The following is a 144,179-nucleotide window of genomic DNA, read 5'->3' as shown; positions in this document are numbered from 1 at the left end:
ATTAAGGCGAATGGCGCAGATAAAGCATTTGCCAAAGCGGTACAGCATAAGGTGGGACGAGGCAGTCTGAATTACATTTTATAGATGTATTTCTCACATATCTCAGAGCCTCTCGCGATATTCGTCGTCGTCGTCGTCGCCGCCGCTTCTGCAGAAGTAGCAAATGGCAATCGTAGCAAATGCGGCGAGGGACGCCCTGCCTTCGATTCCGAATGCACAAAGTGTGTGGTCTTGTTTCACAGTCTATATTTGGTCGGTCTCGTCAGAGGTTGAATGTAACGAATGGGTGGGAAAGAGCAAGGAGCAGCGGCTGTGTAGAACGAAAACACAAATCCTCAGGGGTGTGAGCGTTTCGAGATGAGTCGTATACATGTAAATGTTGGTCGTCAGTGACCGTGTGGCCTAATGGATAAGGCGTCGGACTTCGGATCTGAAGATTACAGGTTCGAATGCTGTCACGCTTGTGTTTTTCCAGTTCTGAAAAAGAAACATAACGTTTTAATGTAGCAATTGAGCAGTACGAAACCGTCTGAATGTTGCTGTTGACCATTTTTTGCTTGGAGATGCTCTTGAGCTTGAAACACACACAACAAGACCGGTGTTAACTAGCGAAATGGTCGGCAGAGTGCCGACACAGCGAGTTTTGACTATCACTTGCACATCTAAAACAACGTCGGAAAGTAACTCGTTCGGCTTTTGAGTCACATAAAGTATGTGCGTTAATTTTGACGCCACTAGCTCTGCATGTTGTCATGCAATTTCTTTACCTCTCAGAAATGATTATGACATAAAAGTGAAGTACGTGACGAGTGTGACGTTAGGAAAACATTAGGCATCATGGAGAGATTCTGTATGGGACCACCCAACACAAACGAGTACTGTGTGACGTGCTACCCGGCAGGTATTCACCGAGGTAGCCGGCTAGCTCAGTCGGTAGAGCGTCAGACTCTTAATCCCAGGGTCGTGGGTTCGAGCCAGACGCTGGGCGGAACGGAATTTTGTTCCGCTGCAGGTGTAAATTACCGTTTTTCTGATTAACGAGATTTAATGGAAATAGCAACTTTAAACTTTGCCTACGTCTCTGTCAGTCGCAAGGAAGCTGTATTTGAAGGTGAAGGTGATTTTGTAGACATGTGTGAAAGACATGTTCTGAAATGCAAGTGTTGTTGTTTGGAGAGCACATCGGTTACGTGTCAGATGTGTAGTCAAGCAGTAATTTGTCGCCATAGCTGCAAATATTAGCTGGTAATATGAAGTGTTGTCAGCTAAAGTCTGATGATGCAGACGACCGTAAGGACGAAGTACCCAAGAGTACCGCTAGGCCGCGCCTCTTTAGCTCAGTGGTAGAGCACTGGTCTAATAAACCAGGGGTCGTAAGTTCCATCCTCACAGGTGAAAGATGAATTTTGGAAATCAGTTGCGCGTCGTGGCCGTATAGCAAACAGTACCTGTGATGACGAACAATTAGCGACAGGCGTTTTTTTAAGAATCACTCTCAGATGCGATTAAGGCGAATGGCGCAGATAAAGCATTTGCCAAAGCGGTACAGCATAAGGTGGGACGAGGCAGTCTGAATTACATTTTATAGATGTATTTCTCACATATCTCAGAGCCTCTCGCGATATTCGTCGTCGTCGTCGTCGTCGTCGTCGTCGCCGCCGCCGCCACTTCTGCAGAAGTAGCAAATGGCAATCGTAGCAAATGCGGCGAGGGTCGCCCTGCCTTCGATTCCGAATGCACAAAGTGTGTCGTCTTGTTTCTCAGTCTATATTTGGTCGGTCTCGTCAGAGGTTGAATGTAACGAATGGGTGGGAAAGAGCAAGGGGCAGCTGCTGTGTAGAACGAAAACACAAATCCTCAGGGGTGTGAGCGTTTCGAGATGAGTCGTATACATGTAAATGTTGGTCGTCAGTGACCGTGTGGCCTAATGGATAAGGCGTCGGACTTCGGATCTGAAGATTACAGGTTCGAATGCTGTCACGCTTGTGTTTTTCCAGTTCTGAAAAAGAAACATAACGTTTTAATGTAGCAATTGAGCAGTACGAAACCGTCTGAATGTTGCTGTTGACCATTTTTTGCTTGGAGATGCTCTTGAGCTTGAAACACACACAACAAGACCGATGTTAACTAGCGAAATGGTCGGCAGAGTGCCGACACAGCGAGTTTTGACTATCACTTGCACATCTAAAACAACGTCGGAAAGTAACTCGTTCGGCTTTTGAGTCACATAAAGTATGTGCGTTAATTTTGACGCCACTAGCTCTGCATGTTGTCATGCAATTTCTTTACCTCTCAGAAATGATTATGACATAAAAGTGAAGTACGTGACGAGTGTGACGTTAGGAAAACATTAGGCATCATGGAGAGATTCTGTATGGGACCACCCAACCCAAACGAGTCTGTGTGACGTGCTACCCGGCAGGTATTCACCGAGGTAGCCGGCTAGCTCAGTCGGTAGAGCGTCGGACTCTTAATCCCAGGGTTGTGGGTTCGAGCCAGACGCTGGGCGAAACGGAATTTTGTTCCGCTGCAAGTGTAAATTACCGTTTTTCTGATTAACGAGATTTAATGGAAATAGCAACTTTAAACTTTGCCTGCGTCTCTGTCAGTCGAAAGGAAGCTGTATTTGAAGGTGAAGGTGATTTTGTAGACATGTGTGAAAGACATGTTCTGAAATGCAAGTGTTGTTGTTTGGAGAGCACATCGGTTACGTGTCAGATGTGTAGTCAAGCAGTAATTTGTCGCCATAGCTGCAAATATTAGCCGGTAATATGAAGTGTTGTCAGCTAAAGTCTGATGATGCAGACGACCGTAAGGACGAAGTACCCAAGAGTACCGCTAGGCCGCGCCTCTTTAGCTCAGTGGTAGAGCACTGGTCTAATAAACCAGGGGTCGTAAGTTCCATCCTCACAGGTGAAAGATGAATTTTGGAAATCAGTTGCGCGTCGTGGCCGTATAGCAAACAGTACCTGTGATGACGAACAATTAGCGACAGGCGTTTTTTTAAGAATCACTCTCAGATGCGATTAAGGCGAATGGCGCAGATAAAGCATTTGCCAAAGCGGTACAGCATAAGGTGGGACGAGGCAGTCTGAATTACATTTTATAGATGTATTTCTCACATATCTCAGAGCCTCTCGCGATATTCGTCGTCGTCGTCGTCGTCGTCGTCGCCGCCGCCGCCGCTTCTGCAGAAGTAGCAAATGGCAATCGTAGCAAATGCGGCGAGGGACGCCCTGCCTTCGATTCCGAATGCACAAAGTGTGTGGTCTTGTTTCACAGTCTATATTTGGTCGGTCTCGTCAGAGGTTGAATGTAACGAATGGGTGGGAAAGAGCAAGGAGCAGCGGCTGTGTAGAACGAAAACACAAATCCTCAGGGGTGTGAGCGTTTCGAGATGAGTCGTATACATGTAAATGTTGGTCGTCAGTGACCGTGTGGCCTAATGGATAAGGCGTCGGACTTCGGATCTGAAGATTACAGGTTCGAATGCTGTCACGCTTGTGTTTTTCCAGTTCTGAAAAAGAAACATAACGTTTTAATGTAGCAATTGAGCAGTACGAAACCGTCTGAATGTTGCTGTTGACCATTTTTTGCTTGGAGATGCTCTTGAGCTTGAAACACACACAACAAGACCGGTGTTAACTAGCGAAATGGTCGGCAGAGTGCCGACACAGCGAGTTTTGACTATCACTTGCACATCTAAAACAACGTCGGAAAGTAACTCGTTCGGCTTTTGAGTCACATAAAGTATGTGCGTTAATTTTGACGCCACTAGCTCTGCATGTTGTCATGCAATTTCTTTACCTCTCAGAAATGATTATGACATAAAAGTGAAGTACGTGACGAGTGTGACGTTAGGAAAACATTAGGCATCATGGAGAGATTCTGTATGGGACCACCCAACCCAAACGAGTACTGTGTGACGTGCTACCCGGCAGGTATTCACCGAGGTAGCCGGCTAGCTCAGTCGGTAGAGCGTCAGACTCTTAATCCCAGGGTTGTGGGTTCGAGCCAGACGCTGGGCGGAATGGAATTTTGTTCCGCTGCAAGTGTAAATTACCGTTTTTCTGATTAACGAGATTTAATGGAAATAGCAACTTTAAACTTTGCCTGCGTCTCTGTCAGTCGAAAGGAAGCTGTATTTGAAGGTGAAGGTGATTTTGTAGACATGTGTGAAAGACATGTTCTGAAATGCAAGTGTTGTTGTTTGGAGAGCACATCGGTTACGTGTCAGATGTGTAGTCAAGCAGTAATTTGTCGCCATAGCTGCAAATATTAGCCGGTAATATGAAGTGTTGTCAGCTAAAGTCTGATGATGCAGACGACCGTAAGGACGAAGTACCCAAGAGTACCGCTAGGCCGCGCCTCTTTAGCTCAGTGGTAGAGCACTGGTCTAATAAACCAGGGGTCGTAAGTTCCATCCTCACAGGGGAAAGATGAATTTTGGAAATCAGTTGCGCGTCGTGGCCGTATAGCAAACAGTACCTGTGATGACGAACAATTAGCGACAGGCGTTTTTTTAAGAATCACTCTCAGATGCGATTAAGGCGAATGGCGCAGATAAAGCATTTGCCAAAGCGGTACAGCATAAGGTGGGACGAGGCAGTCTGAATTACATTTTATAGATGTATTTCTCACATATCTCAGAGCCTCTCGCGATATTCGTCGTCGTCGTCGTCGCCGCCGCTTCTGCAGAAGTAGCAAATGGCAATCGTAGCAAATGCGGCGAGGGACGCCCTGCCTTCGATTCCGAATGCACAAAGTGTGTGGTCTTGTTTCACAGTCTATATTTGGTCGGTCTCGTCAGAGGTTGAATGTAACGAATGGGTGGGAAAGAGCAAGGAGCAGCGGCTGTGTAGAACGAAAACACAAATCCTCAGGGGTGTGAGCGTTTCGAGATGAGTCGTATACATGTAAATGTTGGTCGTCAGTGACCGTGTGGCCTAATGGATAAGGCGTCGGACTTCGGATCTGAAGATTACAGGTTCGAATGCTGTCACGCTTGTGTTTTTCCAGTTCTGAAAAAGAAACATAACGTTTTAATGTAGCAATTGAGCAGTACGAAACCGTCTGAATGTTGCTGTTGACCATTTTTTGCTTGGAGATGCTCTTGAGCTTGAAACACACACAACAAGACCGGTGTTAACTAGCGAAATGGTCGGCAGAGTGCCGACACAGCGAGTTTTGACTATCACTTGCACATCTAAAACAACGTCGGAAAGTAACTCGTTCGGCTTTTGAGTCACATAAAGTATGTGCGTTAATTTTGACGCCACTAGCTCTGCATGTTGTCATGCAATTTCTTTACCTCTCAGAAATGATTATGACATAAAAGTGAAGTACGTGACGAGTGTGACGTTAGGAAAACATTAGGCATCATGGAGAGATTCTGTATGGGACCACCCAACACAAACGAGTACTGTGTGACGTGCTACCCGGCAGGTATTCACCGAGGTAGCCGGCTAGCTCAGTCGGTAGAGCGTCAGACTCTTAATCCCAGGGTCGTGGGTTCGAGCCAGACGCTGGGCGGAACGGAATTTTGTTCCGCTGCAGGTGTAAATTACCGTTTTTCTGATTAACGAGATTTAATGGAAATAGCAACTTTAAACTTTGCCTACGTCTCTGTCAGTCGCAAGGAAGCTGTATTTGAAGGTGAAGGTGATTTTGTAGACATGTGTGAAAGACATGTTCTGAAATGCAAGTGTTGTTGTTTGGAGAGCACATCGGTTACGTGTCAGATGTGTAGTCAAGCAGTAATTTGTCGCCATAGCTGCAAATATTAGCTGGTAATATGAAGTGTTGTCAGCTAAAGTCTGATGATGCAGACGACCGTAAGGACGAAGTACCCAAGAGTACCGCTAGGCCGCGCCTCTTTAGCTCAGTGGTAGAGCACTGGTCTAATAAACCAGGGGTCGTAAGTTCCATCCTCACAGGTGAAAGATGAATTTTGGAAATCAGTTGCGCGTCGTGGCCGTATAGCAAACAGTACCTGTGATGACGAACAATTAGCGACAGGCGTTTTTTTAAGAATCACTCTCAGATGCGATTAAGGCGAATGGCGCAGATAAAGCATTTGCCAAAGCGGTACAGCATAAGGTGGGACGAGGCAGTCTGAATTACATTTTATAGATGTATTTCTCACATATCTCAGAGCCTCTCGCGATATTCGTCGTCGTCGTCGTCGTCGTCGTCGTCGCCGCCGCCGCCACTTCTGCAGAAGTAGCAAATGGCAATCGTAGCAAATGCGGCGAGGGTCGCCCTGCCTTCGATTCCGAATGCACAAAGTGTGTCGTCTTGTTTCTCAGTCTATATTTGGTCGGTCTCGTCAGAGGTTGAATGTAACGAATGGGTGGGAAAGAGCAAGGGGCAGCTGCTGTGTAGAACGAAAACACAAATCCTCAGGGGTGTGAGCGTTTCGAGATGAGTCGTATACATGTAAATGTTGGTCGTCAGTGACCGTGTGGCCTAATGGATAAGGCGTCGGACTTCGGATCTGAAGATTACAGGTTCGAATGCTGTCACGCTTGTGTTTTTCCAGTTCTGAAAAAGAAACATAACGTTTTAATGTAGCAATTGAGCAGTACGAAACCGTCTGAATGTTGCTGTTGACCATTTTTTGCTTGGAGATGCTCTTGAGCTTGAAACACACACAACAAGACCGATGTTAACTAGCGAAATGGTCGGCAGAGTGCCGACACAGCGAGTTTTGACTATCACTTGCACATCTAAAACAACGTCGGAAAGTAACTCGTTCGGCTTTTGAGTCACATAAAGTATGTGCGTTAATTTTGACGCCACTAGCTCTGCATGTTGTCATGCAATTTCTTTACCTCTCAGAAATGATTATGACATAAAAGTGAAGTACGTGACGAGTGTGACGTTAGGAAAACATTAGGCATCATGGAGAGATTCTGTATGGGACCACCCAACCCAAACGAGTCTGTGTGACGTGCTACCCGGCAGGTATTCACCGAGGTAGCCGGCTAGCTCAGTCGGTAGAGCGTCGGACTCTTAATCCCAGGGTTGTGGGTTCGAGCCAGACGCTGGGCGAAACGGAATTTTGTTCCGCTGCAAGTGTAAATTACCGTTTTTCTGATTAACGAGATTTAATGGAAATAGCAACTTTAAACTTTGCCTGCGTCTCTGTCAGTCGAAAGGAAGCTGTATTTGAAGGTGAAGGTGATTTTGTAGACATGTGTGAAAGACATGTTCTGAAATGCAAGTGTTGTTGTTTGGAGAGCACATCGGTTACGTGTCAGATGTGTAGTCAAGCAGTAATTTGTCGCCATAGCTGCAAATATTAGCCGGTAATATGAAGTGTTGTCAGCTAAAGTCTGATGATGCAGACGACCGTAAGGACGAAGTACCCAAGAGTACCGCTAGGCCGCGCCTCTTTAGCTCAGTGGTAGAGCACTGGTCTAATAAACCAGGGGTCGTAAGTTCCATCCTCACAGGTGAAAGATGAATTTTGGAAATCAGTTGCGCGTCGTGGCCGTATAGCAAACAGTACCTGTGATGACGAACAATTAGCGACAGGCGTTTTTTTAAGAATCACTCTCAGATGCGATTAAGGCGAATGGCGCAGATAAAGCATTTGCCAAAGCGGTACAGCATAAGGTGGGACGAGGCAGTCTGAATTACATTTTATAGATGTATTTCTCACATATCTCAGAGCCTCTCGCGATATTCGTCGTCGTCGTCGTCGTCGTCGTCGCCGCCGCCGCCGCTTCTGCAGAAGTAGCAAATGGCAATCGTAGCAAATGCGGCGAGGGACGCCCTGCCTTCGATTCCGAATGCACAAAGTGTGTGGTCTTGTTTCACAGTCTATATTTGGTCGGTCTCGTCAGAGGTTGAATGTAACGAATGGGTGGGAAAGAGCAAGGAGCAGCGGCTGTGTAGAACGAAAACACAAATCCTCAGGGGTGTGAGCGTTTCGAGATGAGTCGTATACATGTAAATGTTGGTCGTCAGTGACCGTGTGGCCTAATGGATAAGGCGTCGGACTTCGGATCTGAAGATTACAGGTTCGAATGCTGTCACGCTTGTGTTTTTCCAGTTCTGAAAAAGAAACATAACGTTTTAATGTAGCAATTGAGCAGTACGAAACCGTCTGAATGTTGCTGTTGACCATTTTTTGCTTGGAGATGCTCTTGAGCTTGAAACACACACAACAAGACCGGTGTTAACTAGCGAAATGGTCGGCAGAGTGCCGACACAGCGAGTTTTGACTATCACTTGCACATCTAAAACAACGTCGGAAAGTAACTCGTTCGGCTTTTGAGTCACATAAAGTATGTGCGTTAATTTTGACGCCACTAGCTCTGCATGTTGTCATGCAATTTCTTTACCTCTCAGAAATGATTATGACATAAAAGTGAAGTACGTGACGAGTGTGACGTTAGGAAAACATTAGGCATCATGGAGAGATTCTGTATGGGACCACCCAACCCAAACGAGTACTGTGTGACGTGCTACCCGGCAGGTATTCACCGAGGTAGCCGGCTAGCTCAGTCGGTAGAGCGTCGGACTCTTAATCCCAGGGTTGTGGGTTCGAGCCAGACGCTGGGCGAAACGGAATTTTGTTCCGCTGCAAGTGTAAATTACCGTTTTTCTGATTAACGAGATTTAATGGAAATAGCAACTTTAAACTTTGCCTGCGTCTCTGTCAGTCGAAAGGAAGCTGTATTTGAAGGTGAAGGTGATTTTGTAGACATGTGTGAAAGACATGTTCTGAAATGCAAGTGTTGTTGTTTGGAGAGCACATCGGTTACGTGTCAGATGTGTAGTCAAGCAGTAATTTGTCGCCATAGCTGCAAATATTAGCTGGTAATATGAAGTGTTGTCAGCTAAAGTCTGATGATGCAGACGACCGTAAGGACGAAGTACCCAAGAGTACCGCTAGGCCGCGCCTCTTTAGCTCAGTGGTAGAGCACTGGTCTAATAAACCAGGGGTCGTAAGTTCCATCCTCTCAGGTGAAAGATGAATTTTGGAAATCAGTTGCGCGTCGTGGCCGTATAGCAAACAGTACCTGTGATGACGAACAATTAGCGACAGGCGTTTTTTTAAGAATCACTCTCAGATGCGATTAAGGCGAATGGCGCAGATAAAGCATTTGCCAAAGCGGTACAGCATAAGGTGGGACGAGGCAGTCTGAATTACATTTTATAGATGTATTTCTCACATATCTCAGAGCCTCTCGCGATATTCGTCGTCGTCGTCGTCGTCGTCGTCGTCGCCGCCGCCGCCACTTCTGCAGAAGTAGCAAATGGCAATCGTAGCAAATGCGGCGAGGGTCGCCCTGCCTTCGATTCCGAATGCACAAAGTGTGTCGTCTTGTTTCTCAGTCTATATTTGGTCGGTCTCGTCAGAGGTTGAATGTAACGAATGGGTGGGAAAGAGCAAGGGGCAGCGGCTGTGTAGAACGAAAACACAAATCCTCAGGGGTGTGAGCGTTTCGAGATGAGTCGTATACATGTAAATGTTGGTCGTCAGTGACCGTGTGGCCTAATGGATAAGGCGTCGGACTTCGGATCTGAAGATTACAGGTTCGAATGCTGTCACGCTTGTGTTTTTCCAGTTCTGAAAAAGAAACATAACGTTTTAATGTAGCAATTGAGCAGTACGAAACCGTCTGAATGTTGCTGTTGACCATTTTTGCTTGGAGATGCTCTTGAGCTTGAAACACACACAACAAGACCGATGTTAACTAGCGAAATGGTCGGCAGAGTGCCGACACAGCGAGTTTTGACTATCACTTGCACATCTAAAACAACGTCGGAATGTAACTCGTTCGGCTTTTGAGTCACATAAAGTATGTGCGTTAATTTTGACGCCACTAGCTCTGCATGTTGTCATGCAATTTCTTTACCTCTCAGAAATGATTATGACATAAAAGTGAAGTACGTGACGAGTGTGACGTTAGGAAAACATTAGGCATCATGGAGAGATTCTGTATGGGACCACCCAACCCAAACGAGTACTGTGTGACGTGCTACCCGGCAGGTATTCACCGAGGTAGCCGGCTATCTCAGTCGGTAGAGCGTCAGACTCTTAATCCCAGGGTTGTGGGTTCGAGCCAGACGCTGGGCGGAACGGAATTTTGTTCCGCTGCAAGTGTAAATTACCGTTTTTCTGATTAACGAGATTTAATGGAAATAGCAACTTTAAACTTTGCCTGCGTCTCTGTCAGTCGAAAGGAAGCTGTATTTGAAGGTGAAGGTGATTTTGTAGACATGTGTGAAAGACATGTTCTGAAATGCAAGTGTTGTTGTTTGGAGAGCACATCGGTTACGTGTCAGATGTGTAGTCAAGCAGTAATTTGTCGCCATAGCTGCAAATATTAGCCGGTAATATGAAGTGTTGTCAGCTAAAGTCTGATGATGCAGACGACCGTAAGGACGAAGTACCCAAGAGTACCGCTAGGCCGCGCCTCTTTAGCTCAGTGGTAGAGCACTGGTCTAATAAACCAGGGGTCGTAAGTTCCATCCTCACAGGTGAAAGATGAATTTTGGAAATCAGTTGCGCGTCGTGGCCGTATAGCAAACAGTACCTGTGATGACGAACAATTAGCGACAGGCGTTTTTTTAAGAATCACTCTCAGATGCGATTAAGGCGAATGGCGCAGATAAAGCATTTGCCAAAGCGGTACAGCATAAGGTGGGACGAGGCAGTCTGAATTACATTTTATAGATGTATTTCTCACATATCTCAGAGCCTCTCGCGATATTCGTCGTCGTCGTCGTCGTCGTCGTCGTCGTCGTCGTCGCCGCCGCCGCCGCTTCTGCAGAAGTAGCAAATGGCAATCGTAGCAAATGCGGCGAGGGACGCCCTGCCTTCGATTCCGAATGCACAAAGTGTGTGGTCTTGTTTCACAGTCTATATTTGGTCGGTCTCGTCAGAGGTTGAATGTAACGAATGGGTGGGAAAGAGCAAGGAGCAGCGGCTGTGTAGAACGAAAACACAAATCCTCAGGGGTGTGAGCGTTTCGAGATGAGTCGTATACATGTAAATGTTGGTCGTCAGTGACCGTGTGGCCTAATGGATAAGGCGTCGGACTTCGGATCTGAAGATTACAGGTTCGAATGCTGTCACGCTTGTGTTTTTCCAGTTCTGAAAAAGAAACATAACGTTTTAATGTAGCAATTGAGCAGTACGAAACCGTCTGAATGTTGCTGTTGACCATTTTTTGCTTGGAGATGCTCTTGAGCTTGAAACACACACAACAAGACCGGTGTTAACTAGCGAAATGGTCGGCAGAGTGCCGACGCAGCGAGTTTTGACTATCACTTGCACATCTAAAACAACGTCGGAAAGTAACTCGTTCGGCTTTTGAGTCACATAAAGTATGTGCGTTAATTTTGACGCCACTAGCTCTGCATGTTGTCATGCAATTTCTTTACCTCTCAGAAATGATTATGACATAAAAGTGAAGTACGTGACGAGTGTGACGTTAGGAAAACATTAGGCATCATGGAGAGATTCTGTATGGGACCACCCAACACAAACGAGTACTGTGTGACGTGCTACCCGGCAGGTATTCACCGAGGTAGCCGGCTAGCTCAGTCGGTAGAGCGTCAGACTCTTAATCCCAGGGTCGTGGGTTCGAGCCAGACGCTGGGCGGAACGGAATTTTGTTCCGCTGCAGGTGTAAATTACCGTTTTTCTGATTAACGAGATTTAATGGAAATAGCAACTTTAAACTTTGCCTACGTCTCTGTCAGTCGCAAGGAAGCTGTATTTGAAGGTGAAGGTGATTTTGTAGACATGTGTGAAAGACATGTTCTGAAATGCAAGTGTTGTTGTTTGGAGAGCACATCGGTTACGTGTCAGATGTGTAGTCAAGCAGTAATTTGTCGCCATAGCTGCAAATATTAGCTGGTAATATGAAGTGTTGTCAGCTAAAGTCTGATGATGCAGACGACCGTAAGGACGAAGTACCCAAGAGTACCGCTAGGCCGCGCCTCTTTAGCTCAGTGGTAGAGCACTGGTCTAATAAACCAGGGGTCGTAAGTTCCATCCTCACAGGTGAAAGATGAATTTTGGAAATCAGTTGCGCGTCGTGGCCGTATAGCAAACAGTACCTGTGATGACGAACAATTAGCGACAGGCGTTTTTTTAAGAATCACTCTCAGATGCGATTAAGGCGAATGGCGCAGATAAAGCATTTGCCAAAGCGGTACAGCATAAGGTGGGACGAGGCAGTCTGAATTACATTTTATAGATGTATTTCTCACATATCTCAGAGCCTCTCGCGATATTCGTCGTCGTCGTCGTCGTCGTCGTCGTCGTCGCCGCCGCCGCCACTTCTGCAGAAGTAGCAAATGGCAATCGTAGCAAATGCGGCGAGGGTCGCCCTGCCTTCGATTCCGAATGCACAAAGTGTGTCGTCTTGTTTCTCAGTCTATATTTGGTCGGTCTCGTCAGAGGTTGAATGTAACGAATGGGTGGGAAAGAGCAAGGGGCAGCTGCTGTGTAGAACGAAAACACAAATCCTCAGGGGTGTGAGCGTTTCGAGATGAGTCGTATACAAGTAAATGTTGGTCGTCAGTGACCGTGTGGCCTAATGGATAAGGCGTCGGACTTCGGATCTGAAGATTACAGGTTCGAATGCTGTCACGCTTGTGTTTTTCCAGTTCTGAAAAAGAAACATAACGTTTTAATGTAGCAATTGAGCAGTACGAAACCGTCTGAATGTTGCTGTTGACCATTTTTTGCTTGGAGATGCTCTTGAGCTTGAAACACACACAACAAGACCGATGTTAACTAGCGAAATGGTCGGCAGAGTGCCGACACAGCGAGTTTTGACTATCACTTGCACATCTAAAACAACGTCGGAAAGTAACTCGTTCGGCTTTTGAGTCACATAAAGTATGTGCGTTAATTTTGACGCCACTAGCTCTGCATGTTGTCATGCAATTTCTTTACCTCTCAGAAATGATTATGACATAAAAGTGAAGTACGTGACGAGTGTGACGTTAGGAAAACATTAGGCATCATGGAGAGATTCTGTATGGGACCACCCAACCCAAACGAGTACTGTGTGACGTGCTACCCGGCAGGTATTCACCGAGGTAGCCGGCTAGCTCAGTCGGTAGAGCGTCGGACTCTTAATCCCAGGGTTGTGGGTTCGAGCCAGACGCTGGGCGAAACGGAATTTTGTTCCGCTGCAAGTGTAAATTACCGTTTTTCTGATTAACGAGATTTAATGGAAATAGCAACTTTAAACTTTGCCTGCGTCTCTGTCAGTCGAAAGGAAGCTGTATTTGAAGGTGAAGGTGATTTTGTAGACATGTGTGAAAGACATGTTCTGAAATGCAAGTGTTGTTGTTTGGAGAGCACATCGGTTACGTGTCAGATGTGTAGTCAAGCAGTAATTTGTCGCCATAGCTGCAAATATTAGCCGGTAATATGAAGTGTTGTCAGCTAAAGTCTGATGATGCAGACGACCGTAAGGACGAAGTACCCAAGAGTACCGCTAGGCCGCGCCTCTTTAGCTCAGTGGTAGAGCACTGGTCTAATAAACCAGGGGTCGTAAGTTCCATCCTCACAGGTGAAAGATGAATTTTGGAAATCAGTTGCGCGTCGTGGCCGTATAGCAAACAGTACCTGTGATGACGAACAATTAGCGACAGGCGTTTTTTTAAGAATCACTCTCAGATGCGATTAAGGCGAATGGCGCAGATAAAGCATTTGCCAAAGCGGTACAGCATAAGGTGGGACGAGGCAGTCTGAATTACATTTTATAGATGTATTTCTCACATATCTCAGAGCCTCTCGCGATATTCGTCGTCGTCGTCGTCGTCGTCGTCGTCGCCGCCGCCGCCACTTCTGCAGAAGTAGCAAATGGCAATCGTAGCAAATGCGGCGAGGGTCGCCCTGCCTTCGATTCCGAATGCACAAAGTGTGTCGTCTTGTTTCTCAGTCTATATTTGGTCGGTCTCGTCAGAGGTTGAATGTAACGAATGGGTGGGAAAGAGCAAGGGGCAGCTGCTGTGTAGAACGAAAACACAAATCCTCAGGGGTGTGAGCGTTTCGAGATGAGTCGTATACAAGTAAATGTTGGTCGTCAGTGACCGTGTGGCCTAATGGATAAGGCGTCGGACTTCGGATCTGAAGATTACAGGTTCGAATGCTGTCACGCTTGTGTTTTTCCAGTTCTGAAAAAGAAACATAACGTTTTAATGTAGCAATTGAGCAGTACGAAACCGTCTGAATGTTGCTGTTGACCATTTTTTGCTTGGAGATGCTCTTGAGCTTGAAACACACACAACAAGACCGATGTTAACTAGCGAAATGGTCGGCAGAGTGCCGACACAGCGAGTTTTGACTATCACTTGCACATCTAAAACAACGTCGGAAAGTAACTCGTTCGGCTTTTGAGTCACATAAAGTATGTGCGTTAATTTTGACGCCACTAGCTCTGCATGTTGTCATGCAATTTCTTTACCTCTCAGAAATGATTATGACATAAAAGTGAAGTACGTGACGAGTGTGACGTTAGGAAAACATTAGGCATCATGGAGAGATTCTGTATGGGACCACCCAACCCAAACGAGTACTGTGTGACGTGCTACCCGGCAGGTATTCACCGAGGTAGCCGGCTAGCTCAGTCGGTAGAGCGTCGGACTCTTAATCCCAGGGTTGTGGGTTCGAGCCAGACGCTGGGCGAAACGGAATTTTGTTCCGCTGCAAGTGTAAATTACCGTTTTTCTGATTAACGAGATTTAATGGAAATAGCAACTTTAAACTTTGCCTGCGTCTCTGTCAGTCGAAAGGAAGCTGTATTTGAAGGTGAAGGTGATTTTGTAGACATGTGTGAAAGACATGTTCTGAAATGCAAGTGTTGTTGTTTGGAGAGCACATCGGTTACGTGTCAGATGTGTAGTCAAGCAGTAATTTGTCGCCATAGCTGCAAATATTAGCCGGTAATATGAAGTGTTGTCAGCTAAAGTCTGATGATGCAGACGACCGTAAGGACGAAGTACCCAAGAGTACCGCTAGGCCGCGCCTCTTTAGCTCAGTGGTAGAGCACTGGTCTAATAAACCAGGGGTCGTAAGTTCCATCCTCACAGGTGAAAGATGAATTTTGGAAATCAGTTGCGCGTCGTGGCCGTATAGCAAACAGTACCTGTGATGACGAACAATTAGCGACAGGCGTTTTTTTAAGAATCACTCTCAGATGCGATTAAGGCGAATGGCGCAGATAAAGCATTTGCCAAAGCGGTACAGCATAAGGTGGGACGAGGCAGTCTGAATTACATTTTATAGATGTATTTCTCACATATCTCAGAGCCTCTCGCGATATTCGTCGTCGTCGTCGTCGTCGTCGTCGTCGCCGCCGCCGCCGCCGCTTCTGCAGAAGTAGCAAATGGCAATCGTAGCAAATGCGGCGAGGGACGCCCTGCCTTCGATTCCGAATGCACAAAGTGTGTGGTCTTGTTTCACAGTCTATATTTGGTCGGTCTCGTCAGAGGTTGAATGTAACGAATGGGTGGGAAAGAGCAAGGAGCAGCGGCTGTGTAGAACGAAAACACAAATCCTCAGGGGTGTGAGCGTTTCGAGATGAGTCGTATACATGTAAATGTTGGTCGTCAGTGACCGTGTGGCCTAATGGATAAGGCGTCGGACTTCGGATCTGAAGATTACAGGTTCGAATGCTGTCACGCTTGTGTTTTTCCAGTTCTGAAAAAGAAACATAACGTTTTAATGTAGCAATTGAGCAGTACGAAACCGTCTGAATGTTGCTGTTGACCATTTTTTGCTTGGAGATGCTCTTGAGCTTGAAACACACACAACAAGACCGGTGTTAACTAGCGAAATGGTCGGCAGAGTGCCGACACAGCGAGTTTTGACTATCACTTGCATATCTAAAACAACGTTGGAAAGTAACTCGTTCGGCTTTTGAGTCACATAAAGTATGTGCGTTAATTTTGACGCCACTAGCTCTGCATGTTGTCATGCAATTTCTTTACCTCTCAGAAATGATTATGACATAAAAGTGAAGTACGTGACGAGTGTGACGTTAGGAAAACATTAGGCATCATGGAGAGATTCTGTATGGGACCACCCAACACAAACGAGTACTGTGTGACGTGCTACCCGGCAGGTATTCACCGAGGTAGCCGGCTAGCTCAGTCGGTAGAGCGTCAGACTCTTAATCCCAGGGTCGTGGGTTCGAGCCAGACGCTGGGCGGAACGGAATTTTGTTCCGCTGCAGGTGTAAATTACCGTTTTTCTGATTAACGAGATTTAATGGAAATAGCAACTTTAAACTTTGCCTACGTCTCTGTCAGTCGCAAGGAAGCTGTATTTGAAGGTGAAGGTGATTTTGTAGACATGTGTGAAAGACATGTTCTGAAATGCAAGTGTTGTTGTTTGGAGAGCACATCGGTTACGTGTCAGATGTGTAGTCAAGCAGTAATTTGTCGCCATAGCTGCAAATATTAGCCGGTAATATGAAGTGTTGTCAGCTAAAGTCTGATGATGCAGACGACCGTAAGGACGAAGTACCCAAGAGTACCGCTAGGCCGCGCCTCTTTAGCTCAGTGGTAGAGCACTGGTCTAATAAACCAGGGGTCGTAAGTTCCATCCTCACAGGTGAAAGATGAATTTTGGAAATCAGTTGCGCGTCGTGGCCGTATAGCAAACAGTACCTGTGATGACGAACAATTAGCGACAGGCGTTTTTTTAAGAATCACTCTCAGATGCGATTAAGGCGAATGGCGCAGATAAAGCATTTGCCAAAGCGGTACAGCATAAGGTGGGACGAGGCAGTCTGAATTACATTTTATAGATGTATTTCTCACATATCTCAGAGCCTCTCGCGATATTCGTCGTCGTCGTCGTCGTCGTCGTCGCCGCCGCCGCCGCTTCTGCAGAAGTAGCAAATGGCAATCGTAGCAAATGCGGCGAGGGACGCCCTGCCTTCGATTCCGAATGCACAAAGTGTGTGGTCTTGTTTCACAGTCTATATTTGGTCGGTCTCGTCAGAGGTTGAATGTAACGAATGGGTGGGAAAGAGCAAGGAGCAGCGGCTGTGTAGAACGAAAACACAAATCCTCAGGGGTGTGAGCGTTTCGAGATGAGTCGTATACATGTAAATGTTGGTCGTCAGTGACCGTGTGGCCTAATGGATAAGGCGTCGGACTTCGGATCTGAAGATTACAGGTTCGAATGCTGTCACGCTTGTGTTTTTCCAGTTCTGAAAAAGAAACATAACGTTTTAATGTAGCAATTGAGCAGTACGAAACCGTCTGAATGTTGCTGTTGACCATTTTTTGCTTGGAGATGCTCTTGAGCTTGAAACACACACAACAAGACCGGTGTTAACTAGCGAAATGGTCGGCAGAGTGCCGACACAGCGAGTTTTGACTATCACTTGCATATCTAAAACAACGTCGGAAAGTAACTCGTTCGGCTTTTGAGTCACATAAAGTATGTGCGTTAATTTTGACGCCACTAGCTCTGCATGTTGTCATGCAATTTCTTTACCTCTCAGAAATGATTATGACATAAAAGTGAAGTACGTGACGAGTGTGACGTTAGGAAAACATTAGGCATCATGGAGAGATTCTGTATGGGACCACCCAACACAAACGAGTACTGTGTGACGTGCTACCCGGCAGGTATTCACCGAGGTAGCCGGCTAGCTCAGTCGGTAGAGCGTCAGACTCTTAATCCCAGGGTCGTGGGTTCGAGCCAGACGCTGGGCGGAACGGAATTTTGTTCCGCTGCAGGTGTAAATTACCGTTTTTCTGATTAACGAGATTTAATGGAAATAGCAACTTTAAACTTTGCCTACGTCTCTGTCAGTCGCAAGGAAGCTGTATTTGAAGGTGAAGGTGATTTTGTAGACATGTGTGAAAGACATGTTCTGAAATGCAAGTGTTGTTGTTTGGAGAGCACATCGGTTACGTGTCAGATGTGTAGTCAAGCAGTAATTTGTCGCCATAGCTGCAAATATTAGCCGGTAATATGAAGTGTTGTCAGCTAAAGTCTGATGATGCAGACGACCGTAAGGACGAAGTACCCAAGAGTACCGCTAGGCCGCGCCTCTTTAGCTCAGTGGTAGAGCACTGGTCTAATAAACCAGGGGTCGTAAGTTCCATCCTCACAGGTGAAAGATGAATTTTGGAAATCAGTTGCGCGTCGTGGCCGTATAGCAAACAGTACCTGTGATGACGAACAATTAGCGACAGGCGTTTTTTTAAGAATCACTCTCAGATGCGATTAAGGCGAATGGCGCAGATAAAGCATTTGCCAAAGCGGTACAGCATAAGGTGGGACGAGGCAGTCTGAATTACATTTTATAGATGTATTTCTCACATATCTCAGAGCCTCTCGCGATATTCGTCGTCGTCGTCGTCGTCGTCGTCGCCGCCGCCGCCGCTTCTGCAGAAGTAGCAAATGGCAATCGTAGCAAATGCGGCGAGGGACGCCCTGCCTTCGATTCCGAATGCACAAAGTGTGTGGTCTTGTTTCACAGTCTATATTTGGTCGGTCTCGTCAGAGGTTGAATGTAACGAATGGGTGGGAAAGAGCAAGGAGCAGCGGCTGTGTAGAACGAAAACACAAATCCTCAGGGGTGTGAGCGTTTCGAGATGAGTCGTATACATGTAAATGTTGGTCGTCAGTGACCGTGTGGCCTAATGGATAAGGCGTCGGACTTCGGATCTGAAGATTACAGGTTCGAATGCTGTCACGCTTGTGTTTTTCCAGTTCTGAAAAAGAAACATAACGTTTTAATGTAGCAATTGAGCAGTACGAAACCGTCTGAATGTTGCTGTTGACCATTTTTTGCTTGGAGATGCTCTTGAGCTTGAAACACACACAACAAGACCGGTGTTAACTAGCGAAATGGTCGGCAGAGTGCCGACACAGCGAGTTTTGACTATCACTTGCATATCTAAAACAACGTCGGAAAGTAACTCGTTCGGCTTTTGAGTCACATAAAGTATGTGCGTTAATTTTGACGCCACTAGCTCTGCATGTTGTCATGCAATTTCTTTACCTCTCAGAAATGATTATGACATAAAAGTGAAGTACGTGACGAGTGTGACGTTAGGAAAACATTAGGCATCATGGAGAGATTCTGTATGGGACCACCCAACACAAACGAGTACTGTGTGACGTGCTACCCGGCAGGTATTCACCGAGGTAGCCGGCTAGCTCAGTCGGTAGAGCGTCAGACTCTTAATCCCAGGGTCGTGGGTTCGAGCCAGACGCTGGGCGGAACGGAATTTTGTTCCGCTGCAGGTGTAAATTACCGTTTTTCTGATTAACGAGATTTAATGGAAATAGCAACTTTAAACTTTGCCTACGTCTCTGTCAGTCGCAAGGAAGCTGTATTTGAAGGTGAAGGTGATTTTGTAGACATGTGTGAAAGACATGTTCTGAAATGCAAGTGTTGTTGTTTGGAGAGCACATCGGTTACGTGTCAGATGTGTAGTCAAGCAGTAATTTGTCGCCATAGCTGCAAATATTAGCCGGTAATATGAAGTGTTGTCAGCTAAAGTCTGATGATGCAGACGACCGTAAGGACGAAGTACCCAAGAGTACCGCTAGGCCGCGCCTCTTTAGCTCAGTGGTAGAGCACTGGTCTAATAAACCAGGGGTCGTAAGTTCCATCCTCACAGGTGAAAGATGAATTTTGGAAATCAGTTGCGCGTCGTGGCCGTATAGCAAACAGTACCTGTGATGACGAACAATTAGCGACAGGCGTTTTTTTAAGAATCACTCTCAGATGCGATTAAGGCGAATGGCGCAGATAAAGCATTTGCCAAAGCGGTACAGCATAAGGTGGGACGAGGCAGTCTGAATTACATTTTATAGATGTATTTCTCACATATCTCAGAGCCTCTCGCGATATTCGTCGTCGTCGTCGTCGTCGTCGTCGCCGCGCCGCCGCTTCTGCAGAAGTAGCAAATGGCAATCGTAGCAAATGCGGCGAGGGACGCCCTGCCTTCGATTCCGAATGCACAAAGTGTGTGGTCTTGTTTCACAGTCTATATTTGGTCGGTCTCGTCAGAGGTTGAATGTAACGAATGGGTGGGAAAGAGCAAGGAGCAGCGGCTGTGTAGAACGAAAACACAAATCCTCAGGGGGTGTGAGCGTTTCGAGATGAGTCGTATACATGTAAATGTTGGTCGTCAGTGACCGTGTGGCCTAATGGATAAGGCGTCGGACTTCGGATCTGAAGATTACAGGTTCGAATGCTGTCATGCTTGTGTTTTTCCAGTTCTGAAAAAGAAACATAACGTTTTAATGTAGCAATTGAGCAGTACGAAACCGTCTGAATGTTGCTGTTGACCATTTTTTGCTTGGAGATGCTCTTGAGCTTGAAACACACACAACAAGACCGGTGTTAACTAGCGAAATGGTCGGCAGAGTGCCGACACAGCGAGTTTTGACTATCACTTGCACATCTAAAAACAACGTCGGAAAGTAACTCGTTCGGCTTTTGAGTCACATAAAAAGTATGTGCGTTAATTTTGACGCCACTAGCTCTGCATGTTGTCATGCAATTTCTTTACCTCTCAGAAATGATTATGACATAAAAGTGAAGTACGTGACGAGTGTGACGTTAGGAAAACATTAGGCATCATGGAGAATCTGTCTCGCGTGTGTAACACAAACGAGTACTGTGTGACGTGCTACCCGGCAGGTATTCACCGAGGTAGCCGGCTAGCTCAGTCGGTAGAGCGTCAGACTCTTAATCCCAGGGTCGTGGGTTCGAGCCAGACGCTGGGCGGAACGGAATTTTGTTCCGCTGCAGGTGTAAATTACCGTTTTTCTGATTAACGAGATTTAATGGAAATAGCAACTTTAAACTTTGCCTACGTCTCTGTCAGTCGCAAGGAAGCTGTATTTGAAGGTGAAGGTGATTTTGTAGACATGTGTGAAAGACATGTTCTGAAATGCAAGTGTTGTTGTTTGGAGAGCACATCGGTTACGTGTCAGATGTGTAGTCAAGCAGTAATTTGTCGCCATAGCTGCAAATATTAGCCGGTAATATGAAGTGGTTTAGCTCAGTGGTAGAGCACTGGTCTAATAAACCAGGGGTCGTAAGTTCCATCCTCACAGGAGAAAGATGAATTTTGGAAATCAGTTGCGCGTCGTGGCCCTATAGCAAACAGTACCTGTGATGACGAACAATTAGCGACAGGCGTTTTTTTAAGAATCACTCTCAGATGCGATTAAGGCGAATGGCGCAGATAAAGCATTTGCCAAAGCGGTACAGCATAAGGTGGGACGAGGCAGTCTGAATTACATTTTATAGATGTATTTCTCACATATCTCAGAGCCTCTCGCGGTATTCGTCGTCGTCGTCGTCGTCGTCGTCGTCGCTGCCGCCGCCACTTCTGCAGAAGTAGCAAATGGCAATCGTAGCAAATGGGGCGAGGGTCGCCCTGCCTTCGATTCCGAATGCACAAAGTGTGTGGTCTTGTTTCTCAGTCTATATTTGGTCGGTCTCGTCAGAGGTTGAATGTAACGAATGGGTGGGAAAGAGCAAGGGGCAGCTGCTGTGTAGAACGAAAACACAAATCCTCAGGGGTGTGAGCGTTTCGAGATGAGTCGTATACATGTAAATGTTGGTCGTCAGTGACCGTGTGGCCTAATGGATAAGGCGTCGGACTTCGGATCTGAAGATTACAGGTTCGAATGCTGTCACACTTGTGTTTTTCCAGTTCTGAAAAAGAAACATAACGTTTTAATGTAGCAATTGAGCAGTACGAAACCGTCTGAATGTTGCTGTTGACCATTTTTTGCTTGGAGATGCTCTTGAGCTTGAAACACACACAACAAGACCGGTGTTAACTAGCGAAATGGTCGGCAGAGTGCCGACACAGCGAGTTTTGACTATCACTTGCACATCTAAAACAACGTCGGAAAGTAACTCGTTCGGCTTTTGAGTCACATAAAGTATGTGCGTTAATTTTGACGCCACTAGCTCTGCATGTTGTCATGCAATTTCTTTACCTCTCAGAAATGATTATGACATAAAAGTGAAGTACGTGACGAGTGTGACGTTAGGAAAACATTAGGCATCATGGAGAGATTCTGTATGGGACCACCCAACACAAACGAGTACTGTGTGACGTGCTACCCGGCAGGTATTCACCGAGGTAGCCGGCTAGCTCAGTCGGTAGAGCGTCAGACTCTTAATCCCAGGGTCGTGGGTTCGAGCCAGACGCTGGGCGGAACGGAATTTTGTTCCGCTGCAGGTGTAAATTACCGATTTTCTGATTAACGAGATTTAATGGAAATAGCAACTTTAAACTTTGCCTACGTCTCTGTCAGTCGCAAGGAAGCTGTATTTGAAGGTGAAGGTGATTTTGTAGACATGTGTGAAAGACATGTTCTGAAATGCAAGTGTTGTTGTTTGGAGAGCACATCGGTTACGTGTCAGATGTGTAGTCAAGCAGTAATTTGTCGCCATAGCTGCAAATATTAGCCGGTAATATGAAGTGTTGTCAGCTAAAGTCTGATGATGCAGACGACCGTAAGGACGAAGTACCCAAGAGTACCGCTAGGCCGCGCCTCTTTAGCTCAGTGGTAGAGCACTGGTCTAATAAACCAGGGGTCGTAAGTTCCATCCTCGCAGGAGAAAGATGAATTTTGGAAATCAGTTGCGCGTCGTGGCCGTATAGCAAACAGTACCTGTGATGACGAACAATTAGCGACAGGCGTTTTTTTAAGAATCACTCTCAGATGCGATTAAGGCGAATGGCGCAGATAAAGCATTTGCCAAAGCGGTACAGCATAAGGTGGGACGAGGCAGTCTGAATTACATTTTATAGATGTATTTCTCACATATCTCAGAGCCTCTCGCGATATTCGTCGTCGTCGTCGTCGTCGTCGTCGTCGTCGTCGTCGTCGTCGTCGTCGCCGCCGCCGCCACTTCTGCAGAAGTAGCAAATGGCAATCGTAGCAAATGCGGCGAGGGTCGCCCTGCCTTCGATTCCGAATGCACAAAGTGTGTGGTCTTGTTTCTCAGTCTATATTTGGTCGGTCTCGTCAGAGGTTGAATGTAACGAATGGGTGGGAAAGAGCAAGGGGCAGCGGCTGTGTAGAACGAAAACACAAATCCTCAGGGGTGTGAGCGTTTCGAGATGAGTCGTATACATGTAAATGTTGGTCGTCAGTGACCGTGTGGCCTAATGGATAAGGCGTCGGACTTCGGATCTGAAGATTACAGGTTCGAATGCTGTCACGCTTGTGTTTTTCCAGTTCTGAAAAAGAAACATAACGTTTTAATGTAGCAATTGAGCAGTACGAAACCGTCTGAATGTTGCTGTTGACCATTTTTGCTTGGAGATGCTCTTGAGCTTGAAACACACACAACAAGACCGATGTTAACTAGCGAAATGGTCGGCAGAGTGCCGACACAGCGAGTTTTGACTATCACTTGCACATCTAAAACAACGTCGGAATGTAACTCGTTCGGCTTTTGAGTCACATAAAGTATGTGCGTTAATTTTGACGCCACTAGCTCTGCATGTTGTCATGCAATTTCTTTACCTCTCAGAAATGATTATGACATAAAAGTGAAGTACGTGACGAGTGTGACGTTAGGAAAACATTAGGCATCATGGAGAGATTCTGTATGGGACCACCCAACCCAAACGAGTACTGTGTGACGTGCTACCCGGCAGGTATTCACCGAGGTAGCCGGCTAGCTCAGTCGGTAGAGCGTCAGACTCTTAATCCCAGGGTTGTGGGTTCGAGCCAGACGCTGGGCGGAACGGAATTTTGTTCCGCTGCAAGTGTAAATTACCGTTTTTCTGATTAACGAGATTTAATGGAAATAGCAACTTTAAACTTTGCCTGCGTCTCTGTCAGTCGAAAGGAAGCTGTATTTGAAGGTGAAGGTGATTTTGTAGACATGTGTGAAAGACATGTTCTGAAATGCAAGTGTTGTTGTTTGGAGAGCACATCGGTTACGTGTCAGATGTGTAGTCAAGCAGTAATTTGTCGCCATAGCTGCAAATATTAGCCGGTAATATGAAGTGTTGTCAGCTAAAGTCTGATGATGCAGACGACCGTAAGGACGAAGTACCCAAGAGTACCGCTAGGCCGCGCCTCTTTAGCTCAGTGGTAGAGCACTGGTCTAATAAACCAGGGGTCGTAAGTTCCATCCTCACAGGTGAAAGATGAATTTTGGAAATCAGTTGCGCGTCGTGGCCGTATAGCAAACAGTACCTGTGATGACGAACAATTAGCGACAGGCGTTTTTTTAAGAATCACTCTCAGATGCGATTAAGGCGAATGGCGCAGATAAAGCATTTGCCAAAGCGGTACAGCATAAGGTGGGACGAGGCAGTCTGAATTACATTTTATAGATGTATTTCTCACATATCTCAGAGCCTCTCGCGATATTCGTCGTCGTCGTCGTCGTCGTCGTCGTCGTCGTCGTCGCCGCCGCCGCCACTTCTGCAGAAGTAGCAAATGGCAATCGTAGCAAATGCGGCGAGGGTCGCCCTGCCTTCGATTCCGAATGCACAAAGTGTGTGGTCTTGTTTCTCAGTCTATATTTGGTCGGTCTCGTCAGAGGTTGAATGTAACGAATGGGTGGGAAAGAGCAAGGGGCAGCGGCTGTGTAGAACGAAAACACAAATCCTCAGGGGTGTGAGCGTTTCGAGATGAGTCGTATACATGTAAATGTTGGTCGTCAGTGACCGTGTGGCCTAATGGATAAGGCGTCGGACTTCGGATCTGAAGATTACAGGTTCGAATGCTGTCACGCTTGTGTTTTTCCAGTTCTGAAAAAGAAACATAACGTTTTAATGTAGCAATTGAGCAGTACGAAACCGTCTGAATGTTGCTGTTGACCATTTTTTGCTTGGAGATGCTCTTGAGCTTGAAACACACACAACAAGACCGATGTTAACTAGCGAAATGGTCGGCAGAGTGCCGACACAGCGAGTTTTGACTATCACTTGCACATCTAAAACAACGTCGGAAAGTAACTCGTTCGGCTTTTGAGTCACATAAAGTATGTGCGTTAATTTTGACGCCACTAGCTCTGCATGTTGTCATGCAATTTCTTTACCTCTCAGAAATGATTATGACATAAAAGTGAAGTACGTGACGAGTGTGACGTTAGGAAAACATTAGGCATCATGGAGAGATTCTGTATGGGACCACCCAACCCAAACGAGTACTGTGTGACGTGCTACCCGGCAGGTATTCACCGAGGTAGCCGGCTAGCTCAGTCGGTAGAGCGTCAGACTCTTAATCCCAGGGTTGTGGGTTCGAGCCAGACGCTGGGCGGAACGGAATTTTGTTCCGCTGCAAGTGTAAATTACCGTTTTTCTGATTAACGAGATTTAATGGAAATAGCAACTTTAAACTTTGCCTGCGTCTCTGTCAGTCGAAAGGAAGCTGTATTTGAAGGTGAAGGTGATTTTGTAGACATGTGTGAAAGACATGTTCTGAAATGCAAGTGTTGTTGTTTGGAGAGCACATCGGTTACGTGTCAGATGTGTAGTCAAGCAGTAATTTGTCGCCATAGCTGCAAATATTAGCCGGTAATATGAAGTGTTGTCAGCTAAAGTCTGATGATGCAGACGACCGTAAGGACGAAGTACCCAAGAGTACCGCTAGGCCGCGCCTCTTTAGCTCAGTTGTAGAGCACTGGTCTAATAAACCAGGGGTCGTAAGTTCCATCCTCACAGGAGAAAGATGAATTTTGGAAATCAGTTGCGCGTCGTGGCCCTATAGCAAACAGTACCTGTGATGACGAACAATTAGCGACAGGCGTATTTTTAAGAATCACTCTCAGATGCGATTAAGGCGAATGGCGCAGATAAAGCATTTGCCAAAGCGGTACAGCATAAGGTGGGACGAGGCAGTCTGAATTACATTTTATAGATGTATTTCTCACATATCTCAGAGCCTCTCGCGATATTCGTCGTCGTCGTCGTCGTCGTCGTCGTCGTCGTCGTCGCCGCCGCCGCCACTTCTGCAGAAGTAGCAAATGGCAATCGTAGCAAATGCGGCGAGGGTCGCCCTGCCTTCGATTCCGAATGCACAAAGTGTGTGGTCTTGTTTCTCAGTCTATATTTGGTCGGTCTCGTCAGAGGTTGAATGTAACGAATGGGTGGGAAAGAGCAAGGGGCAGCGGCTGTGTAGAACGAAAACACAAATCCTCAGGGGTGTGAGCGTTTCGAGATGAGTCGTATACATGTAAATGTTGGTCGTCAGTGACCGTGTGGCCTAATGGATAAGGCGTCGGACTTCGGATCTGAAGATTACAGGTTCGAATGCTGTCACGCTTGTGTTTTTCCAGTTCTGAAAAAGAAACATAACGTTTTAATGTAGCAATTGAGCAGTACGAAACCGTCTGAATGTTGCTGTTGACCATTTTTTGCTTGGAGATGCTCTTGAGCTTGAAACACACACAACAAGACCGATGTTAACTAGCGAAATGGTCGGCAGAGTGCCGACACAGCGAGTTTTGACTATCACTTGCACATCTAAAACAACGTCGGAAAGTAACTCGTTCGGCTTTTGAGTCACATAAAGTATGTGCGTTAATTTTGACGCCACTAGCTCTGCATGTTGTCATGCAATTTCTTTACCTCTCAGAAATGATTATGACATAAAAGTGAAGTACGTGACGAGTGTGACGTTAGGAAAACATTAGGCATCATGGAGAGATTCTGTATGGGACCACCCAACCCAAACGAGTACTGTGTGACGTGCTACCCGGCAGGTATTCACCGAGGTAGCCGGCTAGCTCAGTCGGTAGAGCGTCAGACTCTTAATCCCAGGGTTGTGGGTTCGAGCCAGACGCTGGGCGGAACGGAATTTTGTTCCGCTGCAAGTGTAAATTACCGTTTTTCTGATTAACGAGATTTAATGGAAATAGCAACTTTAAACTTTGCCTGCGTCTCTGTCAGTCGAAAGGAAGCTGTATTTGAAGGTGAAGGTGATTTTGTAGACATGTGTGAAAGACATGTTCTGAAATGCAAGTGTTGTTGTTTGGAGAGCACATCGGTTACGTGTCAGATGTGTAGTCAAGCAGTAATTTGTCGCCATAGCTGCAAATATTAGCTGGTAATATGAAGTGTTGTCAGCTAAAGTCTGATGATGCAGACGACCGTAAGGACGAAGTACCCAAGAGTACCGCTAGGCCGCCCCTCTTTAGCTCAGTGGTAGAGCACTGGTCTAATAAACCAGGGGTCGTAAGTTCCATCCTCACAGGTGAAAGATGAATTTTGGAAATCAGTTGCGCGTCGTGGCCGTATAGCAAACAGTACCTGTGATGACGAACAATTAGCGACAGGCGTTTTTTTAAGAATCACTCTCAGATGCGATTAAGGCGAATGGCGCAGATAAAGCATTTGCCAAAGCGGTACAGCATAAGGTGGGACGAGGCAGTCTGAATTACATTTTATAGATGTATTTCTCACATATCTCAGAGCCTCTCGCGATATTCGTCGTCGTCGTCGTCGTCGTCGCCGCCGCCGCCGCTTCTGCAGAAGTAGCAAATGGCAATCGTAGCAAATGCGGCGAGGGACGCCCTGCCTTCGATTCCGAATGCACAAAGTGTGTGGTCTTGTTTCACAGTCTATATTTGGTCGGTCTCGTCAGAGGTTGAATGTAACGAATGGGTGGGAAAGAGCAAGGAGCAGCGGCTGTGTAGAACGAAAACACAAATCCTCAGGGGTGTGAGCGTTTCGAGATGAGTCGTATACATGTAAATGTTGGTCGTCAGTGACCGTGTGGCCTAATGGATAAGGCGTCGGACTTCGGATCTGAAGATTACAGGTTCGAATGCTGTCACGCTTGTGTTTTTCCAGTTCTGAAAAAGAAACATAACGTTTTAATGTAGCAATTGAGCAGTACGAAACCGTCTGAATGTTGCTGTTGACCATTTTTTGCTTGGAGATGCTCTTGAGCTTGAAACACACACAACAAGACCGGTGTTAACTAGCGAAATGGTCGGCAGAGTGCCGACACAGCGAGTTTTGACTATCACTTGCACATCTAAAACAACGTCGGAAAGTAACTCGTTCGGCTTTTGAGTCACATAAAGTATGTGCGTTAATTTTGACGCCACTAGCTCTGCATGTTGTCATGCAATTTCTTTACCTCTCAGAAATGATTATGACATAAAAGTGAAGTACGTGACGAGTGTGACGTTAGGAAAACATTAGGCATCATGGAGAGATTCTGTATGGGACCACCCAACACAAACGAGTACTGTGTGACGTGCTACCCGGCAGTTATTCACCGAGGTAGCCGGCTAGCTCAGTCGGTAGAGCGTCAGACTCTTAATCCTAGGGTCGTGGGTTCGAGCCAGACGCTGGGCGGAACGGAATTTTGTTCCGCTGCAAGTGTAAATTACCGTTTTTCTGATTAACGAGATGTAATGGAAATAGCAACTTTAAACTTTGCCTACGTCTCTGTCAGTCGCAAGGAAGCTGTATTTGAAGGTGAAGGTGATTTTGTAGACATGTGTGAAAGACATGTTCTGATATGCAAGTGTTGTTGTTTGGAGAGCACATCGGTTACGTGTCAGATGTGTAGTCAAGCAGTAATTTGTCGCCATAGCTGCAAATATTAGCCGGTAATATGAAGTGTTGTCAGCTAAAGTCTGATGATGCAGACGACCGTAAGGACGAAGTACCCAAGAGTACCGCTACGCCGCGCCTCTTTAGCTCAGTGGTAAAGCACTGGTCTAATAAACCAGCGGTCGTAAGTTCAATCCTCACAGGAGAAAGATGAATTTTGGAAATCAGTTGCGCGTCGTGGCCGTATAGCAAACAGTACCTGTGATGACGAACAATTAGCGACAGGCGTTTTTTTAAGAATCACTCTCAGATGCAATTAAGGCGAATGGCGCAGATAAAGCATTTGCCAAAGCGGTACAGCATAAGGTGGGACGAGGCAGTCTGAATTACATTTTATAGATGTATTTCTCATATATCTCAGAGCCTCTCGCGATATTCGTCGTCGTCGTCGTCGTCGTCGTCGTCGTCGCCGCCGCTTCTGCAGAAGTAGCAAATGGCAATCGTAGCAAATGCGGCGAGGGACGCCCTGCCTTCGATTCCGAATGCACAAAGTGTGTGGTCTTGTTTCACAGTCTATATTTGGTCGGTCTCGTCAGAGGTTGAATGTAACGAATGGGTGGGAAAGAGCAAGGAGCAGCGGCTGTGTAGAACGAAAACACAAATCCTCAGGGGTGTGAGCGTTTCGAGATGAGTCGTATACATGTAAATGTTGGTCGTCAGTGACCGTGTGGCCTAATGGATAAGGCGTCGGACTTCGGATCTGAAGATTACAGGTTCGAATGCTGTCACGCTTGTGTTTTTCCAGTTCTGAAAAAGAAACATAACGTTTTAATGTAGCAATTGAGCAGTACGAAACCGTCTGAATGTTGCTGTTGACCATTTTTTGCTTGGAGATGCTCTTGAGCTTGAAACACACACAACAAGACCGGTGTTAACTAGCGAAATGGTCGGCAGAGTGCCGACACAGCGAGTTTTGACTATCACTTGCATATCTAAAACAACGTCGGAAAGTAACTCGTTCGGCTTTTGAGTCACATAAAGTATGTGCGTTAATTTTGACGCCACTAGCTCTGCATGTTGTCATGCAATTTCTTTACCTCTCAGAAATGATTATGACATAAAAGTGAAGTACGTGACGAGTGTGACGTTAGGAAAACATTAGGCATCATGGAGAGATTCTGTATGGGACCACCCAACACAAACGAGTACTGTGTGACGTGCTACCCGGCAGGTATTCACCGAGGTAGCCGGCTAGCTCAGTCGGTAGAGCGTCAGACTCTTAATCCCAGGGTCGTGGGTTCGAGCCAGACGCTGGGCGGAACGGAATTTTGTTCCGCTGCAGGTGTAAATTACCGTTTTTCTGATTAACGAGATTTAATGGAAATAGCAACTTTAAACTTTGCCTACGTCTCTGTCAGTCGCAAGGAAGCTGTATTTGAAGGTGAAGGTGATTTTGTAGACATGTGTGAAAGACATGTTCTGAAATGCAAGTGTTGTTGTTTGGAGAGCACATCGGTTACGTGTCAGATGTGTAGTCAAGCAGTAATTTGTCGCCATAGCTGCAAATATTAGCCGGTAATATGAAGTGTTGTCAGCTAAAGTCTGATGATGCAGACGACCGTAAGGACGAAGTACCCAAGAGTACCGCTAGGCCGCGCCTCTTTAGCTCAGTGGTAAAGCACTGGTCTAATAAACCAGGGGTCGTAAGTTCCATCCTCACAGGTGAAAGATGAATTTTGGAAATCAGTTGCGCGTCGTGGCCGTATAGCAAACAGTACCTGTGATGACGAACAATTAGCGACAGGCGTTTTTTTAAGAATCACTCTCAGATGCGATTAAGGCGAATGGCGCAGATAAAGCATTTGCCAAAGCGGTACAGCATAAGGTGGGACGAGGCAGTCTGAATTACATTTTATAGATGTATTTCTCACATATCTCAGAGCCTCTCGCGATATTCGTCGTCGTCGTCGTCGTCGTCGTCGCCGCCGCCGCCGCTTCTGCAGAAGTAGCAAATGGCAATCGTAGCAAATGCGGCGAGGGACGCCCTGCCTTCGATTCCGAATGCACAAAGTGTGTGGTCTTGTTTCACAGTCTATATTTGGTCGGTCTCGTCAGAGGTTGAATGTAACGAATGGGTGGGAAAGAGCAAGGAGCAGCGGCTGTGTAGAACGAAAACACAAATCCTCAGGGGTGTGAGCGTTTCGAGATGAGTCGTATACATGTAAATGTTGGTCGTCAGTGACCGTGTGGCCTAATGGATAAGGCGTCGGACTTCGGATCTGAAGATTACAGGTTCGAATGCTGTCATGCTTGTGTTTTTCCAGTTCTGAAAAAGAAACATAACGTTTTAATGTAGCAATTGAGCAGTACGAAACCGTCTGAATGTTGCTGTTGACCATTTTTTGCTTGGAGATGCTCTTGAGCTTGAAACACACACAACAAGACCGGTGTTAACTAGCGAAATGGTCGGCAGAGTGCCGACACAGCGAGTTTTGACTATCACTTGCACATCTAAAACAACGTCGGAAAGTAACTCGTTCGGCTTTTGAGTCACATAAAGTATGTGCGTTAATTTTGACGCCACTAGCTCTGCATGTTGTCATGCAATTTCTTTACCTCTCAGAAATGATTATGACATAAAAGTGAAGTACGTGACGAGTGTGACGTTAGGAAAACATTAGGCATCATGGAGAGATTCTGTATGGGACCACCCAACACAAACGAGTACTGTGTGACGTGCTACCCGGCAGGTATTCACCGAGGTAGCCGGCTAGCTCAGTCGGTAGAGCGTCAGACTCTTAATCCCAGGGTCGTGGGTTCGAGCCAGACGCTGGGCGGAACGGAATTTTGTTCCGCTGCAGGTGTAAATTACCGTTTTTCTGATTAACGAGATTTAATGGAAATAGCAACTTTAAACTTTGCCTACGTCTCTGTCAGTCGCAAGGAAGCTGTATTTGAAGGTGAAGGTGATTTTGTAGACATGTGTGAAAGACATGTTCTGAAATGCAAGTGTTGTTGTTTGGAGAGCACATCGGTTACGTGTCAGATGTGTAGTCAAGCAGTAATTTGTCGCCATAGCTGCAAATATTAGCCGGTAATATGAAGTGGTTTAGCTCAGTGGTAGAGCACTGGTCTAATAAACCAGGGGTCGTAAGTTCCATCCTCACAGGAGAAAGATGAATTTTGGAAATCAGTTGCGCGTCGTGGCCCTATAGCAAACAGTACCTGTGATGACGAACAATTAGCGACAGGCGTTTTTTTAAGAATCACTCTCAGATGCGATTAAGGCGAATGGCGCAGATAAAGCATTTGCCAAAGCGGTACAGCATAAGGTGGGACGAGGCAGTCTGAATTACATTTTATAGATGTATTTCTCACATATCTCAGAGCCTCTCGCGGTATTCGTCGTCGTCGTCGTCGTCGTCGTCGTCGCTGCCGCCGCCACTTCTGCAGAAGTAGCAAATGGCAATCGTAGCAAATGGGGCGAGGGTCGCCCTGCCTTCGATTCCGAATGCACAAAGTGTGTGGTCTTGTTTCTCAGTCTATATTTGGTCGGTCTCGTCAGAGGTTGAATGTAACGAATGGGTGGGAAAGAGCAAGGGGCAGCTGCTGTGTAGAACGAAAACACAAATCCTCAGGGGTGTGAGCGTTTCGAGATGAGTCGTATACATGTAAATGTTGGTCGTCAGTGACCGTGTGGCCTAATGGATAAGGCGTCGGACTTCGGATCTGAAGATTACAGGTTCGAATGCTGTCACACTTGTGTTTTTCCAGTTCTGAAAAAGAAACATAACGTTTTAATGTAGCAATTGAGCAGTACGAAACCGTCTGAATGTTGCTGTTGACCATTTTTTGCTTGGAGATGCTCTTGAGCTTGAAACACACACAACAAGACCGGTGTTAACTAGCGAAATGGTCGGCAGAGTGCCGACACAGCGAGTTTTGACTATCACTTGCACATCTAAAACAACGTCGGAAAGTAACTCGTTCGGCTTTTGAGTCACATAAAGTATGTGCGTTAATTTTGACGCCACTAGCTCTGCATGTTGTCATGCAATTTCTTTACCTCTCAGAAATGATTATGACATAAAAGTGAAGTACGTGACGAGTGTGACGTTAGGAAAACATTAGGCATCATGGAGAGATTCTGTATGGGACCACCCAACACAAACGAGTACTGTGTGACGTGCTACCCGGCAGGTATTCACCGAGGTAGCCGGCTAGCTCAGTCGGTAGAGCGTCAGACTCTTAATCCCAGGGTCGTGGGTTCGAGCCAGACGCTGGGCGGAACGGAATTTTGTTCCGCTGCAGGTGTAAATTACCGATTTTCTGATTAACGAGATTTAATGGAAATAGCAACTTTAAACTTTGCCTACGTCTCTGTCAGTCGCAAGGAAGCTGTATTTGAAGGTGAAGGTGATTTTGTAGACATGTGTGAAAGACATGTTCTGAAATGCAAGTGTTGTTGTTTGGAGAGCACATCGGTTACGTGTCAGATGTGTAGTCAAGCAGTAATTTGTCGCCATAGCTGCAAATATTAGCCGGTAATATGAAGTGTTGTCAGCTAAAGTCTGATGATGCAGACGACCGTAAGGACGAAGTACCCAAGAGTACCGCTAGGCCGCGCCTCTTTAGCTCAGTGGTAGAGCACTGGTCTAATAAACCAGGGGTCGTAAGTTCCATCCTCGCAGGAGAAAGATGAATTTTGGAAATCAGTTGCGCGTCGTGGCCGTATAGCAAACAGTACCTGTGATGACGAACAATTAGCGACAGGCGTTTTTTTAAGAATCACTCTCAGATGCGATTAAGGCGAATGGCGCAGATAAAGCATTTGCCAAAGCGGTACAGCATAAGGTGGGACGAGGCAGTCTGAATTACATTTTATAGATGTATTTCTCACATATCTCAGAGCCTCTCGCGATATTCGTCGTCGTCGTCGTCGTCGTCGTCGTCGTCGTCGTCGTCGTCGTCGTCGCCGCCGCCGCCACTTCTGCAGAAGTAGCAAATGGCAATCGTAGCAAATGCGGCGAGGGTCGCCCTGCCTTCGATTCCGAATGCACAAAGTGTGTGGTCTTGTTTCTCAGTCTATATTTGGTCGGTCTCGTCAGAGGTTGAATGTAACGAATGGGTGGGAAAGAGCAAGGGGCAGCGGCTGTGTAGAACGAAAACACAAATCCTCAGGGGTGTGAGCGTTTCGAGATGAGTCGTATACATGTAAATGTTGGTCGTCAGTGACCGTGTGGCCTAATGGATAAGGCGTCGGACTTCGGATCTGAAGATTACAGGTTCGAATGCTGTCACGCTTGTGTTTTTCCAGTTCTGAAAAAGAAACATAACGTTTTAATGTAGCAATTGAGCAGTACGAAACCGTCTGAATGTTGCTGTTGACCATTTTTGCTTGGAGATGCTCTTGAGCTTGAAACACACACAACAAGACCGATGTTAACTAGCGAAATGGTCGGCAGAGTGCCGACACAGCGAGTTTTGACTATCACTTGCACATCTAAAACAACGTCGGAATGTAACTCGTTCGGCTTTTGAGTCACATAAAGTATGTGCGTTAATTTTGACGCCACTAGCTCTGCATGTTGTCATGCAATTTCTTTACCTCTCAGAAATGATTATGACATAAAAGTGAAGTACGTGACGAGTGTGACGTTAGGAAAACATTAGGCATCATGGAGAGATTCTGTATGGGACCACCCAACCCAAACGAGTACTGTGTGACGTGCTACCCGGCAGGTATTCACCGAGGTAGCCGGCTAGCTCAGTCGGTAGAGCGTCAGACTCTTAATCCCAGGGTTGTGGGTTCGAGCCAGACGCTGGGCGGAACGGAATTTTGTTCCGCTGCAAGTGTAAATTACCGTTTTTCTGATTAACGAGATTTAATGGAAATAGCAACTTTAAACTTTGCCTGCGTCTCTGTCAGTCGAAAGGAAGCTGTATTTGAAGGTGAAGGTGATTTTGTAGACATGTGTGAAAGACATGTTCTGAAATGCAAGTGTTGTTGTTTGGAGAGCACATCGGTTACGTGTCAGATGTGTAGTCAAGCAGTAATTTGTCGCCATAGCTGCAAATATTAGCCGGTAATATGAAGTGTTGTCAGCTAAAGTCTGATGATGCAGACGACCGTAAGGACGAAGTACCCAAGAGTACCGCTAGGCCGCGCCTCTTTAGCTCAGTGGTAGAGCACTGGTCTAATAAACCAGGGGTCGTAAGTTCCATCCTCACAGGTGAAAGATGAATTTTGGAAATCAGTTGCGCGTCGTGGCCGTATAGCAAACAGTACCTGTGATGACGAACAATTAGCGACAGGCGTTTTTTTAAGAATCACTCTCAGATGCGATTAAGGCGAATGGCGCAGATAAAGCATTTGCCAAAGCGGTACAGCATAAGGTGGGACGAGGCAGTCTGAATTACATTTTATAGATGTATTTCTCACATATCTCAGAGCCTCTCGCGATATTCGTCGTCGTCGTCGTCGTCGTCGTCGCCGCCGCCGCCGCTTCTGCAGAAGTAGCAAATGGCAATCGTAGCAAATGCGGCGAGGGACGCCCTGCCTTCGATTCCGAATGCACAAAGTGTGTGGTCTTGTTTCACAGTCTATATTTGGTCGGTCTCGTCAGAGGTTGAATGTAACGAATGGGTGGGAAAGAGCAAGGAGCAGCGGCTGTGTAGAACGAAAACACAAATCCTCAGGGGTGTGAGCGTTTCGAGATGAGTCGTATACATGTAAATGTTGGTCGTCAGTGACCGTGTGGCCTAATGGATAAGGCGTCGGACTTCGGATCTGAAGATTACAGGTTCGAATGCTGTCACGCTTGTGTTTTTCCAGTTCTGAAAAAGAAACATAACGTTTTAATGTAGCAATTGAGCAGTACGAAACCGTCTGAATGTTGCTGTTGACCATTTTTTGCTTGGAGATGCTCTTGAGCTTGAAACACACACAACAAGACCGGTGTTAACTAGCGAAATGGTCGGCAGAGTGCCGACGCAGCGAGTTTTGACTATCACTTGCACATCTAAAACAACGTCGGAAAGTAACTCGTTCGGCTTTTGAGTCACATAAAGTATGTGCGTTAATTTTGACGCCACTAGCTCTGCATGTTGTCATGCAATTTCTTTACCTCTCAGAAATGATTATGACATAAAAGTGAAGTACGTGACGAGTGTGACGTTAGGAAAACATTAGGCATCATGGAGAGATTCTGTATGGGACCACCCAACACAAACGAGTACTGTGTGACGTGCTACCCGGCAGGTATTCACCGAGGTAGCCGGCTAGCTCAGTCGGTAGAGCGTCAGACTCTTAATCCCAGGGTCGTGGGTTCGAGCCAGACGCTGGGCGGAACGGAATTTTGTTCCGCTGCAGGTGTAAATTACCGTTTTTCTGATTAACGAGATTTAATGGAAATAGCAACTTTAAACTTTGCCTACGTCTCTGTCAGTCGCAAGGAAGCTGTATTTGAAGGTGAAGGTGATTTTGTAGACATGTGTGAAAGACATGTTCTGAAATGCAAGTGTTGTTGTTTGGAGAGCACATCGGTTACGTGTCAGATGTGTAGTCAAGCAGTAATTTGTCGCCATAGCTGCAAATATTAGCCGGTAATATGAAGTGTTGTCAGCTAAAGTCTGATGATGCAGACGACCGTAAGGACGAAGTACCCAAGAGTACCGCTAGGCCGCGCCTCTTTAGCTCAGTTGTAGAGCACTGGTCTAATAAACCAGGGGTCGTAAGTTCCATCCTCACAGGAGAAAGATGAATTTTGGAAATCAGTTGCGCGTCGTGGCCCTATAGCAAACAGTACCTGTGATGACGAACAATTAGCGACAGGCGTATTTTTAAGAATCACTCTCAGATGCGATTAAGGCGAATGGCGCAGATAAAGCATTTGCCAAAGCGGTACAGCATAAGGTGGGACGAGGCAGTCTGAATTACATTTTATAGATGTATTTCTCACATATCTCAGAGCCTCTCGCGATATTCGTCGTCGTCGTCGTCGTCGTCGTCGTCGTCGTCGTCGCCGCCGCCGCCACTTCTGCAGAAGTAGCAAATGGCAATCGTAGCAAATGCGGCGAGGGTCGCCCTGCCTTCGATTCCGAATGCACAAAGTGTGTGGTCTTGTTTCTCAGTCTATATTTGGTCGGTCTCGTCAGAGGTTGAATGTAACGAATGGGTGGGAAAGAGCAAGGGGCAGCGGCTGTGTAGAACGAAAACACAAATCCTCAGGGGTGTGAGCGTTTCGAGATGAGTCGTATACATGTAAATGTTGGTCGTCAGTGACCGTGTGGCCTAATGGATAAGGCGTCGGACTTCGGATCTGAAGATTACAGGTTCGAATGCTGTCACGCTTGTGTTTTTCCAGTTCTGAAAAAGAAACATAACGTTTTAATGTAGCAATTGAGCAGTACGAAACCGTCTGAATGTTGCTGTTGACCATTTTTTGCTTGGAGATGCTCTTGAGCTTGAAACACACACAACAAGACCGATGTTAACTAGCGAAATGGTCGGCAGAGTGCCGACACAGCGAGTTTTGACTATCACTTGCACATCTAAAACAACGTCGGAAAGTAACTCGTTCGGCTTTTGAGTCACATAAAGTATGTGCGTTAATTTTGACGCCACTAGCTCTGCATGTTGTCATGCAATTTCTTTACCTCTCAGAAATGATTATGACATAAAAGTGAAGTACGTGACGAGTGTGACGTTAGGAAAACATTAGGCATCATGGAGAGATTCTGTATGGGACCACCCAACCCAAACGAGTACTGTGTGACGTGCTACCCGGCAGGTATTCACCGAGGTAGCCGGCTAGCTCAGTCGGTAGAGCGTCAGACTCTTAATCCCAGGGTTGTGGGTTCGAGCCAGACGCTGGGCGGAACGGAATTTTGTTCCGCTGCAAGTGTAAATTACCGTTTTTCTGATTAACGAGATTTAATGGAAATAGCAACTTTAAACTTTGCCTGCGTCTCTGTCAGTCGAAAGGAAGCTGTATTTGAAGGTGAAGGTGATTTTGTAGACATGTGTGAAAGACATGTTCTGAAATGCAAGTGTTGTTGTTTGGAGAGCACATCGGTTACGTGTCAGATGTGTAGTCAAGCAGTAATTTGTCGCCATAGCTGCAAATATTAGCTGGTAATATGAAGTGTTGTCAGCTAAAGTCTGATGATGCAGACGACCGTAAGGACGAAGTACCCAAGAGTACCGCTAGGCCGCGCCTCTTTAGCTCAGTGGTAGAGCACTGGTCTAATAAACCAGGGGTCGTAAGTTCCATCCTCACAGGTGAAAGATGAATTTTGGAAATCAGTTGCGCGTCGTGGCCGTATAGCAAACAGTACCTGTGATGACGAACAATTAGCGACAGGCGTTTTTTTAAGAATCACTCTCAGATGCGATTAAGGCGAATGGCGCAGATAAAGCATTTGCCAAAGCGGTACAGCATAAGGTGGGACGAGGCAGTCTGAATTACATTTTATAGATGTATTTCTCACATATCTCAGAGCCTCTCGCGATATTCGTCGTCGTCGTCGTCGTCGTCGCCGCCGCCGCCGCTTCTGCAGAAGTAGCAAATGGCAATCGTAGCAAATGCGGCGAGGGACGCCCTGCCTTCGATTCCGAATGCACAAAGTGTGTGGTCTTGTTTCACAGTCTATATTTGGTCGGTCTCGTCAGAGGTTGAATGTAACGAATGGGTGGGAAAGAGCAAGGAGCAGCGGCTGTGTAGAACGAAAACACAAATCCTCAGGGGTGTGAGCGTTTCGAGATGAGTCGTATACATGTAAATGTTGGTCGTCAGTGACCGTGTGGCCTAATGGATAAGGCGTCGGACTTCGGATCTGAAGATTACAGGTTCGAATGCTGTCACGCTTGTGTTTTTCCAGTTCTGAAAAAGAAACATAACGTTTTAATGTAGCAATTGAGCAGTACGAAACCGTCTGAATGTTGCTGTTGACCATTTTTTGCTTGGAGATGCTCTTGAGCTTGAAACACACACAACAAGACCGGTGTTAACTAGCGAAATGGTCGGCAGAGTGCCGACACAGCGAGTTTTGACTATCACTTGCACATCTAAAACAACGTCGGAAAGTAACTCGTTCGGCTTTTGAGTCACATAAAGTATGTGCGTTAATTTTGACGCCACTAGCTCTGCATGTTGTCATGCAATTTCTTTACCTCTCAGAAATGATTATGACATAAAAGTGAAGTACGTGACGAGTGTGACGTTAGGAAAACATTAGGCATCATGGAGAGATTCTGTATGGGACCACCCAACACAAACGAGTACTGTGTGACGTGCTACCCGGCAGTTATTCACCGAGGTAGCCGGCTAGCTCAGTCGGTAGAGCGTCAGACTCTTAATCCTAGGGTCGTGGGTTCGAGCCAGACGCTGGGCGGAACGGAATTTTGTTCCGCTGCAAGTGTAAATTACCGTTTTTCTGATTAACGAGATGTAATGGAAATAGCAACTTTAAACTTTGCCTACGTCTCTGTCAGTCGCAAGGAAGCTGTATTTGAAGGTGAAGGTGATTTTGTAGACATGTGTGAAAGACATGTTCTGATATGCAAGTGTTGTTGTTTGGAGAGCACATCGGTTACGTGTCAGATGTGTAGTCAAGCAGTAATTTGTCGCCATAGCTGCAAATATTAGCCGGTAATATGAAGTGTTGTCAGCTAAAGTCTGATGATGCAGACGACCGTAAGGACGAAGTACCCAAGAGTACCGCTACGCCGCGCCTCTTTAGCTCAGTGGTAAAGCACTGGTCTAATAAACCAGCGGTCGTAAGTTCAATCCTCACAGGAGAAAGATGAATTTTGGAAATCAGTTGCGCGTCGTGGCCGTATAGCAAACAGTACCTGTGATGACGAACAATTAGCGACAGGCGTTTTTTTAAGAATCACTCTCAGATGCAATTAAGGCGAATGGCGCAGATAAAGCATTTGCCAAAGCGGTACAGCATAAGGTGGGACGAGGCAGTCTGAATTACATTTTATAGATGTATTTCTCATATATCTCAGAGCCTCTCGCGATATTCGTCGTCGTCGTCGTCGTCGTCGTCGTCGTCGCCGCCGCTTCTGCAGAAGTAGCAAATGGCAATCGTAGCAAATGCGGCGAGGGACGCCCTGCCTTCGATTCCGAATGCACAAAGTGTGTGGTCTTGTTTCACAGTCTATATTTGGTCGGTCTCGTCAGAGGTTGAATGTAACGAATGGGTGGGAAAGAGCAAGGAGCAGCGGCTGTGTAGAACGAAAACACAAATCCTCAGGGGTGTGAGCGTTTCGAGATGAGTCGTATACATGTAAATGTTGGTCGTCAGTGACCGTGTGGCCTAATGGATAAGGCGTCGGACTTCGGATCTGAAGATTACAGGTTCGAATGCTGTCACGCTTGTGTTTTTCCAGTTCTGAAAAAGAAACATAACGTTTTAATGTAGCAATTGAGCAGTACGAAACCGTCTGAATGTTGCTGTTGACCATTTTTTGCTTGGAGATGCTCTTGAGCTTGAAACACACACAACAAGACCGGTGTTAACTAGCGAAATGGTCGGCAGAGTGCCGACACAGCGAGTTTTGACTATCACTTGCACATCTAAAACAATGTCGGAAAGTAACTCGTTCGGCTTTTGAGTCACATAAAGTATGTGCGTTAAATTTGACGCCACTAGCTCTGCATGTTGTCATGCAATTTCTTTACCTCTCAGAAATGATTATGACATAAAAGTGAAGTACGTGACGAGTGTGACGTTAGGAAAACATTAGGCATCATGGAGAGATTCTGTATGGGACCACCCAACACAAACGAGTACTGTGTGACGTGCTACCCGGCAGTTATTCACCGAGGTAGCCGGCTAGCTCAGTCGGTAGAGCGTCAGACTCTTAATCCCAGGGTCGTGGGTTCGAGCCAGACGCTGGGCGGAACGGAATTTTGTTCCGCTGCAAGTGTAAATTACCGTTTTTCTGATTAACGAGATTTAATGGAAATAGCAACTTTAAACTTTGCCTACGTCTCTGTCAGTCGCAAGGAAGCTGTATTTGAAGGTGAAGGTGATTTTGTAGACATGTGTGAAAGACATGTTCTGAAATGCAAGTGTTGTTGTTTGGAGAGCACATCGGTTACGTGTCAGATGTGTAGTCAAGCAGTAATTTGTCGCCATAGCTGCAAATATTAGCCGGTAATATGAAGTGTTGTCAGCTAAAGTCTGATGATGCAGACGACCGTAAGGACGAAGTACCCAAGAGTACCGCTAGGCCGCGCCTCTTTAGCTCAGTGGTAGAGCACTGGTCTAATAAACCAGGGGTCGTAAGTTCCATCCTCACAGGAGAAAGATGAATTTTGGAAATCAGTTGCGCGTCGTGGCCCTATAGCAAACAGTACCTGTGATGACGAACAATTAGCGACAGGCGTTTTTTTAAGAATCACTCTCAGATGCGATTAAGGCGAATGGCGCAGATAAAGCATTTGCCAAAGCGGTACAGCATAAGGTGGGACGAGGCAGTCTGAATTACATTTTATAGATGTATTTCTCACATATCTCAGAGCCTCTCGCGATATTCGTCGTCGTCGTCGTCGTCGTCGTCGTCGTCGTCGTCGTCGTCGCCGCCGCCGCTTCTGCAGAAGTAGCAAATGGCAATCGTAGCAAATGCGGCGAGGGACGCCCTGCCTTCGATTCCGAATGCACAAAGTGTGTGGTCTTGTTTCACAGTCTATATTTGGTCGGTCTCGTCAGAGGTTGAATGTAACGAATGGGTGGGAAAGAGCAAGGGGCAGCGGCTGTGTAGAACGAAAACACAAATCCTCAGGGGTGTGAGCGTTTCGAGATGAGTCGTATACATGTAAATGTTGGTCGTCAGTGACCGTGTGGCCTAATGGATAAGGCGTCGGACTTCGGATCTGAAGATTACAGGTTCGAATGCTGTCACGCTTGTGTTTTTCCAGTTCTGAAAAAGAAACATAACGTTTTAATGTAGCAATTGAGCAGTACGAAACCGTCTGAATGTTGCTGTTGACCATTTTTTGCTTGGAGATGCTCTTGAGCTTGAAACACACACAACAAGACCGGTGTTAACTAGCGAAATGGTCGGCAGAGTGCCGACACAGCGAGTTTTGACTATCACTTGCACATCTAAAACAACGTCGGAAAGTAACTCGTTCGGCTTTTGAGTCACATAAAGTATGTGCGTTAATTTTGACGCCACTAGCTCTGCATGTTGTCATGCAATTTCTTTACCTCTCAGAAATGATTATGACATAAAAGTGAAGTACGTGACGAGTGTGACGTTAGGAAAACATTAGGCATCATGGAGAGATTCTGTATGGGACCACCCAACACAAACGAGTACTGTGTGACGTGCTACCCGGCAGGTATTCACCGAGGTAGCCGGCTAGCTCAGTCGGTAGAGCGTCGGACTCTTAATCCCAGGGTCGTGGGTTCGAGCCAGACGCTGGGCGGAACGGAATTTTGTTCCGCTGCAGGTGTAAATTAGAGTTTTTCTGATTAACGAGATTTAATTTAAATAGCAACTTTAAACTTTGCCTACGTCTCTGTCAGTCGCAAGGAATCTGTATTTGAAGGTGAAGGTGATTTTGTAGACATGTGTGAAAGACATGTTCTGAAATGCAAGTGTTGTTGTTTGGAGAGCACATCGGTTACGTGTCAGATGTGTAGCCAAGCAGTAATTTGTCGCCATAGCTGCAAATATTAGCCGGTAATATGAAGTGTTGTCAGCTAAAGTCTGATGATGCAGAAGACCGTAAGGACGAAGTACCCAAGAGTACCGCTAGGCCGCGCCTCTTTAGCTCAGTGGTAGAGCACTGGTCTAATAAACCAGCGGTCGTAAGTTCCATCCTCACAGGAGAAAGATGAATTTTTAAAATCAGTTGCGCGTCGTGGCCGTATAGCAAACAGTACCTGTGATGACGAACAATTAGCGACAGGCGTTTTTTTAAGAATTACTTTCAGATGCGATTAAGGCGAATGGCGCAGATAAAGCATTTGCCAAAGCGGTACAGCATAAGGTGGGACGAGGCAGTCTGAATTACATTTTATAGATGTATTTCTCACATATCTCAGAGCCTCTCGCGATATTCGTCGTCGTCGTCGTCGTCGTCGTCGTCGCCGCCGCTTCTGCAGAAGTAGCAAATGGCAATCGTAGCAAATGCGGCGAGGGACGCCCTGCCTTCGATTCCGAATGCACAAAGTGTGTGGTCTTGTTTCACAGTCTATATTTGGTCGGTCTCGTCAGAGGTTGAATGTAACGAATGGGTGGGAAAGAGCAAGGAGCAGCGGCTGTGTAGAACGAAAACACAAATCCTCAGGGGTGTGAGCGTTTCGAGATGAGTCGTATACATGTAAATGTTGGTCGTCAGTGACCGTGTGGCCTAATGGATAAGGCGTCGCACTTCGGATCTGAAGATTACAGGTTCGAATGCTGTCATGCTTGTGTTTTTCCAGTTCTGAAAAAGAAACATAACGTTTTAATGTAGCAATTGAGCAGTACGAAACCGTCTGAATGTTGCTGTTGACCATTTTTTGCTTGGAGATGCTCTTGAGCTTGAAACACACACAACAAGACCGGTGTTAACTAGCGAAATGGTCGGCAGAGTGCCGACACAGCGAGTTTTGACTATCACTTGCACATCTAAAACAATGTCGGAAAGTAACTCGTTCGGTCTTTTGAGTCACATAAAGTATGTGCGTTAATTTTGACGCCACTAGCTCTGCATGTTGTCATGCAATTTCTTTACCTCTCAGAAATGATTATGACATAAAAGTGAAGTACGTGACGAGTGTGACGTTAGGAAAACATTAGGCATCATGGAGAGATTCTGTATGGGACCACCCAACACAAACGAGTACTGTGTGACGTGCTACCCGGCAGTTATTCACCGAGGTAGCCGGCTAGCTCAGTCGGTAGGGCGTCAGACTCTTAATCGCAGGGTCGTGGGTTCGAGCCAGACGCTGGGCGGAACGGAATTTTGTTCCGCTGCAAGTGTAAATTACCGTTTTTCTGATTAACGAGATTTAATGGAAATAGCAACTTTAAACTTTGCCTACGTCTCTGTCAGTCGCAAGGAAGCTGTATTTGAAGGTGAAGGTGATTTTGTAGACATGTGTGAAAGACATGTTCTGAAATGCAAGTGTTGTTGTTTGGAGAGCACATCGGTTACGTGTCAGATGTGTAGTCAAGCAGTAATTTGTCGCCATAGCTGCAAATATTAGCCGGTAATATGAAGTGTTGTCAGCTAAAGTCTGATGATGCAGACGACCGTAAGGACGAAGTACCCAAGAGTACCGCTAGGCCGCGCCTCTTTAGCTCAGTGGTAGAGCACTGGTCTAATAAACCAGGGGTCGTAAGTTCCATCCTCACAGGAGAAAGATGAATTTTGGAAATCAGTTGCGCGTCGTGGCCCTATAGCAAACAGTACCTGTGATGACGAACAATTAGCGACAGGCGTTTTTTTAAGAATCACTCTCAGATGCGATTAAGGCGAATGGCGCAGATAAAGCATTTGCCAAAGGGTACAGCATAAGGTGGGACGAGGCAGTCTGAATTACATTTTATAGATGTATTTCTCACATATCTCAGAGCCTCTCGCGATATTCGTCGTCGTCGTCGTCGTCGTCGTCGTCGTCGTCGTCGTCGCCGCCGCCGCTTCTGCAGAAGTAGCAAATGGCAATCGTAGCAAATGCGGCGAGGGACGCCCTGCCTTCGATTCCGAATGCACAAAGTGTGTGGTCTTGTTTCACAGTCTATATTTGGTCGGTCTCGTCAGAGGTTGAATGTAACGAATGGGTGGGAAAGAGCAAGGGGCAGCGGCTGTGTAGAACGAAAACACAAATCCTCAGGGGTGTGAGCGTTTCGAGATGAGTCGTATACATGTAAATGTTGGTCGTCAGTGACCGTGTGGCCTAATGGATAAGGCGTCGCACTTCGGATCTGAAGATTACAGGTTCGAATGCTGTCACGCTTGTGTTTTTCCAGTTCTGAAAAAGAAACATAACGTTTTAATGTAGCAATTGAGCAGTACGAAACCGTCTGAATGTTGCTGTTGACCATTTTTTGCTTGGAGATGCTCTTGAGCTTGAAACACACACAACAAGACCGGTGTTAACTAGCGAAATGGTCGGCAGAGTGCCGACACAGCGAGTTTTGACTATCACTTGCACATCTAAAACAACGTCGGAAAGTAACTCGTTCGGCTTTTGAGTCACATAAAGTATGTGCGTTAATTTTGACGCCACTAGCTCTGCATGTTGTCATGCAATTTCTTTACCTCTCAGAAATGATTATGACATAAAAGTGAAGTACGTGACGAGTGTGACGTTAGGAAAACATTAGGCATCATGGAGAGATTCTGTATGGGACCACCCAACACAAACGAGTACTGTGTGACGTGCTACCCGGCAGGTATTCACCGAGGTAGCCGGCTAGCTCAGTCGGTAGAGCGTCGGACTCTTAATCCCAGGGTCGTGGGTTCGAGCCAGACGCTGGGCGGAACGGAATTTTGTTCCGCTGCAGGTGTAAATTACCGTTTTTCTGATTAACGAGATTTAATTTAAATAGCAACTTTAAACTTTGCCTACGTCTCTGTCAGTCGCAAGGAATCTGTATTTGAAGGTGAAGGTGATTTTGTAGACATGTGTGAAAGACATGTTCTGAAATGCAAGTGTTGTTGTTTGGAGAGCACATCGGTTACGTGTCAGATGTGTAGCCAAGCAGTAATTTGTCGCCATAGCTGCAAATATTAGCCGGTAATATGAAGTGTTGTCAGCTAAAGTCTGATGATGCAGACGACCGTAAGGACGAAGTACCCAAGAGTACCGCTAGGCCGCGCCTCTTTAGCTCAGTGGTAGAGCACTGGTCTAATAAACCAGCGGTCGTAAGTTCCATCCTCACAGGAGAAAGATGAATTTTTAAAATCAGTTGCGCGTCGTGGCCGTATTGCAAACAGTACCTGTGATGACGAACAATTAGCGACAGGCGTTTTTTTAAGAATTACTTTCAGATGCGATTAAGGCGAATGGCGCAGATAAAGCATTTGCCAAAGCGGTACAGCATAAGGTGGGACGAGGCAGTCTGAATTACATTTTATAGATGTATTTCTCACATATCTCAGAGCCTCTCGCGATATTCGTCGTCGTCGTCGTCGCCGCCGCTTCTGCAGAAGTAGCAAATGGCAATCGTAGCAAATGCGGCGAGGGACGCCCTGCCTTCGATTCCGAATGCACAAAGTGTGTGGTCTTGTTTCACAGTCTATATTTGGTCGGTCTCGTCAGAGGTTGAATGTAACGAATGGGTGGGAAAGAGCAAGGAGCAGCGGCTGTGTAGAACGAAAACACAAATCCTCAGGGGTGTGAGCGTTTCGAGATGAGTCGTATACATGTGGCCTAATGGATAAGGCGTCGGACTTCGGATCTGAAGATTACAGGTTCGAATGCTGTCACGCTTGTGTTTTTCCAGTTCTGAAAAAGAAACATAACGTTTTAATGTAGCAATTGAGCAGTACGAAACCGTCTGAATGTTGCTGTTGACCATTTTTTGCTTGGAGATGCTCTTGAGCTTGAAACACACACAACAAGACCGGTGTTAACTAGCGAAATGGTCGGCAGAGTGCCGACACAGCGAGTTTTGACTATCACTTGCACATCTAAAACAATGTCGGAAAGTAACTCGTTCGGCTTTTGAGTCACATAAAGTATGTGCGTTAATTTTGACGCCACTAGCTCTGCATGTTGTCATGCAATTTCTTTACCTCTCAGAAATGATTATGACATAAAAGTGAAGTACGTGACGAGTGTGACGTTAGGAAAACATTAGGCATCATGGAGAGATTCTGTATGGGACCACCCAACACAAACGAGTACTGTGTGACGTGCTACCCGGCAGTTATTCACCGAGGTAGCCGGCTAGCTCAGTCGGTAGAGCGTCAGACTCTTAATCCCAGGGTCGTGGGTTCGAGCCAGACGCTGGGCGGAACGGAATTTTGTTCCGGTGCAAGTGTAAATTACCGTTTTTCTGATTAACGAGATTTAATGGAAATAGCAACTTTAAACTTTGCCTACGTCTCTGTCAGTCGCAAGGAAGCTGTATTTGAAGGTGAAGGTGATTTTGTAGACATGTGTGAAAGACATGTTCTGAAATGCAAGTGTTGTTGTTTGGAGAGCACATCGGTTACGTGTCAGATGTGTAGTCAAGCAGTAATTTGTCGCCATAGCTGCAAATATTAGCCGGTAATATGAAGTGTTGTCAGCTAAAGTCTGATGATGCAGACGACCGTAAGGACGAAGTACCCAAGAGTACCGCTAGGCCGCGCCTCTTTAGCTCAGTGGTAGAGCACTGGTCTAATAAACCAGGGGTCGTAAGTTCCATCCTCACAGGAGAAAGATGAATTTTGGAAATCAGTTGCGCGTCGTGGCCGTATAGCAAACAGTACCTGTGATGACGAACAATTAGCGACAGGCGTTTTTTTAAGAATCACTCTCAGATGCGATTAAGGCGAATGGCGCAGATAAAGCATTTGCCAAAGCGGTACAGCATAAGGTGGGACGAGGCAGTCTGAATTACATTTTATAGATGTATTTCTCACATATCTCAGAGCCTCTCGCGATATTCGTCGTCGTCGTCGTCGTCGTCGTCGTCGTCGTCGCCGCCGCCGCCGCCGCCGCTTCTGCAGAAGTAGCAAATGGCAATCGTAGCAAATGCGGCGAGGGACGCCCTGCCTTCGATTCCGAATGCACAAAGTGTGTGGTCTTGTTTAACAGTCTATATTTGGTCGGTCTCGTCAGAGGTTGAATGTAACGAATGGGTGGGAAAGAGCAAGGGGCAGCGGCTGTGTAGAACGAAAACACAAATCCTCAGGGGTGTGAGCGTTTCGAGATGAGTCGTATACATGTAAATGTTGGTCGTCAGTGACCGTGTGGCCTAATGGATAAGGCGTCGCACTTCGGATCTGAAGATTACAGGTTCGAATGCTGTCACGCTTGTGTTTTTCCAGTTCTGAAAAAGAAACATAACGTTTTAATGTAGCAATTGAGCAGTACGAAACCGTCTGAATGTTGCTGTTGACCATTTTTTGCTTGGAGATGCTCTTGAGCTTGAAACACACACAACAAGACCGGTGTTAACTAGCGAAATGGTCGGCAGAGTGCCGACACAGCGAGTTTTGACTATCACTTGCACATCTAAAACAACGTCGGAAAGTAACTCGTTCGGCTTTTGAGTCACATAAAGTATGTGCGTTAATTTTGACGCCACTAGCTCTGCATGTTGTCATGCAATTTCGTTACCTCTCAGAAATGATTATGACATAAAAGTGAAGTACGTGACGAGTGTGACGTTAGGAAAACATTAGGCATCATGGAGAGATTCTGTATGGGACCACCCAACACAAACGAGTACTGTGTGACGTGCTACCCGGCAGGTATTCACCGAGGTAGCCGGCTAGCTCAGTCGGTAGAGCGTCGGACTCTTAATCCCAGGGTCGTGGGTTCGAGCCAGACGCTGGGCGGAACGGAATTTTGTTCCGCTGCAGGTGTAAATTACCGTTTTTCTGATTAACGAGATTTAATTTAAATAGCAACTTTAAACTTTGCCTACGTCTCTGTCAGTCGCAAGGAATCTGTATTTGAAGGTGAAGGTGATTTTGTAGACATGTGTGAAAGACATGTTCTGAAATGCAAGTGTTGTTGTTTGGAGAGCACATCGGTTACGTGTCAGATGTGTAGTCAAGCAGTAATTTGTCGCCATAGCTGCAAATATTAGCCGGTAATATGAAGTGTTGTCAGCTAAAGTCTGATGATGCAGACGACCGTAAGGACGAAGTACCCAAGAGTACCGCTAGGCCGCGCCTCTTTAGCTCAGTGGTAGAGCACTGGTCTAATAAACCAGGGGTCGTAAGTTCCATCCTCACAGGAGAAAGATGAATTTTGGAAATCAGTTGCGCGTCGTGGCCCTATAGCAAACAGTACCTGTGATGACGAACAATTAGCGACAGGCGTTTTTTTAAGAATCACTCTCAGATGCGATTAAGGCGAATGGCGCAGATAAAGCATTTGCCAAAGCGGTACAGCATAAGGTGGGACGAGGCAGTCTGAATTACATTTTATAGATGTATTTCTCACATATCTCAGAGCCTCTCGCGATATTCGTCGTCGTCGTCGTCGTCGTCGTCGTCGTCGTCGTCGTCGTCGTCGTCGTCGCCGCCGCCGCTTCTGCAGAAGTAGCAAATGGCAATCGTAGCAAATGCGGCGAGGGACGCCCTGCCTTCGATTCCGAATGCACAAAGTGTGTGGTCTTGTTTCACAGTCTATATTTGGTCGGTCTCGTCAGAGGTTGAATGTAACGAATGGGTGGGAAAGAGCAAGGGGCAGCGGCTGTGTAGAACGAAAACACAAATCCTCAGGGGTGTGAGCGTTTCGAGATGAGTCGTATACATGTAAATGTTGGTCGTCAGTGACCGTGTGGCCTAATGGATAAGGCGTCGGACTTCGGATCTGAAGATTACAGGTTCGAATGCTGTCACGCTTGTGTTTTTCCAGTTCTGAAAAAGAAACATAACGTTTTAATGTAGCAATTGAGCAGTACGAAACCGTCTGAATGTTGCTGTTGACCATTTTTTGCTTGGAGATGCTCTTGAGCTTGAAACACACACAACAAGACCGGTGTTAACTAGCGAAATGGTCGGCAGAGTGCCGACACAGCGAGTTTTGACTATCACTTGCACATCTAAAACAACGTCGGAAAGTAACTCGTTCGGCTTTTGAGTCACATAAAGTATGTGCGTTAATTTTGACGCCACTAGCTCTGCATGTTGTCATGCAATTTCTTTACCTCTCAGAAATGATTATGACATAAAAGTGAAGTACGTGACGAGTGTGACGTTAGGAAAACATTAGGCATCATGGAGAGATTCTGTATGGGACCACCCAACACAAACGAGTACTGTGTGACGTGCTACCCGGCAGGTATTCACCGAGGTAGCCGGCTAGCTCAGTCGGTAGAGCGTCGGACTCTTAATCCCAGGGTCGTGGGTTCGAGCCAGACGCTGGGCGGAACGGAATTTTGTTCCGCTGCAGGTGTAAATTAGAGTTTTTCTGATTAACGAGATTTAATTTAAATAGCAACTTTAAACTTTGCCTACGTCTCTGTCAGTCGCAAGGAATCTGTATTTGAAGGTGAAGGTGATTTTGTAGACATGTGTGAAAGACATGTTCTGAAATGCAAGTGTTGTTGTTTGGAGAGCACATCGGTTACGTGTCAGATGTGTAGCCAAGCAGTAATTTGTCGCCATAGCTGCAAATATTAGCCGGTAATATGAAGTGTTGTCAGCTAAAGTCTGATGATGCAGAAGACCGTAAGGACGAAGTACCCAAGAGTACCGCTAGGCCGCGCCTCTTTAGCTCAGTGGTAGAGCACTGGTCTAATAAACCAGCGGTCGTAAGTTCCATCCTCACAGGAGAAAGATGAATTTTTAAAATCAGTTGCGCGTCGTGGCCGTATAGCAAACAGTACCTGTGATGACGAACAATTAGCGACAGGCGTTTTTTTAAGAATTACTTTCAGATGCGATTAAGGCGAATGGCGCAGATAAAGCATTTGCCAAAGCGGTACAGCATAAGGTGGGACGAGGCAGTCTGAATTACATTTTATAGATGTATTTCTCACATATCTCAGAGCCTCTCGCGATATTCGTCGTCGTCGTCGTCGTCGTCGTCGTCGCCGCCGCTTCTGCAGAAGTAGCAAATGGCAATCGTAGCAAATGCGGCGAGGGACGCCCTGCCTTCGATTCCGAATGCACAAAGTGTGTGGTCTTGTTTCACAGTCTATATTTGGTCGGTCTCGTCAGAGGTTGAATGTAACGAATGGGTGGGAAAGAGCAAGGAGCAGCGGCTGTGTAGAACGAAAACACAAATCCTCAGGGGTGTGAGCGTTTCGAGATGAGTCGTATACATGTAAATGTTGGTCGTCAGTGACCGTGTGGCCTAATGGATAAGGCGTCGCACTTCGGATCTGAAGATTACAGGTTCGAATGCTGTCATGCTTGTGTTTTTCCAGTTCTGAAAAAGAAACATAACGTTTTAATGTAGCAATTGAGCAGTACGAAACCGTCTGAATGTTGCTGTTGACCATTTTTTGCTTGGAGATGCTCTTGAGCTTGAAACACACACAACAAGACCGGTGTTAACTAGCGAAATGGTCGGCAGAGTGCCGACACAGCGAGTTTTGACTATCACTTGCACATCTAAAACAATGTCGGAAAGTAACTCGTTCGGCTTTTGAGTCACATAAAGTATGTGCGTTAATTTTGACGCCACTAGCTCTGCATGTTGTCATGCAATTTCTTTACCTCTCAGAAATGATTATGACATAAAAGTGAAGTACGTGACGAGTGTGACGTTAGGAAAACATTAGGCATCATGGAGAGATTCTGTATGGGACCACCCAACACAAACGAGTACTGTGTGACGTGCTACCCGGCAGTTATTCACCGAGGTAGCCGGCTAGCTCAGTCGGTAGGGCGTCAGACTCTTAATCGCAGGGTCGTGGGTTCGAGCCAGACGCTGGGCGGAACGGAATTTTGTTCCGCTGCAAGTGTAAATTACCGTTTTTCTGATTAACGAGATTTAATGGAAATAGCAACTTTAAACTTTGCCTACGTCTCTGTCAGTCGCAAGGAAGCTGTATTTGAAGGTGAAGGTGATTTTGTAGACATGTGTGAAAGACATGTTCTGAAATGCAAGTGTTGTTGTTTGGAGAGCACATCGGTTACGTGTCAGATGTGTAGTCAAGCAGTAATTTGTCGCCATAGCTGCAAATATTAGCCGGTAATATGAAGTGTTGTCAGCTAAAGTCTGATGATGCAGACGACCGTAAGGACGAAGTACCCAAGAGTACCGCTAGGCCGCGCCTCTTTAGCTCAGTGGTAGAGCACTGGTTTAATAAACCAGCGGTCGTAAGTTCCATCCTCACAGGTGAAAGATGAATTTTGGAAATCAGTTGCGCGTCGTGGCCGTATAGCAAACAGTACCTGTGATGACGAACAATTAGCGACAGGCGTTTTTTTAAGAATCACTCTCAGATGCGATTAAGGCGAATGGCGCAGATAAAGCATTTGCCAAAGCGGTACAGCATAAGGTGGGACGAGGCAGTCTGAATTACATTTTATAGATGTATTTCTCACATATCTCAGAGCCTCTCGCGATATTCGTCGTCGTCGTCGTCGTCGTCGTCGTCGCCGCCGCCGCCGCTTCTGCAGAAGTAGCAAATGGCAATCGTAGCAAATGCGGCGAGGGACGCCCTGCCTTCGATTCCGAATGCACAAAGTGTGTGGTCTTGTTTCACAGTCTATATTTGGTCGGTCTCGTCAGAGGTTGAATGTAACGAATGGGTGGGAAAGAGCAAGGGGCAGCGGCTGTGTAGAACGAAAACACAAATCCTCAGGGGTGTGAGCGTTTCGAGATGAGTCGTATACATGTAAATGTTGGTCGTCAGTGACCGTGTGGCCTAATGGATAAGGCGTCGGACTTCGGATCTGAAGATTACAGGTTCGAATGCTGTCACGCTTGTGTTTTTCCAGTTCTGAAAAAGAAACATAACGTTTTAATGTAGCAATTGAGCAGTACGAAACCGTCTGAATGTTGCTGTTGACCATTTTTTGCTTGGAGATGCTCTTGAGCTTGAAACACACACAACAAGACCGGTGTTAACTAGCGAAATGGTCGGCAGAGTGCCGACACAGCGAGTTTTGACTATCACTTGCACATCTAAAACAACGTCGGAAAGTAACTCGTTCGGCTTTTGAGTCACATAAAGTATGTGCGTTAATTTTGACGCCACTAGCTCTGCATGTTGTCATGCAATTTCTTTACCTCTCAGAAATGATTATGACATAAAAGTGAAGTACGTGACGAGTGTGACGTTAGGAAAACATTAGGCATCATGGAGAGATTCTGTATGGGACCACCCAACACAAACGAGTACTGTGTGACGTGCTACCCGGCAGGTATTCACCGAGGTAGCCGGCTAGCTCAGTCGGTAGAGCGTCGGACTCTTAATCCCAGGGTCGTGGGTTCGAGCCAGACGCTGGGCGGAACGGAATTTTGTTCCGCTGCAGGTGTAAATTAGAGTTTTTCTGATTAACGAGATTTAATTTAAATAGCAACTTTAAACTTTGCCTACGTCTCTGTCAGTCGCAAGGAATCTGTATTTGAAGGTGAAGGTGATTTTGTAGACATGTGTGAAAGACATGTTCTGAAATGCAAGTGTTGTTGTTTGGAGAGCACATCGGTTACGTGTCAGATGTGTAGCCAAGCAGTAATTTGTCGCCATAGCTGCAAATATTAGCCGGTAATATGAAGTGTTGTCAGCTAAAGTCTGATGATGCAGAAGACCGTAAGGACGAAGTACCCAAGAGTACCGCTAGGCCGCGCCTCTTTAGCTCAGTGGTAGAGCACTGGTCTAATAAACCAGCGGTCGTAAGTTCCATCCTCACAGGAGAAAGATGAATTTTTAAAATCAGTTGCGCGTCGTGGCCGTATAGCAAACAGTACCTGTGATGACGAACAATTAGCGACAGGCGTTTTTTTAAGAATTACTTTCAGATGCGATTAAGGCGAATGGCGCAGATAAAGCATTTGCCAAAGCGGTACAGCATAAGGTGGGACGAGGCAGTCTGAATTACATTTTATAGATGTATTTCTCACATATCTCAGAGCCTCTCGCGATATTCGTCGTCGTCGTCGTCGTCGTCGTCGTCGCCGCCGCTTCTGCAGAAGTAGCAAATGGCAATCGTAGCAAATGCGGCGAGGGACGCCCTGCCTTCGATTCCGAATGCACAAAGTGTGTGGTCTTGTTTCACAGTCTATATTTGGTCGGTCTCGTCAGAGGTTGAATGTAACGAATGGGTGGGAAAGAGCAAGGAGCAGCGGCTGTGTAGAACGAAAACACAAATCCTCAGGGGTGTGAGCGTTTCGAGATGAGTCGTATACATGTAAATGTTGGTCGTCAGTGACCGTGTGGCCTAATGGATAAGGCGTCGCACTTCGGATCTGAAGATTACAGGTTCGAATGCTGTCATGCTTGTGTTTTTCCAGTTCTGAAAAAGAAACATAACGTTTTAATGTAGCAATTGAGCAGTACGAAACCGTCTGAATGTTGCTGTTGACCATTTTTTGCTTGGAGATGCTCTTGAGCTTGAAACACACACAACAAGACCGGTGTTAACTAGCGAAATGGTCGGCAGAGTGCCGACACAGCGAGTTTTGACTATCACTTGCACATCTAAAACAATGTCGGAAAGTAACTCGTTCGGCTTTTGAGTCACATAAAGTATGTGCGTTAATTTTGACGCCACTAGCTCTGCATGTTGTCATGCAATTTCTTTACCTCTCAGAAATGATTATGACATAAAAGTGAAGTACGTGACGAGTGTGACGTTAGGAAAACATTAGGCATCATGGAGAGATTCTGTATGGGACCACCCAACACAAACGAGTACTGTGTGACGTGCTACCCGGCAGTTATTCACCGAGGTAGCCGGCTAGCTCAGTCGGTAGGGCGTCAGACTCTTAATCGCAGGGTCGTGGGTTCGAGCCAGACGCTGGGCGGAACGGAATTTTGTTCCGCTGCAAGTGTAAATTACCGTTTTTCTGATTAACGAGATTTAATGGAAATAGCAACTTTAAACTTTGCCTACGTCTCTGTCAGTCGCAAGGAAGCTGTATTTGAAGGTGAAGGTGATTTTGTAGACATGTGTGAAAGACATGTTCTGAAATGCAAGTGTTGTTGTTTGGAGAGCACATCGGTTACGTGTCAGATGTGTAGTCAAGCAGTAATTTGTCGCCATAGCTGCAAATATTAGCCGGTAATATGAAGTGTTGTCAGCTAAAGTCTGATGATGCAGACGACCGTAAGGACGAAGTACCCAAGAGTACCGCTAGGCCGCGCCTCTTTAGCTCAGTGGTAGAGCACTGGTCTAATAAACCAGGGGTCGTAAGTTCCATCCTCACAGGAGAAAGATGAATTTTGGAAATCAGTTGCGCGTCGTGGCCCTATAGCAAACAGTACCTGTGATGACGAACAATTAGCGACAGGCGTTTTTTTAAGAATCACTCTCAGATGCGATTAAGGCGAATGGCGCAGATAAAGCATTTGCCAAAGGGTACAGCATAAGGTGGGACGAGGCAGTCTGAATTACATTTTATAGATGTATTTCTCACATATCTCAGAGCCTCTCGCGATATTCGTCGTCGTCGTCGTCGTCGTCGTCGTCGTCGTCGTCGTCGCCGCCGCCGCTTCTGCAGAAGTAGCAAATGGCAATCGTAGCAAATGCGGCGAGGGACGCCCTGCCTTCGATTCCGAATGCACAAAGTGTGTGGTCTTGTTTCACAGTCTATATTTGGTCGGTCTCGTCAGAGGTTGAATGTAACGAATGGGTGGGAAAGAGCAAGGGGCAGCGGCTGTGTAGAACGAAAACACAAATCCTCAGGGGTGTGAGCGTTTCGAGATGAGTCGTATACATGTAAATGTTGGTCGTCAGTGACCGTGTGGCCTAATGGATAAGGCGTCGCACTTCGGATCTGAAGATTACAGGTTCGAATGCTGTCACGCTTGTGTTTTTCCAGTTCTGAAAAAGAAACATAACGTTTTAATGTAGCAATTGAGCAGTACGAAACCGTCTGAATGTTGCTGTTGACCATTTTTTGCTTGGAGATGCTCTTGAGCTTGAAACACACACAACAAGACCGGTGTTAACTAGCGAAATGGTCGGCAGAGTGCCGACACAGCGAGTTTTGACTATCACTTGCACATCTAAAACAACGTCGGAAAGTAACTCGTTCGGCTTTTGAGTCACATAAAGTATGTGCGTTAATTTTGACGCCACTAGCTCTGCATGTTGTCATGCAATTTCTTTACCTCTCAGAAATGATTATGACATAAAAGTGAAGTACGTGACGAGTGTGACGTTAGGAAAACATTAGGCATCATGGAGAGATTCTGTATGGGACCACCCAACACAAACGAGTACTGTGTGACGTGCTACCCGGCAGGTATTCACCGAGGTAGCCGGCTAGCTCAGTCGGTAGAGCGTCGGACTCTTAATCCCAGGGTCGTGGGTTCGAGCCAGACGCTGGGCGGAACGGAATTTTGTTCCGCTGCAGGTGTAAATTACCGTTTTTCTGATTAACGAGATTTAATTTAAATAGCAACTTTAAACTTTGCCTACGTCTCTGTCAGTCGCAAGGAATCTGTATTTGAAGGTGAAGGTGATTTTGTAGACATGTGTGAAAGACATGTTCTGAAATGCAAGTGTTGTTGTTTGGAGAGCACATCGGTTACGTGTCAGATGTGTAGCCAAGCAGTAATTTGTCGCCATAGCTGCAAATATTAGCCGGTAATATGAAGTGTTGTCAGCTAAAGTCTGATGATGCAGACGACCGTAAGGACGAAGTACCCAAGAGTACCGCTAGGCCGCGCCTCTTTAGCTCAGTGGTAGAGCACTGGTCTAATAAACCAGCGGTCGTAAGTTCCATCCTCACAGGAGAAAGATGAATTTTTAAAATCAGTTGCGCGTCGTGGCCGTATAGCAAACAGTACCTGTGATGACGAACAATTAGCGACAGGCGTTTTTTTAAGAATTACTTTCAGATGCGATTAAGGCGAATGGCGCAGATAAAGCATTTGCCAAAGCGGTACAGCATAAGGTGGGACGAGGCAGTCTGAATTACATTTTATAGATGTATTTCTCACATATCTCAGAGCCTCTCGCGATATTCGTCGTCGTCGTCGTCGCCGCCGCTTCTGCAGAAGTAGCAAATGGCAATCGTAGCAAATGCGGCGAGGGACGCCCTGCCTTCGATTCCGAATGCACAAAGTGTGTGGTCTTGTTTCACAGTCTATATTTGGTCGGTCTCGTCAGAGGTTGAATGTAACGAATGGGTGGGAAAGAGCAAGGAGCAGCGGCTGTGTAGAACGAAAACACAAATCCTCAGGGGTGTGAGCGTTTCGAGATGAGTCGTATACATGTGGCCTAATGGATAAGGCGTCGGACTTCGGATCTGAAGATTACAGGTTCGAATGCTGTCACGCTTGTGTTTTTCCAGTTCTGAAAAAGAAACATAACGTTTTAATGTAGCAATTGAGCAGTACGAAACCGTCTGAATGTTGCTGTTGACCATTTTTTGCTTGGAGATGCTCTTGAGCTTGAAACACACACAACAAGACCGGTGTTAACTAGCGAAATGGTCGGCAGAGTGCCGACACAGCGAGTTTTGACTATCACTTGCACATCTAAAACAATGTCGGAAAGTAACTCGTTCGGCTTTTGAGTCACATAAAGTATGTGCGTTAATTTTGACGCCACTAGCTCTGCATGTTGTCATGCAATTTCTTTACCTCTCAGAAATGATTATGACATAAAAGTGAAGTACGTGACGAGTGTGACGTTAGGAAAACATTAGGCATCATGGAGAGATTCTGTATGGGACCACCCAACACAAACGAGTACTGTGTGACGTGCTACCCGGCAGTTATTCACCGAGGTAGCCGGCTAGCTCAGTCGGTAGAGCGTCAGACTCTTAATCCCAGGGTCGTGGGTTCGAGCCAGACGCTGGGCGGAACGGAATTTTGTTCCGGTGCAAGTGTAAATTACCGTTTTTCTGATTAACGAGATTTAATGGAAATAGCAACTTTAAACTTTGCCTACGTCTCTGTCAGTCGCAAGGAAGCTGTATTTGAAGGTGAAGGTGATTTTGTAGACATGTGTGAAAGACATGTTCTGAAATGCAAGTGTTGTTGTTTGGAGAGCACATCGGTTACGTGTCAGATGTGTAGTCAAGCAGTAATTTGTCGCCATAGCTGCAAATATTAGCCGGTAATATGAAGTGTTGTCAGCTAAAGTCTGATGATGCAGACGACCGTAAGGACGAAGTACCCAAGAGTACCGCTAGGCCGCGCCTCTTTAGCTCAGTGGTAGAGCACTGGTCTAATAAACCAGGGGTCGTAAGTTCCATCCTCACAGGAGAAAGATGAATTTTGGAAATCAGTTGCGCGTCGTGGCCGTATAGCAAACAGTACCTGTGATGACGAACAATTAGCGACAGGCGTTTTTTTAAGAATCACTCTCAGATGCGATTAAGGCGAATGGCGCAGATAAAGCATTTGCCAAAGCGGTACAGCATAAGGTGGGACGAGGCAGTCTGAATTACATTTTATAGATGTATTTCTCACATATCTCAGAGCCTCTCGCGATATTCGTCGTCGTCGTCGTCGTCGTCGTCGTCGTCGTCGCCGCCGCCGCCGCCGCCGCTTCTGCAGAAGTAGCAAATGGCAATCGTAGCAAATGCGGCGAGGGACGCCCTGCCTTCGATTCCGAATGCACAAAGTGTGTGGTCTTGTTTAACAGTCTATATTTGGTCGGTCTCGTCAGAGGTTGAATGTAACGAATGGGTGGGAAAGAGCAAGGGGCAGCGGCTGTGTAGAACGAAAACACAAATCCTCAGGGGTGTGAGCGTTTCGAGATGAGTCGTATACATGTAAATGTTGGTCGTCAGTGACCGTGTGGCCTAATGGATAAGGCGTCGCACTTCGGATCTGAAGATTACAGGTTCGAATGCTGTCACGCTTGTGTTTTTCCAGTTCTGAAAAAGAAACATAACGTTTTAATGTAGCAATTGAGCAGTACGAAACCGTCTGAATGTTGCTGTTGACCATTTTTTGCTTGGAGATGCTCTTGAGCTTGAAACACACACAACAAGACCGGTGTTAACTAGCGAAATGGTCGGCAGAGTGCCGACACAGCGAGTTTTGACTATCACTTGCACATCTAAAACAACGTCGGAAAGTAACTCGTTCGGCTTTTGAGTCACATAAAGTATGTGCGTTAATTTTGACGCCACTAGCTCTGCATGTTGTCATGCAATTTCGTTACCTCTCAGAAATGATTATGACATAAAAGTGAAGTACGTGACGAGTGTGACGTTAGGAAAACATTAGGCATCATGGAGAGATTCTGTATGGGACCACCCAACACAAACGAGTACTGTGTGACGTGCTACCCGGCAGGTATTCACCGAGGTAGCCGGCTAGCTCAGTCGGTAGAGCGTCGGACTCTTAATCCCAGGGTCGTGGGTTCGAGCCAGACGCTGGGCGGAACGGAATTTTGTTCCGCTGCAGGTGTAAATTACCGTTTTTCTGATTAACGAGATTTAATTTAAATAGCAACTTTAAACTTTGCCTACGTCTCTGTCAGTCGCAAGGAATCTGTATTTGAAGGTGAAGGTGATTTTGTAGACATGTGTGAAAGACATGTTCTGAAATGCAAGTGTTGTTGTTTGGAGAGCAAATCGGTTACGTGTCAGATGTGTAGCCAAGCAGTAATTTGTCGCCATAGCTGCAAATATTAGCCGGTAATATGAAGTGTTGTCAGCTAAAGTCTGATGATGCAGACGACCGTAAGGACGAAGTACCCAAGAGTACCGCTAGGCCGCGCCTCTTTAGCTCAGTGGTAGAGCACTGGTCTAATAAACCAGCGGTCGTAAGTTCCATCCTCACAGGAGAAAGATGAATTTTTAAAATCAGTTGCGCGTCGTGGCCGTATAGCAAACAGTACCTGTGATGACGAACAATTAGCGACAGGCGTTTTTTTAAGAATTACTTTCAGATGCGATTAAGGCGAATGGCGCAGATAAAGCATTTGCCAAAGCGGTACAGCATAAGGTGGGACGAGGCAGTCTGAATTACATTTTATAGATGTATTTCTCACATATCTCAGAGCCTCTCGCGATATTCGTCGTCGTCGTCGTCGTCGTCGCCGCCGCCGCCGCTTCTGCAGAAGTAGCAAATGGCAATCGTAGCAAATGCGGCGAGGGTCGCCCTGCCTTCGATTCCGAATGCACAAAGTGTGTGGTCTTGTTTCTCAGTCTATATTTGGTCGGTCTCGTCAGAGGTTGAATGTAACGAATGGGTGGGAAAGAGCAAGGGGCAGCTGCTGTGTAGAACGAAAACACAAATCTTCAGGGGTGTGAGCGTTTCGAGATGAGTCGTATACATGTAAATGTTGGTCGTCAGTGACCGTGTGGCCTAATGGACATTCTGGCTTTAGCCGTCGCCGCGGTCGGACGTGCTTGTTGTTTACTCCGCGTACGTTAGCGCTATCGCCGGTGTTTGGTGTTTACGTGAAGTTAGCTGTATATTTTCGCTGTTATTTTTTGAGTGGTGTCTCTGATAAGTGTTTTTATAGTGCTTTCGTCCGTTCCACGTCTCGTGCTTCGCCGCAATTTCGGTTGTTGCCGGAATTTCGTCGGAACCGACGACCATGTCTGACACCGTCAGGAAGAATACTTTAGTCTTCTCGTTCGAGAAAGAAACACGGCCGGTCCAACCCACTGCGCTGGAAATCCACGATTGGCTGACTGAGGTAATCGGTATAAATTCTGACTCTGTTCATACCACGCAATTAGATGCTGAAAAATACTGTGTTTTTGTTAAATTTCTGAACTCAGTGACAGTGAATAAGTTGCTTGCAAAATGGGGTAATTCCGTCGAATTTGTTCATCGAGACGGTTCAAAAAGTAATGTCTCTGTACGAAAAGCTGATATCATGTACACCAATGTCAGGATTTTGAATGTTCCAATTGAAATTGATAATCAGTTGATCAAGGACGCTCTATCTAAATATGGCGAAGTTAAATCTATCTATAACGAAAGATGGTCGAAGCTATACAAGATACAGTGTTTTAATGGCATTAGATCCGTTGAAATGGAGGTGAAAGCCAACATTCCGTCCCATATATCCGTTGCAGGCCATAAAGCACATGTTGTGTATTCTGGTCAGGAGCGCACGTGCAATATTTGCAATGAGACAGGTCATTTCCGACAAGATTGTCTGCGCCGTGTTTTTGTTCTTCGGAACAATCTAACACAGCGTCAAAAACTGACCCTCAGCGATGTCTTACCAAATAGCACTTCCCTTCTTTCGGTTAACGACAGTGGTGCATGTACTTCTGCAGTGCCCGCCATAACTACTACGGAGTTCCCTCCCCTGAGCGTCATTACATCACACCCTTCTGTTCCCGATTGCGATCTCCAGAATAAGAAGCGACCGTTGGAAATGACCGATGACGGCTCGGACGGCGAGTCCGCCCGTAATTCGCCTTCCACCCGCAAGCAGAAGCAGTGTAATGCGGATGTGCTCGAGGAAACAAACAGTACATGTATTGACGTGACGACAGCCGCTAAGGCAACCCGGCCGCTGTCGGCGGCTGAACAGGTACAAACGGTCCACGGAGGGGACGCAGTAACGATTGTCGCGGAGACGGAAGAGGCGCACTCCGAAGCACAAGAGGTGACGGAGCGGAACCCAACTCAAGAATTTACAGACCCACAAACCGCCGACTCAGTCAGTGCTCTGGAGCTAGTGACGGAAGAACAAGGAAATGGCACTCGTAAAAAGGACGCTGTTGAGGCAGCTTCGGTCACAACGGTGGTAAAGATAGACAATCCGAATGACGGCGCGTTGAACCAAGATGTCCGAAGACGCCGACTCAAACCGCAACCTAATCTCAAAGCTTCCCGTAACCAAAGCAAACAACAACCAGCACAAGAGGAAGCGACGGCCAAGAACGTCTTGTATGAAATCATCACGGAAAGACCTAAGGAGGTACCTTCAAGTGACATTAGTGATGCAAAGCCCCTCGGTAAAACTAAAACCCGAGATGTTCGGAATCCTGCACCAAAATGAGGCTGTAAGATGAAAAAAAAAAAGGATTTTGTTGAACCAGTTTCATTTCTAATTGTACTACTGTCTTAGTCATATTTCAGAGGAACCAGATGAAGTGTTTACCGAGCTTCAAATACTGACTATTCTTTTAGATGTTTGTTTCAGCAGAGTCGTTTCTCCCTTCTAGGAGCTGCACATCTCTTTTTTTTTTTTTTATTAATATTTTGTTATCTTTTTAATCACTTATTTACTTTTTATGCAAACTAAATGTCCCAGGCATATACAATTACGACTATCAATATTAACAGGATTACATCCGTGACTAAAGTTACAGCGCTCAAGGATTATTTATATGAGTCAGGGACGGACATTGCTTTCCTACAGGAAGTAGTGCTGACTAATCTTACAGTGCCTGGATATTTGGCGATTTTAAATGTCTCACTTGACACCAACGTCGGTACAGCAATTTTAGTCAGGGAGGGGATTCCTGTCTCGGATATCGAGAGGTTGGACTCCGGCAGAGCGATAGGTATAAAAGTCTTTGGTTCTACCCTTATCAATCTGTATGCCCCTTCTGGCACATCCAATAGAATGGAAAGAGCACAGTTCTATAAAGAAGAAATCATTTATTTATTACGGAAAAACCCAAAAGATCTTATAATAGGCGGTGATTTTAATTGTGTGATAAATAAGAAAGACCAGGTTCCGAATTTTAATACCTGCAATGAACTGAAGCGTTTCGTCACTGTTTTACAGCTTAAAGATGCTTGGGAAATAATGTATCCCACATTTGTGGCATTTACATTCCTAGGTCCTCACTCACGTAGCAGGATCGACAGGCTCTACATATCGCAAAGTCTAGTTAGCTCCTTCATTAAAGCAGAGACGATTCCAGTTTACTTTTCTGATCATAGCTCCGTGCTAGCTTCCATCAACCTTACTGCGCAACCCACTCGCCGTTTTAGAAGTTCATGGCACCTTAATACGTCACTGATGCAGGACGACGGATTAGAAGAAAGTTTGACAGAAGCGTGGGCATTGTGCCTCCGCTCTGCAGATAGACACGTCTCAGTACTAGACTGGTGGTGCAACAGGGCAAAGCCTAAACTGAGAAAAGTTCTCATCCAGTATAGTGTACAACGATCGAAAGACTTGAAAAATTCCATAGAATTTTATTATACCATGCTGCGAAATTTATATGAGCAGGCAAACACTTCCAACGTCCGTCTGGCAGATATCAAGCAAACTAAGGCCAAATTGCTCAGTCTTAAAAGACAGCAGATGGAGGGTCTGAAATTAAAATCCAAGGCTAAGACAGTCGTGGAGGATGAACATGCTTCCTTGTACCATCTACTGAAGCACGAAAGAAACAGGAGACGCACCTTCATTGATGGACTTCAGTCTGAAACTGGCGAGACACTCACGACTCAGAGAGACATCGTCAATGCAGTGCACAAATATTACGAAGACCTATACACTGCCAACCCGGTATGTGAAGAGTCCTTCGATGAGTTCCTTAGTTACATAGCTCCACAGGTCTCGGACGAGGAAAACGAAGACCTTCTCGTTGAGTGTACTAACGAAGATATCCACAGAATCATCTGCAAATCTCCTCTGAGGAAATCGCCGGGACCGGATGGTTTGCCTGTTGAATTTTATAAACGATACTGGCCACTGATTGGTGACATGTTTACCCGAATGACGAACGAGGTGCTTCAGGGAAAGCATTTACCTGCTGTTTTTAAAGAGAGCACAATAGTACTAATCCCAAAAAATGCTGCAAAAAGAAACCTCAACAACTTTCGTCCTATCTCCCTGTTAAACTCCGATTATAAAATCGTCGGCAGAATTTTAAACAACAGACTCTCACAGTTGGCCAAAAAGATAGTAAGTCCATACCAGTCCTGTGTGCCTACCAAGAGCATTTTCAAAAGCATAGCTGAATATAGAGATATAATTGCAATCACTGCTGTGACCACCATAAAATGTGCTATCATGTTTATTGACTTCCAGAAAGCATTTGATCGTGTGGATCATAGATTCCTTAGTGCCACACTGAACAAAATAGGTTTTAATGAGCGAGTCGTAAGTGTGATCAGAAATGTTGCAACAGGTATCAGCGCTTGTATATCAGTTAACTGCCAGAGGACAAAGCAGATTCAGATCAGGCGCGGCGTTCCTCAAGGAAGCCCCCTTTCCATGTTCCTATTCGTGCTTTCATTAGAACCTTTCCTCCGCAGTGTTCATGCCACTCTAACTGGCATCACATTATCTGGTCACCGAACAGTCATAAACGCCTATGCCGATGATGTCGGAGTCGTCCTGCGAAATCCCGACGACATTTTGAAATTGGAAACGCTAATTAAAAAGTACTGTAGAGTCTCCGGAGCAGGTGTCAACGCAAACAAAAGCAAACTCCTAAACCTGCGGGGTTTTCAACATACCACCTTAGCCTGGGCCACAATGGTCACCCAATGCAAAGCACTAGGAATAACACTGACACCTTGTCCGTTAAAAATGGCAGCTATCAATTGGAGAAATACGTCGGGACAACTTCTTGGAACAACAAGGGAAAACCTCCACCGTAACATGAACCAAGTTCAGAGGGTGATTTTCATTAACCACTGCATTCTCTCCAGGAGTTACTTTATAGCACAGATCTTCCCACTACCGAAAATGATTGGAAAAAAGATAATGTCTACCATTGCCAGCTATCTTTGGAGAGGGGATATATTCAGAGTCGACGCAAAAACTGCGACCTTAGATCCCAGGAATGGAGGTTTGGGGTTAGTTGACATCAGAAATAAGGCGTCTGCGCTTTTTATAAAAAGGACCGCCACTATCCTTAGCGACCACGCTGATAGCATTACAACTAAATTATTTGAAGTTGTCAGGCCTGCCAGTTTACAGGCGCCGGTGAATGTGCAAAAAATAAATAACCGGCTCCAGTACGTTCGTGTATATTTTGTGGAATTCAGCTATCTCGGTGGTGTCATCATCAACTCACGACGGATCACGGCCCGCGATATTCTGTGCCATCGAAAGAAAATGGAGGGGAGAAACAAATTGGAAAGTAAATACCCACACACTGATTGGGACGCCATATGGAAAAATATTAATATGCGTGGTCTACCATCGGACGTCAAGTCAGCGTGGTATAAAACAGTGAATGAGACCGTAAGCACCAATGAAAGGTTACATGCAATCGGCGTTAGCGACACGAACCTATGTCTCAAATGTAAATTGATCGACACGTTAGTGCACAGATTCACGTGCGGTGGCAATCTACAACTCTGTAATTGGATTAGGGAACAACTGGCTTTTCTTACGAGATCTTCGGTGGAAAATTTTCCCCCTGTTACATTCCTCAGGCCTCAGACTTGCTATTTTCCAGCAGCAAAAAACAACTCGGTCCATTGGTTAATGGGACACTATGTGAATTACGTAATTAATCACCTGGGAAATGACAATTCCACTGATTTTTACATGTACTTGAAGTGTGCTTTTTATAACGCCCTGAAATATAAAGACCACAAGAAAAACTACGGCAATATGCTTAAAATTGTATTCGAGCGACTGGGCATTGGTTGACAAGCCAACGAGATAAACAAAAATCGTTTATTTAAGCGAAACGACGCTTAAACAAAAACAATTGGGGAGAAGTACAATTTTACAGTTTCATATTACAATCACTTATCCTCTGCTGGCAAAGAAGGCTATTTTGTTTATTGCACAGAAGAAGCCGAAGCCGAAAGCCAGTATCGCAGGGTTAAAGATAAATTGTTTTCTTATACATTCATTTTATGACTGAGAAGGAAGTCTCATTTGTTTCCATGGAAGGGAACATACTTTTTTTTTTATTATTATTATTAATCTCAAGAAGGAAAGGAGGCTATGGAATTAGTGCCTTAACATAAAATTCCTTCTTCACATTCCATGAAGATTTTTCTTTTACAATAAAAAAAATAACAAACAAACAAAAATAATAATAATAACAATAAAAAAACTAAACAGAAATTAAAAAAAAATAATATACAGGTTCAGGGTCCACTACTTCCTACAACTTTATTATATATTACCAAGAAGTATGCTAGGTTGCCGAGAAGCAGTGGATGAAAAAAAAAAAAAAAAAAAAAAAAAAAGCACTAAAGCTATAACCTTCAATCTCTATTGCCTCGGCATGACATAAATTTTTTGTTTCAAATGAAGCATCTTTTGGTTCAGGATTTCGAAGGCGAAACAGCATATATCTACGTATACACAAGATGTAACATTTCTTATTGAAAACTATGATAAAGACACGCCTCAGCAACAGGACTGGGTGGAGACATCGCGGCCAGGCCTCGAGATTTTGACCCCTGCCCGCTTTGCCTCCGCCTGCCTCATGCTGCTTATATAAAAAAAAAAAAAATAAAAAAAAAAAAAAAAAATAATGGTGTAACGGTTAGCACTCTGGACTCTGAATCCAGCGATCCGAGTTCGAAAAAAAAAAAAAAAAAGTGGTTAAGGCGTTGGACTGCTAATCCAATGTGCTCTGCACGCGAAAAAAAAAAAAAATAAAAAAAAGGGGTAGCGTGAAAAAAAAAAAGGCGGAAGAAAAAATAAAAAAAAAAAAGTTGGTAGAGCACTTTCCCGCGAAAGGCAAAGGTCCAGAGTTCGAGTCTCGGTGTTTCCATTAAAAAAAAAAAAAAAAAAAAAAAAAATGGATAAGGCGTCGGACTTCGGATCTGAAGATTACAGGTTCGAATGCTGTCACGCTTGTGTTTTTCCAGTTCTGAAAAAGAAACATAACGTTTTAATGTAGCAATTGAGCAGTACGAAACCGTCTGAATGTTGCTGTTGACCATTTTTTGCTTGGAGATGCTCTTGAGCTTGAAACACACACAACAAGACCGGTGTTAACTAGCGAAATGGTCGGCAGAGTGCCGACACAGCGAGTTTTGACTATCACTTGCACATCTAAAACAACGTCGGAAAGTAACTCGTTCAGCTTTTGAGTCACATAAAGTATGTGCGTTAATTTTGACGCCACTAGCTCTGCATGTTGTCATGCAATTTCTTTACCTCTCAGAAATGATTATGACATAAAAGTGAAGTATGTGACGAGTGTGACGTTAGGAAAACATTAGGCATCATGGAGAGATTCTGTATGGGACCACCCAACCCAAACGAGTACTGTGTGACGTGCTACCCGGCAGGTATTCACCGAGGTAGCCGGCTAGCTCAGTCGGTAGAGCGTCAGACTCTTAATCCCAGGGTTGTGGGTTCGAGCCAGACGCTGGGCGGAACGGAATTTTGTTCCACTGCAAGTGTAAATTACCGTTTTTCTGATTAACGAGATTTAATGGAAATAGCAACTTTAAACTTTGCCTACGTCTCTGTCAGTCGCAAGGAAGCTGTATTTGAAGGTGAAGGTGATTTTGTAGACATGTGTGAAAGACATGTTCTGAAATGCAAGTGTTGTTGTTTGGAGAGCACATCGGTTACGTGTCAGATGTGTAGTCAAGCAGTAATTTGTCGCCATAGCTGCAAATATTAGCCGGTAATATGAAGTGTTGTCAGCTAAAGTCTGATGATGCAGACGACCGTAAGGACGAAGTACCCAAGAGTACCGCTAGGCCGCGCCTCTTTAGCTCAGTGGTAGAGCACTGGTCTAATAAACCAGCGGTCGTAAGTTCCATCCTCACAGGTGAAAGATGAATTTTGGAAATCAGTTGCGCGTCGTGGCCGTATAGCAAACAGTACCTGTGATGACGAACAATTAGCGACAGGCGTTTTTTTAAGAATCACTCTCAGATGCGATTAAGGCGAATGGCGCAGATAAAGCATTTGCCAAAGCGGTACAGCATAAGGTGGGACGAGGCAGTCTGAATTACATTTTATAGATGTATTTCTCACATATCTCAGAGCCTCTCGCGATATTCGTCGTCGTCGTCGTCGTCGTCGTCGTCGTCGTCGCCGCTTCTGCAGAAGTAGCAAATGGCAATCGTAGCAAATGCGGCGAGGGACGCCCTGCCTTCGATTCCGAATGCACAAAGTGTGTGGTCTTGTTTCACAGTCTATATTTGGTCGGTCTCGTCAGAGGTTGAATGTAACGAATGGGTGGGAAAGAGCAAGGGGCAGCGGCTGTGTAGAACGAAAACACAAATCCTCAGGGGTGTGAGCGTTTCGAGATGAGTCGTATACATGTAAATGTTGGTCGTCAGTGACCGTGTGGCCTAATGGATAAGGCGTCGGACTTCGGATCTGAAGATTACAGGTTCGAATGCTGTCACGCTTGTGTTTTTCCAGTTCTGAAAAAGAAACATAACGTTTTAATGTAGCAATTGAGCAGTACGAAACCGTCTGAATGTTGCTGTTGACCATTTTTTGCTTGGAGATGCTCTTGAGCTTGAAACACACACAACAAGACCGGTGTTAACTAGCGAAATGGTCGGCAGAGTGCCGACACAGCGAGTTTTGACTATCACTTGCACATCTAAAACAACGTCGGAAAGTAACTCGTTCGGCTTTTGAGTCACATAAAGTATGTGCGTTAATTTTGACGCCACTAGCTCTGCATGTTGTCATGCAATTTCTTTACCTCTCAGAAATGATTATGACATAAAAGTGAAGTACGTGACGAGTGTGACGTTAGGAAAACATTAGGCATCATGGAGAGATTCTGTATGGGACCACCCAACACAAACGAGTACTGTGTGACGTGCTACCCGGCAGGTATTCACCGAGGTAGCCAGCTAGCTCAGTCGGTAGAGCGTCAGACTCCTAATCCCAGGGTTGTGGGTTCGAGCCAGACGCTGGGCGGAACGGAATTTTGTTCCGCTGCAAGTGCAAATTACCGTTTTTCTGATTAACGAGATTTAATGTAAATAGCAACTTTAAACTTTGCCTACGTCTCTGTCAGTCGCAAGGAAGCTGTATTTGAAGGTGAAGGTGATTTTGTAGACATGTGTGAAAGACATGTTCTGAAATGCAAGTGTTGTTGTTTGGAGAGCACATCGGTTACGTGTCAGATGTGTAGTCAAGCAGTAATTTGTCGCCATAGCTGCAAATATTAGCCGGTAATATGAAGTGTTGTCAGCTAAAGTCTGATGATGCAGACGACCGTAAGGACGAAGTACCCAAGAGTACCGCTAGGCCGCGCCTCTTTAGCTCAGTGGTAGAGCACTGGTCTAATAAACCAGGGGTCGTAAGTTCAATCCTCACAGGAGAAAGATGAATTTTGGAAATCAGTTGCGCGTCGTGGCCGTATAGCAAACAGTACCTGTGATGACGAACAATTAGCGACAGGCGTTTTTTTACGAATCACTCTCAGATGCGATTAAGGCGAATGGCGCAGATAAAGCATTTGCCAAAGCGGTACAGCATAAGGTGGGACGAGGCAGTCTGAATTACATTTTATAGATGTATTTCTCACATATCTCAGAGCCTCTCGCGATATTCGTCGTCGTCGTCGTCGTCGTCGTCGTCGTCGTCGTCGTCGCCGCCGCCGCTTCTGCAGAAGTAGCAAATGGCAATCGTAGCAAATGCGGCGAGGGACGCCCTGCCTTCGATTCCGAATGCACAAAGTGTGTGGTCTTGTTTCACAGTCTATATTTGGTCGGTCTCGTCAGAGGTTGAATGTAACGAATGGGTGGGAAAGAGCAAGGGGCAGCGGCTGTGTAGAACGAAAACACAAATCCTCAGGGGTGTGAGCGTTTCGAGATGAGTCGTATACATGTAAATGTTGGTCGTCAGTGACCGTGTGGCGTAATGGATAAGGCGTCGGACTTCGGATCTGAAGATTACAGGTTCGAATGCTGTCACGCTTGTGTTTTTCCAGTTCTGAAAAAGAAACATAACGTTTTAATGTAGCAATTGAGCAGTACGAAACCGTCTGAATGTTGCTGTTGACCATTTTTTGCTTGGAGATGCTCTTGAGCTTGAAACACACACAACAAGACCGGTGTTAACTAGCGAAATGGTCGGCAGAGTGCCGACACAGCGAGTTTTGACTATCACTTGCACATCTAAAACAACGTCGGAAAGTAACTCGTTCGGCTTTTGAGTCACATAAAGTATGTGCGTTAATTTTGACGCCACTAGCTCTGCATGTTGTCATGCAATTTCTTTACCTCTCAGAAATGATTATGACATAAAAGTGAAGTACGTGACGAGTGTGACGTTAGGAAAACATTAGGCATCATGGAGAGATTCTGTATGGGACCACCCAACCCAAACGAGTACTGTGTGACGTGCTACCTGACAGGTATTCACCGAGGTAGGCGGCTAGCTCAGTCGGTAGAGCGTCAGACTCTTAATCCCAGGGTTGTGGGTTCGAGCCAGACGCTGGGCGGAACGGAATTTTGTTCCGCTGCAAGTGTAAATTACCGTTTTTCTGATTAACGAGATTTAATGGAAATAGCAACTTTAAACTTTGCCTACGTCTCTGTCAGTCGCAAGGAAGCTGTATTTGAAGGTGAAGGTGATTTTGTAGACATGTGTGAAAGACATGTTCTGAAATGCAAGTGTTGTTGTTTGGAGAGCACATCGGTTACGTGTCAGATGTGTAGTCAAGCAGTAATTTGTCGCCATAGCTGCAAATATTAGCCGGTAATATGAAGTGTTGTCAGCTAAAGTCTGATGATGCAGACGACCGTAAGGACGAAGTACCCAAGAGTACCGCTAGGCCGCGCCTCTTTAGCTCAGTGGTAGAGCACTGGTCTAATAAACCAGCGGTCGTAAGTTCCATCCTCACAGGTGAAAGATGAATTTTGGAAATCAGTTGCGCGTCGTGGCCGTATAGCAAACAGTACCTGTGATGACGAACAATTAGCGACAGGCGTTTTTTTAAGAATCACTCTCAGATGCGATTAAGGCAAATGGCGCAGATAAAGCATTTGCCAAAGCGGTACAGCATAAGATGGGACGAGGCAGTCTGAATTACATTTTATAGATGTATTTCTCACATATCTCAGAGCCTCTCGCGATATTCGTCGTCGTCGTCGTCGTCGTCGTCGCCGCCGCCGCTTCTGCAGAAGTAGCAAATGGCAATCGTAGCAAATGCGGCGAGGGACGCCCTGCCTTCGATTCCGAATGCACAAAGTGTGTGGTCTTGTTTCACAGTCTATATTTGGTCGGTCTCGTCAGAGGTTGAATGTAACGAATGGGTGGGAAAGAGCAAGGGGCAGCGGCTGTGTAGAACGAAAACACAAATCCTCAGGGGTGTGAGCGTTTCGAGATGAGTCGTATACATGTAAATGTTGGTCGTCAGTGACCGTGTGGCCTAATGGATAAGGCGTCGGACTTCGGATCTGAAGATTACAGGTTCGAATGCTGTCACGCTTGTGTTTTTCCAGTTCTGAAAAAGAAACATAACGTTTTAATGTAGCAATTGAGCAGTACGAAACCGTCTGAATGTTGCTGTTGACCATTTTTTGCTTGGAGATGCTCTTGAGCTTGAAACACACACTACAAGACCGGTGTTAACTAGCGAAATGGTCGGCAGAGTGCCGACACAGCGAGTTTTGACTATCAGTTGCACATCTAAAACAACGTCGGTAAGTAACTCGTTCGGCTTTTGAGTCACATAAAGTATGTGCGTTAATTTTGACGCCACTAGCTCTGCATGTTGTCATGCAATTTCTTTACCTCTCAGAAATGATTATGACATAAAAGTGAAGTACGTGACGAGTGTGACGTTAGGAAAACATTAGGCATCATGGAGAGATTCTGTATGGGACCACCCAACCCAAACGAGTACTGTGTGACTTGCTACCCGGCAGATATTCACCGAGGTAGCCGGCTAGCTCAGTCGGTAGAGCGTCAGACTCTTAATCCCAGGGTTGTGGGTTCGAGCCAGACGCTGGGCGGAACGGAATTTTGTTCCGCTGCAAGTGTAAATTACCGTTTTTCTGATTAACGAGATTTAATGTAAATAGCAACTTTAAACTTTGCCTACGTCTCTGTCAGTCGCAAGGAAGCTGTATTTGAAGGTGAAGGTGATTTTGTAGACATGTGTGAAAGACATGTTCTGAAATGCAAGTGTTGTTGTTTGGAGAGCACATCGGTTACGTGTCAGATGTGTAGTCAAGCAGTAATTTGTCGCCATAGCTGCAAATATTAGCCGGTAATATGAAGTGTTGTCAGCTAAAGTCTGATGATGCAGACGACCGTAAGGACGAAGTACCCAAGAGTACCGCTAGGCCGCGCCTCTTTAGCTCAGTGGTAGAGCACTGGTCTAATAAACCAGCGGTCGTAAGTTCAATCCTCACAGGAGAAAGATGAATTTTGGAAATCAGTTGCGCGTCGTGGCCGTATAGCAAACAGTACCTGTGATGACGAACAATTAGCGACAGGCGTTTTTTTAAGAATCACTCTCAGATGCGATTAAGGCGAATGGCGCAGATAAAGCATTTGCCAAAGCGGTACAGCATAAGGTGGGACGAGGCAGTCTGAATTACATTTTATAGATGTATTTCTCACATATCTCAGAGCCTCTCGCGATATTCGTCGTCGTCGTCGTCGTCGTCGTCGTCGTCGTCGTCGTCGTCGTCGCCGCCGCCGCTTCTGCAGAAGTAGCAAATGGCAATCGTAGCAAATGCGGCGAGGGACGCCCTGCCTTCGATTCCGAATGCACAAAGTGTGTGGTCTTGTTTCACAGTCTATATTTGGTCGGTCTCGTCAGAGGTTGAATGTAACGAATGGGTGGGAAAGAGCAAGGGGCAGCGGCTGTGTAGAACGAAAACACAAATCCTCAGGGGTGTGAGCGTTTCGAGATGAGTCGTATACATGTAAATGTTGGTCGTCAGTGACCGTGTGGCCTAATGGATAAGGCGTCGGACTTCGGATCTGAAGATTACAGGTTCGAATGCTGTCACGCTTGTGTTTTTCCAGTCCTGAAAAAGAAACATAACGTTTTAATGTAGCAATTGAGCAGTACGAAACCGTCTGAATGTTGCTGTTGACCATTTTTTGCTTGGAGATGCTCTTGAGCTTGAAACACACACAACAAGACCGGTGTTAACTAGCGAAATGGTCGGCAGAGTGCCGACACAGCGAGTTTTGACTATCACTTGCACATCTAAAACAACGTCGGAAAGTAACTCGTTCGGCTTTTGAGTCACATAAAGTATGTGCGTTAATTTTGACGCCACTAGCTCTGCATGTTGTCATGCAATTTCTTTACCTCTCAGAAATGATTATGACATAAAAGTGAAGTACGTGACGAGTGTGACGTTAGGAAAACATTAGGCATCATGGAGAGATTCTGTATGGGACCACCCAACCCAAACGAGTACTGTGTGACGTGCTACCCGGCAAGTATTCACCGAGGTAGCCGGCTAGCTCAGTCGGTAGAGCGTCAGACTCTTAATCCCAGGGTTGTGGGTTCGAGCCAGACGCTGGGCGGAACGGAATTTTGTTCCGCTGCAAGTGTAAATTACCGTTTTTCTGATTAACGAGATTTAATGGAAATAGCAACTTTAAACTTTGCCTACGTCTCTGTCAGTCGCAAGGAAGCTGTATTTGAAGGTGAAGGTGATTTTGTAGACATGTGTGAAAGACATGTTCTGAAATGCAAGTGTTGTTGTTTGGAGAGCACATCGGTTACGTGTCAGATGTGTAGTCAAGCAGTAATTTGTCGCCATAGCTGCAAATATTAGCCGGTAATATGAAGTGTTGTCAGCTAAAGTCTGATGATGCAGACGACCGTAAGGACGAAGTACCCAAGAGTACCGCTAGGCCGCGCCTCTTTAGCTCAGTGGTAGAGCACTGGTCTAATAAACCAGCGGTCGTAAGTTCCATCCTCACAGGTGAAAGATGAATTTTGGAAATCAGTTGCGCGTCGTGGCCGTATAGCAAACAGTACCTGTGATGACGAACAATTAGCGACAGGCGTTTTTTTAAGAATCACTCTCAGATGCGATTAAGGCGAATGGCGCAGATAAAGCATTTGCCAAAGCGGTACAGCATAAGGTGGGACGAGGCAGTCTGAATTACATTTTATAGATGTATTTCTCACATATCTCAGAGCCTCTCGCGATATTCGTCGTCGTCGTCGTCGTCGTCGTCGTCGTCGTCGCCGCCGCCGCTTCTGCAGAAGTAGCAAATGGCAATCGTAGCAAATGCGGCGAGGGACGCCCTGCCTTCGATTCCGAATGCACAAAGTGTGTGGTCTTGTTTCACAGTCTATATTTGGTCGGTCTCGTCAGAGGTTGAATGTAACGAATGGGTGGGAAAGAGCAAGGGGCAGCGGCTGTGTAGAACGAAAACACAAATCCTCAGGGGTGTGAGCGTTTCGAGATGAGTCGTATACATGTAAATGTTGGTCGTCAGTGACCGTGTGGCGTAATGGATAAGGCGTCGGACTTCGGATCTGAAGATTACAGGTTCGAATGCTGTCACGCTTGTGTTTTTCCAGTTCTGAAAAAGAAACATAACGTTTTAATGTAGCAATTGAGCAGTACGAAACCGTCTGAATGTTGCTGTTGACCATTTTTTGCTTGGAGATGCTCTTGAGCTTGAAACACACACAACAAGACCGGTGTTAACTAGCGAAATGGTCGGCAGAGTGCCGACACAGCGAGTTTTGACTATCACTTGCACATCTAAAACAACGTCGGAAAGTAACTCGTTCGGCTTTTGAGTCACATAAAGTATGTGCGTTAATTTTGACGCCACTAGCTCTGCATGTTGTCATGCAATTTCTTTACCTCTCAGAAATGATTATGACATAAAAGTGAAGTACGTGACGAGTGTGACGTTAGGAAAACATTAGGCATCATGGAGAGATTCTGTATGGGACCACCCAACCCAAACGAGTACTGTGTGACGTGCTACCCGACAGGTATTCACCGAGGTAGGCGGCTAGCTCAGTCGGTAGAGCGTCAGAGTCTTAATCCCAGGGTTGTGGGTTCGAGCCAGACGCTGGGCGGAACGGAATTTTGTTCCGCTGCAAGTGTAAATTACCGTTTTTCTGATTAACGAGATTTAATGGAAATAGCAACTTTAAACTTTGCCTACGTCTCTGTCAGTCGCAAGGAAGCTGTATTTGAAGGTGAAGGTGATTTTGTAGACATGTGTGAAAGACATGTTCTGAAATGCAAGTGTTGTTGTTTGGAGAGCACATCGGTTACGTGTCAGATGTGTAGTCAAGCAGTAATTTGTCGCCATAGCTGCAAATATTAGCCGGTAATATGAAGTGTTGTCAGCTAAAGTCTGATGATGCAGACGACCGTAAGGACGAAGTACCCAAGAGTACCGCTAGGCCGCGCCTCTTTAGCTCAGTGGTAGAGCACTGGTCTAATAAACCAGCGGTCGTAAGTTCCATCCTCACAGGTGAAAGATGAATTTTGGAAATCAGTTGCGCGTCGTGGCCGTATAGCAAACAGTACCTGTGATGACGAACAATTAGCGACAGGCGTTTTTTTAAGAATCACTCTCAGATGCGATTAAGGCGAATGGCGCAGATAAAGCATTTGCCAAAGCGGTACAGCATAAGGTGGGACGAGGCAGTCTGAATTACATTTTATAGATGTATTTCTCACATATCTCAGAGCCTCTCGCGATATTCGTCGTCGTCGTCGTCGTCGTCGTCGTCGTCGTCGTCGCCGCCGCCGCTTCTGCAGAAGTAGCAAATGGCAATCGTAGCAAATGCGGCGAGGGACGCCCTGCCTTCGATTCCGAATGCACAAAGTGTGTGGTCTTGTTTCACAGTCTATATTTGGTCGGTCTCGTCAGAGGTTGAATGTAACGAATGGGTGGGAAAGAGCAAGGGGCAGCGGCTGTGTAGAACGAAAACACAAATCCTCAGGGGTGTGAGCGTTTCGAGATGAGTCGTATACATGTAAATGTTGGTCGTCAGTGACCGTGTGGCGTAATGGATAAGGCGTCGGACTTCGGATCTGAAGATTACAGGTTCGAATGCTGTCACGCTTGTGTTTTTCCAGTTCTGAAAAAGAAACATAACGTTTTAATGTAGCAATTGAGCAGTACGAAACCGTCTGAATGTTGCTGTTGACCATTTTTTGCTTGGAGATGCTCTTGAGCTTGAAACACACACTACAAGACCGGTGTTAACTAGCGAAATGGTCGGCAGAGTGCCGACACAGCGAGTTTTGACTATCAGTTGCACATCTAAAACAACGTCGGAAAGTAACTCGTTCGGCTTTTGAGTCACATAAAGTATGTGCGTTAATTTTGACGCCACTAGCTCTGCATGTTGTCATGCAATTTCTTTACCTCTCAGAAATGATTATGACATAAAAGTGAAGTACGTGACGAGTGTGACGTTAGGAAAACATTAGGCATCATGGAGAGATTCTGTATGGGACCACCCAACCCAAACGAGTACTGTGTGACTTGCTACCCGGCAGATATTCACCGAGGTAGCCGGCTAGCTCAGTCGGTAGAGCGTCAGACTCTTAATCCCAGGGTTGTGGGTTCGAGCCAGACGCTGGGCGGAACGGAATTTTGTTCCGCTGCAAGTGTAAATTACCGTTTTTCTGATTAACGAGATTTAATGTAAATAGCAACTTTAAACTTTGCCTACGTCTCTGTCAGTCGCAAGGAAGCTGTATTTGAAGGTGAAGGTGATTTTGTAGACATGTGTGAAAGACATGTTCTGAAATGCAAGTGTTGTTGTTTGGAGAGCACATCGGTTACGTGTCAGATGTGTAGTCAAGCAGTAATTTGTCGCCATAGCTGCAAATATTAGCCGGTAATATGAAGTGTTGTCAGCTAAAGTCTGATGATGCAGACGACCGTAAGGACGAAGTACCCAAGAGTACCGCTAGGCCGCGCCTCTTTAGCTCAGTGGTAGAGCACTGGTCTAATAAACCAGCGGTCGTAAGTTCAATCCTCACAGGAGAAAGATGAATTTTGGAAATCAGTTGCGCGTCGTGGCCGTATAGCAAACAGTACCTGTGATGACGAACAATTAGCGACAGGCGTTTTTTTAAGAATCACTCTCAGATGCGATTAAGGCGAATGGCGCAGATAAAGCATTTGCCAAAGCGGTACAGCATAAGGTGGGACGAGGCAGTCTGAATTACATTTTATAGATGTATTTCTCACATATCTCAGAGCCTCTCGCGATATTCGTCGTCGTCGTCGTCGTCGTCGACGTCGTCGTCGCCGCCGCCGCTTCTGCAGAAGTAGCAAATGGCAATCGTAGCAAATGCGGCGAGGGACGCCCTGCCTTCGATTCCGAATGCACAAAGTGTGTGGTCTTGTTTCACAGTCTATATTTGGTCGGTCTCGTCAGAGGTTGAATGTAACGAATGGGTGGGAAAGAGCAAGGGGCAGCGGCTGTGTAGAACGAAAACACAAATCCTCAGGGGTGTGAGCGTTTCGAGATGAGTCGTATACATGTAAATGTTGGTCGTCAGTGACCGTGTGGCCTAATGGATAAGGCGTCGGACTTCGGATCTGAAGATTACAGGTTCGAATGCTGTCACGCTTGTGTTTTTCCAGTTCTGAAAAAGAAACATAACGTTTTAATGTAGCAATTGAGCAGTACGAAACCGTCTGAATGTTGCTGTTGACCATTTTTTGCTTGGAGATGCTCTTGAGCTTGAAACACACACAACAAGACCGGTGTTAACTAGCGAAATGGTCGGCAGAGTGCCGACACAGCGAGTTTTGACTATCACTTGCACATCTAAAACAACGTCGGAAAGTAACTCGTTCGGCTTTTGAGTCACATAAAGTATGTGCGTTAATTTTGACGCCACTAGCTCTGCATGTTGTCATGCAATTTCTTTACCTCTCAGAAATGATTATGACATAAAAGTGAAGTACGTGACGAGTGTGACGTTAGGAAAACATTAGGCATCATGGAGAGATTCTGTATGGGACCACCCAACCCAAACGAGTACTGTGTGACGTGCTACCCGGCAAGTATTCACCGAGGTAGCCGGCTAGCTCAGTCGGTAGAGCGTCAGACTCTTAATCCCAGGGTTGTGGGTTCGAGCCAGACGCTGGGCGGAACGGAATTTTGTTCCGCTGCAAGTGTAAATTACCGTTTTTCTGATTAACGAGATTTAATGGAAATAGCAACTTTAAACTTTGCCTACGTCTCTGTCAGTCGCAAGGAAGCTGTATTTGAAGGTGAAGGTGATTTTGTAGACATGTGTGAAAGACATGTTCTGAAATGCAAGTGTTGTTGTTTGGAGAGCACATCGGTTACGTGTCAGATGTGTAGTCAAGCAGTAATTTGTCGCCATAGCTGCAAATATTAGCCGGTAATATGAAGTGTTGTCAGCTAAAGTCTGATGATGCAGACGACCGTAAGGACGAAGTACCCAAGAGTACCGCTAGGCCGCGCCTCTTTAGCTCAGTGGTAGAGCACTGGTCTAATAAACCAGCGGTCGTAAGTTCCATCCTCACAGGTGAAAGATGAATTTTGGAAATCAGTTGCGCGTCGTGGCCGTATAGCAAACAGTACCTGTGATGACGAACAATTAGCGACAGGCGTTTTTTTAAGAATCACTCTCAGATGCGATTAAGGCGAATGGCGCAGATAAAGCATTTGCCAAAGCGGTACAGCATAAGGTGGGACGAGGCAGTCTGAATTACATTTTATAGATGTATTTCTCACATATCTCAGAGCCTCTCGCGATATTCGTCGTCGTCGTCGTCGTCGTCGTCGTCGTCGTCGCCGCCGCCGCTTCTGCAGAAGTAGCAAATGGCAATCGTAGCAAATGCGGCGAGGGACGCCCTGCCTTCGATTCCGAATGCACAAAGTGTGTGGTCTTGTTTCACAGTCTATATTTGGTCGGTCTCGTCAGAGGTTGAATGTAACGAATGGGTGGGAAAGAGCAAGGGGCAGCGGCTGTGTAGAACGAAAACACAAATCCTCAGGGGTGTGAGCGTTTCGAGATGAGTCGTATACATGTAAATGTTGGTCGTCAGTGACCGTGTGGCGTAATGGATAAGGCGTCGGACTTCGGATCTGAAGATTACAGGTTCGAATGCTGTCACGCTTGTGTTTTTCCAGTTCTGAAAAAGAAACATAACGTTTTAATGTAGCAATTGAGCAGTACGAAACCGTCTGAATGTTGCTGTTGACCATTTTTTGCTTGGAGATGCTCTTGAGCTTGAAACACACACTACAAGACCGGTGTTAACTAGCGAAATGGTCGGCAGAGTGCCGACACAGCGAGTTTTGACTATCAGTTGCACATCTAAAACAACGTCGGAAAGTAACTCGTTCGGCTTTTGAGTCACATAAAGTATGTGCGTTAATTTTGACGCCACTAGCTCTGCATGTTGTCATGCAATTTCTTTACCTCTCAGAAATGATTATGACATAAAAGTGAAGTACGTGACGAGTGTGACGTTAGGAAAACATTAGGCATCATGGAGAGATTCTGTATGGGACCACCCAACCCAAACGAGTACTGTGTGACTTGCTACCCGGCAGATATTCACCGAGGTAGCCGGCTAGCTCAGTCGGTAGAGCGTCAGACTTTTAATCCCAGGGTTGTGGGTTCGAGCCAGACGCTGGGCGGAACGGAATTTTGTTCCGCTGCAAGTGTAAATTACCGTTTTTCTGATTAACGAGATTTAATGGAAATAGCAACTTTAAACTTTGCCTACGTCTCTGTCAGTCGCAAGGAAGCTGTATTTGAAGGTGAAGGTGATTTTGTAGACATGTGTGAAAGACATGTTCTGAAATGCAAGTGTTGTTGTTTGGAGAGCACATCGGTTACGTGTCAGATGTGTAGTCAAGCAGTAATTTGTCGCCATAGCTGCAAATATTAGCCGGTAATATGAAGTGTTGTCAGCTAAAGTCTGATGATGCAGACGACCGTAAGGACGAAGTACCCAAGAGTACCGCTAGGCCGCGCCTCTTTAGCTCAGTGGTAGAGCACTGGTCTAATAAACCAGCGGTCGTAAGTTCAATCCTCACAGGAGAAAGATGAATTTTGGAAATCAGTTGCGCGTCGTGGCCGTATAGCAAACAGTACCTGTGATGACGAACAATTAGCGACAGGCGTTTTTTTAAGAATCACTCTCAGATGCGATTAAGGCGAATGGCGCAGATAAAGCATTTGCCAAAGCGGTACAGCATAAGGTGGGACGAGGCAGTCTGAATTACATTTTATAGATGTATTTCTCACATATCTCAGAGCCTCTCGCGATATTCGTCGTCGTCGTCGTCGTCGTCGACGTCGTCGTCGCCGCCGCCGCTTCTGCAGAAGTAGCAAATGGCAATCGTAGCAAATGCGGCGAGGGACGCCCTGCCTTCGATTCCGAATGCACAAAGTGTGTGGTCTTGTTTCACAGTCTATATTTGGTCGGTCTCGTCAGAGGTTGAATGTAACGAATGGGTGGGAAAGAGCAAGGGGCAGCGGCTGTGTAGAACGAAAACACAAATCCTCAGGGGTGTGAGCGTTTCGAGATGAGTCGTATACATGTAAATGTTGGTCGTCAGTGACCGTGTGGCCTAATGGATAAGGCGTCGGACTTCGGATCTGAAGATTACAGGTTCGAATGCTGTCACGCTTGTGTTTTTCCAGTTCTGAAAAAGAAACATAACGTTTTAATGTAGCAATTGAGCAGTACGAAACCGTCTGAATGTTGCTGTTGACCATTTTTTGCTTGGAGATGCTCTTGAGCTTGAAACACACACTACAAGACCGGTGTTAACTAGCGAAATGGTCGGCAGAGTGCCGACACAGCGAGTTTTGACTATCAGTTGCACATCTAAAACAACGTCGGAAAGTAACTCGTTCGGCTTTTGAGTCACATAAAGTATGTGCGTTAATTTTGACGCCACTAGCTCTGCATGTTGTCATGCAATTTCTTTACCTCTCAGAAATGATTATGACATAAAAGTGAAGTACGTGACGAGTGTGACGTTAGGAAAACATTAGGCATCATGGAGAGATTCTGTATGGGACCACCCAACCCAAACGAGTACTGTGTGACTTGCTACCCGGCAGATATTCACCGAGGTAGCCGGCTAGCTCAGTCGGTAGAGCGTCAGACTCTTAATCCCAGGGTTGTGGGTTCGAGCCAGACGCTGGGCGGAACGGAATTTTGTTCCGCTGCAAGTGTAAATTACCGTTTTTCTGATTAACGAGATTTAATGTAAATAGCAACTTTAAACTTTGCCTACGTCTCTGTCAGTCGCAAGGAAGCTGTATTTGAAGGTGAAGGTGATTTTGTAGACATGTGTGAAAGACATGTTCTGAAATGCAAGTGTTGTTGTTTGGAGAGCACATCGGTTACGTGTCAGATGTGTAGTCAAGCAGTAATTTGTCGCCATAGCTGCAAATATTAGCCGGTAATATGAAGTGTTGTCAGCTAAAGTCTGATGATGCAGACGACCGTAAGGACGAAGTACCCAAGAGTACCGCTAGGCCGCGCCTCTTTAGCTCAGTGGTAGAGCACTGGTCTAATAAACCAGCGGTCGTAAGTTCCATCCTCACAGGTGAAAGATGAATTTTGGAAATCAGTTGCGCGTCGTGGCCGTATAGCAAACAGTACCTGTGATGACGAACAATTAGCGACAGGCGTTTTTTTAAGAATCACTCTCAGATGCGATTAAGGCGAATGGCGCAGATAAAGCATTTGCCAAAGCGGTACAGCATAAGGTGGGACGAGGCAGTCTGAATTACATTTTATAGATGTATTTCTCACATATCTCAGAGCCTCTCGCGATATTCGTCGTCGTCGTCGTCGTCGTCGTCGTCGCCGCCGCCGCTTCTGCAGAAGTAGCAAATGGCAATCGTAGCAAATGCGGCGAGGGACGCCCTGCCTTCGATTCCGAATGCACAAAGTGTGTGGTCTTGTTTCACAGTCTATATTTGGTCGGTCTCGTCAGAGGTTGAATGTAACGAATGGGTGGGAAAGAGCAAGGGGCAGCGGCTGTGTAGAACGAAAACACAAATCCTCAGGGGTGTGAGCGTTTCGAGATGAGTCGTATACATGTAAATGTTGGTCGTCAGTGACCGTGTGGCCTAATGGATAAGGCGTCGCACTTCGGATCTGAAGATTACAGGTTCGAATGCTGTCACGCTTGTGTTTTTCCAGTTCTGAAAAAGAAACATAACGTTTTAATGTAGCAATTGAGCAGTACGAAACCGTCTGAATGTTGCTGTTGACCATTTTTTGCTTGGAGATGCTCTTGAGCTTGAAACACACACAACAAGACCGGTGTTAACTAGCGAAATGGTCGGCAGAGTGCCGACACAGCGAGTTTTGACTATCACTTGCACATCTAAAACAACGTCGGAAAGTAACTCGTTCGGCTTTTGAGTCACATAAAGTATGTGCGTTAATTTTGACGCCACTAGCTCTGCATGTTGTCATGCAATTTCTTTACCTCTCAGAAATGATTATGACATAAAAGTGAAGTACGTGACGAGTGTGACGTTAGGAAAACATTAGGCATCATGGAGAGATTCTGTATGGGACCACCCAACCCAAACGAGTACTGTGTGACGTGCTACCCGGCAAGTATTCACCGAGGTAGCCGGCTAGCTCAGTCGGTAGAGCGTCAGACTCTTAATCCCAGGGTTGTGGGTTCGAGCCAGACGCTGGGCGGAACGGAATTTTGTTCCGCTGCAAGTGTAAATTACCGTTTTTCTGATTAACGATATTTAATGGAAATAGCAACTTTAAACTTTGCCTACGTCTCTGTCAGTCGCAAGGAAGCTGTATTTGAAGGTGAAGGTGATTTTGTAGACATGTGTGAAAGACATGTTCTGAAATGCAAGTGTTGTTGTTTGGAGAGCACATCGGTTACGTGTCAGATGTGTAGTCAAGCAGTAATTTGTCGCCATAGCTGCAAATATTAGCCGGTAATATGAAGTGTTGTCAGCTAAAGTCTGATGATGCAGACGACCGTAAGGACGAAGTACCCAAGAGTACCGCTAGGCCGCGCCTCTTTAGCTCAGTGGTAGAGCACTGGTCTAATAAACCAGCGGTCGTAAGTTCCATCCTCACAGGTGAAAGATGAATTTTGGAAATCAGTTGCGCGTCGTGGCCGTATAGCAAACAGTACCTGTGATGACGAACAATTAGCGACAGGCGTTTTTTTAAGAATCACTCTCAGATGCGATTAAGGCGAATGGCGCAGATAAAGCATTTGCCAAAGCGGTACAGCATAAGGTGGGACGAGGCAGTCTGAATTACATTTTATAGATGTATTTCTCACATATCTCAGAGCCTCTCGCGATATTCGTCGTCGTCGTCGTCGTCGTCGTCGTCGTCGTCGTCGTCGCCGCCGCTTCTGCAGAAGTAGCAAATGGCAATCGTAGCAAATGCGGCGAGGGACGCCCTGCCTTCGATTCCGAATGCACAAAGTGTGTGGTCTTGTTTCACAGTCTATATTTGGTCGGTCTCGTCAGAGGTTGAATGTAACGAATGGGTGGGAAAGAGCAAGGGGCAGCGGCTGTGTAGAACGAAAACACAAATCCTCAGGGGTGTGAGCGTTTCGAGATGAGTCGTATACATGTAAATGTTGGTCGTCAGTGACCGTGTGGCGTAATGGATAAGGCGTCGGACTTCGGATCTGAAGATTACAGGTTCGAATGCTGTCACGCTTGTGTTTTTCCAGTTCTGAAAAAGAAACATAACGTTTTAATGTAGCAATTGAGCAGTACGAAACCGTCTGAATGTTGCTGTTGACCATTTTTTGCTTGGAGATGCTCTTGAGCTTGAAACACACACAACAAGACCGGTGTTAACTAGCGAAATGGTCGGCAGAGTGCCGACACAGCGAGTTTTGACTATCACTTGCACATCTAAAACAACGTCGGAAAGTAACTCGTTCGGCTTTTGAGTCACATAAAGTATGTGCGTTAATTTTGACGCCACTAGCTCTGCATGTTGTCATGCAATTTCTTTACCTCTCAGAAATGATTTTGACATAAAAGTGAAGTACGTGACGAGTGTGACGTTAGGAAAACATTAGGCATCATGGAGAGATTCTGTATGGGACCACCCAACCCAAACGAGTACTGTGTGACGTGCTACCCGACAGGTATTCACCGAGGTAGCCGGCTAGCTCAGTCGGTAGAGCGTCAGACTCTTAATCCCAGGGTTGTGGGTTCGAGCCAGACGCTGGGCGGAACGGAATTTTGTTCCGCTGCAAGTGTAAATTACCGTTTTTCTGATTAACGAGATTTAATGGAAATAGCAACTTTAAACTTTGCCTACGTCTCTGTCAGTCGCAAGGAAGCTGTATTTGAAGGTGAAGGTGATTTTGTAGACATGTGTGAAAGACATGTTCTGAAATGCAAGTGTTGTTGTTTGGAGAGCACATCGGTTACGTGTCAGATGTGTAGTCAAGCAGTAATTTGTCGCCATAGCTGCAAATATTAGCCGGTAATATGAAGTGTTGTCAGCTAAAGTCTGATGATGCAGACGACCGTAAGGACGAAGTACCCAAGAGTACCGCTAGGCCGCGCCTCTTTAGCTCAGTGGTAGAGCACTGGTCTAATAAACCAGCGGTCGTAAGTTCCATCCTCACAGGTGAAAGATGAATTTTGGAAATCAGTTGCGCGTCGTGGCCGTATAGCAAACAGTACCTGTGATGACGAACAATTAGCGACAGGCGTTTTTTTAAGAATCACTCTCAGATGCGATTAAGGCGAATGGCGCAGATAAAGCATTTGCCAAAGCGGTACAGCATAAGGTGGGACGAGGCAGTCTGAATTACATTTTATAGATGTATTTCTCACATATCTCAGAGCCTCTCGCGATATTCGTCGTCGTCGTCGTCGTCGTCGTCGCCGCCGCCGCCGCTTCTGCAGAAGTAGCAAATGGCAATCGTAGCAAATGCGGCGAGGGACGCCCTGCCTTCGATTCCGAATGCACAAAGTGTGTGGTCTTGTTTCACAGTCTATATTTGGTCGGTCTCGTCAGAGGTTGAATGTAACGAATGGGTGGGAAAGAGCAAGGGGCAGCGGCTGTGTAGAACGAAAACACAAATCCTCAGGGGTGTGAGCGTTTCGAGATGAGTCGTATACATGTAAATGTTGGTCGTCAGTGACCGTGTGGCCTAATGGATAAGGCGTCGGACTTCGGATCTGAAGATTACAGGTTCGAATGCTGTCACGCTTGTGTTTTTCCAGTTCTGAAAAAGAAACATAACGTTTTAATGTAGCAATTGAGCAGTACGAAACCGTCTGAATGTTGCTGTTGACCATTTTTTGCTTGGAGATGCTCTTGAGCTTGAAACACACACTACAAGACCGGTGTTAACTAGCGAAATGGTCGGCAGAGTGCCGACACAGCGAGTTTTGACTATCAGTTGCACATCTAAAACAACGTCGGAAAGTAACTCGTTCGGCTTTTGAGTCACATAAAGTATGTGCGTTAATTTTGACGCCACTAGCTCTGCATGTTGTCATGCAATTTCTTTACCTCTCAGAAATGATTATGACATAAAAGTGAAGTACGTGACGAGTGTGACGTTAGGAAAACATTAGGCATCATGGAGAGATTCTGTATGGGACCACCCAACCCAAACGAGTACTGTGTGACTTGCTACCCGGCAGATATTCACCGAGGTAGCCGGCTAGCTCAGTCGGTAGAGCGTCAGACTCTTAATCCCAGGGTTGTGGGTTCGAGCCAGACGCTGGGCGGAACGGAATTTTGTTCCGCTGCAAGTGTAAATTACCGTTTTTCTGATTAACGAGATTTAATGTAAATAGCAACTTTAAACTTTGCCTACGTCTCTGTCAGTCGCAAGGAAGCTGTATTTGAAGGTGAAGGTGATTTTGTAGACATGTGTGAAAGACATGTTCTGAAATGCAAGTGTTGTTGTTTGGAGAGCACATCGGTTACGTGTCAGATGTGTAGTCAAGCAGTAATTTGTCGCCATAGCTGCAAATATTAGCCGGTAATATGAAGTGTTGTCAGCTAAAGTCTGATGATGCAGACGACCGTAAGGACGAAGTACCCAAGAGTACCGCTAGGCCGCGCCTCTTTAGCTCAGTGGTAGAGCACTGGTCTAATAAACCAGCGGTCGTAAGTTCAATCCTCACAGGAGAAAGATGAATTTTGGAAATCAGTTGCGCGTCGTGGCCGTATAGCAAACAGTACCTGTGATGACGAACAATTAGCGACAGGCGTTTTTTTAAGAATCACTCTCAGATGCGATTAAGGCGAATGGCGCAGATAAAGCATTTGCCAAAGCGGTACAGCATAAGGTGGGACGAGGCAGTCTGAATTACATTTTATAGATGTATTTCTCACATATCTCAGAGCCTCTCGCGATATTCGTCGTCGTCGTCGTCGTCGTCGTCGTCGTCGTCGTCGTCGCCGCCGCCGCTTCTGCAGAAGTAGCAAATGGCAATCGTAGCAAATGCGGCGAGGGACGCCCTGCCTTCGATTCCGAATGCACAAAGTGTGTGGTCTTGTTTCACAGTCTATATTTGGTCGGTCTCGTCAGAGGTTGAATGTAACGAATGGGTGGGAAAGAGCAAGGGGCAGCGGCTGTGTAGAACGAAAACACAAATCCTCAGGGGTGTGAGCGTTTCGAGATGAGTCGTATACATGTAAATGTTGGTCGTCAGTGACCGTGTGGCCTAATGGATAAGGCGTCGCACTTCGGATCTGAAGATTACAGGTTCGAATGCTGTCACGCTTGTGTTTTTCCAGTTCTGAAAAAGAAACATAACGTTTTAATGTAGCAATTGAGCAGTACGAAACCGTCTGAATGTTGCTGTTGACCATTTTTTGCTTGGAGATGCTCTTGAGCTTGAAACACACACAACAAGACCGGTGTTAACTAGCGAAATGGTCGGCAGAGTGCCGACACAGCGAGTTTTGACTATCACTTGCACATCTAAAACAACGTCGGAAAGTAACTCGTTCGGCTTTTGAGTCACATAAAGTATGTGCGTTAATTTTGACGCCACTAGCTCTGCATGTTGTCATGCAATTTCTTTACCTCTCAGAAATGATTATGACATAAAAGTGAAGTACGTGACGAGTGTGACGTTAGGAAAACATTAGGCATCATGGAGAGATTCTGTATGGGACCACCCAACCCAAACGAGTACTGTGTGACTTGCTACCCGGCAGATATTCACCGAGGTAGCCGGCTAGCTCAGTCGGTAGAGCGTCAGACTCTTAATCCCAGGGTTGTGGGTTCGAGCCAGACGCTGGGCGGAACGGAATTTTGTTCCGCTGCAAGTGTAAATTACCGTTTTTCTGATTAACGAGATTTAATGGAAATAGCAACTTTAAACTTTGCCTACGTCTCTGTCAGTCGCAAGGAAGCTGTATTTGAAGGTGAAGGTGATTTTGTAGACATGTGTGAAAGACATGTTCTGAAATGCAAGTGTTGTTGTTTGGAGAGCACATCGGTTACGTGTCAGATGTGTAGTCAAGCAGTAATTTGTCGCCATAGCTGCAAATATTAGCCGGTAATATGAAGTGTTGTCAGCTAAAGTCTGATGATGCAGACGACCGTAAGGACGAAGTACCCAAGAGTACCGCTAGGCCGCGCCTCTTTAGCTCAGTGGTAGAGCACTGGTCTAATAAACCAGCGGTCGTAAGTTCCATCCTCACAGGTGAAAGATGAATTTTGGAAATCAGTTGCGCGTCGTGGCCGTATAGCAAACAGTACCTGTGATGACGAACAATTAGCGACAGGCGTTTTTTTAAGAATCACTCTCAGATGCGATTAAGGCGAATGGCGCAGATAAAGCATTTGCCAAAGCGGTACAGCATAAGGTGGGACGAGGCAGTCTGAATTACATTTTATAGATGTATTTCTCACATATCTCAGAGCCTCTCGCGATATTCGTCGTCGTCGTCGTCGTCGTCGTCGTCGTCGCCGCCGCCGCTTCTGCAGAAGTAGCAAATGGCAATCGTAGCAAATGCGGCGAGGGACGCCCTGCCTTCGATTCCGAATGCACAAAGTGTGTGGTCTTGTTTCACAGTCTATATTTGGTCGGTCTCGTCAGAGGTTGAATGTAACGAATGGGTGGGAAAGAGCAAGGGGCAGCGGCTGTGTAGAACGAAAACACAAATCCTCAGGGGTGTGAGCGTTTCGAGATGAGTCGTATACATGTAAATGTTGGTCGTCAGTGACCGTGTGGCCTAATGGATAAGGCGTCGCACTTCGGATCTGAAGATTACAGGTTCGAATGCTGTCACGCTTGTGTTTTTCCAGTTCTGAAAAAGAAACATAACGTTTTAATGTAGCAATTGAGCAGTACGAAACCGTCTGAATGTTGCTGTTGACCATTTTTTGCTTGGAGATGCTCTTGAGCTTGAAACACACACAACAAGACCGGTGTTAACTAGCGAAATGGTCGGCAGAGTGCCGACACAGCGAGTTTTGACTATCACTTGCACATCTAAAACAACGTCGGAAAGTAACTCGTTCGGCTTTTGAGTCACATAAAGTATGTGCGTTAATTTTGACGCCACTAGCTCTGCATGTTGTCATGCAATTTCTTTACCTCTCAGAAATGATTATGACATAAAAGTGAAGTACGTGACGAGTGTGACGTTAGGAAAACATTAGGCATCATGGAGAGATTCTGTATGGGACCACCCAACCCAAACGAGTACTGTGTGACTTGCTACCCGGCAGATATTCACCGAGGTAGCCGGCTAGCTCAGTCGGTAGAGCGTCAGACTCTTAATCCCAGGGTTGTGGGTTCGAGCCAGACGCTGGGCGGAACGGAATTTTGTTCCGCTGCAAGTGTAAATTACCGTTTTTCTGATTAACGAGATTTAATGTAAATAGCAACTTTAAACTTTGCCTACGTCTCTGTCAGTCGCAAGGAAGCTGTATTTGAAGGTGAAGGTGATTTTGTAGACATGTGTGAAAGACATGTTCTGAAATGCAAGTGTTGTTGTTTGGAGAGCACATCGGTTACGTGTCAGATGTGTAGTCAAGCAGTAATTTGTCGCCATAGCTGCAAATATTAGCCGGTAATATGAAGTGTTGTCAGCTAAAGTCTGATGATGCAGACGACCGTAAGGACGAAGTACCCAAGAGTACCGCTAGGCCGCGCCTCTTTAGCTCAGTGGTAGAGCACTGGTCTAATAAACCAGCGGTCGTAAGTTCAATCCTCACAGGAGAAAGATGAATTTTGGAAATCAGTTGCGCGTCGTGGCCGTATAGCAAACAGTACCTGTGATGACGAACAATTAGCGACAGGCGTTTTTTTAAGAATCACTCTCAGATGCGATTAAGGCGAATGGCGCAGATAAAGCATTTGCCAAAGCGGTACAGCATAAGGTGGGACGAGGCAGTCTGAATTACATTTTATAGATGTATTTCTCACATATCTCAGAGCCTCTCGCGATATTCGTCGTCGTCGTCGTCGTCGTCGTCGTCGTCGCCGCCGCCGCTTCTGCAGAAGTAGCAAATGGCAATCGTAGCAAATGCGGCGAGGGACGCCCTGCCTTCGATTCCGAATGCACAAAGTGTGTGGTCTTGTTTCACAGTCTATATTTGGTCGGTCTCGTCAGAGGTTGAATGTAACGAATGGGTGGGAAAGAGCAAGGGGCAGCGGCTGTGTAGAACGAAAACACAAATCCTCAGGGGTGTGAGCGTTTCGAGATGAGTCGTATACTTGTAAATGTTGGTCGTCAGTGACCGTGTGGCCTAATGGATAAGGCGTCGCACTTCGGATCTGAAGATTACAGGTTCGAATGCTGTCACGCTTGTGTTTTTCCAGTTCTGAAAAAGAAACATAACGTTTTAATGTAGCAATTGAGCAGTACGAAACCGTCTGAATGTTGCTGTTGACCATTTTTTGCTTGGAGATGCTCTTGAGCTTGAAACACACACAACAAGACCGGTGTTAACTAGCGAAATGGTCGGCAGAGTGCCGACACAGCGAGTTTTGACTATCACTTGCACATCTAAAACAACGTCGGAAAGTAACTCGTTCGGCTTTTGAGTCACATAAAGTATGTGCGTTAATTTTGACGCCACTAGCTCTGCATGTTGTCATGCAATTTCTTTACCTCTCAGAAATGATTATGACATAAAAGTGAAGTACGTGACGAGTGTGACGTTAGGAAAACATTAGGCATCATGGAGAGATTCTGTATGGGACCACCCAACCCAAACGAGTACTGTGTGACGTGCTACCCGGCAAGTATTCACCGAGGTAGCCGGCTAGCTCAGTCGGTAGAGCGTCAGACTCTTAATCCCAGGGTTGTGGGTTCGAGCCAGACGCTGGGCGGAACGGAATTTTGTTCCGCTGCAAGTGTAAATTACCGTTTTTCTGATTAACGAGATTTAATGGAAATAGCAACTTTAAACTTTGCCTACGTCTCTGTCAGTCGCAAGGAAGCTGTATTTGAAGGTGAAGGTGATTTTGTAGACATGTGTGAAAGACATGTTCTGAAATGCAAGTGTTGTTGTTTGGAGAGCACATCGGTTACGTGTCAGATGTGTAGTCAAGCAGTAATTTGTCGCCATAGCTGCAAATATTAGCCGGTAATATGAAGTGTTGTCAGCTAAAGTCTGATGATGCAGACGACCGTAAGGACGAAGTACCCAAGAGTACCGCTAGGCCGCGCCTCTTTAGCTCAGTGGTAGAGCACTGGTCTAATAAACCAGCGGTCGTAAGTTCCATCCTCACAGGTGAAAGATGAATTTTGGAAATCAGTTGCGCGTCGTGGCCGTATAGCAAACAGTACCTGTGATGACGAACAATTAGCGACAGGCGTTTTTTTAAGAATCACTCTCAGATGCGATTAAGGCGAATGGCGCAGATAAAGCATTTGCCAAAGCGGTACAGCATAAGGTGGGACGAGGCAGTCTGAATTACATTTTATAGATGTATTTCTCACATATCTCAGAGCCTCTCGCGATATTCGTCGTCGTCGTCGTCGTCGTCGTCGTCGTCGCCGCCGCCGCTTCTGCAGAAGTAGCAAATGGCAATCGTAGCAAATGCGGCGAGGGACGCCCTGCCTTCGATTCCGAATGCACAAAGTGTGTGGTCTTGTTTCACAGTCTATATTTGGTCGGTCTCGTCAGAGGTTGAATGTAACGAATGGGTGGGAAAGAGCAAGGGGCAGCGGCTGTGTAGAACGAAAACACAAATCCTCAGGGGTGTGAGCGTTTCGAGATGAGTCGTATACATGTAAATGTTGGTCGTCAGTGACCGTGTGGCCTAATGGATAAGGCGTCGGACTTCGGATCTGAAGATTACAGGTTCGAATGCTGTCACGCTTGTGTTTTTCCAGTTCTGAAAAAGAAACATAACGTTTTAATGTAGCAATTGAGCAGTACGAAACCGTCTGAATGTTGCTGTTGACCATTTTTTGCTTGGAGATGCTCTTGAGCTTGAAACACACACAACAAGACCGGTGTTAACTAGCGAAATGGTCGGCAGAGTGCCGACACAGCGAGTTTTGACTATCACTTGCACATCTAAAACAACGTCGGAAAGTAACTCGTTCGGCTTTTGAGTCACATAAAGTATGTGCGTTAATTTTGACGCCACTAGCTCTGCATGTTGTCATGCAATTTCTTTACCTCTCAGAAATGATTATGACATAAAAGTGAAGTACGTGACGAGTGTGACGTTAGGAAAACATTAGGCATCATGGAGAGATTCTGTATGGGACCACCCAACCCAAACGAGTACTGTGTGACGTGCTACCCGACAGGTATTCACCGAGGTAGCCGGCTAGCTCAGTCGGTAGAGCGTCAGACTCTTAATCCCAGGGTTGTGGGTTCGAGCCAGACGCTGGGCGGAACGGAATTTTGTTCCGCTGCAAGTGTAAATTACCGTTTTTCTGATTAACGAGATTTAATGGAAATAGCAACTTTAAACTTTGCCTACGTCTCTGTCAGTCGCAAGGAAGCTGTATTTGAAGGTGAAGGTGATTTTGTAGACATGTGTGAAAGACATGTTCTGAAATGCAAGTGTTGTTGTTTGGAGAGCACATCGGTTACGTGTCAGATGTGTAGTCAAGCAGTAATTTGTCGCCATAGCTGCAAATATTAGCCGGTAATATGAAGTGTTGTCAGCTAAAGTCTGATGATGCAGACGACCGTAAGGACGAAGTACCCTAGAGTACCGCTAGGCCGCGCCTCTTTAGCTCAGTGGTAGAGCACTGGTCTAATAAACCAGCGGTCGTAAGTTCCATCCTCACAGGTGAAAGATGAATTTTGGAAATCAGTTGCGCGTCGTGGCCGTATAGCAAACAGTACCTGTGATGACGAACAATTAGCGACAGGCGTTTTTTTAAGAATCACTCTCAGATGCGATTAAGGCGAATGGCGCAGATAAAGCATTTGCCAAAGCGGTACAGCATAAGGTGGGACGAGGCAGTCTGAATTACATTTTATAGATGTATTTCTCACATATCTCAGAGCCTCTCGCGATATTCGTCGTCGTCGTCGTCGTCGTCGTCGTCGTCGCCGCCGCCGCTTCTGCAGAAGTAGCAAATGGCAATCGTAGCAAATGCGGCGAGGGACGCCCTGCCTTCGATTCCGAATGCACAAAGTGTGTGGTCTTGTTTCACAGTCTATATTTGGTCGGTCTCGTCAGAGGTTGAATGTAACGAATGGGTGGGAAAGAGCAAGGGGCAGCGGCTGTGTAGAACGAAAACACAAATCCTCAGGGGTGTGAGCGTTTCGAGATGAGTCGTATACATGTAAATGTTGGTCGTCAGTGACCGTGTGGCCTAATGGATAAGGCGTCGGACTTCGGATCTGAAGATTACAAGTTCGAATGCTGTCACGCTTGTGTTTTTCCAGTTCTGAAAAAGAAACATAACGTTTTAATGTAGCAATTGAGCAGTACGAAACCGTCTGAATGTTGCTGTTGACCATTTTTTGCTTGGAGATGCTCTTGAGCTTGAAACACACACAACAAGACCGGTGTTAACTAGCGAAATGGTCGGCAGAGTGCCGACACAGCGAGTTTTGACTATCACTTGCACATCTAAAACAACGTCGGAAAGTAACTCGTTCGGCTTTTGAGTCACATAAAGTATGTGCATTAATTTTGACGCCACTAGCTCTGCATGTTGTCATGCAATTTCTTTACCTCTCAGAAATGATTATGACATAAAAGTGAAGTACGTGACGAGTGTGACGTTAGGAAAACATTAGGCATCATGGAGAGATTCTGTATGGGACCACCCAACCCAAACGAGTACTGTGTGACGTGCTACCCGACAGGTATTCACCGAGGTAGCCGGCTAGCTCAGTCGGTAGAGCGTCAGACTCTTAATCCCAGGGTTGTGGGTTCGAGCCAGACGCTGGGCGGAACGGAATTTTGTTCCGCTGCAAGTGTAAATTACCGTTTTTCTGATTAACGAGATTTAATGGAAATAGCAACTTTAAACTTTGCCTACGTCTCTGTCAGTCGCAAGGAAGCTGTATTTGAAGGTGAAGGTGATTTTGTAGACATGTGTGAAAGACATGTTCTGAAATGCAAGTGTTGTTGTTTGGAGAGCACATCGGTTACGTGTCAGATGTGTAGTCAAGCAGTAATTTGTCGCCATAGCTGCAAATATTAGCCGGTAATATGAAGTGTTGTCAGCTAAAGTCTGATGATGCAGACGACCGTAAGGACGAAGTACCCAAGAGTACCGCTAGGCCGCGCCTCTTTAGCTCAGTGGTAGAGCACTGGTTTAATAAACCAGCGGTCGTAAGTTCCATCCTCACAGGTGAAAGATGAATTTTGGAAATCAGTTGCGCGTCGTGGCCGTATAGCAAACAGTACCTGTGATGACGAACAATTAGCGACAGGCGTTTTTTTAAGAATCACTCTCAGATGCGATTAAGGCGAATGGCGCAGATAAAGCATTTGCCAAAGCGGTACAGCATAAGATGGGACGAGGCAGTCTGAATTACATTTTATAGATGTATTTCTCACATATCTCAGAGCCTCTCGCGATATTCGTCGTCGTCGTCGTCGTCGTCGTCGCCGCCGCCGCTTCTGCAGAAGTAGCAAATGGCAATCGTAGCAAATGCGGCGAGGGACGCCCTGCCTTCGATTCCGAATGCACAAAGTGTGTGGTCTTGTTTCACAGTCTATATTTGGTCGGTCTCGTCAGAGGTTGAATGTAACGAATGGGTGGGAAAGAGCAAGGGGCAGCGGCTGTGTAGAACGAAAACACAAATCCTCAGGGGTGTGAGCGTTTCGAGATGAGTCGTATACATGTAAATGTTGGTCGTCAGTGACCGTGTGGCCTAATGGATAAGGCGTCGGACTTCGGATCTGAAGATTACAGGTTCGAATGCTGTCACGCTTGTGTTTTTCCAGTTCTGAAAAAGAAACATAACGTTTTAATGTAGCAATTGAGCAGTACGAAACCGTCTGAATGTTGCTGTTGACCATTTTTTGCTTGGAGATGCTCTTGAGCTTGAAACACACACTACAAGACCGGTGTTAACTAGCGAAATGGTCGGCAGAGTGCCGACACAGCGAGTTTTGACTATCAGTTGCACATCTAAAACAACGTCGGAAAGTAACTCGTTCGGCTTTTGAGTCACATAAAGTATGTGCGTTAATTTTGACGCCACTAGCTCTGCATGTTGTCATGCAATTTCTTTACCTCTCAGAAATGATTATGACATAAAAGTGAAGTACGTGACGAGTGTGACGTTAGGAAAACATTAGGCATCATGGAGAGATTCTGTATGGGACCACCCAACCCAAACGAGTACTGTGTGACGTGCTACCCGACAGGTATTCACCGAGGTAGCCGGCTAGCTCAGTCGGTAGAGCGTCAGACTCTTAATCCCAGGGTTGTGGGTTCGAGCCAGACGCTGGGCGGAACGGAATTTTGTTCCGCTGCAAGTGTAAATTACCGTTTTTCTGATTAACGAGATTTAATGGAAATAGCAACTTTAAACTTTGCCTACGTCTCTGTCAGTCGCAAGGAAGCTGTATTTGAAGGTGAAGGTGATTTTGTAGACATGTGTGAAAGACATGTTCTGAAATGCAAGTGTTGTTGTTTGGAGAGCACATCGGTTACGTGTCAGATGTGTAGTCAAGCAGTAATTTGTCGCCATAGCTGCAAATATTAGCCGGTAATATGAAGTGTTGTCAGCTAAAGTCTGATGATGCAGACGACCGTAAGGACGAAGTACCCAAGAGTACCGCTAGGCCGCGCCTCTTTAGCTCAGTGGTAGAGCACTGGTTTAATAAACCAGCGGTCGTAAGTTCCATCCTCACAGGTGAAAGATGAATTTTGGAAATCAGTTGCGCGTCGTGGCCGTATAGCAAACAGTACCTGTGATGACGAACAATTAGCGACAGGCGTTTTTTTAAGAATCACTCTCAGATGCGATTAAGGCGAATGGCGCAGATAAAGCATTTGCCAAAGCGGTACAGCATAAGGTGGGACGAGGCAGTCTGAATTACATTTTATAGATGTATTTCTCACATATCTCAGAGCCTCTCGCGATATTCGTCGTCGTCGTCGTCGTCGTCGTCGTCGTCGCCGCCGCCGCTTCTGCAGAAGTAGCAAATGGCAATCGTAGCAAATGCGGCGAGGGACGCCCTGCCTTCGATTCCGAATGCACAAAGTGTGTGGTCTTGTTTCACAGTCTATATTTGGTCGGTCTCGTCAGAGGTTGAATGTAACGAATGGGTGGGAAAGAGCAAGGGGCAGCGGCTGTGTAGAACGAAAACACAAATCCTCAGGGGTGTGAGCGTTTCGAGATGAGTCGTATACATGTAAATGTTGGTCGTCAGTGACCGTGTGGCGTAATGGATAAGGCGTCGGACTTCGGATCTGAAGATTACAAGTTCGAATGCTGTCACGCTTGTGTTTTTCCAGTTCTGAAAAAGAAACATAACGTTTTAATGTAGCAATTGAGCAGTACGAAACCGTCTGAATGTTGCTGTTGACCATTTTTTGCTTGGAGATGCTCTTGAGCTTGAAACACACACAACAAGACCGGTGTTAACTAGCGAAATGGTCGGCAGAGTGCCGACACAGCGAGTTTTGACTATCACTTGCACATCTAAAACAACGTCGGAAAGTAACTCGTTCGGCTTTTGAGTCACATAAAGTATGTGCGTTAATTTTGACGCCACTAGCTCTGCATGTTGTCATGCAATTTCTTTACCTCTCAGAAATGATTATGACATAAAAGTGAAGTACGTGACGAGTGTGACGTTAGGAAAACATTAGGCATCATGGAGAGATTCTGTATGGGACCACCCAACCCAAACGAGTACTGTGTGACGTGCTACCCGACAGGTATTCACCGAGGTAGCCGGCTAGCTCAGTCGGTAGAGCGTCAGACTCTTAATCCCAGGGTTGTGGGTTCGAGCCAGACGCTGGGCGGAACGGAATTTTGTTCCGCTGCAAGTGTAAATTACCGTTTTTCTGATTAACGAGATTTAATGGAAATAGCAACTTTAAACTTTGCCTACGTCTCTGTCAGTCGCAAGGAAGCTGTATTTGAAGGTGAAGGTGATTTTGTAGACATGTGTGAAAGACATGTTCTGAAATGCAAGTGTTGTTGTTTGGAGAGCACATCGGTTACGTGTCAGATGTGTAGTCAAGCAGTAATTTGTCGCCATAGCTGCAAATATTAGCCGGTAATATGAAGTGTTGTCAGCTAAAGTCTGATGATGCAGACGACCGTAAGGACGAAGTACCCAAGAGTACCGCTAGGCCGCGCCTCTTTAGCTCAGTGGTAGAGCACTGGTTTAATAAACCAGCGGTCGTAAGTTCCATCCTCACAGGTGAAAGATGAATTTTGGAAATCAGTTGCGCGTCGTGGCCGTATAGCAAACAGTACCTGTGATGACGAACAATTAGCGACAGGCGTTTTTTTAAGAATCACTCTCAGATGCGATTAAGGCGAATGGCGCAGATAAAGCATTTGCCAAAGCGGTACAGCATAAGATGGGACGAGGCAGTCTGAATTACATTTTATAGATGTATTTCTCACATATCTCAGAGCCTCTCGCGATATTCGTCGTCGTCGTCGTCGTCGTCGTCGCCGCCGCCGCTTCTGCAGAAGTAGCAAATGGCAATCGTAGCAAATGCGGCGAGGGACGCCCTGCCTTCGATTCCGAATGCACAAAGTGTGTGGTCTTGTTTCACAGTCTATATTTGGTCGGTCTCGTCAGAGGTTGAATGTAACGAATGGGTGGGAAAGAGCAAGGGGCAGCGGCTGTGTAGAACGAAAACACAAATCCTCAGGGGTGTGAGCGTTTCGAGATGAGTCGTATACATGTAAATGTTGGTCGTCAGTGACCGTGTGGCCTAATGGATAAGGCGTCGGACTTCGGATCTGAAGATTACAGGTTCGAATGCTGTCACGCTTGTGTTTTTCCAGTTCTGAAAAAGAAACATAACGTTTTAATGTAGCAATTGAGCAGTACGAAACCGTCTGAATGTTGCTGTTGACCATTTTTTGCTTGGAGATGCTCTTGAGCTTGAAACACACACTACAAGACCGGTGTTAACTAGCGAAATGGTCGGCAGAGTGCCGACACAGCGAGTTTTGACTATCAGTTGCACATCTAAAACAACGTCGGAAAGTAACTCGTTCGGCTTTTGAGTCACATAAAGTATGTGCGTTAATTTTGACGCCACTAGCTCTGCATGTTGTCATGCAATTTCTTTACCTCTCAGAAATGATTATGACATAAAAGTGAAGTACGTGACGAGTGTGACGTTAGGAAAACATTAGGCATCATGGAGAGATTCTGTATGGGACCACCCAACCCAAACGAGTACTGTGTGACTTGCTACCCGGCAGATATTCACCGAGGTAGCCGGCTAGCTCAGTCGGTAGAGCGTCAGACTCTTAATCCCAGGGTTGTGGGTTCGAGCCAGACGCTGGGCGGAACGGAATTTTGTTCCGCTGCAAGTGTAAATTACCGTTTCTCTGATTAACGAGATTTAATGTAAATAGCAACTTTAAACTTTGCCTACGTCTCTGTCAGTCGCAAGGAAGCTGTATTTGAAGGTGAAGGTGATTTTGTAGACATGTGTGAAAGACATGTTCTGAAATGCAAGTGTTGTTGTTTGGAGAGCACATCGGTTACGTGTCAGATGTGTAGTCAAGCAGTAATTTGTCGCCATAGCTTCAAATATTAGCCGGTAATATGAAGTGTTGTCAGCTAAAGTCTGATGATGCAGACGACCGTAAGGACGAAGTACCCAAGAGTACCGCTAGGCCGCGCCTCTTTAGCTCAGTGGTAGAGCACTGGTTTAATAAACCAGCGGTCGTAAGTTCCATCCTCACAGGTGAAAGATGAATTTTGGAAATCAGTTGCGCGTCGTGGCCGTATAGCAAACAGTACCTGTGATGACGAACAATTAGCGACAGGCGTTTTTTTAAGAATCACTCTCAGATGCGATTAAGGCGAATGGCGCAGATAAAGCATTTGCCAAAGCGGTACAGCATAAGATGGGACGAGGCAGTCTGAATTACATTTTATAGATGTATTTCTCACATATCTCAGAGCCTCTCGCGATATTCGTCGTCGTCGTCGTCGTCGTCGTCGCCGCCGCCGCTTCTGCAGAAGTAGCAAATGGCAATCGTAGCAAATGCGGCGAGGGACGCCCTGCCTTCGATTCCGAATGCACAAAGTGTGTGGTCTTGTTTCACAGTCTATATTTGGTCGGTCTCGTCAGAGGTTGAATGTAACGAATGGGTGGGAAAGAGCAAGGGGCAGCGGCTGTGTAGAACGAAAACACAAATCCTCAGGGGTGTGAGCGTTTCGAGATGAGTCGTATACATGTAAATGTTGGTCGTCAGTGACCGTGTGGCGTAATGGATAAGGCGTCGGACTTCGGATCTGAAGATTACAAGTTCGAATGCTGTCACGCTTGTGTTTTTCCAGTTCTGAAAAAGAAACATAACGTTTTAATGTAGCAATTGAGCAGTACGAAACCGTCTGAATGTTGCTGTTGACCATTTTTTGCTTGGAGATGCTCTTGAGCTTGAAACACACACAACAAGACCGGTGTTAACTAGCGAAATGGTCGGCAGAGTGCCGACACAGCGAGTTTTGACTATCACTTGCACATCTAAAACAACGTCGGAAAGTAACTCGTTCGGCTTTTGAGTCACATAAAGTATGTGCGTTAATTTTGACGCCACTAGCTCTGCATGTTGTCATGCAATTTCTTTACCTCTCAGAAATGATTATGACATAAAAGTGAAGTACGTGACGAGTGTGACGTTAGGAAAACATTAGGCATCATGGAGAGATTCTGTATGGGACCACCCAACCCAAACGAGTACTGTGTGACGTGCTACCCGACAGGTATTCACCGAGGTAGCCGGCTAGCTCAGTCGGTAGAGCGTCAGACTCTTAATCCCAGGGTTGTGGGTTCGAGCCAGACGCTGGGCGGAACGGAATTTTGTTCCGCTGCAAGTGTAAATTACCGTTTTTCTGATTAACGAGATTTAATGGAAATAGCAACTTTAAACTTTGCCTACGTCTCTGTCAGTCGCAAGGAAGCTGTATTTGAAGGTGAAGGTGATTTTGTAGACATGTGTGAAAGACATGTTCTGAAATGCAAGTGTTGTTGTTTGGAGAGCACATCGGTTACGTGTCAGATGTGTAGTCAAGCAGTAATTTGTCGCCATAGCTGCAAATATTAGCCGGTAATATGAAGTGTTGTCAGCTAAAGTCTGATGATGCAGACGACCGTAAGGACGAAGTACCCAAGAGTACCGCTAGGCCGCGCCTCTTTAGCTCAGTGGTAGAGCACTGGTTTAATAAACCAGCGGTCGTAAGTTCCATCCTCACAGGTGAAAGATGAATTTTGGAAATCAGTTGCGCGTCGTGGCCGTATAGCAAACAGTACCTGTGATGACGAACAATTAGCGACAGGCGTTTTTTTAAGAATCACTCTCAGATGCGATTAAGGCGAATGGCGCAGATAAAGCATTTGCCAAAGCGGTACAGCATAAGATGGGACGAGGCAGTCTGAATTACATTTTATAGATGTATTTCTCACATATCTCAGAGCCTCTCGCGATATTCGTCGTCGTCGTCGTCGTCGTCGTCGCCGCCGCCGCTTCTGCAGAAGTAGCAAATGGCAATCGTAGCAAATGCGGCGAGGGACGCCCTGCCTTCGATTCCGAATGCACAAAGTGTGTGGTCTTGTTTCACAGTCTATATTTGGTCGGTCTCGTCAGAGGTTGAATGTAACGAATGGGTGGGAAAGAGCAAGGGGCAGCGGCTGTGTAGAACGAAAACACAAATCCTCAGGGGTGTGAGCGTTTCGAGATGAGTCGTATACATGTAAATGTTGGTCGTCAGTGACCGTGTGGCCTAATGGATAAGGCGTCGGACTTCGGATCTGAAGATTACAGGTTCGAATGCTGTCACGCTTGTGTTTTTCCAGTTCTGAAAAAGAAACATAACGTTTTAATGTAGCAATTGAGCAGTACGAAACCGTCTGAATGTTGCTGTTGACCATTTTTTGCTTGGAGATGCTCTTGAGCTTGAAACACACACTACAAGACCGGTGTTAACTAGCGAAATGGTCGGCAGAGTGCCGACACAGCGAGTTTTGACTATCAGTTGCACATCTAAAACAACGTCGGAAAGTAACTCGTTCGGCTTTTGAGTCACATAAAGTATGTGCGTTAATTTTGACGCCACTAGCTCTGCATGTTGTCATGCAATTTCTTTACCTCTCAGAAATGATTATGACATAAAAGTGAAGTACGTGACGAGTGTGACGTTAGGAAAACATTAGGCATCATGGAGAGATTCTGTATGGGACCACCCAAACCAAACGAGTACTGTGTGACTTGCTACCCGGCAGATATTCACCGAGGTAGCCGGCTAGCTCAGTCGGTAGAGCGTCAGACTCTTAATCCCAGGGTTGTGGGTTCGAGCCAGACGCTGGGCGGAACGGAATTTTGTTCCGCTGCAAGTGTAAATTACCGTTTTTCTGATTAACGAGATTTAATGTAAATAGCAACTTTAAACTTTGCCTACGTCTCTGTCAGTCGCAAGGAAGCTGTATTTGAAGGTGAAGGTGATTTTGTAGACATGTGTGAAAGACATGTTCTGAAATGCAAGTGTTGTTGTTTGGAGAGCACATCGGTTACGTGTCAGATGTGTAGTCAAGCAGTAATTTGTCGCCATAGCTGCAAATATTAGCCGGTAATATGAAGTGTTGTCAGCTAAAGTCTGATGATGCAGACGACCGTAATGACGAAGTACCCAAGAGTACCGCTAGGCCGCGCCTCTTTAGCTCAGTGGTAGAGCACTGGTCTAATAAACCAGCGGTCGTAAGTTCAATCCTCACAGGAGAAAGATGAATTTTGGAAATCAGTTGCTCGTCGTGGCCGTATAGCAAACAGTACCTGTGATGACGAACAATTAGCGACAGGCGTTTTTTTAAGAATCACTCTCAGATGCGATTAAGGCGAATGGCGCAGATAAAGCATTTGCCAAAGCGGTACAGCATAAGGTGGGACGAGGCAGTCTGAATTACATTTTATAGATGTATTTCTCACATATCTCAGAGCCTCTCGCGATATTCGTCGTCGTCGTCGTCGTCGTCGTCGTCGTCGTCGCCGCTTCTGCAGAAGTAGCAAATGGCAATCGTAGCAAATGCGGCGAGGGACGCCCTGCCTTCGATTCCGAATGCACAAAGTGTGTGGTCTTGTTTCACAGTCTATATTTGGTCGGTCTCGTCAGAGGTTGAATGTAACGAATGGGTGGGAAAGAGCAAGGGGCAGCGGCTGTGTAGAACGAAAACACAAATCCTCAGGGGTGTGAGCGTTTCGAGATGAGTCGTATACATGTAAATGTTGGTCGTCAGTGACCGTGTGGCCTAATGGATAAGGCGTCGCACTTCGGATCTGAAGATTACAGGTTCGAATGCTGTCACGCTTGTGTTTTTCCAGTTCTGAAAAAGAAACATAACGTTTTAATGTAGCAATTGAGCAGTACGAAACCGTCTGAATGTTGCTGTTGACCATTTTTTGCTTGGAGATGCTCTTGAGCTTGAAACACACACAACAAGACCGGTGTTAACTAGCGAAATGGTCGGTAGAGTGCCGACACAGCGAGTTTTGACTATCACTTGCACATCTAAAACAACGTCGGAAAGTAACTCGTTCGGCTTTTGAGTCACATAAAGTATGTGCGTTAATTTTGACGCCACTAGCTCTGCATGTTGTCATGCAATTTCTTTACCTCTCAGAAATGATTATGACATAAAAGTGAAGTACGTGACGAGTGTGACGTTAGGAAAACATTAGGCATCATGGAGAGATTCTGTATGGGACCACCCAACCCAAACGAGTACTGTGTGACGTGCTACCCGGCAAGTATTCACCGAGGTAGCCGGCTAGCTCAGTCGGTAGAGCGTCAGACTCTTAATCCCAGGGTTGTGGGTTCGAGCCAGACGCTGGGCGGAACGGAATTTTGTTCCGCTGCAAGTGTAAATTACCGTTTTTCTGATTAACGAGATTTAATGGAAATAGCAACTTTAAACTTTGCCTACGTCTCTGTCAGTCGCAAGGAAGCTGTATTTGAAGGTGAAGGTGATTTTGTAGACATGTGTGAAAGACATGTTCTGAAATGCAAGTGTTGTTGTTTGGAGAGCACATCGGTTACGTGTCAGATGTGTAGTCAAGCAGTAATTTGTCGCCATAGCTGCAAATATTAGCCGGTAATATGAAGTGTTGTCAGCTAAAGTCTGATGATGCAGACGACCGTAAGGACGAAGTACCCAAGAGTACCGCTAGGCCGCGCCTCTTTAGCTCAGTGGTAGAGCACTGGTCTAATAAACCAGGGGTCGTAAGTTCCATCCTCACAGGTGAAAGATGAATTTTGGAAATCAGTTGCGCGTCGTGGCCGTATAGCAAACAGTACCTGTGATGACGAACAATTAGCGACAGGCGTTTTTTTAAGAATCACTCTCAGATGCGATTAAGGCGAATGGCGCAGATAAAGCATTTGCCAAAGCGGTACAGCATAAGGTGGGACGAGGCAGTCTGAATTACATTTTATAGATGTATTTCTCACATATCTCAGAGCCTCTCGCGATATTCGTCGTCGTCGTCGTCGTCGTCGTCGTCGTCGTCGCCGCTTCTGCAGAAGTAGCAAATGGCAATCGTAGCAAATGCGGCGAGGGACGCCCTGCCTTCGATTCCGAATGCACAAAGTGTGTGGTCTTGTTTCACAGTCTATATTTGGTCGGTCTCGTCAGAGGTTGAATGTAACGAATGGGTGGGAAAGAGCAAGGGGCAGCGGCTGTGTAGAACGAAAACACAAATCCTCAGGGGTGTGAGCGTTTCGAGATGAGTCGTATACATGTAAATGTTGGTCGTCAGTGACCGTGTGGCCTAATGGATAAGGCGTCGCACTTCGGATCTGAAGATTACAGGTTCGAATGCTGTCACGCTTGTGTTTTTCCAGTTCTGAAAAAGAAACATAACGTTTTAATGTAGCAATTGAGCAGTACGAAACCGTCTGAATGTTGCTGTTGACCATTTTTTGCTTGGAGATGCTCTTGAGCTTGAAACACACACAACAAGACCGGTGTTAACTAGCGAAATGGTCGGTAGAGTGCCGACACAGCGAGTTTTGACTATCACTTGCACATCTAAAACAACGTCGGAAAGTAACTCGTTCGGCTTTTGAGTCACATAAAGTATGTGCGTTAATTTTGACGCCACTAGCTCTGCATGTTGTCATGCAATTTCTTTACCTCTCAGAAATGATTATGACATAAAAGTGAAGTACGTGACGAGTGTGACGTTAGGAAAACATTAGGCATCATGGAGAGATTCTGTATGGGACCACCCAACCCAAACGAGTACTGTGTGACGTGCTACCCGGCAAGTATTCACCGAGGTAGCCGGCTAGCTCAGTCGGTAGAGCGTCAGACTCTTAATCCCAGGGTTGTGGGTTCGAGCCAGACGCTGGGCGGAACGGAATTTTGTTCCGCTGCAAGTGTAAATTACCGTTTTTCTGATTAACGAGATTTAATGGAAATAGCAACTTTAAACTTTGCCTACGTCTCTGTCAGTCGCAAGGAAGCTGTATTTGAAGGTGAAGGTGATTTTGTAGACATGTGTGAAAGACATGTTCTGAAATGCAAGTGTTGTTGTTTGGAGAGCACATCGGTTACGTGTCAGATGTGTAGTCAAGCAGTAATTTGTCGCCATAGCTGCAAATATTAGCCGGTAATATGAAGTGTTGTCAGCTAAAGTCTGATGATGCAGACGACCGTAAGGACGAAGTACCCAAGAGTACCGCTAGGCCGCGCCTCTTTAGCTCAGTGGTAGAGCACTGGTCTAATAAACCAGGGGTCGTAAGTTCCATCCTCACAGGTGAAAGATGAATTTTGGAAATCAGTTGCGCGTCGTGGCCGTATAGCAAACAGTACCTGTGATGACGAACAATTAGCGACAGGCGTTTTTTTAAGAATCACTCTCAGATGCGATTAAGGCGAATGGCGCAGATAAAGCATTTGCCAAAGCGGTACAGCATAAGGTGGGACGAGGCAGTCTGAATTACATTTTATAGATGTATTTCTCACATATCTCAGAGCCTCTCGCGATATTCGTCGTCGTCGTCGTCGTCGTCGCCGCTTCTGCAGAAGTAGCAAATGGCAATCGTGGCAAATGCGGCGAGGGACGCCCTGCCTTCGATTCCGAATGCACAAAGTGTGTGGTCTTGTTTCACAGTCTATATTTGGTCGGTCTCGTCAGAGGTTGAATGTAACGAATGGGTGGGAAAGAGCAAGGGGCAGCGGCTGTGTAGAACGAAAACACAAATCCTCAGGGGTGTGAGCGTTTCGAGATGAGTCGTATACATGTAAATGTTGGTCGTCAGTGACCGTGTGGCCTAATGGATAAGGCGTCGCACTTCGGATCTGAAGATTACAGGTTCGAATGCTGTCACGCTTGTGTTTTTCCAGTTCTGAAAAAGAAACATAACGTTTTAATGTAGCAATTGAGCAGTACGAAACCGTCTGAATGTTGCTGTTGACCATTTTTTGCTTGGAGATGCTCTTGAGCTTGAAACACACACAACAAGACCGGTGTTAACTAGCGAAATGGTCGGCAGAGTGCCGACACAGCGAGTTTTGACTATCACTTGCACATCTAAAACAACGTCGGAAAGTAACTCGTTCGGCTTTTGAGTCACATAAAGTATGTGCGTTAATTTTGACGCCACTAGCTCTGCATGTTGTCATGCAATTTCTTTACCTCTCAGAAATGATTATGACATAAAAGTGAAGTACGTGACGAGTGTGACGTTAGGAAAACATTAGGCATCATGGAGAGATTCTGTATGGGACCACCCAACCCAAACGAGTACTGTGTGACGTGCTACCCGGCAGGTATTCACCGAGGTAGCCGGCTAGCTCAGTCGGTAGAGCGTCAGACTCTTAATCCCAGGGTTGTGGGTTCGAGCCAGACGCTGGGCGGAACGGAATTTTGTTCCGCTGCAAGTGTAAATTACCGTTTTTCTGACTAACGAAATTTAATGGAAATAGCAACTTTAAACTTTGTATACGTCTCTGTCAGTCGCAAGGAAGCTGTATTTGAAGGTGAAGGTGATTTTGTAGACATGTGTGAAAGACATGTTCTGAAATGCAAGTGTTGTTGTTTGGAGAGCACATCGGTTACGTGTCAGATGTGTAGTCAAGCAGTAATTTGTCGCCATAGCTGCAAATATTAGCCGGTAATATGAAGTGTTGTCAGCTAAAGTCTGATGATGCAGACGACCGTAAGGACGAAGTACCCAAGAGTACCGCTAGGCCGCGCCTCTTTAGCTCAGTGGTAGAGCACTGGTCTAATAAACCAGGGGTCGTAAGTTCCATCCTCACAGGTGAAAGATGAATTTTGGAAATCAGTTGCGCGTCGTGGCCGTATAGCAAACAGTACCTGTGATGACGAACAATTAGCGACAGGCGTTTTTTTAAGAATCACTCTCAGATGCGATTAAGGCGAATGGCGCAGATAAAGCATTTGCCAAAGCGGTACAGCATAAGGTGGGACGAGGCAGTCTGAATTACATTTTATAGATGTATTTCTCACATATCTCAGAGCCTCTCGCGATATTCGTCGTCGTCGTCGTCGTCGTCGTCGTCGTCGTCGTCGCCGCCGCCGCTTCTGCAGAAGTAGCAAATGGCAATCGTAGCAAATGCGGCGAGGGACGCCCTGCCTTCGATTCCGAATGCACAAAGTGTGTGGTCTTGTTTCACAGTCTATATTTGGTCGGTCTCGTCAGAGGTTGAATGTAACGAATGGGTGGGAAAGAGCAAGGGGCAGCGGCTGTGTAGAACGAAAACACAAATCCTCAGGGGTGTGAGCGTTTCGAGATGAGTCGTATACATGTAAATGTTGGTCGTCAGTGACCGTGTGGCCTAATGGATAAGGCGTCGCACTTCGGATCTGAAGATTACAGGTTCGAATGCTGTCACGCTTGTGTTTTTCCAGTTCTGAAAAAGAAACATAACGTTTTAATGTAGCAATTGAGCAGTACGAAACCGTCTGAATGTTGCTGTTGACCATTTTTTGCTTGGAGATGCTCTTGAGCTTGAAACACACACAACAAGACCGGTGTTAACTAGCGAAATGGTCGGCAGAGTGCCGACACAGCGAGTTTTGACTATCACTTGCACATCTAAAACAACGTCGGAAAGTAACTCGTTCGGCTTTTGAGTCACATAAAGTATGTGCGTTAATTTTGACGCCACTAGCTCTGCATGTTGTCATGCAATTTCTTTACCTCTCAGAAATGATTATGACATAAAAGTGAAGTACGTGACGAGTGTGACGTTAGGAAAACATTAGGCATCATGGAGAGATTCTGTATGGGACCACCCAACCCAAACGATAACTGTGTGACGTGCTACCCGGCAGGTATTCACCGAGGTAGCCGGCTAGCTCAGTCGGTAGAGCGTCAGACTCTTAATCCCAGGGTTGTGGGTTCGAGCCAGACGCTGGGCGGAACGGAATTTTGTTCCGCTGCAAGTGTAAATTACCGTTTTTCTGATTAACGAGATTTAATGGAAATAGCAACTTTAAACTTTGCCTACGTCTCTGTCAGTCGCAAGGAAGCTGTATTTGAAGGTGAAGGTGATTTTGTAGACATGTGTGAAAGACATGTTCTGAAATGCAAGTGTTGTTGTTTGGAGAGCACATCGGTTACGTGTCAGATGTGTAGTCAAGCAGTAATTTGTCGCCATAGCTGCAAATATTAGCCGGTAATATGAAGTGTTGTCAGCTAAAGTCTGATGATGCAGACGACCGTAAGGACGAAGTACCCAAGAGTACCGCTAGGCCGCGCCTCTTTAGCTCAGTGGTAGAGCACTGGTCTAATAAACCAGCGGTCGTAAGTTCCATCCTCACAGGTGAAAGACGAATTTTGGAAATCAGTTGCGCGTCGTGGCCGTATAGCAAACAGTACCTGTGATGACGAACAATTAGCGACAGGCGTTTTTTTAAGAATCACTCTCAGATGCGATTAAGGCGAATGGCGCAGATAAAGCATTTGCCAAAGCGGTACAGCATAAGGTGGGACGAGGCAGTCTGAATTACATTTTATAGATGTATTTCTCACATATCTCAGAGCCTCTCGCGATATTCGTCGTCGTCGTCGTCGTCGTCGCCGCTTCTGCAGAAGTAGCAAATGGCAATCGTGGCAAATGCGGCGAGGGACGCCCTGCCTTCGATTCCGAATGCACAAAGTGTGTGGTCTTGTTTCACAGTCTATATTTGGTCGGTCTCGTCAGAGGTTGAATGTAACGAATGGGTGGGAAAGAGCAAGGGGCAGCGGCTGTGTAGAACGAAAACACAAATCCTCAGGGGTGTGAGCGTTTCGAGATGAGTCGTATACATGTAAATGTTGGTCGTCAGTGACCGTGTGGCCTAATGGATAAGGCGTCGCACTTCGGATCTGAAGATTACAGGTTCGAATGCTGTCACGCTTGTGTTTTTCCAGTTCTGAAAAAGAAACATAACGTTTTAATGTAGCAATTGAGCAGTACGAAACCGTCTGAATGTTGCTGTTGACCATTTTTTGCTTGGAGATGCTCTTGAGCTTGAAACACACACAACAAGACCGGTGTTAACTAGCGAAATGGTCGGCAGAGTGCCGACACAGCGAGTTTTGACTATCACTTGCACATCTAAAACAACGTCGGAAAGTAACTCGTTCGGCTTTTGAGTCACATAAAGTATGTGCGTTAATTTTGACGCCACTAGCTCTGCATGTTGTCATGCAATTTCTTTACCTCTCAGAAATGATTATGACATAAAAGTGAAGTACGTGACGAGTGTGACGTTAGGAAAACATTAGGCATCATGGAGAGATTCTGTATGGGACCACCCAACCCAAACGAGTACTGTGTGACGTGCTACCCGGCAGGTATTCACCGAGGTAGCCGGCTAGCTCAGTCGGTAGAGCGTCAGACTCTTAATCCCAGGGTTGTGGGTTCGAGCCAGACGCTGGGCGGAACGGAATTTTGTTCCGCTGCAAGTGTAAATTACCGTTTTTCTGACTAACGAGATTTAATGGAAATAGCAACTTTAAACTTTGCCTACGTCTCTGTCAGTCGCAAGGAAGCTGTATTTGAAGGTGAAGGTGATTTTGTAGACATGTGTGAAAGACATGTTCTGAAATGCAAGTGTTGTTGTTTGGAGAGCACATCGGTTACGTGTCAGATGTGTAGTCAAGCAGTAATTTGTCGCCATAGCTGCAAATATTAGCCGGTAATATGAAGTGTTGTCAGCTAAAGTCTGATGATGCAGACGACCGTAAGGACGAAGTACCCAAGAGTACCGCTAGGCCGCGCCTCTTTAGCTCAGTGGTAGAGCACTGGTCTAATAAACCAGGGGTCGTAAGTTCCATCCTCACAGGTGAAAGATGAATTTTGGAAATCAGTTGCGCGTCGTGGCCGTATAGCAAACAGTACCTGTGATGACGAACAATTAGCGACAGGCGTTTTTTTAAGAATCACTCTCAGATGCGATTAAGGCGAATGGCGCAGATAAAGCATTTGCCAAAGCGGTACAGCATAAGGTGGGACGAGGCAGTCTGAATTACATTTTATAGATGTATTTCTCACATATCTCAGAGCCTCTCGCGATATTCGTCGTCGTCGTCGTCGTCGTCGTCGTCGTCGTCGCCGCTTCTGCAGAAGTAGCAAATGGCAATCGTAGCAAATGCGGCGAGGGACGCCCTGCCTTCGATTCCGAATGCACAAAGTGTGTGGTCTTGTTTCACAGTCTATATTTGGTCGGTCTCGTCAGAGGTTGAATGTAACGAATGGGTGGGAAAGAGCAAGGGGCAGCGGCTGTGTAGAACGAAAACACAAATCCTCAGGGGTGTGAGCGTTTCGAGATGAGTCGTTTACATGTAAATGTTGGTCGTCAGTGACCGTGTGGCCTAATGGATAAGGCGTCGCACTTCGGATCTGAAGATTACAGGTTCGAATGCTGTCACGCTTGTGTTTTTCCAGTTCTGAAAAAGAAACATAACGTTTTAATGTAGCAATTGAGCAGTACGAAACCGTCTGAATGTTGCTGTTGACCATTTTTTGCTTGGAGATGCTCTTGAGCTTGAAACACACACAACACGACCGGTGTTAACTAGCGAAATGGTCGGCAGAGTGCCGACACAGCGAGTTTTGACTATCACTTGCACATCTAAAACAACGTCGGAAAGTAACTCGTTCGGCTTTTGAGTCACATAAAGTATGTGCGTTAATTTTGACGCCACTAGCTCTGCATGTTGTCATGCAATTTCTTTACCTCTCAGAAATGATTATGACATAAAAGTGAAGTACGTGACGAGTGTGACGTTAGGAAAACATTAGGCATCATGGAGAGATTCTGTATGGGACCACCCAACCCAAACGATAACTGTGTGACGTGCTACCCGGCAGATATTCACCGAGGTAGCCGGCTAGCTCAGTCGGTAGAGCGTCAGACTCTTAATCCCAGGGTTGTGGGTTCGAGCCAGACGCTGGGCGGAACGGAATTTTGTTCCGCTGCAAGTGTAAATTACCGTTTTTCTGATTAACGAGATTTAATGGAAATAGCAACTTTAAACTTTGCCTACGTCTCTGTCAGTCGCAAGGAAGCTGTATTTGAAGGTGAAGGTGATTTTGTAGACATGTGTGAAAGACATGTTCTGAAATGCAAGTGTTGTTGTTTGGAGAGCACATCGGTTACGTGTCAGATGTGTAGTCAAGCAGTAATTTGTCGCCATAGCTGCAAATATTAGCCGGTAATATGAAGTGTTGTCAGCTAAAGTCTGATGATGCAGACGACCGTAAGGACGAAGTACCCAAGAGTACCGCTAGGCCGCGCCTCTTTAGCTCAGTGGTAGAGCACTGGTCTAATAAACCAGCGGTCGTAAGTTCCATCCTCACAGGTGAAAGACGAATTTTGGAAATCAGTTGCGCGTCGTGGCCGTATAGCAAACAGTACCTGTGATGACGAACAATTAGCGACAGGCGTTTTTTTAAGAATCACTCTCAGATGCGATTAAGGCGAATGGCGCAGATAAAGCATTTGCCAAAGCGGTACAGCATAAGGTGGGACGAGGCAGTCTGAATTACATTTTATAGATGTATTTCTCACATATCTCAGAGCCTCTCGCGATATTCGTCGTCGTCGTCGTCGTCGTCGCCGCTTCTGCAGAAGTAGCAAATGGCAATCGTGGCAAATGCGGCGAGGGACGCCCTGCCTTCGATTCCGAATGCACAAAGTGTGTGGTCTTGTTTCACAGTCTATATTTGGTCGGTCTCGTCAGAGGTTGAATGTAACGAATGGGTGGGAAAGAGCAAGGGGCAGCGGCTGTGTAGAACGAAAACACAAATCCTCAGGGGTGTGAGCGTTTCGAGATGAGTCGTATACATGTAAATGTTGGTCGTCAGTGACCGTGTGGCCTAATGGATACAGTCTGCCTGCAGCGGCGGTGGCGAGCGGTTCGTCGTGCTGTGCTTCGCTCTGCGGCTGGCTTTGTTTACATCCGCTGTGTAAGTCTGTGCGTTTTCGCCGGCGCTTCGCAGTAGTTAGATATTCTGTCAACGTTCGAAAATGCAGTAATGGCTCAACTTAGTAGAAAGGACACTCTGAAATTTACCTTTGATCGACGTTTTGCTCGACCTAAATCTTTCGAAATTGAGGATTGGTTAGAGGAAGTTGTTCAAGTTCCGTTTGAAGATACTGTTGGTTTTCACTTGTCAATTGTGAGTAGTGTGATGTACTTGAAGCTGAAAAACCCTGAGTTATGCGAACGAGTTGTCAATAATACCGGTGGTAAGCTTAAGTTTAAACACAGTGATGGAAATATTGGCGAAGTTACTGTCGATCATGTGGGACTTGGTATTCGAACAATTCGAATTTTTGAGCTACCCTTTGAAGTTCCTACAGATGCGATCAATCTTGTTATTGCACCCTTTGGGAAGGTCCTCAGTAATTTTGCAGAAAAATGGTCCGGTGCTCACAAATATCCGGTTTTGAACGGTGTCAGGCAGTTGAAGGTGGACTTATTACGACATATTCCGTCTTACATTAACGTTTGCGGTTATCGAGGTATCGTCATTTATGATGGTCAACCACGAACGTGTGCAGCTTGCAATTCTCCAGGTCATATTCGTTCTGAATGTATTCAAAGACGTGTTGTGCAGCTGCCGACAGGTGAACCGGTGAAGTCCGCGGAGATGACTATTTTGTCCACCACTTACGCTTCGGTGGCTCGCGACCAACCGACCGACCAACTGCCCATGGATACCGAAGTAGACATTCGCCCCCAACCAACCCTTCTTCCAACGGCCGAGCAACTTGTTGACATTTCTGAGCGACAAGAGCAACACCTGAGTGTGAGTGACGTGGTTGATTCCGTAGCGCAGTCCCCGACTCTGTCAACAGAACAAAATTCCACCTCCTCAGAGACGCAGGTCAGGACTGTGACTGCTGAATGTCGTTCCCCACAACCCCACCATGAAATCTCGGATTCCGATGAGCGTTGTCCACCTGCTAAATCCCCGCGGAAGAACAAGAAACGCAGAATCGCCCGCCAGGGTGCGGAAGAGGCGGCGGCGTCGTTGCGGGGAAAGGTGCAGCAAATCATGGACAAAGTCAGTGCAAAATCACCAGAATCCTCCCGACAACAGGCGCTAACTTCTGCACACCTGCGGGATGAAGATCGTGCAATCACGCTAACTGAGCCCTCTCGCGATGCTACCGGCCAGGTGTCTCCCATGTGCAGTGACGATGTTGATCATTGTTTAAAAGAACAACGACAACATCATCCTCTTGCGTCCAAGAACCCCAGCACTACAGACTGGGCGGCGGAACCAGAGGTCGAACACATGGACGCTGATGCAACTGATATTCCAGTCACTTCCCGATTTCCCGAACAGCCTTCTACGGCAGTAGAACCGGCACATGATGATAAGTTACTGGATCCACGGCAGGCAAACAAAGAAGAGGACTCTGACTTCTTTTAAAACGGCGCCGATTCCTTCTTACTCTCGTAAGAGCGTGAATGACTGATCAGCAGGCGTATAAAATTGGTACATTAAATATAAATAAAATCCGCAGTTCCCTCAAACTCGACAACATCGTAGACCTCTTATACGCCGCCGACATTGATATCCTCTTGCTTCAGGAGGTCGCCGACATTGCTTTGAACCACATTCCCGGTTATAATGTGACGGCCAATCCGGGACACGGTTCCGATTTAGGCACCGCTATTCTCACGAAAGAAGGAATTATCGTCCAGAATGTAGAACGACTCATAAGTTGTAGGGGAATTGGCGTGACTATCAATAATGTTAGACTCCTAAATCTGTATGCACCATCCGGCTCAACTAATAGGCGACGCCGAGCGGACTTTTTCAAGGAAGAAATACTTCCGCTTTTTGCAACACAATATGACCACCTAATATTGGCGGGAGATTTTAACTGTGTACTTAACGCCAAAGATCAGACGCCGCATTTCAATAAATCGATTGAATTAGAACAGATCGTCAAGGATTTACGTTTAGTCGATACGTGGGAGCACAAGTTTGGTACAACTCCTGGTTTTACTCACGTCACGAATCATTCAGCGAGTAGATTGGACCGCATTTACGTATCGGACACTCTCAGACAGCGAATTTTACAAACTGAGGTCTGGCCAACCAGTTTCTCCGACCATGCGGCTTATATTTGCACGCTGAATTTGGGGAAACAGGAAACCTACCGAGGCAAAGGACTATGGAAACTAAATGTTGCACATTTAGACGATCCTGAATGCAGAGAAGCCTTCACTCGAGCGTGGAATGAAAGTGAAGCCAAATTCAGTACGTACGGCTCGGCATTGCAATGGTGGCTCGAATGCGCTAAACCGAAAATTCGTAAATCCATGATACAATATTCCCGGAATAAGAACTGGTGGTTTAAGAGAACGATGGAGTTTTATTATCAATGTCTTCGAGACTTATATACTCTTGATGCCACTGTGATTGACAACTACCCCCGCATTAAAAGACTGCAAGCAAAAATATTACTTTTGAAACGAAAACAGATGGAAGGTTACAAAATTAGAGGTCGGGTTTCGACTATGGCAAAAGGCGAACAGCCATCCATTTATCACCTGATACGTGAAACTAAACGAGCACGGACAAAGATCTTAACTGAACTACAATCCGAAGACGGCACGATTCTAACTCGGCAACACGATATCAGAGACGCCGTTCAAACTTATTACACTGACTTGATGTCCAATAAACCTACCGACGACGAAGCCCTTGCAGAGTTCCGGAGCAGCTTAACGCACAGGCTTCGCCCTGCGGATGTAGCCGAACTCGTCACCGATGTAACGGAAGATGAACTGGAAGATGTGGTGTTCCACAGTCCAAAAAACAAATCTCCCGGATGTGACGGTCTCCCGGTGGAACTTTATCAAGTCTTCTGGCCACAACTGAAGACAAAGCTGACGGTGCTCTGCAACGAACTTCTCCAACCGGACATGCCCATTCCTCCGCCATTCAGTGAAGGACTTGTGGTCTTACTCCCGAAACGGACGAGCAATAACACCGTCGCAACTTTGCGACCCATTACGTTGCTCAACAGCGACTACAAAATTTTTGCTCGCATTCTCGCAACGAGAATGAAAACTGTGATGCATACCGTCATTGGATCACATCAAACGAGTGTTGGAAAGGACAGAGCTATATATCAGACATTATCAGACTATCGAGATGTGATTTCTGTTGCGGACGCTTGCAAAATCCGATGTGCTATCGTAACTTTAGATTTCGCACAGGCTTTCGACAGAGTGAACCATCCTTACCTTTTCCAGATAATGCAGACTCTGGGTTTTCCTCCGCAGTTCATCAGCATCATACAGAAATTGTTACGGAATAGTACATCCAAACTTGTCGTTAACGGTCAGCCAAGTCGCGCCGTCCCGATAAACAGTTCTGTTAGGCAGGGCTGCCCTATGTCGATGGCGCTGTTTGCCATTGCGATCGAACCGCTGCTAGTCACCTTGACGGAACGTTTACAAGGACTCCACATACACGGGCAGAAGATAGTGTGCCGAGCTTACGCTGATGATGTTACCTTCCTAGCTATGAATGTCAATGAGGTCGAGAGGGGTCTCCTGATCATCTCACAATATGAAAAGGCATCTGGTGCGAAACTGCATTGGACGAAATCAGGGATCATGAACGTTGGGCAAGGCATAGGCGCGATCGGTCATGGCCAGCTTAAAGAGATCACTAGGATGACGTGTCTCGGTGTCGATTTTCGGAACACCATCCGCCACACCATTGCCGCCAATTATAAGCAATTGCTCAACAAAATTCGTGCTTGTGCGAAGTTACATAGCGTCAGGAAATTGGACGAGCTTCAAAAGGTTGAATTGGCCAATATTTATATCACTGCCAAAATCAATTATGTGGCTCAAGTTTTGCCCATCCCCACCGATATAGCCAAATGCATGCTGTCCGCGCTTGGACACTTTGTATGTCGTGGCCAGATCTTTAAAGTTCGATATGACACCTTGACACTCCCAACGCGAGATGGCGGACTCAGTCTCACCGATGTACACAAAAAAGCGAAAGCTCTTTATTTCTGCAAAACTTACAAGCTATGGAAACAGTCACCGACCAGTCTGACCGCTCTTGTCCTGAATGAAATCGCACCGACTGATCTTCAACCGCCAATTGATGTGCACCATATACCGACTGCGCTCTACCACTTCAAGAGTTTTCTCTTAGAGTATAGTTATGTCCATACAACAGTCTCTGAAAAGAATTTGACGACAGTTAAGGCAATCTACAACTCCTTTGTGGCAACTAAATCACGGAATGTTATCGAACAAAAATTTCCAAACTACAACTGGGACGCGACGTGGCAAAACATCCACAGCCCCTACTTACCTTCGCAAGTAAAGGCGACGTGGTACGCTGCCGTCAATAGAAAAATCCCGACGCAGTCCAGGCTTCATGCAATTCATTTGCAGGACTCGCCAATGTGTGTCACGTGTAATCTCATAGACAGCGAAGAACACCGTTTCGTCTGTGGTACCACGAAAGATATATGGGGTTACGCCCGACAGAAACTGTCGAGCATCAAGAGGACCTCACCATCTGCGATAACGCCAGCTGACTTTCTCAACCCTGAAGCAATCCCATTTCCCAGGACAAAGCGGAATGCTGTCAACTGGATAATAGGTCACACAGTGCACTATATTTTTAGTACTGGCGATAAGAACAAAGACGATTTCGTTCTATACCTGACCCTGCAGCACAGCATGATCGCACGCGAACGTAACTACAAGGCGACCTTTGCCAACTTTTTAAGCAAGACCATTGTGTGATATGCGATTCGACACTCGACCCGTCAGTCTTGCCATGACGGGGAACGTAATATTTAAAGAACGCCCGAAACTATACCACGAGACATGAATGCATGTTTAACCTTCTTTCGAAGTAAGGCGAAACCGACTATTCGCTACATCATTGAGGAGCAGCAGAGGACAATAACAGACGAAAGATGTGAAGACAACACTAGAGAAAAAAACAAACACTTTTCGTTTTCTTATATTTTGCACCAACAAAGGAGAAGATTCCTTTTTAATCACTTATTTCTTATTTATTTATTTATTAATCCTAACCAGAAAAGGTACTTTAGTTCGACACTGCTTAACATAGTTGATAGTGTCATCATTTTTTTTTTGCCGTTAACGCCTCACTCACCTAGAAGAAATGGATTGAGTTCTGGTGGAAGAATGGATCCCTTCTGGAAGATCCTCATAAAAAAAAAAAAAAAAAAAAAAAAAAAAAAGAGGAAAAAAAAAAAGTGGTTCAAACAAAATTATAAATAAAAAATAAAAAAAATTAAAAAAATTTCACATATACAAATGGGTGACTGGTATGGGGGCGACATCGAGGCCAGGCCTCAGGATTCTTGACCCCTGCCCTCTTTGCCGCCGCCTGCCTGCCACTACTTCATTAAAAAAAAAAAAAAAAAAAAAAAAAAAAAAAAAAAAAAAAGTGGCTAGGATACCTGGCTCTCACCCAGGAATATATATAAAACTAAAAAAAAAAAAAAAAAAAAAAAAAAAAAAAGTCGGTAGAGCGTGAGACCCTTGATCCCAGGGAGAAAGTTTAAAAAAAAAAAAAAAAAAAAAAAAAAAAAAAAAAAAAAGTGGTAGAATGCTCGCCTGCCACGCGGGCGGCCCAGGTTCGATAAAAAAAAAAAAAAAAAAAAAAAAATGGATAAGGCGTCGCACTTCGGATCTGAAGATTACAGGTTCGAATGCTGTCACGCTTGTGTTTTTCCAGTTCTGAAAAAGAAACATAACGTTTTAATGTAGCAATTGAGCAGTACGAAACCGTCTGAATGTTGCTGTTGACCATTTTTTGCTTGGAGATGCTCTTGAGCTTGAAACACACACAACAAGACCGGTGTTAACTAGCGAAATGGTCGGCAGAGTGCCGACACAGCGAGTTTTGACTATCACTTGCACATCTAAAACAACGTCGGAAAGTAACTCGTTCGGCTTTTGAGTCACATAAAGTATGTTCGTTAATTTTGACGCCACTAGCTCTGCATGTTGTCATGCAATTTCTTTACCTCTCAGAAATGATTATGACATAAAAGTGAAGTACGTGACGAGTGTGACGTTAGGAAAACATTAGGCATCATGGAGAGATTCTGTATGGGACCACCCAACACAAACGAGTACTGTGTGACGTGCTACCCGGCAGGTATTCACCGAGGTAGCCGGCTAGCTCAGTCGGTAGAGCGTCAGACTCTTAATCCCAGGGTTGTGGGTTCGAGCCAGACGCTGGGCGGAACGGAATTTTGTTCCGCTGCAAGTGTAAATTACCGTTTTTCTGATTAACGAGATTTAATGGAAATAGCAACTTTAAACTTTGCCTACGTCTCTGTCAGTCGCAAGGAAGCTGTATTTGAAGGTGAAGGTGATTTTGTAGACATGTGTGAAAGACATGTTCTGAAATGCAAGTGTTGTTGTTTGGAGAGCACATCGGTTACGTGTCAGATGTGTAGTCAAGCAGTAATTTGTCGCCATAGCTGCAAATATTAGCCGGTAATATGAAGTGTTGTCAGCTAAAGTCTGATGATGCAGACGACCGTAAGGACGAAGTACCCAAGAGTACCGCTAGGCCGCGCCTCTTTAGCTCAGTGGTAGAGCACTGGTCTAATAAACCAGCGGTCGTAAGTTCCATCCTCACAGGTGAAAGATGAATTTTGGAAATCAGTTGCGCGTCGTGGCCGTATAGCAAACAGTACCTGTGATGACGAACAATTAGCGACAGGCGTTTTTTTAAGAATCACTCTCAGATGCGATTAAGGCGAATGGCGCAGATAAAGCATTTGCCAAAGCGGTACAGCATAAAATGGGACGAGGCAGTCTGAATTACATTTTATAGATGTATTTCTCACATATCTCAGAGCCTCTCGCGATATTCGTCGTCGTCGTCGTCGTCGTCGTCGTCGTCGTCGCCGCCGCTTCTGCAGAAGTAGCAAATGGCAATCGTAGCAAATGCGGCGAGGGACGCCCTGCCTTCGATTCCGAATGCACAAAGTGTGTGGTCTTGTTTCACAGTCTATATTTGGTCGGTCTCGTCAGAGGTTGAATGTAACGAATGGGTGGGAAAGAGCAAGGGGCAGCGGCTGTGTAGAACGAAAACACAAATCCTCAGGGGTGTGAGCGTTTCGAGATGAGTCGTATACATGTAAATGTTGGTCGTCAGTGACCGTGTGGCCTAATGGATAAGGCGTCGGACTTCGGATCTGAAGATTACAGGTTCGAATGCTGTCACGCTTGTTTTTTTCCAGTTCTGAAAAAGAAACATAACGTTTTAATGTAGCAATTGAGCAGTACGAAACCGTCTGAATGTTGCTGTTGACCATTTTTTGCTTGGAGATGCTCTTGAGCTTGAAACACACACTACAAGACCGGTGTTAACTAGCGAAATGGTCGGCAGAGTGCCGACACAGCGAGTTTTGACTATCACTTGCACATCTAAAACAACGTCGGAAAGTAACTCGTTCGGCTTTTGAGTCACATAAAGTATGTGCGTTAATTTTGACGCCACTAGCTCTGCATGTTGTCATGCAATTTCTTTACCTCTCAGAAATGATTATGACATAAAAGTGAAGTACGTGACGAGTGTGACGTTAGGAAAACATTAGGCATCATGGAGAGATTCTGTATGGGACCACCCAACACAAACGAGTACTGTGTGACGTGCTACCCGGCAGGTATTCACCGAGGTAGCCGGCTAGCTCAGTCGGTAGAGCGTCAGACTCTTAATCCCAGGGTTGTGGGTTCGAGCCAGACGCTGGGCGGAACGGAATTTTGTTCCGCTGCAAGTGTAAATTACCGTTTTTCTGATTAACGAGATTTAATGGAAATAGCAACTTTAAACTTTGCCTACGTCTCTGTCAGTCGCAAGGAAGCTGTATTTGAAGGGGAAGGTGATTTTGTAGACATGTGTGAAAGACATGTTCTGAAATGCAAGTGTTGTTGTTTGGAGAGCACATCGGTTACGTGTCAGATGTGTAGTCAAGCAGTAATTTGTCGCCATAGCTGCAAATATTAGCCGGTAATATGAAGTGTTGTCAGCTAAAGTCTGATGATGCAGACGACCGTAAGGACGAAGTACCCAAGAGTACCGCTAGGCCGCGCCTCTTTAGCTCAGTGGTAGAGCACTGGTCTAATAAACCAGCGGTCGTAAGTTCCATCCTCACAGGTGAAAGACGAATTTTGGAAATCAGTTGCGCGTCGTGGCCGTATAGCAAACAGTACCTGTGATGACGAACAATTAGCGACAGGCGTTTTTTTAAGAATCACTCTCAGATGCGATTAAGGCGAATGGCGCAGATAAAGCATTTGCCAAAGCGGTACAGCATAAGGTGGGACGAGGCAGTCTGAATTACATTTTATAGATGTATTTCTCACATATCTCAGAGCCTCTCGCGATATTCGTCGTCGTCGTCGTCGTCGTCGCCGCTTCTGCAGAAGTAGCAAATGGCAATCGTGGCAAATGCGGCGAGGGACGCCCTGCCTTCGATTCCGAATGCACAAAGTGTGTGGTCTTGTTTCACAGTCTATATTTGGTCGGTCTCGTCAGAGGTTGAATGTAACGAATGGGTGGGAAAGAGCAAGGGGCAGCGGCTGTGTAGAACGAAAACACAAATCCTCAGGGGTGTGAGCGTTTCGAGATGAGTCGTATACATGTAAATGTTGGTCGTCAGTGACCGTGTGGCCTAATGGATAAGGCGTCGCACTTCGGATCTGAAGATTACAGGTTCGAATGCTGTCACGCTTGTGTTTTTCCAGTTCTGAAAAAGAAACATAACGTTTTAATGTAGCAATTGAGCAGTACGAAACCGTCTGAATGTTGCTGTTGACCATTTTTTGCTTGGAGATGCTCTTGAGCTTGAAACACACACAACAAGACCGGTGTTAACTAGCGAAATGGTCGGCAGAGTGCCGACACAGCGAGTTTTGACTATCACTTGCACATCTAAAACAACGTCGGAAAGTAACTCGTTCGGCTTTTGAGTCACATAAAGTATGTTCGTTAATTTTGACGCCACTAGCTCTGCATGTTGTCATGCAATTTCTTTACCTCTCAGAAATGATTATGACATAAAAGTGAAGTACGTGACGAGTGTGACGTTAGGAAAACATTAGGCATCATGGAGAGATTCTGTATGGGACCACCCAACACAAACGAGTACTGTGTGACGTGCTACCCGGCAGGTATTCACCGAGGTAGCCGGCTAGCTCAGTCGGTAGAGCGTCAGACTCTTAATCCCAGGGTTGTGGGTACGAGCCAGACGCTGGGCGGAACGGAATTTTGTTCCGCTGCAAGTGTAAATTACCGTTTTTCTGATTAACGAGATTTAATGGAAATAGCAACTTTAAACTTTGCCTACGTCTCTGTCAGTCGCAAGGAAGCTGTATTTGAAGGTGAAGGTGATTTTGTAGACATGTGTGAAAGACATGTTCTGAAATGCAAGTGTTGTTGTTTGGAGAGCACATCGGTTACGTGTCAGATGTGTAGTCAAGCAGTAATTTGTCGCCATAGCTGCAAATATTAGCCGGTAATATGAAGTGTTGTCAGCTAAAGTCTGATGATGCAGACGACCGTAAGGACGAAGTACCCAAGAGTACCGCTAGGCCGCGCCTCTTTAGCTCAGTGGTAGAGCACTGGTCTAATAAACCAGCGGTCGTAAGTTCCATCCTCACAGGTGAAAGATGAATTTTGGAAATCAGTTGCGCGTCGTGGCCGTATAGCAAACAGTACCTGTGATGACGAACAATTAGCGACAGGCGTTTTTTTAAGAATCACTCTCAGATGCGATTAAGGCGAATGGCGCAGATAAAGCATTTGCCAAAGCGGTACAGCATAAAATGGGACGAGGCAGTCTGAATTACATTTTATAGATGTATTTCTCACATATCTCAGAGCCTCTCGCGATATTCGTCGTCGTCGTCGTCGTCGTCGCCGCCGCTTCTGCAGAAGTAGCAAATGGCAATCGTAGCAAATGCGGCGAGGGACGCCCTGCCTTCGATTCCGAATGCACAAAGTGTGTGGTCTTGTTTCACAGTCTATATTTGGTCGGTCTCGTCAGAGGTTGAATGTAACGAATGGGTGGGAAAGAGCAAGGGGCAGCGGCTGTGTAGAACGAAAACACAAATCCTCAGGGGTGTGAGCGTTTCGAGATGAGTCGTATACATGTAAATGTTGGTCGTCAGTGACCGTGTGGCCTAATGGATAAGGCGTCGGACTTCGGATCTGAAGATTACAGGTTCGAATGCTGTCACGCTTGTGTTTTTCCAGTTCTGAATAAGAAACATAACGTTTTAATGTAGCAATTGAGCAGTACGAAACCGTCTGAATGTTGCTGTTGACCATTTTTTGCTTGGAGATGCTCTTGAGCTTGAAACACACACTACAAGACCGGTGTTAACTAGCGAAATGGTCGGCAGAGTGCCGACACAGCGAGTTTTGACTATCACTTGCACATCTAAAACAACGTCGGAAAGTAACTCGTTCGGCTTTTGAGTCACATAAAGTATGTGCGTTAATTTTGACGCCACTAGCTCTGCATGTTGTCATGCAATTTCTTTACCTCTCAGAAATGATTATGACATAAAAGTGAAGTACGTGACGAGTGTGACGTTAGGAAAACATTAGGCATCATGGAGAGATTCTGTATGGGACCACCCAACACAAACGAGTACTGTGTGACGTGCTACCCGGCAGGTATTCACCGAGGTAGCCGGCTAGCTCAGTCGGTAGAGCGTCAGACTCTTAATCCCAGGGTTGTGGGTTCGAGCCAGACGCTGGGCGGAACGGAATTTTGTTCCGCTGCAAGTGTAAATTACCGTTTTTCTGATTAACGAGATTTAATGGAAATAGCAACTTTAAACTTTGCCTACGTCTCTGTCAGTCGCAAGGAAGCTGTATTTGAAGGGGAAGGTGATTTTGTAGACATGTGTGAAAGACATGTTCTGAAATGCAAGTGTTGTTGTTTGGAGAGCACATCGGTTACGTGTCAGATGTGTAGTCAAGCAGTAATTTGTCGCCATAGCTGCAAATATTAGCCGGTAATATGAAGTGTTGTCAGCTAAAGTCTGATGATGCAGACGACCGTAAGGACGAAGTACCCAAGAGTACCGCTAGGCCGCGCCTCTTTAGCTCAGTGGTAGAGCACTGGTCTAATAAACCAGCGGTCGTAAGTTCCATCCTCACATGAGAAAGATGAATTTTGGAAATCAGTTGCGCGTCGTGGCCGTATAGCAAACAGTACCTGTGATGACGAACAATTAGCGACAGGCGTTTTTTTAAGAATCACTCTCAGATGCGATTAAGGCGAATGGCGCAGATAAAGCATTTGCCAAAGCGGTACAGCATAAAATGGGACGAGGCAGTCTGAATTACATTTTATAGATGTATTTCTCACATATCTCAGAGCCTCTCGCGATATTCGTCGTCGTCGTCGTCGTCGTCGCCGCCGCCGCTTCTGCAGAAGTAGCAAATGGCAACCGTAGCAAATGCGGCGAGGGACGCCCTGCCTTCGATTCCGAATGCACAAAGTGTGTGGTCTTGTTTCTCAGTCTATATTTGGTCGGTCTCGTCAGAGGTTGAATGTAACGAATGGGTGGGAAAGAGCAAGGGGCAGCGGCTGTGTAGAACGAAAACACAAATCCTCAGGGGTGTGAGCGTTTCGAGATGAGTCGTATACATGTAAATGTTGGTCGTCAGTGACCGTGTGGCCTAATGGATAAGGCGTCGGACTTCGGATCTGAAGATTACAGGTTCGAATGCTGTCACGCTTGTGTTTTTCCAGTTCTGAATAAGAAACATAACGTTTTAATGTAGCAATTGAGCAGTACGAAACCGTCTGAATGTTGCTGTTGACCATTTTTTGCTTGGAGATGCTCTTGAGCTTGAAACACACACTACAAGACCGGTGTTAACTAGCGAAATGGTCGGCAGAGTGCCGACACAGCGAGTTTTGACTATCACTTGCACATCTAAAACAACGTCGGAAAGTAACTCGTTCGGCTTTTGAGTCACATAAAGTATGTGCGTTAATTTTGACGCCACTAGCTCTGCATGTTGTCATGCAATTTCTTTACCTCTCAGAAATGATTATGACATAAAAGTGAAGTACGTGACGAGTGTGACGTTAGGAAAACATTAGGCATCATGGAGAGATTCTGTATGGGACCACCCAACACAAACGAGTACTGTGTGACGTGCTACCCGGCAGGTATTCACCGAGGTAGCCGGCTAGCTCAGTCGGTAGAGCGTCAGACTCTTAATCCCAGGGTTGTGGGTTCGAGCCAGACGCTGGGCGGAACGGAATTTTGTTCCGCTGCAAGTGTAAATTACCGTTTTTCTGATTAACGAGATTTAATGGAAATAGCAACTTTAAACTTTGCCTACGTCTCTGTCAGTCGCAAGGAAGCTGTATTTGAAGGGGAAGGTGATTTTGTAGACATGTGTGAAAGACATGTTCTGAAATGCAAGTGTTGTTGTTTGGAGAGCACATCGGTTACGTGTCAGATGTGTAGTCAAGCAGTAATTTGTCGCCATAGCTGCAAATATTAGCCGGTAATATGAAGTGTTGTCAGCTAAAGTCTGATGATGCAGACGACCGTAAGGACGAAGTACCCAAGAGTACCGCTAGGCCGCGCCTCTTTAGCTCAGTGGTAGAGCACTGGTCTAATAAACCAGCGGTCGTAAGTTCCATCCTCACATGAGAAAGATGAATTTTGGAAATCAGTTGCGCGTCGTGGCCGTATAGCAAACAGTACCTGTGATGACGAACAATTAGCGACAGGCGTTTTTTTAAGAATCACTCTCAGATGCGATTAAGGCGAATGGCGCAGATAAAGCATTTTCCAAAGCGGTACAGCATAAGGTGGGACGAGGCAGTCTGAATTACATTTTATAGATGTATTTCTCACATATCTCAGAGCCTCTCGCGATATTCGTCGTCGTCGTCGTCGTCATCGTCGTCGTCGTCGTCGTCGTCGCCGCCGCCGCTTCTGCAGAAGGAGCAAATGGCAATCGTAGCAAATGCGGCGAGGGACGCCCTGCCTTCGATTCCGAATGCACAAAGTGTGTGGTCTTGTTTCACAGTCTATATTTGGTCGGTCTCGTCAGAGGTTGAATGTAACGAATGGGTGGGAAAGAGCAAGGGGCAGCGGCTGTGTAGAACGAAAACACAAATCCTCAGGGGTGTGAGCGTTTCGAGATGAGTCGTATACATGTAAATGTTGGTCGTCAGTGACCGTGTGGCCTAATGGATAAGGCGTCGGACTTCGGATCTGAAGATTACAGGTTCGAATGCTGTCACGCTTGTGTTTTTCCAGTTCTGAAAAAGAAACATAACGTTTTAATGTAGCAATTGAGCAGTACGAAACCGTCTGAATGTTGCTGTTGACCATTTTTTGCTTGGAGATGCTCTTGAGCTTGAAACACACACTACAAGACCGGTGTTAACTAGCGAAATGGTCGGCAGAGTGCCGACACAGCGAGTTTTGACTATCACTTGCACATCTAAAACAACGTCGGAAAGTAACTCGTTCGGCTTTTGAGTCACATAAAGTATGTGCGTTAATTTTGACGCCACTAGCTCTGCATGTTGTCATGCAATTTCTTTACCTCTCAGAAATGATTATGACATAAAAGTGAAGTACGTGACGAGTGTGACGTTAGGAAAACATTAGGCATCATGGAGAGATTCTGTATGGGACCACCCAACCCAAACGAGTACTGTGTGACGTGCTACCCGGCAGGTATTCACCGAGGTAGCCGGCTAGCTCAGTCGGTAGAGCGTCAGACTCTTAATCCCAGGGTTGTGGGTTCGAGCCAGACGCTGGGCGGAACGGAATTTTGTTCCGCTGCAAGTGTAAATTACCGTTTTTCTGATTAACGAGATTTAATGGAAATAGCAACTTTAAACTTTGCCTACGTCTCTGTCAGTCGCAAGGAAGCTGTATTTGAAGGTGAAGGTGATTTTGTAGACATGTGTGAAAGACATGTTCTGAAATGCAAGTGTTGTTGTTTGGAGAGCACATCGGTTACGTGTCAGATGTGTAGTCAAGCAGTAATTTGTCGCCATAGCTGCAAATATTAGCCGGTAATATGAAGTGTTGTCAGCTAAAGTCTGATGATGCAGACGACCGTAAGGACGAAGTACCCAAGAGTACCGCTAGGCCGCGCCTCTTTAGCTCAGTGGTAGAGCACTGGTCTAATAAACCAGCGGTCGTAAGTTCCATCCTCACAGGTGAAAGATGAATTTTGGAAATCAGTTGCGCGTCGTGGCCGTATAGCAAACAGTACCTGTGATGACGAACAATTAGCGACAGGCGTTTTTTTAAGAATCACTCTCAGATGCGATTAAGGCGAATGGCGCAGATAAAGCATTTGCCAAAGCGGTACAGCATAAGGTGGGACGAGGCAGTCAGAATTACATTTTATAGATGTATTTCTCACATATCTCAGAGCCTCTCGCGATATTCGTCGTCGTCGTCGTCGTCGTCGTCGTCGTCGTCGCCGCTTCTGCAGAAGTAGCAAATGGCAATCGTAGCAAATGCGGCGAGGGACGCCCTGCCTTCGATTCCGAATGCACAAAGTGTGTGGTCTTGTTTCACAGTCTATATTTGGTCGGTCTCGTCAGAGGTTGAATGTAACGAATGGGTGGGAAAGAGCAAGGGGCAGCGGCTGTGTAGAACGAAAACACAAATCCTCAGGGGTGTGAGCGTTTCGAGATGAGTCGTATACATGTAAATGTTGGTCGTCAGTGACCGTGTGGCCTAATGGATAAGGCGTCGGACTTCGGATCTGAAGATTACAGGTTCGAATGCTGTCACGCTTGTGTTTTTCCAGTTCTGAAAAAGAAACATAACGTTTTAATGTAGCAATTGAGCAGTACGAAACCGTCTGAATGTTGCTGTTGACCATTTTTTGCTTGGAGATGCTCTTGAGCTTGAAACACACACAACAAGACCGGTGTTAACTAGCGAAACGGTCGGCAGAGTGCCGACACAGCGAGTTTTGACTATCACTTGCACATCTAAAACAACGTCGGAAAGTAACTCGTTCGGCTTTTGAGTCACATAAAGTATGTGCGTTAATTTTGACGCCACTAGCTCTGCATGTTGTCATGCAATTTCTTTACCTCTCAGAAATGATTATGACATAAAAGTGAAGTACGTGACGAGTGTGACGTTAGGAAAACATTAGGCATCATGGAGAGATTCTGTATGGGACCACCCAACACAAACGAGTACTGTGTGACGTGCTACCCGGCAGGTATTCACCGAGGTAGCCGGCTAGCTCAGTCGGTAGAGCGTCAGACTCTTAATCCCAGGGTTGTGGGTTCGAGCCAGACGCTGGGCGGAACGGAATTTTGTTCCGCTGCAAGTGTAAATTACCGTTTTTCTGATTAACGAGATTTAATGGAAATAGCAACTTTAAACTTTGCCTACGTCTCTGTCAGTCGCAAGGAAGCTGTATTTGAAGGTGAAGGTGATTTTGTAGACATGTGTGAAAGACATGTTCTGAAATGCAAGTGTTGTTGTTTGGAGAGCACATCGGTTACGTGTCAGATGTGTAGTCAAGCAGTAATTTGTCGCCATAGCTGCAAATATTAGCCGGTAATATAAAGTGTTGTCAGCTAAAGTCTGATGATGCAGACGACCGTAAGGACGAAGTACCCAAGAGTACCGCTAGGCCGCGCCTCTTTAGCTCAGTGGTAGAGCACTGGTCTAATAAACCAGCGGTCGTAAGATCCATCCTCACAGGTGAAAGATGAATTTTGGAAATCAGTTGCGCGTCGTGGCCGTATAGCAAACAGTACCTGTGATGACGAACAATTAGCGACAGTCGTTTTTTTAAGAATCACTCTCAGATGCGATTAAGGCGAATGGCGCAGATAAAGCATTTGCCAAAGCGGTACAGCATAAGGTGGGACGAGGCAGTCTGAATTACATTTTATAGATGTATTTCTCACATATCTCAGAGCCTCTCGCGATATTCGTCGTCGTCGTCGTCGTCGTCGCCGCTTCTGCAGAAGTAGCAAATGGCAATCGTGGCAAATGCGGCGAGGGACGCCCTGCCTTCGATTCCGAATGCACAAAGTGTGTGGTCTTGTTTCACAGTCTATATTTGGTCGGTCTCGTCAGAGGTTGAATGTAACGAATGGGTGGGAAAGAGCAAGGGGCAGCGGCTGTGTAGAACGAAAACACAAATCCTCAGGGGTGTGAGCGTTTCGAGATGAGTCGTATACATGTAAATGTTGGTCGTCAGTGACCGTGTGGCCTAATGGATAAGGCGTCGCACTTCGGATCTGAAGATTACAGGTTCGAATGCTGTCACGCTTGTGTTTTTCCAGTTCTGAAAAAGAAACATAACGTTTTAATGTAGCAATTGAGCAGTACGAAACCGTCTGAATGTTGCTGTTGACCATTTTTTGCTTGGAGATGCTCTTGAGCTTGAAACACACACAACAAGACCGGTGTTAACTAGCGAAATGGTCGGCAGAGTGCCGACACAGCGAGTTTTGACTATCACTTGCACATCTAAAACAACGTCGGAAAGTAACTCGTTCGGCTTTTGAGTCACATAAAGTATGTGCGTTAATTTTGACGCCACTAGCTCTGCATGTTGTCATGCAATTTCTTTACCTCTCAGAAATGATTATGACATAAAAGTGAAGTACGTGACGAGTGTGACGTTAGGAAAACATTAGGCATCATGGAGAGATTCTGTATGGGACCACCCAACACAAACGAGTACTGTGTGACGTGCTACCCGGCAGGTATTCACCGAGGTAGCCGGCTAGCTCAGTCGGTAGAGCGTCAGACTCTTAATCCCAGGGTTGTGGGTTCGAGCCAGACGCTGGGCGGAACGGAATTTTGTTCCGCTGCAAGTGTAAATTACCGTTTTTCTGATTAACGAGATTTAATGGAAATAGCAACTTTAAACTTTGCCTACGTCTCTGTCAGTCGCAAGGAAGCTGTATTTGAAGGTGAAGGTGATTTTGTAGACATGTGTGAAAGACATGTTCTGAAATGCAAGTGTTGTTGTTTGGAGAGCACATCGGTTACGTGTCAGATGTGTAGTCAAGCAGTAATTTGTCGCCATAGCTGCAAATATTAGCCGGTAATATGAAGTGTTGTCAGCTAAAGTCTGATGATGCAGACGACCGTAAGGACGAAGTACCCAAGAGTACCGCTAGGCCGCGCCTCTTTAGCTCAGTGGTAGAGCACTGGTCTAATAAACCAGCGGTCGTAAGTTCCATCCTCACAGGTGAAAGATGAATTTTGGAAATCAGTTGCGCGTCGTGGCCGTATAGCAAACAGTACCTGTGATGACGAACAATTAGCGACAGGCGTTTTTTTAAGAATCACTCTCAGATGCGATTAAGGCGAATGGCGCAGATAAAGCATTTGCCAAAGCGGTACAGCATAAGGTGGGACGAGGCAGTCTGAATTACATTTTATAGATGTATTTCTCACATATCTCAGAGCCTCTCGCGATATTCGTCGTCGTCGTCGTCGTCGTCGTCGTCGTCGTCGCCGCTTCTGCAGAAGTAGCAAATGGCAATCGTAGCAAATGCGGCGAGGGACGCCCTGCCTTCGATTCCGAATGCACAAAGTGTGTGGTCTTGTTTCACAGTCTATATTTGGTCGGTCTCGTCAGAGGTTGAATGTAACGAATGGGTGGGAAAGAGCAAGGGGCAGCGGCTGTGTAGAACGAAAACACAAATCCTCAGGGGTGTGAGCGTTTCGAGATGAGTCGTATACATGTAAATGTTGGTCGTCAGTGACCGTGTGGCCTAATGGATAAGGCGTCGGACTTCGGATCTGAAGATTACAGGTTCGAATGCTGTCACGCTTGTGTTTTTCCAGTTCTGAAAAAGAAACATAACGTTTTAATGTAGCAATTGAGCAGTACGAAACCGTCTGAATGTTGCTGTTGACCATTTTTTGCTTGGAGATGCTCTTGAGCTTGAAACACACACAACAAGACCGGTGTTAACTAGCGAAACGGTCGGCAGAGTGCCGACACAGCGAGTTTTGACTATCACTTGCACATCTAAAACAACGTCGGAAAGTAACTCGTTCGGCTTTTGAGTCACATAAAGTATGTGCGTTAATTTTGACGCCACTAGCTCTGCATGTTGTCATGCAATTTCTTTACCTCTCAGAAATGATTATGACATAAAAGTGAAGTACGTGACGAGTGTGACGTTAGGAAAACATTAGGCATCATGGAGAGATTCTGTATGGGACCACCCAACACAAACGAGTACTGTGTGACGTGCTACCCGGCAGGTATTCACCGAGGTAGCCGGCTAGCTCAGTCGGTAGAGCGTCAGACTCTTAATCCCAGGGTTGTGGGTTCGAGCCAGACGCTGGGCGGAACGGAATTTTGTTCCGCTGCAAGTGTAAATTACCGTTTTTCTGATTAACGAGATTTAATGGAAATAGCAACTTTAAACTTTGCCTACGTCTCTGTCAGTCGCAAGGAAGCTGTATTTGAAGGTGAAGGTGATTTTGTAGACATGTGTGAAAGACATGTTCTGAAATGCAAGTGTTGTTGTTTGGAGAGCACATCGGTTACGTGTCAGATGTGTAGTCAAGCAGTAATTTGTCGCCATAGCTGCAAATATTAGCCGGTAATATAAAGTGTTGTCAGCTAAAGTCTGATGATGCAGACGACCGTAACGACGAAGTACCCAAGGGTACCGCTAGGCCGCGCCTCTTTAGCTCAGTGGTAGAGCACTGGTCTAATAAACCAGCGGTCGTAAGATCCATCCTCACAGGTGAAAGATGAATTTTGGAAATCAGTTGCGCGTCGTGGCCGTATAGCAAACAGTACCTGTGATGACGAACAATTAGCGACAGGCGTTTTTTTAAGAATCACTCTCAGATGCGATTAAGGCGAATGGCGCAGATAAAGCATTTGCCAAAGCGGTACAGCATAAGGTGGGACGAGGCAGTCTGAATTACATTTTATAGATGTATTTCTCACATATCTCAGAGCCTCTCGCGATATTCGTCGTCGTCGTCGTCGTCGTCGCCGCTTCTGCAGAAGTAGCAAATGGCAATCGTGGCAAATGCGGCGAGGGACGCCCTGCCTTCGATTCCGAATGCACAAAGTGTGTGGTCTTGTTTCACAGTCTATATTTGGTCGGTCTCGTCAGAGGTTGAATGTAACGAATGGATGGGAAAGAGCAAGGGGCAGCGGCTGTGTAGAACGAAAACACAAATCCTCAGGGGTGTGAGCGTTTCGAGATGAGTCGTATACATGTAAATGTTGGTCGTCAGTGACCGTGTGGCCTAATGGATAAGGCGTCGCACTTCGGATCTGAAGATTACAGGTTCGAATGCTGTCACGCTTGTGTTTTTCCAGTTCTGAAAAAGAAACATAACGTTTTAATGTAGCAATTGAGCAGTACGAAACCGTCTGAATGTTGCTGTTGACCATTTTTTGCTTGGAGATGCTCTTGAGCTTGAAACACACACAACAAGACCGGTGTTAACTAGCGAAATGGTCGGCAGAGTGCCGACACAGCGAGTTTTGACTATCAGTTGCACATCTAAAACAACGTCGGAAAGTAACTCGTTCGGCTTTTGAGTCACATAAAGTATGTTCGTTAATTTTGACGCCACTAGCTCTGCATGTTGTCATGCAATTTCTTTACCTCTCAGAAATGATTATGACATAAAAGTGAAGTACGTGACGAGTGTGACGTTAGGAAAACATTAGGCATCATGGAGAGGTTCTGTATGGGACCACCCAACACAAACGAGTACTGTGTGACGTGCTACCCGGCAGGTATTCACCGAGGTAGCCGGCTAGCTCAGTCGGTAGAGCGTCAGACTCTTAATCCCAGGGTTGTGGGTTCGAGCCAGACGCTGGGCGGAACGGGATTTTGTTCCGCTGCAAGTGTAAATTACCGTTTTTCTGATTAACGAGATTTAATGGAAATAGCAACTTTAAACTTTGCCTACGTCTCTGTCAGTCGCAAGGAAGCTGTATTTGAAGGGGAAGGTGATTTTGTAGACATGTGTGAAAGACATGTTCTGAAATGCAAGTGTTGTTGTTTGGAGAGCACATCGGTTACGTGTCAGATGTGTAGTCAAGCAGTAATTTGTCGCCATAGCTGCAAATATTAGCCGGTAATATGAAGTGTTGTCAGCTAAAGTCTGATGATGCAGACGACCGTAAGGACGAAGTACCCAAGAGTACCGCTAGGCCGCGCCTCTTTAGCTCAGTGGTAGAGCACTGGTCTAATAAACCAGCGGTCGTAAGTTCCATCCTCACAGGAGAAAGATGAATTTTGGAAATCAGTTGCGCGTCGTGGCCGTATAGCAAACAGTACCTGTGATGACGAACAATTAGCGACAGGCGTTTTTTTAAGAATCACTCTCAGATGCGATTAAGGCGAATGGCGCAGATAAAGCATTTTCCAAAGCGGTACAGCATAAGGTGGGACGAGGCAGTCTGAATTACATTTTATAGATGTATTTCTCACATATCTCAGAGCCTCTCGCGATATTCGTCGTCGTCGTCGTCGTCGTCGTCGCCGCCGCCGCTTCTGCAGAAGTAGCAAATGGCAATCGTAGCAAATGCGGCGAGGGACGCCATGCCTTCGATTCCGAATGCACAAAGTGTGTGGTCTTGTTTCACAGTCTATATTTGGTCGGTCTCGTCAGAGGTTGAATGTAACGAATGCGTGGGAAAGAGCAAGGGGCAGCGGCTGTGTAGAACGAAAACACAAATCCTCAGGGGTGTGAGCGTTTCGAGATGAGTCGTATACATGTAAATGTTGGTCGTCAGTGACCGTGTGGCCTAATGGATAAGGCGTCGGACTTCGGATCTGAAGATTACAGGTTCGAATGCTGTCACGCTTGTGTTTTTCCAGTTCTGAAAAAGAAACATAACGTTTTAATGTAGCAATTGAGCAGTACGAAACCGTCTGAATGTTGCTGTTGACCATTTTTTGCTTGGAGATGCTCTTGAGCTTGAAACACACACAACAAGACTGGTGTTAACTAGCGAAATGGTCGGCAGAGTGCCGACACAGCGAGTTTTGACTATCACTTGCACATCTAAAACAACGTCGGAAAGTAACTCGTTCGGCTTTTGAGTCACATAAAGTATGTGCGTTAATTTTGACGCCACTAGCTCTGCATGTTGTCATGCAATTTCTTTACCTCTCAGAAATGATTATGACATAAAAGTGAAGTACGTGACGAGTGTGACGTTAGGAAAACATTAGGCATCATGGAGAGATTCTGTATGGGACCACCCAACCCAAACGAGTACTGTGTGACGTGCTACCCGGCAGGTATTCACCGAGGTAGCCGGCTAGCTCAGTCGGTAGAGCGTCAGACTCTTAATCCCAGGGTTGTGGGTTCGAGCCAGACGCTGGGCGGAACGGAATTTTGTTCCGCTGCAAGTGTAAATTACCGTTTTTCTGATTAACGAGATTTAATGGAAATAGCAACTTTAAACTTTGCCTACGTCTCTGTCAGTCGCAAGGAAGCTGTATTTGAAGGTGAAGGTGATTTTGTAGACATGTGTGAAAGACATGTTCTGAAATGCAAGTGTTGTTGTTTGGAGAGCACATCGGTTACGTGTCAGATGTGTAGTCAAGCAGTAATTTGTCGCCATAGCTGCAAATATTAGCCGGTAATATGAAGTGTTGTCAGCTAAAGTCTGATGATGCAGACGACCGTAAGGACGAAGTACCCAAGAGTACCGCTAGGCCGCGCCTCTTTAGCTCAGTGGTAGAACACTGGTCTAATAACCGGCGGTCGTAAGTTCCATCCTCACAGGAGAAAGATGAATTTTGGAAATCAGTTGCGCGTCGTGGCCGTATAGCAAACAGTACCTGTGATGACGAACAATTAGCGACAGGCGTTTTTTTAAGAATCACTCTCAGATGCGATTAAGGCGAATGGCGCAGATAAAGCATCTTCCAAAGCGGTACAGCATAAGGTGGGACGAGGCAGTCTGAATTACATTTTATAGATGTATTTCTCACATATCTCAGAGCCTCTCGCGATATTCGTCGTCGTCGTCGTCGTCGTCGTCGTCGCCGCCGCCGCCGCTTCTGCAGAAGTAGCAAATGGCAATCGTAGCAAATGCGGCGAGGGACGCCCTGCCTTCGATTCCGAATGCACAAAGTGTGTGGTCTTGTTTCACAGTCTATATTTGGTCGGTCTCGTCAGAGGTTGAATGTAACGAATGGGTGGGAAAGAGCAAGGGGCAGCGGCTGTGTAGAACGAAAACACAAATCCTCAGGGATGTGAGCGTTTCGAGATGAGTCGTATACATGTAAATGTTGGTCGTCAGTGACCGTGTGGCCTAATGGATAAGGCGTCGGACTTCGGATCTGAAGATTACAGGTTCGAATGCTGTCACGCTTGTGTTTTTCCAGTTCTGAAAAAGAAACATAACGTTTTAATGTAGCAATTGAGCAGTACGAAACCGTCTGAATGTTGCTGTTGACCATTTTTTGCTTGGAGATGCTCTTGAGCTTGAAACACACACAACAAGACCGGTGTTAACTAGCGAAATGGTCGGCAGAGTGCCGACACAGCGAGTTTTGACTATCACTTGCACATCTAAAACAACGTCGGAAAGTAACTCGTTCGGCTTTTGAGTCACATAAAGTATGTGCGTTAATTTTGACGCCACTAGCTCTGCATGTTGTCATGCAATTTCTTTACCTCTCAGAAATGATTATGACATAAAAGTGAAGTACGTGACGAGTGTGACGTTAGGAAAACATTAGGCATCATGGAGAGATTCTGTATGGGACCACCCAACCCAAACGAGTACTGTGTGACGTGCTACCCGGCAGGTATTCACCGAGGTAGCCGGCTAGCTCAGTCGGTAGAGCGTCAGACTCTTAATCCCAGGGTTGTGGGTTCGAGCCAGACGCTGGGCGGAACGGAATTTTGTTCCGCTGCAAGTGTAAATTACCGTTTTTCTGATTAACGAGATTTAATGGAAATAGCAACTTTAAACTTTGCCTACGTCTCTGTCAGTCGCAAGGAAGCTGTATTTGAAGGGGAAGGTGATTTTGTAGACATGTGTGAAAGACATGTTCTGAAATGCAAGTGTAGTTGTTTGGAGAGCACATCGGTTACGTGTCAGATGTGTAGTCAAGCAGTAATTTGTCGCCATAGCTGCAAATATTAGCCGGTAATATGAAGTGTTGTCAGCTAAAGTCTGATGATGCAGACGACCGTAAGGACGAAGTACCCAAGAGTACCGCTAGGCCGCGCCTCTTTAGCTCAGTGGTAGAGCACTGGTCTAATAAACCAGCGGTCGTAAGTTCCATCCTCACAGGAGAAAGATGAATTTTGGAAATCAGTTGCGCGTCGTGGCCGTATAGCAAACAGTACCTGTGATGACGAACAATTAGCAACAGGCGTTTTTTTAAGAATCACTCTCAGATGCGATTAAGGCGAATGGCGCAGATAAAGCATTTTCCAAAGCGGTACAGCATAAGGTGGGACGAGGCAGTCTGAATTACATTTTATATATGTATTTCTCACATATCTCAGAGCCTCTCGCGATATTCGTCGTCGTCGTCGTCGTCGTCGTCGTCGTCGTCGTCGCCGCCGCCGCTTCTGCAGAAGTAGCAAATGGCAATCGTAGCAAATGCGGCGAGGGACGCCCTGCCTTCGATTCCGAATGCACAAAGTGTGTGGTCTTGTTTCACAGTCTATATTTGGTCGGTCTCGTCAGAGGTTGAATGTAACGAATGGGTGGGAAAGAGCAAGGGGCAGCGGCTGTGTAGAACGAAAACACAAATCCTCAGGGGTGTGAGCGTTTCGAGATGAGTCGTATACATGTAAATGTTGGTCGTCAGTGACCGTGTGGCCTAATGGATAAGGCGTCGGACTTCGGATCTGAAGATTACAGGTTCGAATGCTGTCACGCTTGTGTTTTTCCAGTTCTGAAAAAGAAACATAACGTTTTAATGTAGCAATTGAGCAGTACGAAACCGTCTGAATGTTGCTGTTGACCATTTTTTGCTTGGAGATGCTCTTGAGCTTGAAACACACACAACAAGACCGGTGTTAACTAGCGAAATGGTCGGCAGAGTGCCGACACAGCGAGTTTTGACTATCACTTGCACATCTAAAACAACGTCGGAAAGTAACTCGTTCGGCTTTTGAGTCACATAAAGTATGTGCGTTAATTTTGACGCCACTAGCTCTGCATGTTGTCATGCAATTTCTTTACCTCTCAGAAATGATTATGACATAAAAGTGAAGTACGTGACGAGTGTGACGTTAGGAAAACATTAGGCATCATGGAGAGATTCTGTATGGGACCACCCAACCCAAACGAGTACTGTGTGACGTGCTACCCGGCAGGTATTCACCGAGGTAGCCGGCTAGCTCATACGGTAGAGCGTCAGACTCTTAATCCCAGGGTTGTGGGTTCGAGCCAGACGCTGGGCGGAACGGAATTTTGTTCCGCTGCAAGTGTAAATTACCGTTTTTCTGATTAACGAGATTTAATGGAAATAGTAACTTTAAACTTTGCCTACGTCTCTGTCAGTCGCAAGGAAGCTGTATTTGAAGGTGAAGGTGATTTTGTAGACATGTGTGAAAGACATGTTCTGAAATGCAAGTGTTGTTGTTTGGAGAGCACATCGGTTACGTGTCAGATGTGTAGTCAAGCAGTAATTTGTCGCCATAGCTGCAAATATTAGCCGGTAATATGAAGTGTTGTCAGCTAAAGTCTGATGATGCAGACGACCGTAAGGACGAAGTACCCAAGAGTACCGCTAGGCCGCGCCTCTTTAGCTCAGTGGTAGAGCACTGGTCTAATAAACCAGCGGTCGTAAGTTCCATCCTCACAGGAGAAAGATGAATTTTGGAAATCAGTTGCGCGTCGTGGCCGTATAGCAAACAGTACCTGTGATGACGAACAATTAGCGACAGGCGTTTTTTTAAGAATCACTCTCAGATGCGATTAAGGCGAATGGCGCAGATAAAGCATTTGCCAAAGCGGTACAGCATAAGGTGGGACGAGGCAGTCTGAATTACATTTTATAGATGTATTTCTCACATATCTCAGAGCCTCTCGCGATATTCGTCGTCGTCGTCGTCGTCGTCGTCGTCGTCGCCGCTTCTGCAGAAGTAGCAAATGGCAATCGTAGCAAATGCGGCGAGGGACGCCCTGCCTTCGATTCCGAATGCACAAAGTGTGTGGTCTTGTTTCACAGTCTATATTTGGTCGGTCTCGTCAGAGGTTGAATGTAACGAATGGGTGGGAAAGAGCAAGGGGCAGCGGCTGTGTAGAACGAAAACACAAATCCTCAGGGGTGTGAGCGTTTCGAGATGAGTCGTATACATGTATATGTTGGTCGTCAGTGACCGTGTGGCCTAATGGATAAGGCGTCGGACTTCGAATCTGAAGATTACAGGTTCGAATGCTGTCACGCTTGTGTTTTTCCAGTTCTGAAAAAGAAACATAACGTTTTAATGTAGCAATTGAGCAGTACGAAACCGTCTGAATGTTGCTGTTGACCATTTTTTGCTTGGAGATGCTCTTGAGCTTGAAACACACACAACAAGACCGGTGTTAACTAGCGAAATGGTCGGCAGATTGCCGACACAGCGAGTTTTGACTATCACTTGCACATCTAAAACAACGTCGGAAAGTAACTCGTTGGCTTTTGAGTCACATAAAGTATGTGCGTTAATTTTGACGCCACTAGCTCTGCATGTTGTCATGCAATTTCTTTACCTCTCAGAAATGATTATGACATAAAAGTGAAGTACGTGACGAGTGTGACGTTAGGAAAACATTAGGCATCATGGAGAGATTCTGTATGGGACCACCCAACCCAAACGAGTACTGTGTGACGTGCTACCCGGCAGGTATTCACCGAGGTAGCCGGCTAGCTCAGTCGGTAGAGCGTCAGACTCTTAATCCCAGGATTGTGGGTTCGAGCCAGACGCTGGGCGGAACGGAATTTTGTTCCGCTGCAAGTGTAAATTACCGTTTTTCTGATTAACGAGATTTAATGGAAATAGCAACTTTAAACTTTGCCTACGTCTCTGTCAGTCGCAAGGAAGCTGTATTTGAAGGTGAAGGTGATTTTGTAGACATGTGTGAAAGACATGTTCTGAAATGCAAGTGTTGTTGTTTGGAGAGCACATCGGTTACGTGTCAGATGTGTAGTCAAGCAGTAATTTGTCGCCATAGCTGCAAATATTAGCCGGTAATATGAAGTGTTGTCAGCTAAAGTCTGATGATGCAGACGACCGTAAGGACGAAGTACCCAAGAGTACCGCTAGGCCGCGCCTCTTTAGCTCAGTGGTAGAGCACTGGTCTAATAAACCAGCGGTCGTAAGTTCCATCCTCACAGGAGAAAGATGAATTTTGGAAATCAGTTGCGCGTCGTGGCCGTATAGCAAACAGTACCTGTGATGACGAACAATTAGCGACAGGCGTTTTTTTAAGAATCACTCTCAGATGCGATTAAGGCGAATGGCGCAGATAAAGCATTTTCCAAAGCGGTACAGCATAAGGTGGGACGAGGCAGTCTGAATTACATTTTATAGATGTATTTCTCACATATCTCAGAGCCTCTCGCGATATTCGTCGTCGTCGTCGTCGTCGTCGTCGCCGCCGCCGCTTCTGCAGAAGTAGCAAATGGCAATCGTAGCAAATGCGGCGAGGGACGCCATGCCTTCGATTCCGAATGCACAAAGTGTGTGGTCTTGTTTCACAGTCTATATTTGGTCGGTCTCGTCAGAGGTTGAATGTAACGAATGGGTGGGAAAGAGCAAGGGGCAGCGGCTGTGTAGAACGAAAACACAAATCCTCAGGGGTGTGAGCGTTTCGAGATGAGTCGTATACATGTAAATGTTGGTCGTCAGTGACCGTGTGGCCTAATGGATAAGGCGTCGGACTTCGGATCTGAAGATTACAGGTTCGAATGCTGTCACGCTTGTGTTTTTCCAGTTCTGAAAAAGAAACATAACGTTTTAATGTAGCAATTGAGCAGTACGAAACCGTCTGAATGTTGCTGTTGACCATTTTTTGCTTGGAGATGCTCTTGAGCTTGAAACACACACAACAAGACCGGTGTTAACTAGCGAAATGGTCGGCAGAGTGCCGACACAGCGAGTTTTGACTATCACTTGCACATCTAAAACAACGTCGGAAAGTAACTCGTTCGGCTTTTGAGTCACATAAAGTATGTGCGTTAATTTTGACGCCACTAGCTCTGCATGTTGTCATGCAATTTCTTTACCTCTCAGAAATGATTATGACATAAAAGTGAAGTACGTGACGAGTGTGACGTTAGGAAAACATTAGGCATCATGGAGAGATTCTGTATGGGACCACCCAACCCAAACGAGTACTGTGTGACGTGCTACCCGGCAGGTATTCACCGAGGTAGCCGGCTAGCTCAGTCGGTAGAGCGTCAGACTCTTAATCCCAGGGTTGTGGGTTCGAGCCAGACGCTGGGCGGAACGGAATTTTGTTCCGCTGCAAGTGTAAATTACCGTTTTTCTGATTAACGAGATTTAATGGAAATAGCAACTTTAAACTTTGCCTACGTCTCTGTCAGTCGCAAGGAAGCTGTATTTGAAGGTGAAGGTGATTTTGTAGACATGTGTGAAAGACATGTTCTGAAATGCAAGTGTTGTTGTTTGGAGAGCACATCGGTTACGTGTCAGATGTGTAGTCAAGCAGTAATTTGTCGCCATAGCTGCAAATATTAGCCAGTAATATGAAGTGTTGTCAGCTAAAGTCTGATGATGCAGACGACCGTAAGGACGAAGTACCCAAGAGTACCGCTAGGCCGCGCCTCTTTAGCTCAGTGGTAGAGCACTGGTCTAATAAACCAGCGGTCGTAAGTTCCATCCTCACAGGAGAAAGATGAATTTTGGAAATCAGTTGCGCGTCGTGGCCGTATAGCAAACAGTACCTGTGATGACGAACAATTAGCGACAGGCGTTTTTTTAAGAATCACTCTCAGATGCGATTAAGGCGAATGGCGCAGATAAAGCATTTTCCAAAGCGGTACAGCATAAGATGGGACGAGGCAGTCTGAATTACATTTTATAGATGTATTTCTCACATATCTCAGAGCCTCTCGCGATATTCGTCGTCGTCGTCGTCGTCGTCGTCGCCGCCGCCGCTTCTGCAGAAGTAGCAAATGGCAATCGTAGCAAATGCGGCGAGGGACGCCCTGCCTTCGATTCCGAATGCACAAAGTGTGTGGTCTTGTTTCACAGTCTATATTTGGTCGGTCTCGTCAGAGGTTGAATGTAACGAATGGGTGGGAAAGAGCAAGGGGCAGCGGCTGTGTAGAACGAAAACACAAATCCTCAGGGGTGTGAGCGTTTCGAGATGAGTCGTATACATGTAAATGTTGGTCGTCAGTGACCGTGTGGCCTAATGGATAAGGCGTCGGACTTCGGATCTGAAGATTACAGGTTCGAATGCTGTCACGCTTGTGTTTTTCCAGTTCTGAAAAAGAAACATAACGTTTTAATGTAGCAATTGAGCAGTACGAAACCGTCTGAATGTTGCTGTTGACCATTTTTTGCTTGGAGATGCTCTTGAGCTTGAAACACACACAACAAGACCGGTGTTAACTAGCGAAATGGTCGGCAGAGTGCCGACACAGCGAGTTTTGACTATCACTTGCACATCTAAAACAACGTCGGAAAGTAACTCGTTCGGCTTTTGAGTCACATAAAGTATGTGCGTTAATTTTGACGCCACTAGCTCTGCATGTTGTCATGCAATTTCTTTACCTCTCAGAAATGATTATGACATAAAAGTGAAGTACGTGACGAGTGTGACGTTAGGAAAACATTAGGCATCATGGAGAGATTCTGTATGGGACCACCCAACCCAAACGAGTACTGTGTGATGTGCTACCCGGCAGGTATTCACCGAGGTAGCCGGCTAGCTCATACGGTAGAGCGTCAGACTCTTAATCCCAGGGTTGTGGGTTCGAGCCAGACGCTGGGCGGAACGGAATTTTGTTCCGCTGCAAGTGTAAATTACCGTTTTTCTGATTAACGAGATTTAATGGAAATAGTAACTTTAAACTTTGCCTACGTCTCTGTCAGTCGCAAGGAAGCTGTATTTGAAGGTGAAGGTGATTTTGTAGACATGTGTGAAAGACATGTTCTGAAATGCAAGTGTTGTTGTTTGGAGAGCACATCGGTTACGTGTCAGATGTGTAGTCAAGCAGTAATTTGTCGCCATAGCTGCAAATATTAGCCGGTAATATGAAGTGTTGTCAGCTAAAGTCTGATGATGCAGACGACCGTAAGGACGAAGTACCCAAGAGTACCGCTAGGCCGCGCCTCTTTAGCTCAGTGGTAGAGCACTGGTCTAATAAACCAGCGGTCGTAAGTTCCATCCTCACAGGAGAAAGATGAATTTTGGAAATCAGTTGCGCGTCGTGGCCGTATAGCAAACAGTACCTGTGATGACGAACAATTAGCGACAGGCGTTTTTTTAAGAATCACTCTCAGATGCGATTAAGGCGAATGGCGCAGATAAAGCATTTGCCAAAGCGGTACAGCATAAGGTGGGACGAGGCAGTCTGAATTACATTTTATAGATGTATTTCTCACATATCTCAGAGCCTCTCGCGATATTCGTCGTCGTCGTCGTCGTCGTCGTCGTCGTCGCCGCTTCTGCAGAAGTAGCAAATGGCAATCGTAGCAAATGCGGCGAGGGACGCCCTGCCTTCGATTCCGAATGCACAAAGTGTGTGGTCTTGTTTCACAGTCTATATTTGGTCGGTCTCGTCAGAGGTTGAATGTAACGAATGGGTGGGAAAGAGCAAGGGGCAGCGGCTGTGTAGAACGAAAACACAAATCCTCAGGGGTGTGAGCGTTTCGAGATGAGTCGTATACATGTATATGTTGGTCGTAAGTGACCGTTTGGCCTAATGGATAAGGCGTCGGACTTCGGATCTGAAGATTACAGGTTCGAATGCTGTCACGCTTGTGTTTTTCCAGTTCTGAAAAAGAAACATAACGTTTTAATGTAGCAATTGAGCAGTACGAAACCGTCTGAATGTTGCTGTTGACCATTTTTTGCTTGGAGATGCTCTTGAGCTTGAAACACACACAACAAGACCGGTGTTAACTAGCGAAATGGTCGGCAGAGTGCCGACACAGCGAGTTTTGACTATCACTTGCACATCTAAAACAACGTCGGAAAGTAACTCGTTCGGCTTTTGAGTCACATAAAGTATGTGCGTTAATTTTGACGCCACTAGCTCTGCATGTTGTCATGCAATTTCTTTACCTCTCAGAAATGATTATGACATAAAAGTGAAGTACGTGACGAGTGTGACGTTAGGAAAACATTAGGCATCATGGAGAGATTCTGTATGGGACCACCCAACCCAAACGAGTACTGTGTGACGTGCTACCCGGCAGGTATTCACCGAGGTAGCCGGCTAGCTCAGTCGGTAGAGCGTCAGACTCTTAATCCCAGGGTTGTGGGTTCGAGCCAGACGCTGGGCGGAACGGAATTTTGTTCCGCTGCAAGTGTAAATTACCGTTTTTCTGATTAACGAGATTTAATGGAAATAGCAACTTTAAACTTTGCCTACGTCTCTGTCAGTCGCAAGGAAGCTGTATTTGAAGGTGAAGGTGATTTTGTAGACATGTGTGAAAGACATGTTCTGAAATGCAAGTGTTGTTGTTTGGAGAGCACATCGGTTACGTGTCAGATGTGTAGTCAAGCAGTAATTTGTCGCCATAGCTGCAAATATTAGCCAGTAATATGAAGTGTTGTCAGCTAAAGTCTGATGATGCAGACGACCGTAAGGACGAAGTACCCAAGAGTACCGCTAGGCCGCGCCTCTTTAGCTCAGTGGTAGAGCACTGGTCTAATAAACCAGCGGTCGTAAGTTCCATCCTCACAGGAGAAAGATGAATTTTGGAAATCAGTTGCGCGTCGTGGCCGTATAGCAAACAGTACCTGTGATGACGAACAATTAGCGACAGGCGTTTTTTTAAGAATCACTCTCAGATGCGATTAAGGCGAATGGCGCAGATAAAGCATTTTCCAAAGCGGTACAGCATAAGGTGGGACGAGGCAGTCTGAATTACATTTTATAGATGTACTTCTCACATATCTCAGAGCCTCTCGCGATATTCGTCGTCGTCGTCGTCGTCGTCGTCGTCGTCGTCGTCGCCGCCGCCGCTTCTGCAGAAGTAGCAAATGGCAATCGTAGCAAATGCGGCGAGGGACGCCCTGCCTTCGATTCCGAATGCACAAAGTGTGTGGTCTTGTTTCACAGTCTATATTTGGTCGGTCTCGTCAGAGGTTGAATGTAACGAATGGGTGGGAAAGAGCAAGGGGCAGCGGCTGTGTAGAACGAAAACACAAATCCTCAGGGGTGTGAGCGTTTCGAGATGAGTCGTATACATGTAAATGTTGGTCGTCAGTGACCGTGTGGCCTAATGGATAAGGCGTCGGACTTCGGATCTGAAGATTACAGGTTCGAATGCTGTCACGCTTGTGTTTTTCCAGTTCTGAAAAAGAAACATAACGTTTTAATGTAGCAATTGAGCAGTACGAAACCGTCTGAATGTTGCTGTTGACCATTTTTTGCTTGGAGATGCTCTTGAGCTTGAAACACACACAACAAGACCGGTGTTAACTAGCGAAATGGTCGGCAGAGTGCCGACACAGCGAGTTTTGACTATCACTTGCACATCTAAAACAACGTCGGAAAGTAACTCGTTCGGCTTTTGAGTCACATAAAGTATGTGCGTTAATTTTGACGCCACTAGCTCTGCATGTTGTCATGCAATTTCTTTACCTCTCAGAAATGATTATGACATAAAAGTGAAGTACGTGACGAGTGTGACGTTAGGAAAACATTAGGCATCATGGAGAGATTCTGTATGGGACCACCCAACCCAAACGAGTACTGTGTGATGTGCTACCCGGCAGGTATTCACCGAGGTAGCCGGCTAGCTCATACGGTAGAGCGTCAGACTCTTAATCCCAGGGTTGTGGGTTCGAGCCAGACGCTGGGCGGAACGGAATTTTGTTCCGCTGCAAGTGTAAATTACCGTTTTTCTGATTAACGAGATTTAATGGAAATAGTAACTTTAAACTTTGCCTACGTCTCTGTCAGTCGCAAGGAAGCTGTATTTGAAGGTGAAGGTGATTTTGTAGACATGTGTGAAAGACATGTTCTGAAATGCAAGTGTTGTTGTTTGGAGAGCACATCGGTTACGTGTCAGATGTGTAGTCAAGCAGTAATTTGTCGCCATAGCTGCAAATATTAGCCGGTAATATGAAGTGTTGTCAGCTAAAGTCTGATGATGCAGACGACCGTAAGGACGAAGTACCCAAGAGTACCGCTAGGCCGCGCCTCTTTAGCTCAGTGGTAGAGCACTGGTCTAATAAACCAGCGGTCGTAAGTTCCATCCTCACAGGAGAAAGATGAATTTTGGAAATCAGTTGCGCGTCGTGGCCGTATAGCAAACAGTACCTGTGATGACGAACAATTAGCGACAGGCGTTTTTTTAAGAATCACTCTCAGATGCGATTAAGGCGAATGGCGCAGATAAAGCATTTGCCAAAGCGGTACAGCATAAGGTGGGACGAGGCAGTCTGAATTACATTTTATAGATGTATTTCTCACATATCTCAGAGCCTCTCGCGATATTCGTCGTCGTCGTCGTCGTCGTCGTCGTCGTCGCCGCTTCTGCAGAAGTAGCAAATGGCAATCGTAGCAAATGCGGCGAGGGACGCCCTGCCTTCGATTCCGAATGCACAAAGTGTGTGGTCTTGTTTCACAGTCTATATTTGGTCGGTCTCGTCAGAGGTTGAATGTAACGAATGGGTGGGAAAGAGCAAGGGGCAGCGGCTGTGTAGAACGAAAACACAAATCCTCAGGGGTGTGAGCGTTTCGAGATGAGTCGTATACATGTATATGTTGGTCGTCAGTGACCGTGTGGCCTAATGGATAAGGCGTCGTACTTCGGATCTGAAGATTACAGGTTCGAATGCTGTCACGCTTGTGTTTTTCCAGTTCTGAAAAAGAAACATAACGTTTTAATGTAGCAATTGAGCAGTACGAAACCGTCTGAATGTTGCTGTTGACCATTTTTTGCTTGGAGATGCTCTTGAGCTTGAAACACACACAACAAGACCGGTGTTAACTAGCGAAATGGTCGGCAGAGTGCCGACACAGCGAGTTTTGACTATCACTTGCACATCTAAAACAACGTCGGAAAGTAACTCGTTGGCTTTTGAGTCACATAAAGTATGTGCGTTAATTTTGACGCCACTAGCTCTGCATGTTGTCATGCAATTTCTTTACCTCTCAGAAATGATTATGACATAAAAGTGAAGTACGTGACGAGTGTGACGTTAGGAAAACATTAGGCATCATGGAGAGATTCTGTATGGGACCACCCAACCCAAACGAGTACTGTGTGACGTGCTACCCGGCAGGTATTCACCGAGGTAGCCGGCTAGCTCAGTCGGTAGAGCGTCAGACTCTTAATCCCAGGGTTGTGGGTTCGAGCCAGACGCTGGGCGGAACGGAATTTTGTTCCGCTGCAAGTGTAAATTACCGTTTTTCTGATTAACGAGATTTAATGGAAATAGCAACTTTAAACTTTGCCTACGTCTCTGTCAGTCGCAAGGAAGCTGTATTTGAAGGTGAAGGTGATTTTGTAGACATGTGTGAAAGACATGTTCTGAAATGCAAGTGTTGTTGTTTGGAGAGCACATCGGTTACGTGTCAGATGTGTAGTCAAGCAGTAATTTGTCGCCATAGCTGCAAATATTAGCCGGTAATATGAAGTGTTGTCAGCTAAAGTCTGATGATGCAGACGACCGTAAGGACGAAGTACCCAAGAGTACCGCTAGGCCGCGCCTCTTTAGCTCAGTGGTAGAGCACTGGTCTAATAAACCAGCGGTCGTAAGTTCCATCCTCACAGGAGAAAGATG

The 144,179-nt window shown here is 46.0% G+C and overlaps 9 non-coding genes across 9 annotated transcripts; all 9 read left to right on the top strand.

Annotated features, from left to right (window-relative positions):
• Positions 1-28,661: 28,661 nt before the first annotated feature.
• Trnai-aau (transfer RNA isoleucine (anticodon AAU)) lies at positions 28,662-28,733 on the top strand. Its single transcript has one exon. It is a non-coding gene; the product is annotated as a tRNA-Ile (tRNA).
• A 10,524-nt stretch (positions 28,734-39,257) lies between these two features.
• On the top strand, positions 39,258-39,329 carry Trnai-aau (transfer RNA isoleucine (anticodon AAU)). The gene has a single exon. It is a non-coding gene; the product is annotated as a tRNA-Ile (tRNA).
• Positions 39,330-68,383: 29,054 nt separating this feature from the next.
• On the top strand, positions 68,384-68,455 carry Trnai-aau (transfer RNA isoleucine (anticodon AAU)). The gene has a single exon. It is a non-coding gene; the product is annotated as a tRNA-Ile (tRNA).
• A 2,975-nt stretch (positions 68,456-71,430) lies between these two features.
• On the top strand, positions 71,431-71,502 carry Trnai-aau (transfer RNA isoleucine (anticodon AAU)). Its single transcript has one exon. It is a non-coding gene; the product is annotated as a tRNA-Ile (tRNA).
• Positions 71,503-76,020: 4,518 nt separating this feature from the next.
• On the top strand, positions 76,021-76,092 carry Trnai-aau (transfer RNA isoleucine (anticodon AAU)). Its single transcript has one exon. It is a non-coding gene; the product is annotated as a tRNA-Ile (tRNA).
• Positions 76,093-79,070: 2,978 nt separating this feature from the next.
• Positions 79,071-79,142, top strand: Trnai-aau (transfer RNA isoleucine (anticodon AAU)). The gene has a single exon. It is a non-coding gene; the product is annotated as a tRNA-Ile (tRNA).
• A 6,019-nt stretch (positions 79,143-85,161) lies between these two features.
• Trnai-aau (transfer RNA isoleucine (anticodon AAU)) lies at positions 85,162-85,233 on the top strand. The gene has a single exon. It is a non-coding gene; the product is annotated as a tRNA-Ile (tRNA).
• Positions 85,234-88,214: 2,981 nt separating this feature from the next.
• Positions 88,215-88,286, top strand: Trnai-aau (transfer RNA isoleucine (anticodon AAU)). Its single transcript has one exon. It is a non-coding gene; the product is annotated as a tRNA-Ile (tRNA).
• A 12,080-nt stretch (positions 88,287-100,366) lies between these two features.
• Positions 100,367-100,438, top strand: Trnai-aau (transfer RNA isoleucine (anticodon AAU)). The gene has a single exon. It is a non-coding gene; the product is annotated as a tRNA-Ile (tRNA).
• The last annotated feature ends 43,741 nt before the right edge of the window (positions 100,439-144,179 follow it).

Source organism: Schistocerca gregaria, unplaced genomic scaffold (genome assembly GCF_023897955.1).
Source record: "Schistocerca gregaria isolate iqSchGreg1 unplaced genomic scaffold, iqSchGreg1.2 ptg000470l, whole genome shotgun sequence".
Taxonomy (NCBI): domain Eukaryota; kingdom Metazoa; phylum Arthropoda; class Insecta; order Orthoptera; family Acrididae; genus Schistocerca; species Schistocerca gregaria.
This window is presented reverse-complemented; position numbering and strand designations above follow the sequence as displayed.